The sequence below is a fragment of the Argopecten irradians genome, chromosome 9 (assembly GCF_041381155.1).
Source record: "Argopecten irradians isolate NY chromosome 9, Ai_NY, whole genome shotgun sequence".
Taxonomy (NCBI): Eukaryota; Metazoa; Mollusca; class Bivalvia; order Pectinida; family Pectinidae; genus Argopecten; species Argopecten irradians.
In genome coordinates this window covers 16,920,141-17,064,319 of record NC_091142.1, presented here as the reverse complement: position 1 = coordinate 17,064,319, position 144,179 = coordinate 16,920,141, and the positions used below count along the sequence as shown (strand labels likewise).

Sequence of the window (144,179 nt, the reverse complement as noted above, 5' to 3'; positions counted from 1 at the left end):
CTCTGGACAAAGTGATTCATCTTTCAATAAAGTGTGTTTTTCGTATCCTCAATAACGTTTTTCTCTACAAAACAATTGCCAACTTGTGGTTTTTCGCACGTGTAGTTGATCATCTCTAAATAAGTGACACGTGCCAAGCATTTACTATTTTTTACAAATCTTTCAGAATTATGAACATAAAAATAGTTTTTATTACAAATGTCAGAACGTAGTCCATTGTGATACATCAGGGAAGTTTCCTGGCGAGGGCCGTACAGCTTTGGCAACAGGCGGTCAATAAAATGCGTCATCAGATTTCTTTACTTGGTACTTTACGTCCAAAATGTTATTCATGAAAATATATTGTAAAATATTGTTATCAACAACTAACGTTATTCATAAATATAGAAATGCAAAAGTAATTCATGAAATAATTCAATTGATGTGAAACATTTATTCATGAAAGAATATTGTAAAATAATGTTATCAACAACTTACATTATTCATTGTATACACATATAGAAATACACAAGTCGTTCATGAAATAATTCAATTGATGTGAAATAGTTATTCAGGAAAGATTGTAATATGATTTGATGAACAGTTTCTATTTTTCATGAATGTAGAAGTTCACAAATGGTCCATGAAATGATTCAACTGATATTAAGCATTTGGTAATGAAAGAACATCAAAGCATGAATAAATATTTATCTTTTTTATCTTTAATGATGTAAAAATGTACACGTGTTTCGTGAAGTAATCAAATTAATGTAAAATAATTATTCATGAACAGACATTGCAAAATATTGTAACAAATACATGTAGTTTGTATCACAAATAGATTAATAATATTTACAAGTGTAATTAACAAAAAGTCAATTTATGTTAACTGAAATATCATTGTGTAATTTCCGTAATGTTTCATTAGAAAAATATGCATCCACTTACACTGTTGCAAATGCGAAACATGGTTATTAATCATATGTGTAACATAAGCTGTAAAAATGAATAGCGCATTATTTTATGCAAAACTGATCATCTAAGATTCAGAACAACTGTATTGTTGAGATAAAATTACTATTTTACTGTATAAGAGAAACTCAATGCCGTATCTTTATGGACCTTGCTCAATAATATATATTTGTAGTTTACTTTTCACTTGAATATGGATTGTGATTTTCTGATCCATTATGCATAAGAAATAATGTTTATAATCTGTGTTTCATGCTTCAGCTTTATTTGCCGACGTATACATGTACCCCTGAAGACTTAGCTACTGGAAAACTTTTCTCAATTAGTTCCTTAACATTTTTTTATGATGCGACATCTACTTTGAAATGAATACATGCTATGTTTGTAAAAATCAATATAACATAATTCAATATATATTTCTATATTTTTTTCAAAAGAGTGACATATTTTATTTATAATATAGACTTTTTTCTTATGTGAGATATTGATTTAATGTAAGCTTTTTTATTTCAAGCGTGATATGAATTTATAATTTTGATCATAATGAATAATACTTTTTATTTTATACGAGAAACTTATTTAATAGATGTTAAAAGAACGCAATGTATTTACTATGATCTTAATCAATTTTGATATTTTTACCGGTATATGCATTATATTAAGATTTTGATATTCAATTAATATCAAAGTATTATTTACTCACGAAGTGAAATCGATTATTAAAAATATTCACAATTACATTGAAATCTATCCCATAATATACAATGGCATGTGATGGCAAAACGTTTTGCATTATGTACAACAAAATAATATAAATAAACATTTTATTGTCAACAAAGAATGTATGGAAATCTGTAGCATTTTGTGCTTAAACAATCAGTTAGCGACATAGTAAATGAAACACGATATTTAAAAAAAGAAATTCTGTGAACATGTAAATGCAAATTCTAAAAAAAGTACAATTTAGCAAGGAGACCGATATCTATCGGTATTATCGGAATTGTATCATTATCTACTGCATAACAAAGTGTGTTTAAAATATTACATTTGCAGCATCAATTAATGACTAATAGAAACATACGACCACCAAACGGTGCATTTCGGTACAAAACTAAAAGTTGTTGTACAAATAAATAACCGTTTATCTTACTTACCCTATTTACACACACGTGGACCGTAACACCTGTGCATTTTACTTATATCTGTGCAGGTGGTATGTCCACATAACACAAATATATTTTAGAAAGTTAGGTGTGAATATAGAAGTTGGAAACTGCAGTGACGGTAAGCACTAAGGCATTTTTCGGTACCTTTTATCTGTGTTTTCCACAAAAAACACCACACATCCTTAGCTTCGGGTTAAAATCTAATTGATATTAATCTTCTAAAAAACGTAAATATTTTCTTTGGAAAAAGTCAACATGTCGTCATTTATGTTTTAGTTAATTAGTTACAGGTCCATTCAATGAGTTATTGCCCTTGGCATTTGCAGGTGTTTGCAAGATGTGCAGAATTTGATTATGTAATTTCGTCCTTTATGATGCTCTCCTGTATTAGATGGGTGTATTATGTTCTTGCATTATGGATACAAACCACAGTTTGGGTAGTACATATACTAAGAGTATAAGCTAAATCTGACATAGACATTTTAGCTCCCCCCACTCCCCGCTCCGTCTCTCGTTATTTAATTGCTTTCTTATTTATATCGTAATTTATTGTAAGCCAGAAAAGATTTAGCTATATAGCTTTTATAAAAATATAAACAAAATCAAAAGAATAATAAGGAAACAATATATCATTTTATCTTCAATTAATATTTCTGTAAATGGAAAAAAACTGATGTTTGCAATGTATGACCCTACTTGTTGACGACACTTATATTATTATCATAATGGAATAAGTTTTAGGAAATATTTTTTTCTTTTACGGAAATGCAAAATTAACAAAAATTTGCAACATTTACAGTTGAAAGTGACTTCAATATATATGTAAATCTCTCCATCAGCACGAGATACAAAGTTTCATGTAAATCTGTGAGTTTTTGCATGTTTCGCGAAAAATTTTATAAAACGCAATTACAAAAAGAAACTACTCTTATTAACAATACTTTCGTGAATATATTGAATTAAACAAAGACGTGAAATAAAAACTGGTTCACGGTATTAAAATATATGTGTATTTATCTAGTATTTTCATCAGTTAGGATATTAATTATCATTCAACAGGTTTTCCGAAAATAATTTATCGCAATTTATCACATGCTGGTTGTCGATATTGACAAGTCAGAAGGAGAATATATTTATTGATATAGTTATCTATAATTGCCCGTGTCTACCTTATTTATGTCTATGGGCACGTGCTGTGGACATTTTCGTGCCACTATTCCTTCTATTATCGTAATTAGGATTACACAACAGCTCCTGGTTAGGTTTGGCATGGAGCAGTGAAGAACTGTTATGTCCTTAGAATAGAATAACGTGGAGCTGGCCTGTCTGTAACACAACATAAGTGTGATATTTACGACCAACTGGACCAGTAATCAGGGGGAAATAATTCATTAATCTTACTCGATGTGTGATAAATATTATTTTGTCTACAGATATTGACCGAAAACAGTTACTGTTATGTATTAAGTAATAAGTATACACTGGATAAGTCTCAGGAAGTCAATAGTGTCAATATCTTCGTAAATTATCTAAATGCATCAAGAAATATTGAAGTGTCTGTTTAGAATTCAAATGGAAATGTAATTACTTTTTATTTATTCATGTGACAGTTGTCATTATCATTGAGATTTTTTCAAATGCCATACAAACGTTTATTCAATAGTACGTTCATTAACTTATAGATCTATGTGTTTTAGTATATTAATGTATTTTATTACGTAAATATTTGGAGTCCTATTCTACCTATTTTATATTGAAATCAAATATTGATGTGTAGAACGAATTGATATGTTTACAAACTAAAGGGACTCAACATATCTATTGATAGTCGCTAGAAGTTGAACCGTAGCAAATAACAGCACATTAATAGCCATATCGTGAAATTCCGCTTTGTTAAAAATTGCGTTTCCTGCTTAAGATGAAAATTAAAAAAAGTTTGACTCTTGCGATAACAAACTTTGCGACGCTATTTTATGTAAGATATTTCAGCTGTAATTGTTACTGACAGTAGTACATATAGCCTACATTTCAAAATCTAGTTCTGTGAATTTCTACGATGATTATACCCAACTTTACGGTTTCCTGTGCATAAAATATGAGAAATATTTACCAGTACTGACACAATGTAAAAGCTATGTTTGATCGCACCATCTATTATTGCCAATGGTTTACATAAAAAAATGCAGACAAAACCTTAAGAACATTTGAAATGAGATTTTGTTTGTCTAAGACTTACCAGCTACAAGAGAAACTGTTAGCTATAGTACAGTTCCAACATTGTTCAATTCGAATGTGTGAACTTTTGGAAAATAACTCTTAAATCATTCTTAAAAATAGTTGATAAAAATTGTTGATAATAGGAAGCAGACCATACTAAATCCAAAATAGATCAATTATATGAAATCCCAAATCATTTTATTACCAAATAACTTTAAAGTTTTATACAATTCGTGTCGTGAGTGTAAGAGTTTAAAAGTTATGCGTATATTATCGATACATAAGTGTCCAAAATTAGATATTACATAATTAAATATTTCATCTGATTTCAACACCTTTCTAGACGATTACATATCAAATTTGACATGGTTCATAAGTTGGCATCTAGAATGGACAAGATTGAGCGCCTTAACGAGGATGCTGTCGAATTGAGAGAATGTCAGGATTTGATTTAGATTACTACATATTAGTTAAACCAAATGTCCAAGTGACATACCTGTTGACTACCTGTTGAGATACAGGTAAATAAGGTAAATAAATACCTGGAGGACATGACAGGAATGACCCAGCTCATTGACATAGATGGCTGACGCCTAATAGAGACCACGCGTCGTAGCTAGTTACTGGGTACACATTGGCAGGCTAAATGGGGATTAACGCGAATTATTATTCACATTTAAGAAATTTATTGTGATAATGAGTACTATATCAACACGTGACACTGGTTTCAGCGCGAAAGCATTAGGCTGAAAGTGTAAACAAACACAAATGTTTCTACCAGTAATAAAACGGGTTCATGCTTCAATAACGCCTCTGATTTAAAACGCAAGTACATTAATTTTGCACCAACAAATGATAATAGTAACCGAATTTAATATTTCTTTGAATTTTATTGAAATAATAACGTTTTTACATACTGATGTGGAAATTAATTCTTAATAAATCAGAAATTACAACATTACAGTTGTAACACTAATTCAGCAAAAGTTATTTCTTTATTTGGGTTTTAAATATGAATTGTTGAAACCCCAATACCAACACTTTACTTAAATTTTAGTTTTAATGTCAAACTATATCTTGTTTTAAACTTGAAGAATATGTGAAAGATGAAAAAGTATATATGCTAATCTTATTTACAATTACAACTACATTATGTAACATTGTATTTCCAAATCATCTAATAATGAAACAATTTTGTCTCTATCAATCTGGACCACATTTTCTCCAAATTTTCAAATTTTCTTAAACTTCTAGCCTGTTCTAAGAAAGACATAACCACATATTTTGTAAGAAACTACACATGAAAGAAAGAAAATCACTAATTGACTGATTACGCTTTTGAAAAACTGGATCTAGGTATCGACATTTCTATGAGCATATTAGATCATTAAACCTCCACTCTGAATTATAGGTGTAAGCCTGGACAGTTGTCAGTTGGGTGTATCACAGTTCATGTTTATTTCTTATTTTGCTCGATTTTCGTGTACCCCAATATTACTCCTCTTTACCTTTTATCGTCGAACAATAGGCTCTGAACCCATGGCCGTGCGTGTATAGAGTTTATTGTGTGTGATTTGGAGAGATATTAGACAGATGCAGTCAAGAACTAATCACAGTACTTTGTAATGATATCGAAACCTAACCCCCATCTGTAATTCACTGACAGCCGTCGTGCTACTTTTCATACTGATGTTGACTTCCATATTTTCAAATTTGTAAGGCGAGGACGTGATCTGACAATTAGGGCCGTAATGACCGAGAAAGAAACGAGCAGATCATATGGTTAGCATTGTTCGTTTCTATGGTCAGTACATCTCAATCATGTTAATAGCCGGGTTTTTTAACCCGTGTTTGACTTCATCGACTACTGCGGCCATGGCAGCTATCATTACTGTATCCGGTGTTTTGCAAACATATGGCCGACTTTGACGTTTAAATATATCGATGTGTAAATAACTTATATTGGAATTTTCTGTTACAATTTGAAGCTGTGGTTAAATCAAATGAAATGATTTGCAATTTGCCTTGTTTTATATTTTCGTACATAAGTTCACTGGCAATGAAAATGAAACTGTTTAGCCATTTAAAAGCATGCACAATGCTAGCGTCAATACAAAGGAAATTGCAACAGTTGATACATACCATTCCATTTATTTGGAAAACTTTTCAAAATAGGACAATATAATGAATCTATACCAGTCATCTTATAGCATGTGTATGACTGAGTTTAACGTTAGGGCATGCATCTATTTCTAAAGAAAATACAATGGCTTTACTGATTTTCAGCCTTCAACAAAAGAATAACGACAAGAAAAAAAATAATTAAAAAAGTCTTGAAATACAAAACAATAAACAACAAAGTGCAAAAAAACAACTACAGTTCGGTTAAATTGCTCGTAACATTTGTAGACAATTTTTTTATCAATGTTAAGAAGTTACAGTCTTTAACTTAATAGGAATTTGACCTTAATTTGTCAAGGACGATAATTTATATTTATAGAAATTTGTTTTTGTTTGATTATTCGGTAATTACCTGTAATAAGTACCTACTTTATTGGCATACTATGGTATTTTATTGTAAGTGTTATGTTTCACAAGTTCCAAATTTAGTTGCATACATTTCTCAACACTTTAAACCATATACATGTATAATGTATCCCGGATAGAGACGTAGAGATGCTTCAACACCTTGTCAATCATATACAATGCATTATATGATAACAGAGCAAGAATAGACATTAATGAAAGAAATGTGTTTGTTGTAACAGAAAGGAACATCATTGTCATTCGGCAATAGTTACATGCAATATCAACAGAGATTTAAATCTCTGATATCAACAAACAATAAACGTGACTTCGTTGAGGAAGCTTAGTTATGATTTCTATATTCTAACTTTATAAAGCTTCATCACATCTCATCTAGAAAAATTGTTTTGGGAGGAAATGACAAAGTTGCAATTTCTAAAATAACCTTCGTCATTATTTCGCATGAAAATTCCTTTCTGAATTGTCGTGTTGAAAACGTGTGAAAACTAAATAAATTGAAAGATTTAGCTGAAATTATAGCTATCTTTCAATATTTTATTTACAGTGTCATAAAACTATAAAACCAATGGGGTTTTACACCAGGAATGCACTAGACGACCCTAGATGTCACACCAATTTGTTTTGTGTCGTTCATAAAGGCGTGACAACTAAAAATGGAGGAACAAAGTTCTTCCGCGAGTGCACCCTAAAAATGATGTTCTGCTTACAGGGATAAAAAGAAGACGTTAAAATTATAAAGGTATTAATCAGATTGGTGTCAAACATATCTGTATTACCCTTCAGGGGCATAGATTGGCGGGTTCCACTAGCTAATCTATTCAACGAGTATCAGTTTACCATTTTCTCAAGTGACCCGTCAATTCAGGCGGTATTGAGAATGAGGTACGGTCGACTGATTTCCATTGACTTACCTGTTGGATTATACACCTGTCTTGTCCTATCTCCCACGTGCACAAAGGAGGGGTGTAGTAATGGTAAGCGACACGAACCGTACCTGGAATAAAACACCAACAACTTCAAAGGACTGGTTACTATAAATAGCACTAGTAATAAAGTCAGATTGTCAACATGAAATTCAATGAAGTACAAAAATCACAACTGAAGTCGAGCAATCTAAAAAAGAATAAAATACATTTTAATAAGATAGCGTTAACTACGTCATAATTAATAGATAAGAATTAAATCAAATAAACTCATTTTCTTTTTATTTGTGTATGGCACTTTGACAATTGGCATAATGGGAAATCAAATTTAGGCTTAAAAATGTCCTAAAAACACCCGAAGCTACATCAGGTTAATACATTTAAAATTGCATTATTAAAATTATTGGAAGTTATAAAGGTTACTGCATAAGATTATCTCCCCTGTCAAGTGTTTGCTTCAGTAAATCTCTGCTCGTGGGAACAACATTGGAGAGACATGTTGAGTGTTGATGACAAGATAAACAAACTTTATTAAATATCCACTGTATGTATGGACGACATTAGGCCTTTACAGACTGCGGTCGATTGCGGCTAACGTTACATGTTACACACATCTATTACGTAAGTGAACTAGCACTGTACAACACTATTTTATTTGCATATTTATGGATACTTATAGTTTTATTGCATTGCCACATGCACTAGCTCTTACCATGGAAATAGATGGATTTTTTTCTTTCTGATTTCATATAAATTTCGGTAAGTCAACGGGATTCTATTCTCTGTTAGTATAGTCGCCGGGATGGTATTGTCGCGATTTTTATTTTCGTGGGACACCATTAATATCGCGAAAACATGATTCGCAAAAAATATCATGGCGAATTGTATGCATTCTGATTACCAGATCGCTAAAATAACAATTTCATTCCACATTATTATTTAATAAGCTAAAATCACTAATTTTTCATCTTCAAAAATATAACCGACTATACATAAATTGATTTTTTTATCAAAACAAATCACATAATCGGCAAATATGAAAACGAAATAAAACAATAAATAAATTAAAAAATTGAACTTCGTAGTTCACAAATGTTTGATATTATATTTCCAACAAAAGACAAAAGGTAATAACAATTATAGACGTCTTCATATATTCTGATGTTAGCTGCAGGTGTCTGAAGTTCTAGTCTAACAACTATGTGAAATAATATTCCAATCTATATGTATCTTTTATTTGTGTGTACCCATTTATCGTTATATGTATGCGTAAAATTCACTGTGTAGTAAATATATCTGTAGACAAAGAACAAAAAGAAATGATAAATTAGGTTTTAGCATAAGCAAAATAAAAAGTATGCACCCAAAAACCTAATCAACATTACACTAGTATTACATGTTATTTTTGCTGTAGATATATTTCAAAATGGAAAAAAATATCATTGTTACACATTATAACGTAAGTTTAAAAAAAATGCTGAATAAGCTATTGTGAAAACTTATTTGATTTCTTTGACAAACATTGTGGATGATGTTAACGCTATTAGTGATTATTATTTTCTTCGTTTTTCTCTTTTATGAAGAATAAAACGCAGTTCGCGATCCTCTAACTAGGTAATACGTTAGCATAATGAAGTTACGACTGAAAATGATTTGAATTTCGCTATCGATTTTGATAACGTATTTGCATCTTATTTTATTTTCGAAGACAAAATGTCATAGCTTTATATCCCTACTGATTCCCCCTGTAGTCCTAGTACAACAGCCCTACCCACCATAATCTAGTTCAAATCTACAAATCCATCTCGCAGTGCTTTGTCTTCAGTTAACCCGATAATATTCCCGTGATTTGTCTACAAACATCAGGACGTATTGGTGTCTTCATTACTGTTGATACCTTCGAGCTTACCACACCTGTAATCAGATCCACTGTTGATCAGGATAAGCATTGTATGTTTATCGCTACCATAGCGAGGTGATGCTGGGATCCTACGTGTTAATATATAGGTATACGTTGGTCAGATAACAATGGTGTTATCTTGTCACCTCTAGAATAATTAAAATGTCGTGACAGGGTCCACACCTCACCTGCTGGGTAATCAATCTAATTCGGATCAATAATGTTATATATACATCTTCTTATGTTACGTTAAATACTGCCATCGTTTGCACTTCTGTGGATCATATTCATACGATCATTATTACACATAGTATACTCATTATACGTTATTTTACCAAACGTGTCAAAAGCATCAGGTTGATTCGAAACTTACAAACACGAATGCAGAATCATTGATTTTAGTTAGGTATTTTGTTATCTTTACATGTAAATGAGGTAATGATAAGGTTTATGGAAATCGTAAATAGTCCTTGCTACAAAGAATATAAAAAACTATGATTTAGTGTTAATATATAGGTTATTGTTGCTACGGCATCATATCAAAACGTTCAAGATGGATTTCACCTAGCTTTTCTTGTGCTTCTATGTACCTGAATATGGCCAAGAGGCCGAAATTTGTGGAAGGGATATTTATACTATTTTATGATTTAGTGCTATTACGTGTGGAGGCTGCATCTAGCTCCTATCCCATATTTTTATGTTTTGTTTTGTGGTGACGTGCTATTTGCACGCTATTTATGTATTTGTTTCTGAAAAGATAACCAAACAAAGTAATGCACAGGTACGTAATAAATAATCATTAATCAATATAATTAAATACAATTAAATGAAATAATTTCAAGTGAAAATCGTATAGCCGGTTATGTTGCGGATCGATTTTATTTATTCAAATTAAAAATGAAATAGATACTTCGAGTATTAATTTATCTTATTGGTTGTAAGTGTAGTGCAATACATTTCTCAATATTTTGTCGATAAAATTTTTACAAGCAATGAATGAGAAATCGGAGAAAAAATCTTCCCAGCAAAAATTAGCGACCATAGATATTTCATTGTAATATATATCTTTTTAATCTCGTAATATTTACAAATACAAATAATAAATAAAAAAGATATTTTGTGTTTAAAATTGATATTGTTTTCTTCAATACGATCATGTAGCAAACGAGAAAAAAAAAATCAATTTTCAGCATTACCATTCAATTGTGTTCAAACTATATTACTCTGTTGTATTCTTAAATTTATATTGTTTAGAGATATATATTTTCAGAAAAGAAATGTAATGCATTAGCATCATTTAGTATATTCTTTTATATTTATTATTTAAAATTTGTTTTTGTACCAAAAGCAAGGTTGAAGGACGACTGTATAGTTTAATAAGTTTCTGTTCCTAGTAATTTTAAAAGTAAAACTGTCATTGAATCATATTCTCCACCCATATTTCCACACTCACATGTTTTATATAAGATAATATTTTGCCATAAAATGATACTGTTTGGCAGAAAATATTTTACCATGGAATTATACTTTTAGGCAGGAAATATTTGACCATGGAATTATACTTTTTTTATACATATTAGCAGAAAATGTTTTACCAAGGAATTATATTTTTTGGCAGAACATATTTTGACATTGAATTATCCTTTTTGGCAGAAAATATTTTAAACTCTACCATAGAATTATACTTTTTGGCAGAAAACGTTTTGACATTGAATTAAATCTTTCGACGAACAAACTTTTAGTGTATAGTTTAACACATTAATTTAGCTAATGAAATTGAACAATATTACTACACTTTAACTTTATCCTGAATTGGCAGTGGTGAATCTAAAGAACTAGGATGGATTCTTTCAAATTGCCGGGACAGTTCCTGAGAGAGAAAATATGTAAAATGGTGAAAATATACTTTTGATTTCTAAAGAAAATTTTCATTATTCAGGAGGTGTTTCCTGAAGAACAAACACCATGGATCATCCATCCATTAGGCTCGTGGTATACGTAGCTATATCATAGCATTACTTGCGAATACTGATGCGTATACGTACTGTACTTCACTAAAACTTGATGATAATAAATCTTCTTATCTGGTCGATAGTTTCTTGTTTATTCAGGTTCTGTGATATTTTTTTTCAATTTAAATGTAAATTTGTTTATTGTAAATATAACCCTATTATTACACTTTCCACTTTCTATTTTGACATTTGCTATCAGAATTTTATCAAAACTGATATATTTTAAAATTATTGAGATAAGATAGTTTTCTTACTTTATTCATAAGGCTAATTTTACAAGTACCTATTAAACTTGTGTGTATTGATAATTATAATGTGTGCGCATAAATACCATGCTTTATGTTTGTATTATTTCAATATTGTCAAGAAATATATATTTTGGATTCATTCATCTCTAATAAAATTGCTTTACTTGGAACAATCTTTGTATTATTCTGTTGTGAAAATTCGTAACTTCAAAAACCGTTTTGTGTCCATAACATATTTTCTGCAATTTATTACTCACAATACAATTTTCAACTTTTGAACATATCCCTATTTTTTTCATAACCTCCTTCGTTGTCATGGTAATGCCATATTAATCAATGGCAACCGTTCAGATTGTGTTAGTTTTATGTTTCCTTTGAAATATTTGCGCTATTTACTTGCTATCCAAAAAAGAACTTCATATAAAATACAACAAATAAATATTGATGTAAGATTTAAATACATGTTTATTTAACACAATACACGAGTAACGCAATATTGCACGTGGCCCTGTACACACAACACGAGCATTCCAGGTCTGTCCGACCGTCCTGATAAATACACACATAATAGTGACGTCATTAACAACAAACTTCACTGACAATATCAACAGGAACCTTCTAAAGTGTTACCGTGACAACAAACAGTAAATGACTTAGTTCTCTAGCGCCCTCTACAGGGTATTATCACAGACACTTATAAACGTATACTTCATCATGACTTGACAGTTTTACGTCACAGTGTGACGTCATAGTGATGACGCAGCAATGAGATTGATTAAAACAAGCACTTTGACGTTAAACGTCTATCTCAGTCTAGCCGAGTCTAAAAATAACACATCAGCGCAGTACGCTGTCTCACATTAACCGATGTCGATCTCTTCACCAAGAACAATGCTGCAGAGTCTTGTATAGAGTTCGTGATAGACACAGGCTGTAGATACCCGAGGTTACTCGAAGGGACGCCAGGCAGGTCCCTTGTTCGGTATTTGTCATTTTTCCGACGATGCCATTCCATAAAGACGATGCCTTTCCAATCCACTGAGCATTCGCTCCATATTCCTGAGTTCATTGCTATGATTGTTCGTGTCAAATGCAGAAGGAATGTTCAGAGAGATAGGACTTCGAACAGATGAAGATGTAGCACTAGACATCCCGTTCATGCGAGGAGAAACTGTTCCGGGACTGACCGTAGAATCACGTAACGGATGTCCGGTTGCCGATATTGGTGATGTCGGGGTTGCCATGGTTGTCTTTGTGGACGGTAATGAGTAGGGTGTGAAACGAGGATTAGAGGAACGGGATGGGAAAATTGGCCCAAGACTAGGACCTTCTGACGGCGATAGGTTTCCATTTCCTTGCAATGATGAACTTCCGCTTGAGAACACAGGTTGAAGTAGATTGTGGCCACCACGAGGCGGCGTTAGCCCGCTTAGAGAAAGAGACAGTGGATGATTGGTGGGCAGATTGTTCATGTCTGTTTGTCCTGAGGAGAAAAACGGTAACTGAGTTGCAAACGGTAAAGATGAACCGTTAGAGTTGAAAAACATATGTCCTAATGGAAACGGTAATGAAGACGACGATGAAAATAGTCCTGCGGAAGGATACATAAATGGGAACATTGCATGAGTTGCGGAGGGTTGAACGACTGTGACGTTTGGTGGTCGATTGGGAGTTTTTGGTAGTGATGAGTCCGACTCTGACTTGTGTGGTACAGGAGAAGACTTGGGCGACAGTCGGCGGTCGTCCCGTATAGATTCGTCGCTGCTTTCGCCGCCGTCGACGCTGCTCCTGATCGTACTATTTAAAACGTCGGAATGGTTGTGGTTGGTGGTTGATGACACGGGTGATATACTGGCCGATATGTCAGCCCGAAATACCTCATCACGGGACACCGGAAGTGGCGAGTGGGCCTCATTGTCACTGGAATGGTGGCTGATGGGTGAAGACGTCTTAAGAGCATGACGTTCTTTTTCTGGAAATACAAATATACCAAGTATTTAATAATGATAACAGGGGGCAGTATTTCTTTTTATGTTACAAAGACGTAAATCAAATATTGCAAACTCAGTCTTCCATTCATGAAATATTCGATATGCTGTTTTAAATCTACTGATGTTTCAATTTCATACTTATTAAACTTCAGGCGATTTGTGATCCTTACCTGTTTCCATAATGTCCTTGAGTTCCATTGCAGAACTGACGTCAGGTGTGACGTCATCAGTTTCATCTACACAAATTTCTGCCTCTTCGTTGTCCTCGTCGTCGCTATGAAGGTCGTCCGCTCGACCTTTGTCGGGTGAGATCGAGTGTTGCTGTGACGACTGAGAATGCGGAGGAACGCCTGTCTGCTTTCTGTAGAAAAAGAGAAATAACTTTCATGAAACAGTGAAAACCTCTTAATGTCATATTATTTAATATCACAATCTGCTTAATATCATGTTAAAAATAGTACCGGTATTTTGTAGTAAAATGTAAACTATCAAAATATTTTGTAACGAAACTTTACGATTCTTTTCATTTTAAATTCTAAATATACATTGAACAATCAAGCACTAAATGCTTTTTTTCTCTATTTTTTTTTAATATCCAATTTCATAACGATATTATATGAAATATAAAACTGAGTAATATATTGAGCTTACTTTTTCTCCCGTTTGCCACCACCGGTGTCTCTGAAGCCTTTGGCGAAGGGGTTATGGTTAATCTTCAACTGTGTTATCTGCAAAACAAAAAATACAAATGCAATACCAATTTAAATAGTTAAAATTGAAATCATATATTCCATAAATCATAGATTATGACAACCCCTGCTCTCGTTTTATTGAGTAATTACTTGTGCTTTTTGGTGTAAATTGACTTCTAACTTTCGAAAGCTGGCATAACAAAAGTGAAAAATTTCGAGGTAATTTAACAAATTCAGTGCTAGATTGACTCCCCATTTTCCTGACTGGTGCTAATTGTAGGATGATTGCGAGATAAAAGGTCGCATTACCCGCTGTATATTATACATCTCGCACATGTGCACGGTCGAGCGCGTGCTTTTATCAGATAACAGCCCAGGCAACAGTTGTATCGAAATTAGAGGGTGGTGTGTTGCTACTAATCACCCATCTGGACGCAAATTTTCTCCTTGTTCTTAAGTGTGTAAATACATTTCACTGGTCATTTCCGTAATTAAGAGTGACCACTAGGTTCCTGGGGGATTCATGAAAAACAAACACGTACTTCCCATACGAACGCGCCCTCACTGGTTCAGTTTCAATTTAATGAGCACAGATAATCATAAGGCTCCTTTTGGGGATCATTATGATCGTACATGACAGCCTCGTCATCACAAACCCTTATGTTACTGCTTTCAATGGTATAAATAGGAAAGGCTGTCATCTTTATCTATCAGATATTACAGATTTCATAGGATTAAAGTCATTTTATATTTGGATATTGCAGATTTGATCAGGTAAAGACACACTCCTTCAACGATGGTGAGAGTTCTTTACATAAACATGACCTTTCAAAATGTTCACGAAATATCGGTGAATTACAACATTTAATTGTTGTAGTAATATTTTCAATAGAATTTTACCTTTTCGTTTTGGTAGGCTGTTACTGCTATGAACTCCGTCTCCTTGAAGACAAACGTCTGGAATGTGGAGTAGGGCAACTTGAGAATATCGTTAGCACGCACTAGGTGAAACCGAGGTTGGTACTTGTGCATCGAGTTTAGAATGGTCTGAAAAACACAAAATCACAAAAGGTTAAAAAAACATTTAAGTTTTAAATTATGGTATTTTGTTTTAGACGTAGAATGGTTTGAAAAATATGGAATCATCCAAAGTTAAAATATATAACTTTATTAAAAGCTTGAAAATACTTTATTTTGTTTAAGGTGTAGACCGGTCTCTAAAATACTGAATCACCAACAAACTTAAAACATGTTATACTTATTTTATTTGTTTAGAATATGATAAAATATTATTTTATTTGTTTAGAATATGATGAAATATTATGTTTAAGTGTAGAATGGACTTAAAATACAGAACAAACGGTTAAAACATATCATACAAATGTATTTATTTTTCTTAAGTATCTTATTTTGTTTTTATCTTGTTTTGTTTGTCTTTGTTTGTATAATTTAGCGAATGCTTTTTAGATGTGATTTATTATTCTCTATTGTGAATGTAAGTACTTTTAGACATATAAGATGATAACAATCAATTTTCATTGAACTTTTCATTTTCACAACAATTGAACTGATTTGCACTAAGCCCTGTTCGTATATAAATAGGTGGCTATGTACATAATGCCCATCCAGCAGTGGTGAGAGGCGACAAGAGTCTAGATGATCGAAACGGTCACTAATCAGCCTTAAAAACGTACGGCGTCTGCCGTGTCGACAAATTACATAAATAAGCCCCTATCCCTTGAGGTTTGCTGCCAACTCGGGGAAAGTCACAAACGTGGTGATTGCTTTATCGGGGTTTATCTAATCCCACAAATCCCCTATTTTACCCCGGCTAAATAACCACCACATGAAATTCAAATTACTGCGCCTCTACGATTGACTTTTAACAAACAATATCGGTTTATGATTCCGCGTCTTTGATCATGACGGAAAATCATTGAGACAGATGCAAATAGTCCCTGTAATTGTGCAAGGACATGGTATGGTTTGAGCCTCGCGCGGCCATAGATAATACGGACCGTATTCATGCTGCCAAACGACAATTAAATTCATAAGTTGCCGATACGTTCTTATTAGTGTGCATGAGTTAACCCTTTCTCTTGTCGGGACCTAATTGGATCTGTCACCAAATCAGGGGACCGTCCATCCTGTCATCATCTGACTCCAACTCCATACCAACCTAAATTAGGCAATAGATCTTAGGTTGCGATAGGCTAACACTGACCAGTGATTAGGACCAGCGGTCGGCGCCGAACTCGCGCACATCAAACTCTAGTTTTATCCCTAAATCAACGAATTCCACGCCTAAATCTGCCGCAGTCTTATCACACGGCACGAATGTTCGAATGAGACTAGGAATAATTTGTGAAAGTTAGCGAGCAATTCGTATACTAAAAGAACGAACGCATAATAAGCATGGCGGGAACGTGTTGTCTGGCGCGACAGAAGATCTGGCGAGAAAGCAACAGTTTCATAAGGGCTTACATATGGCGACAATTTAAATCACAAAGGCTTGACGCACGATTCCGGAGCGTTTACCCGTCAATAGAACATCTCTTCAATTAATTTTATCCCTTAATATATATTCATAATGTCATTTGGCTTTTCAATAGGATTTCTGGATACAGTTTTACAAGTAAAAGTGACAATCCAGATGATATGTGAAACCTTTGGCAGATGGCTTGTAAAGTTCGGTAATGTAATTTTTGTAGAAGAAAACAAGAAACGTTTAGTTGTGTTATGTAGAGAACGGTTCAATTACTCGGTAATGAAGTTAACTGAGGTGTCAGGTAGCAATGCTCATTTTCTGAACGTCCGCATTCGTAACACAACGAGTGGCTATCGCTGGTTGCGTCGGATATCTACAATTAGGCCCGATAATTAGATTACGACAACGAGATGAGGTATGGACGAGGTGTGATGGACAACAACCCACAGATGCTTCCAAAGCATTGTCCTTCAGGTGTTCAATTTGTCGGAGATACGGCCATATAAAATAGCCAATAGGTTTAACACTGCGTATATGCCTTATCAGTCTAACAATTACCTTTCTCACGTGAGGATGCGCGTGAAAGTATTACTAAATACTTAATTATACATGTAGGTAATAAAGGTGCTTATATACAGGACCACCATATGTCCATGTGACACCTACACAGACCCGTATAAAACTGTTAATTTACCTATGGCAGTTATATCTCAGATTCTAACACCCAGGGGGTTTATTTAGTTATTTCGAGAAATAAATGAAAATGAGGAAAAACAATAGAAAAAAAAGAAGATTTAGAACGATGCTTACAATACTTACAAACCCATGTTTGTCTGAGATGTTGTTGCTGAGTTTGAGTTTGTGAAAGGAGACGACTTTCTGCATCCATTGTTCGCCGGTGTTCGGTGAGTCTGGGTGGATGTACATCCGTTTGGGCATTTCCGGATCCGCTTTCCCTGCCACCATCCAACGAGAGTTGTGGAATTTGTAACGGCAGTCATCCACGGGCACAATGTCCATTAATAAGATGTATTTTGCTCGCTTGTCTAATCCCGATACTCGAGCTTTAAATGGTGGAAACATTCGCCTGGAAAAAACCACAGATATTGATTAATCCGCGGTAATTAAAACTTGCTAATAATTTGTGAAAAAATACCCGTTCTTCAATGTAAGGATGTTTCTTATTTTAATTATATTTTTCAAAAATGAAAAAAAATTGAAGACATGTACTCATATTCTAATGATAAATACTAGGACTTATTTCAAAAGACAATTTCTGAAAACATATAATCAAACGGTTTGCAAAAAAATGCTTTAATTTCGATTGCGAAACCTCTAAATCGTTGATTTTATTATGTGAGAAGCTACATAAGAATTTCTCAGGCCATAACATTGTCGTTCCATGCACCTTATTTTCGAATTTCAGATAAGGCCTATATATATATCTACAGGTTAGTGCTGACATAATTATCAAAATTTGTGAAGTATAGTGATGATGGTTTTATGTGCTAGGTGTGTACCTAGACGAGTTTTATATCAATGCTGTAAATTGCCTAAGTTTGACTATCCTATCCCCATAATCTTGTCAAGGACTACTTAGCTATAAACCTAAATAAACACTCATCATTTCCCAGTGGCCGAGACACCGGGACACTGATTACGAAACATGTGCTCGTCAAACAATCCGAATATGCTGGGTACCTGAGAAATGACGTCTCGTGATCAATTAGCGCGAGGGTGGGGACGGTTTTGAGGGGAGGGAGAGCGAGGATAGATACACAAATGACACTAATCCAGTTTGTAGTCCTCACTAGAAAGGCGTGTATAATAAGTATATGTTAGACGCGGATTACGGTGTCACCGATCCGGACTATCAGTGAATCCCTTCTTTGTCCGTTATCATATTACAACGTCTATCGTGTGTACCTATGACGATATATAGTATCCCTGTCAACCGTCCTATTGTAAGGCAATCAGGGCATATTAATTGGCTCTTATTTTGTTTCCATGGTTTCAAGATAATATAGTAAATATGTACATGAAAAAAATTCTCACGTTTTCATCATTTTTATGGACATAAATAAAAATATTTTATTTGAATTTCCATATCAGATAAACCATCAATCGTTTTATATTATGATAGCATTAGCAATGGTTTTAATTCTTGGTGGTTCGTTATTAAATTTAGTGTCTTTACACATGTAGTTTAAGATTACAATAAATTCTATTTTTATAATGATAAGAGTAGGCATATTCGTATGTATACTGGAACATAATGAATAACACAAGGAAATATTGCATCCGTTGTTATGTGTATTAATTACTTAATCAAATACAATATTTTATTTAATTAATTTAAAGATCCGCGAGTTAAAAAAACCGACAAACACGTCAACAAAATAATGTGTAAACAGGACAACGAAGCGGAAAATTTAGTAACGCTGACCCTGAATAGGTATGGGCTGTTTGCCAGGAGGTTGTTAGGTAAGGAACAGGGTATGTACACGGCATTTCTGCTTGATTAGCATTTCTGTATATAGATTGAGACGTCTAACAAGATCTCTTCTACAGAGAACAGGAATATTTCTTAAGATCAAATGATTGTAATAAAGTTACAAGTAAAATAACAATTCTTTTCCGTTTTTTTTTATTTAGAAATTTAACTGAAATCATATCCATGTTATTTCAAATTAATCCAAGTTGTATTTTCAATAATTATATATTCTGTATACCTCTATTAATTTCTGGAGATATATTTTCATTTAGTTTTTTACTGATAATTATAATATAACAAAGAAATGCAGAACAAGTATGGACTTCAAAAAGTTAAAAAAAAAACAACATAAATGTAAAAAGTAAATAATAGTAGTCACTGTACAAGTATACCTTGTTTTAATATAACAATAAGAAATGTATAGGTGTTTTTCTTTAAATGCAAAATAAACAACTTGGATGACACCACAATAAAAACTACAGTGAGTATAATAATGTTTTTATTTCTCTGAATAAATTGATTTTCATTTTGTTTTATATAAATCTGTTGTGTTTATATAACTATTAACGTTTTTGTTTGGTGGAGACTATGTATATTTAGTGATATAATTATACAAACTATCCAATGATTTTAAACTTGGAACAATACGATCTGCATATTCGTTTACCTGTGCTGACAACCTGTGACATGAAATACAGGTATTCTGACGTGAATGCAGGTAAGTTGACGTGAAATACAGGTAAATTGACGTGAATTTCTAATTCAATATCTAAGTTTAATGAGGAACACGGAAGCGACTCGTTTTAGCTGACACGGAGACCCTCTGTCTGTGCTGAAAGTGTCACCCCCTCACGTGTCAAAAGTCCAATTCCATAACCGTATTAGGAAATTTTACCTAATTGGATAACATTTAAATCATACCTATTTAAATTGTATAATTTTGAAATAATTTTGAATAAGAGAAAATTAGCGATAACTGTATTAGAAGACAGAAGATTATATCTACCTGACTGAAATTACTAAAATATCTTAGTTTTATTTAGTTTGTCCTGTGTTTAATATTTTCTTTAAAAACAAACAATACCAAGTTTCTTATACTTAAATGTTAGCTTTGAAATAAATGACTCTTAAAGTATTATGAATATATGTTAATTTACGAGAAATAAAATTATAATTCTATTTCTACTGGTTTACAAAGAGTTAGAAGAGTACAATTATGCCTAATTAAGTGTCGTAACTGTCACTATTTTTCTATGTTTTCTGACAACATACAAATGTTTTAATTATAATTTTAAGGAAAATTCTGTCTAAAAGACATTGCTATTCGTTTTATAAAATACTATAACTTCATGTTGTAAGCATTTTTACGGTGACAGGCGGAAATGAATAAAATAAAAATCTAGCTGAGAATATCTGGTGAGGGTATAAGTCAGAAAGGTTAAGTATATAAGTAGATTTTTGGGTTATCAGTCCCTTGGGCGTATAACTACTGTATCACGCAACCTTCCTACTTTTCTCTCTGCTGGACCCCCTCCCTCGAAGTCTGATGCTATCAAATATACCCTTGGCGCTTTTATGAGGGGGTTAAAATGTGAACTATATTGATAACATTATAGTATTTTTTACTACGTATTATAATAACATTTATTGTGTTTAAAATTAAAGAAATTATAAATTAATGTCAGAATGAAGATGAAATATGACTCGAATTGATTTCTGTTAAGTTTCGTATATTTTTCTATTATCTCAATGTTCAAATCTTTAAAATAAAACGAACAATCGGAGATGATAGTAGACATAATAAAATAATGACCATAATCTTCGTTTTGAAATCTAGCACAAAGTCTAATTTGAGTGTAAAATAATAATTTTATTAAGATAACTACTAAGATACATAAAACACTATGAAAAATCCATTTCATAGAAATCTCTAGTCATTTTGTTTCTCTTGTGGAAAATCAAAGATATTCCCTTCAATAGTTTGATATTTTGATAAATTAATCTCACATTTTATGTAACACACAAGCGTTTTAAATTTTTTAGTGTCACTGTCCCTTTTCATATTATTGAACGTTAAGATTTTATCTCAATTATCAAATTATACGCTTTCAGATTTCATGAAATGGTTGTCAAAAGTTATCTCTTAACAATGAAGTGTGAAATTTTACAATGATAACAATTTGGATAATAAAGAAACTCGATGAACTGTCGTGGAATGGTTGTCGTGAATTAGTGAGATTTTCAGTTTTTAGTGTGCCCCACTGATAGACCAGTGAGGCTGGGCTGTGATCCTATCTGATGTACCTTGGGGACTTAGAGCCAGTCCTACCATCTGTCTTATTTAACTGTCGTTATATCTATATTATAAACAATTTAATTTGTAGGGAGGATCACAAAATTAATCAAATTCTGAATCAATACGTCAATATTATTCTTTACAGTTCTCGGGTTTTATAGAATCTTCAAAGGAGAACTCAATATAAGAATTAAATTTCAAGCATTTTTTTCTGATTTTCTGATAAGCTAAAAAGCTATAAATTGAGAATAAAATATCTGATACTTAGAAAGTTACATGTACTGAAAAAATAGTATCTGTTAAATAAAACAAATTACCATTCAAAATATAAATTTGAATGGATTTTAAAGTTGATTATTTTGGAGAGAGAAAGAGTGAAAGAGAAGAAGAGAATGTGAAATATAATGAAAATGAAAGTTAAATTCAAGAGGAATATTTCTTACCTTCCGGACTTTGTGATGACCATTTCGGTGCCAATATTATGGAATTGTTCCCAAAGTTCTTTGCCTTCCAGTTCTACTTTAGGATCGTCCTGAACATCAGTCTCCGGGGGTTCCAGGCTCCTGAGTTGGCGGGGGTGAAGAGGGTGGAATATATCCCCGGGGGTGAGGGGACCGCGCCCCATACTCTGTTGTAACTTTGGTAATAAAGATGCTGCATAATTTGGAGAATGTAGAGCGATGTTTGAGAGGTAATGCTGCTGTGCTAACAATGAACTATAGTCTGTTGGCCTTTGGAGAAAAAACGGATTATATGCCATGTTAGTCTCCGGGGCTCCTCCTGGATAAATCATTGGAATATTGAGACAAATATTATTCTTTCAAAATTATCTTTTGAAAAAATATATCGCATGTATAAATAAAGTTTTAAATTTGCAGTTTTAAAATCGCATGGTAAACACTGGTGATGTTGACTGAACGGGTCAGTAGACACGAGGTAAACATTCCATCTGGTCACAATATACTGTACAGTCCAAGGTTAGTTACTCTATCGTTACAACACAAGATATAGTCTGGTCTAATCGGAAACGCGAGTATTTATAATTTTATCAACCTACCACCGAGTCTACATGACAAGTGTAATTCTATTATGTTTCGCGCGATCTGATTGGCCTGCTCTGATACCGCCCACCAATCAGAAGGCTAATAAGGCGTGTTCGAGGCCGATCAGTTTTGCCGGTAGTGTGTCGCTGACAGCCGAGGCATGTCCGTTCTTTGTCTTATGTGTCACCGTTACAGTGTTGTTACGATAAGGAAACTAAGCCCCGCCCACTTTCTTTAGCCACAATAGAGTTACCGTAAAATATTAGCTAACGGCTTTTCTGCTCAGAAGTACATTTCTAAAATTGATTATTTTAAAATGTTGGCATTGGAACCCAGAAGGCATTTATGTTGAATTTGGACAAAATGATTTATTACAGTGTGAAATTCATCGAAAATGTGTGAGATCCAGAGGGAAGAATTTCTAAAGATGATAATTTCTTCTTTCTTAATATATTTTTATTTTCTAAAATATTTAAAATATTTTGTTAAATGAAAATTAAAAAGAGAGGGAAAAAAATCTCCGATTTTTGTAAGAAGTATAGACATTCGTGATTTATTATAGAATAAGTAATATAACTTGTAACGATAGAAAAGGGCGGTGTTTCAGTGCAGGGCTGGTGTACTTGTCAGAAGAAACACTTGATGAAAACCGAAAAGCTAGTGAAGGCCGGCGCCAGTTTCAGCGAGATTTATAGTTAATACAGAAGAAATAGCGCCGGTTTGGAAATGACTAATATAGGAAAGTTTTTAAGAAGGCGAGGATCTCAGAAAATGTTTGTAAAGTTGGTAATTAAAACTGTCTTAACTTCAGTCTTAAACTCTATGAAAATATTTTGATAATTGGTGTTATCTGAAACGGATGTACTTATATATGTATATACAGAAAAAAATAATCTTCACATTGTCCGGTGTAATAATATAGAAAAAAAAATCACAAACGACGAAGTCTTCGTTAAGCATTAGCGCTTTCACTTTATCTTCAGATGCTCAACTGTAGTTACATGGTAACAATAACAACAACAACACATATGTATATATATATTTCTGTTTGAGAAACTCGGAATAACTTTTAATGTCTTAAAGCTAACTTATTTATATTTTTATTCTTTGCTTCAATAATACAAAATAGAAACAAAACATTTTAAAATCATAAAAAACATAAGTCAATTATAAAATTATCTTTTCATTGCATTTTATTTTGATCAATTGACTGGTAAACTAATGCGATCGGATTCAATATTATAAGATTATATTTTGAATAAATGTGGAACCGCGTTATTAAGAAATAAAATTATCACAGAATGCAAAAGAAAAATAGACTGTGAAATCAGAAATATAATAAAGGAAAGTCTTGAGAAATTATAGATGTAGACGGAACAATTGTACACATAGACTGTTTTATTGACTTAGTTGTTGGTATTTTTCTCATATAAAACGAAACATCTGTTGTCTAGTCTTGATGATAGAGTATGGATGACCACTGATTGGTCTGAGATGACCACAGTATGGCCAGGGATGACCACCGAATGGCCGACATGACATGGAACCCTGCTGATGGAGGTGGATAAAGTGCAATTAACAAAAGCCTCACGTGCAGATAATTACTGTTATATACTAATTATAATCATTACTGATTATATACAAATATCCGTGGTATATATTACCACGTGCCGGTTTACCCTTGGGTAGTACCGGGGGTCGGGCTGTACGCCTGACCCAGGGGATGAAGTGAAAACTACAGCCTGTAGGTATGGTAACACCCTTTTCTGTAGAATGTGGTAATTATGAAAGGGTAGGAGATAATTGTGATTGCACAGGAGATAATTGGGATAATTTTTGCACGAGAGGTGAGTTGTCGTGTTGGGTATGTAAAGATGATTTCGAGATGAGGTGTTACAGTACAGGTGTTAATAGCATATGGACACGAGGCCGCAATACAAATCATCTGGATAGACTTTTGCTTAAATAATAGTATGGAAAAAACGAAAATATGAAATATTTTGTTTTCAGCATTTTTATGTCTTTTTAAAAAATATATTTATATTTTTAAGCTGCGTAATTATACTTGTATTTTTACAACAACTTAAAACGGAATATTTTATATTAATTTACGAGATTATCTCCGTATTTTTTTCTCGGTTTTTAAATAAGAACAATATATCACATTAGTTATGCATGCATGTGTTGATTGTAACTCACAGATGTGGTACGTATAGCTCTCCCCTCATTGTTCAACATTGTCCAGTAAAATATTTATACCATATACCGTCCATCTGATGACTGGTTGTTAGCCACATCATCTCGCCAAACTAGCCATTCACAATACCACACAGTTTTTGTTGTTGTTTTATATTGCTATTTACAAGCTACACACGTACATCAACCATTCGTCCAGTAGATATGCCATGATTTATTAAATTGACTTCATCCGGACAAAAAATTCTTCACAATGCGAGTGTACAGAGGGACATGTTTTTAGCGATTCGTATTCTAACCCTATTGTTTTGAATATTGATTCAAACAGATCACTCGAGTTTTGCATAAAGCATCAGTCTCAAATTTCACAGTTAAAAAGGTGTCATTTCTGAACAACTTTTCTGTTATTTCAATACCCATTCGTGGGACAATTTTTGTTTAAATATAAAATTTTCATAGCACAAATATCTAAATCATTTATTGGTTTTAGTTTGTTACCATGCTCTATTCGACAGGCCACTGCAATTGTCAGATTCTCATTCAAAGGGAAGCAACCGGGTATAAAAATTTAGTCGATGTGTGATAACATGATATAACATACGCGGCCCGTTTTTTAATGTTTCGCAAAGAAACATGTCATATATCAGAATATATGAAATACCCGAAAAACAGCAATGGAATTAATTAAAACGGAAAACATGTAAATAATTCATCAAATGATTAAGTTTGAAATACAACCTAAAAATATAAATGACATATGTAATGATTTCATGTTTTAGGATTCCATAAACTCGTTTATTGTGATTATTGTTCGTTTTCCAGTTGAAAGAAAAAATAAATAAATGGCAGCATCACTTTTCTCATCTTCGCTAGCCAAGGCTTCTGATTACGTTACACAGATAGATATTTCGAATTATGGAATTCGTACCTATAGAATAAAATGTATTTCAATAATCAACAAATCATTTTACAGAGATCGGAAACGAAGAAAGAAAGTTGATAAGTTGCTCGATGAGTTTGTTTTAACGACAGGATGCAAAGAAACTGCATGCTTAAAATGGTCTAAGTAGTTTGGCAGCTTCGGTGTCACACAGAAACACATAAAGACAGTTCTACCGGCATTCTCACAAGACAGGCGTGGAATTTTCACAAATTCTGGTTTTCTAGGTAAATATAAACAAATCACATAATCAATCAAAACAAATCGATCTGTTGAAATAAAACAGGTTCCGAGCCAAAGGGTGCTGACATTATTACGTCACGGCCAGATTGGCGAGAGACGTCCGCGGAAAGCTTCAGGCCGCCACGCTATAAACACTTCAGCTAAATAATGTCTTCTGTTTTAATGTTTACTTTGTCTGGACGAAAACACATTAAAGATGCTCGGCCCGTTTTGCCCAAGGGTTCGAAAAAAAGAGGTCTGACAAGGGAGACTATCCAGTTTCCCCGGCGGGACTGTGGAAAAGACAGCTTGTTGTTAGACCAGGGAAACGACAGTTTGATATAACCGATCATACGTTTATATAGATACACTCATTAGTACAATTACGAGCTTGGTGTTTTGTTTATAGGGACTAACCTAAGCAAAGACGTGTTTGTGTGGCTGAGGTAGACATTTGGTCGTCCGTATCTCGGGAACTGTACCCGGTTTTCACTCCTGCACCGTCAGTCCCTTCACCTCAGCCCCAGAGCGTAGACAATCTGTCCTTTCTCCCAAGAGAAAGGGGCCATCAACAGCCCCAAACAGGCAAACAATAGCCGACCTAGCTGGACAACAGCGATCGGAATTATTGAATACTCAACTCTGACAGGCGGCGCCCCTCCACTTTGTTTGGACAAAGGGCAGATTTGCGGACAGTATTGTTTTCACTTTAGATACAGCGAGGTGTGTTAGTTTATCGCTTCATTATAATGTCATTAGAACGATCATTGGTAGTTAATGTCGACGAATTAGCGGATGATTTTCCCTACTCAGTTTGTTTGCACACCTTGTGGTGTGGAATGGACTGACACCAGCTCCCAACCCGAGACCAGAGCGGAGCTGTCAAGGGTTGAGCGCTAGCACTCTCGGGGTCGGGTTGTAACACGTCCCGGCCCCCGGTCCAGACAAACTGTCTACGCTCGCGTTACTCACCCACCCTGTTTCTGACACAACTTGCACATTTCCTTGTCGAGAAGTGCCACATACTTTGGGATATTAGACAAATATCGGACTTAATTAATCTGGAGATTTGTTTATCGTAATTCAGATCGACCAGCGTGTCCAAAACACCATTTACTGTCACGGCAAATTAATCAGTTCTGATGTCATGATTTTACAGTTGGATAAAAGAAAAAGAAAACTTAGTTTACAACAAATTATTGTTTTCCATATTAGAAAACTGTTTATTATATAGCTTTTGTTAACTTGAATGTCATAACGCGTGATTAAATCAGCACCTTTCGTAATTAATTTGCAACAATAATTCAATTATATTATTTGAACTTTTTTTTTATAGTTTTTTTACGCTAAATTAATGAAAAAGACATTTCCATGTATATGTGACATGTGTTTTGGTTTGAAGGTGACCACATCTTATTCAGAAAGAACAAGTATCTAGTTCTTTCATTTATATTCACAACTTATAAAGAAGTATAAATATTTTCCCGTTTTGAGTTTTTAGTTTATTTGTTGCATGAACAACTGATTATGCGTGGACAATATGTGTTGCATTGAATTAAAAAAAAATCATTAAAAATGTTATAACAAACAAAACGACATACGCGAGGAAGCGACATGTTCTGCATTCTATGGCCATTAGTGATGGGTGACAGGAATCCATATTGATTGAATGAGTACTGCCTAACAAATAGCTACAACGGAATATATATCATTTTTATCAATTTGATTGGTGAATTGTAAACATGTTTTATTTGAAAATTTATCGAAAAGAAATTGGGTCAGTCAGATGTAGAAATTGAACATCTTGTATTTGAAAAAAGATGGAATCTGACACAAGTTACCAACAAACAAACAACAATTCTTTTACATAAACATGTATAAAATGAACTACGTTTCTAAATGGCAGTAGGCAGTACCGATGATGTAATTCAAATGTATCTGACGAAAAGTGAATAATATTATTGACAAAGCTAGATGTATAAAATATCATAAGATAATTAACTGGTCAAGTTAATTAAATCTATAATTAAAAAATAAATTCCACCTGTATGTTAATTAGCTTAAGCACAAGATGATCCTAACGATGGTTTTTATATCAGTATTAGCATCATCGATCAAATCGCACGTGAACTCCGTAGCTCGCGAAACATACATGGCATTTCACTTTCTGAAATTAGAATCGTGTCATAAAATATCAGTTGGACATATTTTCTACAGAATTGTGTGAAAAGCATTGCGCCTGATTTTAGTTTTATTTTCAACACTTATAATTTGTCACTATGTAATATAATTTTGCTTTTAGGCGACAACATTTTCTCATTTTCTTTTTACATATATTGTATACCAAAATGCTTTGGACGAGCAGGAACTATTCATCAGACAATTTATTATCTTTATAAAAACGGGGAATTGCGTTTGGATATACACGCGGATATATTATCGTAAACAAAATACCAACAAGCTATCCTTGATAATGAGAAATTCTAGTAAACAAAACATAATAAACCCGAAAGTCAAAATTTGGCAGTGGTTTTCACAATGTAAATGACAAATGGTTCGATACCAGATTACGTTTTAATAGTTTCAATAGCGCGATGTCAATTAAAGAAATGCCGAATCGATTTAAACAAATATTATTTATATCTTGATTAAAGGAAAATTACTATAAAACGACACAATGAATAAAATCATACTTTAATATAATATTATTAAAATGAGGTAAAGTTTAAAGATTGAAACGAGAACAACACACTGATTAATTATCAAATTAATAAGAAACGCAAAAAATACCGAGTTAAACCTCATAAAATAAAGTGAGAATTTTCTTAATGAACTCGAGAAAACGCCCAATACCCGATTTTATTAGGATAACCAATTAAATCAATCATCAGTTAACGATCGATAATCAATTATGACCGGTAATAATCGATTTACGGTGTTGACACGAGGATAGCCCCTAGACCATTCGATGGTCATTAGTCCGTGATTAATGACCAGTGGACAGGACCCATAGTCCGGCCACCACTTGAGGTAGCCGTAAATTACCTGTACTGGACACTTGGACAGTGTCCGGAGAATGGACTATGTAGCACGAACAATTATTGAGTATAGTTGTCTTCATCGAGTAAGTCGGTGACACGAGACAGTTACATGTACTTTCGCCCCAAAGGTGGCCAGCTCGAGTCGAGTAAGTCGGTGACACGAGACAGTTACATGTACTTTCGCCCCAAAGGTGGCCAGCTCGAGTAGAATATTTAAATTATATTGTACGTAGGTGCTATAATGACACAAAATCTACCTGTCAATTTTCTACCTGAAGATGATAATTGGTGCTATCTGACACCATATTAACGGACAGGTGTTAATGAGGCAGATTTACAACACGAGGAACTCATGATGACCTTTCTGTAGTAGCACGAGCGGAGCTTGGATTATCACTAATTACTCTAACAAAATCACGACAATATAAACCGATAACGCGGATAAAAATAAACTTTTCCACTTTCATTGTTTGTTTTTGTTACCCTGTATTGTTATTACTGAAGAAGATACATGATAATAAACAACAATGATGAGAAGTATAGAATTAGTTACTAAACAATCACTTAACAGAAATTACAAAAAAATGTTATTTTTGTTATTTTAGCAGAGATTTTAGATAATTCTCTTTAATACCTGTACTATTCATAATTTATCAAGACGAACACCGCGCAATTTTTGTCACATTAACAATACTATTTGTTCTCCTTAGCTCATATTATTCATATAAATAACTACTATACTATACCTTTTTCGAATACTACTGGTTGTATATAATATTGTAAATATGTTTTCTCTGTGCATTCATAATGAAAAAGAGAAATAAAATGAATTTGAATTTTGAATTTGACCATATTGTTTGCAGCGTCTTGAAAACACACACAAATAGAATACACAAAATTAACGACTCAGAAGAAAAATATATAATATAAATACGGACAGCACAAAAGATATACAGCCAAGGATTAATAAGTTCATAGACTGCATTTTACTAAGTTTCTATAGCATTCACAGGCATACATGTCATTTTCATATTACTAAGCAGTGAAGAACAAATGCGCACAGATTTGGCAAATGATCGAACTAGTAATCCAGGAAATAATCAGGATCAATCCTACCAGAAAGATAGCTTAAACATAAACAATATATTTTTTGTCCGTATGGTAATTACAGTGTATTATGCTCATCACCCCATCTTCACTTGTTAAGAGATTTCCCACCTTCTAGGCTCATTTGTCTGTCAAAGGTTACCTGTACTCTCTGGGGATATCTTTTATCCTGAAATAAATAAATAAATAAAATAAATAAATAAATAAATAAATGTTAAAATTCAACGTCCACTGAAATTGATATTCAAAATGTTTCGTTTGTAATCGCTATTCTGTGGACCGTTGTTGATACATCATTATCACTTCTAAAACACAATGCTATCCACTGTCCAATAGCTTCATTGTAAGACGCGACACGTTTCATAGCCTGTTATTTAACGTTAAGTATTTAATTAGGATAGAAAAAATTGTTATAAATAGTATAAGAAAACTCTTTTCTGTTCCAAATTATCTTATCTATTCGAGCATTAAACTCGCATGTAAACATCTGATACAACCACTTAATTCATTGATGTTTTCCTTGATATCATATGTGTAATACATTAGCCTTATCCATGCAATGAAAAATGAAGCTAAAAACTGGATTCATCATTTCGAAACAACATATCATCGTCTAAAAAAACCCAGACACGGACAGAAATCAGCATGATGGGAACTTGTTTGAAAGGTACAAACAATATAATAGACTAGTCAACAAACTAAGAAAACCAAGAATAAAAAGTGGTAAAGATACTAAAAAAAGGTTGATGCAAGTTCGTCCAAAACTTTTGCAATTGGTTTATTGATAGAAGCTGTGACATGCCATTTTAAGGCGATGGTTATAGAATACGAAGCATTAATTTAAAATTCGGTTTAAGATAAAATTAATTTTTCTTATTTCAGGATATTAATTTAGCATCCTATGTCTAAAGATAGGAAGCTAAGTTTCAATCTTGATCTTTTAAATTCTATCACCCGTCGACAAAAGCTTTAAAAATAACCGTCAGGAAAACAAACGTAGGCACAACTGTTATGTACAATGAAGACAGGCAACTTATCTCGAAATAAAAAACCCAACAGAACGAAACACAAAACGCATGATACATGTCTAGATAAAGACCCATCGTCAGATAATAATTAGATAACATCGTATTGAAAGCTCATCAGAATCTAAGTACATATATGTAATTTATGATTGCAAATACCTTTACTACCAAGAAAATATTTGGAATTGTCTTGATTGGCAGAAACAGATCAATTAAATAATATATAATACATATATAATGTCTCATCTATTTTATTCTGTAATAACTTTGATTAACATTATGTACACACCAAACATACACCATATACTTAAGCATAACTATGGTGCACATATCAAATATTCCTCTATGACTAAAATAACAATTACCAATGGTTTTTTTTTATTCCAACGACTTATGAAGTCATCGACACAAGCTTATCAAAGAACAGTTTTTAGATAAAATTATCAATGAAATTTGACAGAATAATCAAGTTGAGAAACACAAAATGAGATATAAAACAACAGCAAGCATTTTGCTTCATCGTTCACGTCCGCTTTCATATAAAATATTATTCTAATCAGTCAAAACTGGAATGGGAATGTGATGGTACAAACATAGTCCAGAGGTACATCGAGAAATAGGGAAGGTATGTATTTTCGTCTGCAACAAGAAAGTTGTCTGAAATTTTATCGCAAGTTTGAAAGCTTTGAAAACTTTGTTTTCTTTCAGTCAATATACAAAATGTGTGAATTTTCCCTTTTAAATGTAGATAACGTATAATAAAAATAGTTTATAGTCTTAAAGGAATACGACGGCTATTCGACAAGCAAAACTATGCGTTTCTTTAAATGGGCATAAAATGACGAAATTATCTAATCACAAATACATTTTGTTAATTTATAGAACCTTTAGTACATACTATCTTCTTATTCTTGTTCAAAAATAAATCTTAGCTGGGGATGTATTGACTTCTTCATGTCATGTTTTATTTAGTTCTAATTAAGACACTGTCACGAACAAATTGACGCACCAATTACAATATTGACAGTTTTCCAAATTTCTGAAAAGTGTAAAAAGTAAGTACATAAATTAATAAAATCATAAGTATAAAAAATTAAGAAAATGATGGAATCATGGGTTTTTGTACCTACGATGTACCTGGATTGGCCACCAGACCCTAAGTTATTGTTAAGATTTTCTCAGAGGAATTTTAACAAGAAATTACCCTCTTAGTTTGAAACTTAGAGTCAGGCATGTCGCAGCCACAAAAATATCAATCCAAATATCAGTGATGTTTTTAATAGTGTAGACACCGTTGATCAATTACAATTTTTGACACTATATGTTTCAAATAAAAAAAAATGTTGATATGCTTTATTCCTACCGAATATGATGTAACTCTACTACTGCAATATTACAAAGATGCTGTATCTATAACAGTCTTTGAGATGTTTTATCGAATCTATCATTTAGAAAAAATAATTTTCTTTGTAATGAGACATGTTGTGATAAACATACACATTCCTCATTTAGAAGATTTCAAGTTAATGAAAAAGCGAGAATCACAATAACTAAAACGACACGAAACATTTATTTATCAAAAGAAACAAATCTACCATTGCGACAGACGCCAAGAACATAATTCAGCAGTGTAACCAGATTGTAAAATTGAAAATAACAATTGAGCTGGTACCAAAGTTAGGGCCCTTTAAATACACAGATCATAGCTGTATGAATGTTTAGCTAAGTTGGTTTTATAACAGCTTATGCTAATATAACTACAGTAATTTTAATGAAAAATGAGTATAATCAAGCAAATTCACAATATAATGTATGCGAAATGTATCAGTATATTACAGAAATATACATATATTAATTACAGCAATTGTTTTTGACAGAGATGCATTAGAAATAAATCAGAAATGTATATACAGATGCATTTAATTTCAATGGTGTTTCTTATGGATGTTGATTTCAAAATTAACACACAATGCCATTTGTTTAAGACAAAAACCAGCAGCTTATCATTTCAAAACAAGATTTTATTCATTTTCGACACTCTTCAGATATCAATCATCTCTTCTCATTGCCAACAGAACATGTCATAGTTTTGAGTCATTTTCACCATTAGTCTTTCCGTCCTCGGCATATCCACGTTCTACTGTCCCAAAACGTCCATGTCGGGTTGTCAGCCCCACCTTTAAAAAGGTAAGATGTCTTCAGGTCAATTTTATCAGAGAAGGTCTAGACATGAATTTCACCTTATAATGGTGTCAAATTTTACATGAAAAAAATCATTTCAGATCATGTTCATCCGTAAAAAATCTTCTCAAGAATCCATGTCCAATTTGGTATATGATGAAATTCATGCCAACTTCTACTGAAATTGACATGAATCTGTAAAATTAACATAAATTGACATTTATCTTCTTTCAGGATTGAATCTGAATGGACCTTTAAAAGATGTTGTGTGAGTAAGATCTTTACGTGAGAGAGATGAAGATTGCATTTGAGGGGCTTGATATGAGAAATACCTTTGGATTTCAGTGGAAGACACACTCAACTCTATACAAGGTCGGGAAAGTTGTAATAATTTCACATAATCCGCCTGATATCCAGTGATTTCGCCCGTGTAATATTTTTGCAAATGTCACTAGTGTAATATGACCTGGAGCGATTTTCATTGGCTGGAAATTCATTTTGACGTCAGACAGAAACAAAATATGACGTCAGGAAAAATGTCAGGATTACGAGGACAGTGTGACAAAATGGCAGCCTCTGCTGGATTTTCGGAATGGATTTTGACGTGAAACTCTTTGTTATGTGGGTATTTGTAGATATGTGATAAAAAGTATCTTAAATTTGTGTTCATTTCATATGAGATTTTATGAAACTCGTCTCGAAGTTTTAACTTTTGCTCACCAAGGCTCGCAAAAAAAACCTCGTTTCATAAAATCTCATATGGAATGAACACTCATGTAAGATCCTATATTTATTTCATCGCCCCTTATTGGTAATTTCTCTGAAACCGACACGTTTATTTTCTTGTTTTAAGATCTTATTATCTCCCAACTTGATGAAGATGGCGAAGCTGATACATTATTTGTTTCTTTGGTTTCATTTACGAGTTAGAAATATTCATTTAATCATCATTGCATGTCCTTGATCTCCATATCTGTGTTATTAAACGTGGAGCATGGGGTTAATAGTCGGACATAATGAAAGCTATATCCTTATTGAAGGTTAAACCAAATAGAAGTGTTGAGTTTCAAACGGCGACTTTTATATGCTTACATCATTTGTACAATATCACCGAAGGATGTATCACATTTCGGGAAGACCGTGTTGAAGAGTGGCAATAAATTGGTTTGACTCCTCGTAAGGAACAGCGAAGTGTCGCACGCTTATTAACGTCAGGGCATTAAAGGTAGGGCAGCGACAAACAAAAACACACGGAAACCAGCACACTTAATAGAGAACGTCAGTCAGGGAGGGAATTACCACGTTAAAACGTCATTAAGACGTGCCCAAAGCTGTAAATATGTTGCAGCAGAGGCTTGGAATACTGCTAGAGCCGTATAATGCCCGCCACCGTTGTAACCTCGGAACGTACCGGTACGGTGTCAACACATCCGATTCCTAATTACAATACTCCTGGAAGTGCCTTCTTATTTTCTTCCTCGTTAAAACAGTGTGTTGTAAATGACAGATCGCCTTTGTTTCAACGATTTTACAGTTTTCTTTTCTTTCTCATTAACGATAAACCTAGTTTTCTGCACCTAATCGAAACCATGCTCTTTCTTAGATTAAACCCGTTGTTGAACATGTAGCATACTGATTCTGAATTTGTCTTTTTCTGATTCGGTTTTATCTTAGAAAGCTCAAAAGTGTTATTCTCAAGAAGGGAATCAGAGAGAGAGATGAATTCAGCGTGACAAAAAATGAAGAACGTTTTTGAGCTTGGTTGAAATACTGACTTGATGCAATAAGACACATTCGAAAAAATACTAAAAGCGACAGCAATGTACGTGATTAAACGATTTATGACTCATTTATATCATATATTTATATATCAAGAATATATAGACGCGGACTAGACGTAAGTTAAGGTCATCGAAAGCCTGAAAATCACCGCACGGAATCCAAGCTGGGATGGCTTTTGGAGACGCAAGTCTGATAAGATAGGATAATTCACGGTTGAATGCGTTTCCCATTTTTCCTCTTAAAAGATTAAGTAAGTAATGTGCCAGCCAGTGCTTACATGCAATGTTTGCGACAGGAAATCGTACTTCTCAAATCTTATCTAGCCATAAATCCCGGATACTTTTAGCGGAGAGAGCACCATCGCCATTTACAGCCGACTCTATACTCCGATACACGAGTAAGATGCCTATCCCAAGTTTTCGATAGGGACTTAGATGGTGTAAGATGGCCGCACGAAATCGACAAATACAGACTGACAGTCGGCGGGGCTGCCAAATTTAGCCATCAACCGTTCGATACGGCCCAGACTTGAGAATCTGTGTCGCCATGTTTGTTGCCCGGACGTTAAGTCACGGACAAGTCCCGCACCAAATAAACAGAGCTAGCGCCACCATAGTTACGTATTCAAGTTCAATAATGTCTGTCGTAATCAAACGATTTGCAATAGACTAAATAATTCAATTTTCATAGAAGGCTTCGCTGGATTGGAGACAGGTTCAAAGACATATTAAATGGTTTCTAGATGAAAACAATCATGGTTATTGCGTTATATGGTCTTGCTGTGATTTATAGCACGGCTGATTAGACATGTATCAGAACAGATTTATCAAAGAGAAATAGAGTAAGTTTAGATTCCGACATCAGAGGCGCCTACGATCAGTTTACCCTGGCAATCTTTCCTAGAAATTATTGGCTTCTTAATGAAATACAGATGAATCAAATATCGATAAGCTAAGACACCTTTGTAACATATCGTTTGGAAATGACAGATTAAAAAATGTGTATAAATCTAAAACCAAATTGTCATTATCCATATTTGTTTGTTAAAGATTAATCAAGATTTCTTCAATATTTCAAGTTACTTTTTATTTCTAGCTGAAAAAAAAAATAAAAATTGTACACGCATCGCTTCTTAAGTTTTAGTTTTCAAATATTATTTGGCAAATTTTGATAACAGTTATGGTTTTTCATACTTTTTCATTTCAATTAATTATATTGAACAATCAAAATGATTGGGCAACATGCTTTTATAAGCCTCTCCTGGATTTTGTCTTTTCTACGTTTTCTTTCAAGCATAACACAATAAAGCAGGAGAGTGTAGTAAAAGAAGTAGCTGATGTTCATAAGTAGACGATTCCCACATTATCAATGCCCTAAATGTGTTCTTCTTGGAAATCTTTCGATGGGTAACGTCTGACGTAATTTCAAAATGGACATTACGAGAGTATTAACGTTAAGTGGTTTGAATGGTACTTGTCATTCTTGTTTATTTTCCCACCAAACCAAGAATTCCTGTTTTCGTAACATTCTGAGGTTATCGGTAAATACAATTAGTCTTACATGTAATTGTTATTACGACTCAGCTTGACCGTGACGTTTTACGGAAATCCTACACATCGTCACAGTATATTGATAGAGCTATCAATTAACATATTATTACCTCTGTTATAGATTACAACCACCACGCATCACTGAATTCACTACTACTGGGGTGTGTGAAGGTCAAAGTGTACACCGTCTCGCTAAATTGGAGGTCAAAGTTGTAAACATGGCGGTCGGACACTATAGGAACATGTTAACCCCTTGTTACTTGTCATTGACCACTATATCGGTTCCTATGATAAAAGCACTTGGTCAATTAACAACACATCTATAATTCGTTAACGCAGAGTAATTAATTTAACGAAGGTCAGCGTCACCTGGAACTGTCACGTGGCTGTCAGGTGATCCGGCGGGAGTGTCTGTGCATCAGAGAAATCGAATGCACCGCCACGGAAAGTTCGATTTGTCAATCGCGACGAACATGGTCATTATGACAGCAGTCGCCTGTTAAGATCAGGAGCGCGTGCGCGTTGTCGTTGACTAGTCTAGGTAATGATTGGTCAGTCATTTTATGTCATGTTTCCAATAACAAGTAATAATCGTCTGGACAGATATTGTCTTTGAAAATACCGACAACGGTCAATGAACCCGACAAGTACATGTACATATACACATACATGTATAGACAGCTGTCTGACGACAACTCTGACGTCCGACCTGCCGTTACACCGAGACACGGTGTTGTCGATTCTAACGATAGTAATTGTGACTTTTTCTGTTGTTCGAGGCTTTTAAGAGTGACGTCAATATACCCACATCATTCTGTGGAATATTAACAATATTGTCTTTGTAGGAAGATTTTTTTCTCTCTAATAAACTGAAAAAGTTCCTATCTAGGCAGGCATCCAATAGTGATTATCCTGTTTTATACAGAACAATGGATAGGATGGCTTTTAATTTACTTCATTTGATATGCTGAATATATAGCAAATACTTACTAAATATATAACGATTCAATGCTGTATTTTTTTCTACTAATTTTCTTGCAATACTCGTAATAATGTCAAGTCCACAAATAAGTGCTATGCTCTATAGTTATCCGATATGCTATATATATTGACTTCCTTTCTTGGTTACCTTTCTGCAATTGTTATTTTTGTATCTGATATATGGTGAAAATATAACGCATTTGAAATACATAAGGTCCTAGCATTACACAATACATATGTACATTTACAAAACTTGTATATTATCTAGTTATGTTACCGACTCACCTTAATTTGAAACATTGCAACTTTTTGAATGATGATAAACTTAATTTGAAACATTAAGAAATCAAAGGTATGGAGTATACAGCGTTAAGCTTTACTTCTGAGCAAATTAATAACGTTCCGTATCCTTGGTGATATATTTATTTCTTGTTGCCCAGCATTGTGTTAATGGTGCCCCGTCGCAGAACCATATATCACATAAGTCATAGTGTAATATATTTGTATAATTTATCATTTTAAATACATTTTTAGTTTTGTTAAAAAATTAATATTTATTTTATTCTAAAATATTTTTTATAAATGTTAATAATAAACTGAATTATACTTTATTCATGAACAGTGAATGACAACTCATATTTTAAAACATCAAACTATATATCCTCCCTAACCTTAGCTACTCTATTAAGAGACCACTCTCTATTAAGAGACCACTTTTCAATTTCCCTTGAGTGGTCGCTTAAGACAGATTCGATTGTAGTTTGGTTTCAATGGTGATGAGAGCGAAAGGTAAGTTACCTTTGTTACTGAAAAAATACTAATTCGTCTGGTTTTGTTTGGCATAGATATACTTACCACTGTCGGCAGTATGACACTTCTGATGGTTTAGTGAAACAATATATTATTTGTGGGTGACTGCGTAATAAACATTTGTTTCTAGTACTAAATTCTAGTTTGGACTTATATAAGGAAATGTGCATGTTATCAACAAGCGACCGAATTTTACCTGATACATTATGTATATCTAGTTATTAATAACATCTATTTCTTGACGTCGATAACATTATGATTATGAGGTTTATGATATCTTAAAGATGCTCCACCGCCGACAGAGCATAAATGTTACCCATCATTTGAACAAAAATTATGTTTAAAGATGCTCCACCGCTGACAAATGGTATTTTTTCACTATCAAAACAGGAGCAGACGTTTAAGTATTGTTCTTCAGTTACAAAAGTTACTTACTTTACACCATTACCAACACTGAAAAGTGTGAGCTTCTAATTTAGCTTCAAGTTAAAAATATGAAAAATAATTAATTGCATCCCGAAAAATTCCGTGTCACTATTGCCTATATGGAAGGAAGTACTGATTGCGCATGCACCAAAGGCGAAATAAATTATTTTATATTATTTTTTTGTGTTAATTAGACATATATATACATGATCAAACACCAATTCTTGTTCAACTGATGAATATCATTTATGCTTTGTCGGCGGTGGAGCATCTTTAAACGTGAATATATATATATATATCTAATTAACACAAAGATAATTTTAAATATTTTATTTTGCTTTCGGTGAATGCGCAATAAGTACTGCATTCCATATAGGACATACAGAATGTAGTGCCACAATAATTTTTCGGGATGCAATTATTATTTTGTATATTTTTAACTTGAAGTAAAATAAGAAGCTCAAACTTTTCAACTGGTGGCAATGGTGTAAAGTGAGTAACTATTATAACTGAAGAAAAATACTAAATCGTCTGCTTCTGCTTTTGATAGAGAAAAAATACCATTTGTCAGCGGTAGATCATCTTTAACAGTGCTGCATCACGAATGAAGGTATTCACGAATGAAGGTAGCAAACGATAACTTATTATGAAAATCTAGCATTTCTTCGCTCCCGTGAAAACACCTGTAAAATGGAAAATTCAGTCGGAATGAAAAACTAATCTCAGGAAAACAATTCCGAAATTTAGGACTAAGTTTCTTGAATGAAGAGTTTCATAGGAAAATGAAAGCTTCCATAAATAAGATTAGATTAAGACTTTCTATACTCTTTCTTATTGAGATTTTGTAATAATATCTTTTTAGCTTGAAATTTCGTATTGCGGAGTTACAGACTAATCATGGTATAACACAGTGTCATTGAATGGTCAGCTATGTAATGTAACATTACTGTATGTCTGGAGAGAATTGTATTGATCGTTGTTACGTGTTCCCAATTGCCATGCTACTTTTACATTATAATGTTCTGTTCCTGAGTAAATGATATATAACTGTAAAAAACCCACACATACCAAACAAACAAGCAAAAGAGGTATGCATTTTCATTTGATGGTTTTCAATGATATTTAAGTACAAATGTTGACATAAGTTATATTACTGCTTAAGGAGATAAGTTATTTTTTCCGAAATCTGGGCATGATGGTATGGTTTCTTTTGTTATATTATGTGTCTCAAAAGTATGTTTTTGATCATTTATGTTTCTTTTTAGAGATACAGCATTGTAAGTATGTTTCAATATATCTTAAAGATTTTCTCCTCGTAACCATTATTTGGTATACTGGTTATGGATTATATCAATCTTACATGTTTGGATATTTTAATCAGTTACTGTATATAAATTCAGTTATAGTAAATGACAAGATACTTAGAACTCTCATAAATCAAAGTCAAACTAGAAAGATATGTCATGCAATACGTTTGATCAAAATTGAATGACCTAGAGTGATTTGCAATAATCAAATCATTAAAAAACAATATAAATGATGTCAATTTATGTTTTGGAATAAATAGAGAAAATAATCAATGAATCCTAGTGTCCTCTTTTCTACAATACGCGAATCCCTACTGTCAACAAGCCCATTGCCAGCGTGCCTTAATATATCGTTTTCTAACCTACAGTATAATTATTTTACAGCGTTTGTAAGTCGGTCACAACTGATAGATATAATGATCAAATGTTCATGTGATTTGGATTGCTACACGACGAGAAAAGCTGAAATTTCGACAGCAGGTTAAATTATGGTGGTTAACAGGTATGTAAAACAATAACTATTGTTTAGTTACATAGATGTTATAGTTTGATCGTTCTCTGAATCATATTTGTGTATACATAAGCAGTCCTATCAATATGCAGAATAATGTTGATAGGTTATTACAGTATTATATTTATATTATTATCAAACCATATAGACATATACATATACCATCTATTGAATTATTTATATCTACCGCATACCACTAATGTTGTCAAACAACGAAGAAAATACAAAGAGAATAAATGTGTCTGAAAATATGAACTGTATTTTGGCGAAGATTAAAGGACTGAAGTGGTGATCCACATTTTGTTTCTGAGTCGAGGCTGGAGTACATTAAGCTTCTATAAATCTAGATCTAAAGATGCTCACCTGTTGCACGCTTACTTAGTTGGAGGTATGGTGAAATCAAAGAACAATAAGATAGAATACTATTTCCTGTGTGGAAACTAATCTCTATAAGTTAATTTATGCAAGAATTAAATGTCATAAGAGTTTGTATATTTAAAACAATGAATAAATTTAAAGAAGAAAGAAGTAGAAATCCATTAGCACTAATTATTCATTGTCATTAAAACTTGAAAGATTACATATAAAAAGTGTGCGCTGATATTATATACATGTACATAAGAAGAAACAGATATATAGCGCAGCGAAAATATATTATTGATATTGATATTTGTACATTAAATGTAACTTCTATAACGGTTGCGTTATACAATAATGTCACGTTATCTACGTTATTGCCGCGTTATACATTATTGCCGCGTGAAACATTATTGTCGCGTTATAAAATATTGTCGCGTTATACATTATTGTCGCGTTATACATTATTGCCGCGTTAAACATTATTGTCGCGTTATAAAATATTGTCGCGTTATACATTATTGCCGCGTTAAACATTATTGTCGCGTTAAACATTATTGTCGCGTTATAAAATATTGTCGCGTGATACATTATTGCCGCGTTAAACATTATTGTCGCGTTATACATTATTGTCGCGTTAAACATTATTGCCGCGTGATACATTATTGCCGCGTTAAACATTATTGTCGCGTTATAAAATATTGTCGCGTTATACATTATTGTCGCGTTATACATTGTCGTCACGTTATAGAATATTTCACGTTATACAATATTGTTGCGTTATACAATAATGTCACGTTATACATTATTGCCGCGTTATACATTATTGCAGCGTTATACAATATTTCGCGTTATCGTTATTTTCTTAATATTTAAGATAAATAAATTCGCGATCGAGAGTTCTTACTATTTATGTATTTTTATAAGATAAATGTTTACAAAATTATTTGCAACATTTTAATTCCCGTTCGAACTATCTCACGAAATTATGCGAACATTTGTTTCTTGTGTGAATGAAGTAACATATAGTACATTGTCAAAAGCGGTATCATTTAGGACAGAATTGTCACAGTTATATATTTATATTTATTTGTTCTATATTTTGTTTAAGCTTTGGATCAATTCAAAGAGAAAGGATAAAAGATAAAAGAAGACTTTAAGTTACGATAACATGTAACGATGCACTTTGAGATAATTTATATATGATACTGAAAAGATTGATGAAATGAGTGCTTTGCTTATGAAACCTTGTTGACATTGGTAAATAATATCATTTTGTAAATTTCTTAGTTGCTTTTTAGCTTGATGTTTGATTAGGTGATCATGTCGCATTACTTTCATCTGATGATTTTAATGGTGTATGGCTTTGAAATAAAATATACCAATAATTTGTAAGCCCACTTCATTAATTGCTCTAAACCAAAGCACCATATGCGGTAATCTTTGCGTGTGTAATATTTTCATGATTTCGAGGACATGAAAGTTGATTAGCTTAAATCACTAGATTTTTAATACATGTAGTCATTTCTTGCTTGCTGCAAAAATTGTATTTACATCTTCTATATAAATTAAGTGAAAAATGGAGAAATTCAGACATTTTAGAATGTTTGTCAAGTTAGTCTCCGATAGGACTCCGATATATAATTTTGTTTTTCAACTCCATTGCCTTGAACAGAAAACACACATTTGGCAGACTGTGTCGTTAATGCCATTCACAAGTATTCAGATACACCAGTCCTACGAGATGTAAACAAAACATGATGGATTTGTTTATTGTTAGCCTCACACGATCTTTATTAACGACTCCACAGTTGATGAATCAGTTTAAAAAAACAACATTTGTCTAAATGTTTATTATGTAAAATAATACGAAACCAATTACAAAAAGGCAATTGAAACGACGACAAAATTGCCCGAAATTCCTCCCATTTCGTTTTTTCCCCAGCTTCAACTCTCACACTTTTATCTAAATCCCATAAAACGTCCAATAAAGTTCTTTGGTATTCGTCTGAATAAAATTGACCTTCTGTTGGCATAACTTATAAATAAAGAAAAAAAATGGCGAAGGATATGTGTGAAAAATTGAAATATGGCATATTTGCTAATGGCCTTTCTCACCCGATGTTTCAATATTGATCATAGCTGGGAATGTAATGACACCCATATTACTTCGCTCAAAAATCAGAAGAATATCTCCTTCGAACGCGCCGTATCCGTATCTTCTCCTTCCCCTCGAATGCACCGGGGACTATTTCTTTTTAGGTATTCTCGCCTTGATTTTACAATGGGTTCTTCTCTCCGTTTCATCCCCCTTTCCATCTCACTGGGGATAAATTATTTGGGGATATTTGAGAAAAAAAATCAGCTTTGAGAAACCTGCTGTTACAAGTGAGGGTGTTTATGACACAAGAAATATGCCCGTATCACAGATTGTCCATTCCGAGAAAATTAATTGTATTGGCACTATATTTTGAAACTGATCGTCAGAAGCCATTACTGAAGCTATCATTAGGGTATGATATGCGGTGTATTATCGAATTAGTTATGGTTAAATAAATAGGATGCTTTTCCATTAACACCAGTGTAAGCGACAAAGATTTTATGCAAATGTAGATGAATGGTGCCGACTAGAGCGGGAGTTAAAGCCCCGCCAAGTTACCCGTCTCGAGTGACCGAGTAATACGTCGGGCTTTACATTGGCCCCAAATGAGAGATAAACGTAGAAATTCCGGATCCACTCCCACCGGTCCGACTCATATGTCTAGTCACGACATGGGAGGTGTTGGTCTGTTTGTATATGGCAACCTGAGAAACTGTTTCAATGATTTTGGGGCCTATAGCTCCCGATAACTATCCTTGATGTTGACAAATTTACGGCTGAAGACGTCCCCGTAGACCAAGCCCATACGCTAGGAGTCCACTTAACGGGAACGTCAAGATTGCTTAGCACTCCAAGATAATGTTCATCGATTCCTAAATATTTGTTCTGTGCAAAAGCGCCGTATTGAAATTCTCCACAAACCATGGTTTCTGTCCCCAGAGATATTGATGGTGTAAAAACCAATTTGCGCCTGCTAGAAAAGCATCATCGGTTTAGGCTAGGGTGGCTGATGTGCGAATCGGCCCATGCTTTAACGTGAACATGTTCTAAGAAACCCGTCTAAATGACAAACTAATCAATTAGAGAAGTTATAGATTTCATGGCAAATGAGCGATAGGCTTCTACTAATGCGTTTAAGCTCGTCGTAAGAATGATTACATCTGTCCACGTGAATATATCATACGCGTATATTAATGCACGTGTCGCCTCCTGTCACGTGATAAATGGACTAGTATTGTTTCAATCTCCGTTTTCTAACATATTTCAATCATAGGATTTATCATCCTACATGTATCGCCTATCTCAGGTCGCACAGACACATGTCCTTTCTGATAAATGTGTACGAATGTCCTAAAACTCTCTTCGCAATCTTCTCGTTATTATAGAAATCTCTTCATGTATCGTCTACATCGGCACAAATGCGACGATTTTCACATATGAAATAAAAGTTATTGCAGGCTATTACACACCGATCATAAGCTTTGTGCTCGGCGATATGCAATGTTGGGAGTGCTTAGGACTATCTATGGCGTTACACAATGTTGTTACGGCTGCGAAATAATAGAGATACGTAGGCTTGGAAACAAAGCGTGTTGGGATCTCAGAGTTTGAAGTGATGGACGATTCCAAGTGGGGCAATAGTAGACAACGGATTTGCAAACCGTCGAACGTCAAAACAAGATATCGTTTGTTTGTTTTGTGATAGAGTTTTATTTATTTAATGAAAGAACTAATGCCATTATGCCTTAACTGCTACTAAACACGAATCATGAAAGAAATAGACATCCATAACGAATAACGAAAATCACAATACTAAATTCTCATGGATACACTATTTACCGGGTATTTCTAAGGAGATGACATTTTCACGAATTCTAGAGACAGGCAAGAAGTATTAACAAATGGTTTTATCATAAAGCACGATCGCGAAAAATTAAAAAAAAACAAGATTTAAAATCATTTTCTCGACTCTAGTTAAAATGACAAATATTGACAATTGTAAATAACCGACTGTATAATACCAAGTAATATGTGCGGAACAGATGGCAAATTAATGAAAACAAATACCAAAGGAATAAATAAATAACTATTCAAAGAAAATATTACAAGCGCCTATACCAGTCAATAGAAAATACAAATGTAAAACATAGTGGAGTACATGAAATCATGTTCAAAAAGCGAATGACCGATATTGCCTTATCGAACCCAATATCATTGTTTACAACTTTCGAGTTAGTGTGTTGGGACCACTTAATTACTTCCTGTTCGCCACCTAACGAAGCGGAAGTACATACATCCCACCAGGTAGCACTGCAATCTTCTCGGGTCACGTGATATGTTCCAGGTTATCAGCCGTCATTATGGCACACCGGATATGGAACTGTTAACACGTGACCGGAAGTCCCTCCCACCACGTGATTTCTCATAGATAAGCCTCGATGCGATATCTTACATTCTGTAACATTGAGACGCTTTGTCTGAATTTCTTATCATGATCGGATAGCATCAACCCGCAATGTTACCCGACATATAGTTTTCAGCAGCACATTCTCTTTGGAACGTTTCGATAGATACATACAATGAACTTGCTCAGTTAAAAGTGCATGTCTATGTTCAGTACCTCTAGAACAAGTTACTGGTTTTATCACCTGATGACGCGGTCCTTATCATTTCATGTTTCAACATCGTTGGTCATGTACTTTGGAAAAGAATTTAGGTGCAAAGGATCCATAATCTGCCTTGTGTCACGCATTACTACAAATTGAGGAAGCTATATTTGTTTTTTTCTTCAATAATATAATAGAAAGTAAACGACAAACCATTACAAACAATTTATCCTGTATTACTGGTACATTACATACCTATCGTAAGAACTCAATATTATATCTATTTTCTGTACAGCATGTCTTTGGGTCATTCGGAGTGTGTGGTTTGGAGCTGTCAACGATAGCATGAATATGACACGAATAACTAATGTAATCGAAGTAATATATAAGATGTATATGTTATTATCGTTATATTCGTGGCTGCATGGCAACCAACAAAATTTTCGTATCAACATTTTGCAGACTGAACAATTTTAACACGAAAATTTCAAATGATGGCAAGAGAAGTGTCATTTGAAAAGAAAATGCTAAATTCAATTGCTTGATCATTTAATTTAGGTGACTTGAAAACAAACCTTAAACAACAAATGGAGAGATATATTGTATTCGAAACATTGCTTTTGTCAGCAGTTGGAGATCTCACTTTATTGACGTCACAACGTCTACAGCAGTAATAGAGTCGGAAATCGGACCACAGTGTCCGCACGATTGGCGTTATATGGAGATTAATCAGAGACACTGGCGTGCTGGCGTTGGAGGTCTACCCGCCGATACTATCGACGATTCACGCTCATCCAGCTAAACACTGCCATTTAATTGCGTAATATCCGCAAACGCGACAATTTTCATCGTCATACGTATTGACTTAATATGAACACAGTCAACCATAGACGCTGTATCAGTAAGACGGATGATACATCCCGTCAACAGACCACTTTATAGAGTAATTTTCTGAAGAAACTTTTGTTCTTTATTTCCGTGAATCTGCGATTTAATTATTTTCCAATTTTTTAGATTACTAAGATTGTGTAATTTGGTGTTTTGATCTATTTCGTTGAGGAAGATCATCGCGTACTGTCAGTCAATAAATTACATGGGTACGCTTCTCCGCTTCTCCGCGATAAAAGAAACATTGTAAATCATGAGGGGCTCCGATGGGATGGCATTCGATCACATCTTTTTATAATAGCAGGAATACATAAAAAAGATACAAGCTACCTATTGAAGTTACTTGACGTCATCAATTGAACGATTAACCTCTGTAGTGTTGTTATGACTTGATATCTACATCTACTTTATCCAGTTAGTGTAAAGGTTGCTGGTAAAGTCCTGCAGTGAATTTGGCATTACCTTCTTTTTTGTTTTGTTATTTCTAACTAATATTAATTAGTCCTATATTTCTCGGCATTGAATCTTCTCTTATTCTTGGTTTTCTGAATCACTGTTCTTGAACAGCTTGACTCAATAGATGTCCTGATAGTTACCTTGTTGTGTATCCCAAGCGAAGCAGTATGTACAGCACTTCATTATGTATAAAATTCCATTTACGACACATTGTTGTATTTTGATTGAAATGCCTATTTGTTGACATTAATTAGAGTTAATTCATAATTGATAAACTCTTTTCATTATTTGTTCAGTATGTACTTTTATATCTCAGTTTGTATTTGCTGTTTCCGTTCATTGTATACTTATATGCTCTCAACCTTTTACCCATTTTCTCTTCATTATTATGGAGGAAATAAAGAAAGCAATGAATGATATTTCTATGTCATAATTACCAGCATGTGTAATCTCCTCTTAAAACATATATATTCATGAAATTCACAGCAATAAGAAAAAAGAAAAGATTTTGCAAATACTGTAATCCAATTACTATTAATACCAAAATTGATTACAATAACTGGATTCCCCCTAGCAGTTTGAATGTATGTTGAAGTTAAACCTGTTGTTTTCTATACGCATTAAAATCTTGATATAAAATCTTTGGTTTTGCTCCAAACATAAGATTGCCATAACAAAATGTACTCGGTATCGCCTAGCGGAAAAATATATGGAAGTAAAACCATGAACGTTTAAAGTATTACATACTACCGACAGTAGTTATAAGAAGGAAGCTAAAAGACAACGAAACAAAGGGGAAGTACATTATCAATGCTATCGAGAAACCGGAAGTAAGTTCAGGTTTGCATGCTGAATATGTTTATTTTTGCAGGCCGATTGTTGATGAATCGTGGCGAGGTTACATGTGGAGATATCATTGGCAGGTTCTGGGACACCGTGCGGCACTTGATGGGTCTTCATCCCATTATCGTCACTCCTTTGTTTTAAGATTCACCATCTCCATTTTCCATGTGGCTGGCTCCGTTTGGTTTCCCTATGTATTTGTCTACCTTGGCTTCGCTCGTAAAATTTCACGCATGTCCAGAGATGCATATCGTTTCCCATAACTTCCATTCAAACAATGTCGCTCACATAATGCTTCGGCAATTTTACCCCTCTAACTCATCAAAAAAGAAAACAAGCTTGGCTAAGCACATGTTGGAACGGAGGGGGTACACTCTCTGTCACATATCTACATAAGGCTTAGAACGAGGCTAAACCCATCAATGTGTTGAATATCACCGGAAGCGTGCAACTAACACGCGCTTCGTGACTGCCGTTGCCAGGATACGATCACAGTTGAGTAAACTTCAAAGCCGGCAGGGATAATCAAGTAAAATGATTCCAAACCTTAGTCTTCAAGTCGGAAGCGATAGATCAGATTTGTTTGTCATGGTGAGGAAGTGAGTTGGACCAGTGTCGAGGCTTTCACATCCCCGTCAGCGTGAACCAATGTCATGACCTTAATATCTTAGAAGGTTCTCAAGCACTTTTAAAAGAAACAAAAACTTCAAAAATATCTCATGTATCGAATTAATTTAAATGAGTCGGTTTGGTGGAAATGAGATTAATGTTGGTAATATGCCAAACACAATGGCGGCATATATTGCATTACCAAAATGGGAATAAATGTAGCTCAGAAAAACTACCCTATCCAACGTTTTAAATGAGAGTTACACTAAAAAACCACAAGAAACCTTGATTGCAGATAGTGTCTGACATTCTACTACTAGATACTCACTTCTCTGTGATGAGATGAAACATCGTAGGTCGATGATTTTTGGGGGGTTATTTAAATTTTCTCTATTAGCAGAACATGCACGTCTTGAAATAATCCTATAAATATGTTAATACCACATGAAGACGTATGCCATTACCCAGTAGATATTAAACTCATCCCCAGTTATTTATTTCAATACTCTATACATGTTCTACCTTATGTTTCACGCACGCCTTCAGCCATGGTAAATGATTGACGGTCTCTATAACCCACAAAGGAAGCATTTTATAGCGTAGTTGTCATGTTATCACCAACTAACGACTATGTTGTAGTTTTAAGAATCAAACTGATCAAACTTGTCTATTATATTATAAGACTCTTTCATATGTGGATATGAAGGATAGGGATATTCTACCCGAGGGTCACAAAATATAGATAAACCCGAGGCTTGCCGAGTTTTTGCAACATTTTGTGATTCCGAGGGTAGAATATCTCTATCCTTCATATCCAGTTATGAAAGAGTATTTTTCTTTCATACCTCGATGTCTTATTGCAATTTTAAAACTATAATATCCCGCCATTTGGAAATAAATTCGTAGTAATCCACGGCTGAAAGTCAATATTTCATAAATTACGTGATATTTTCAACAAAAATTTCATTGTTTGCATCTTTAATAGTGAAAACAGTCAAGTTTGTGAAATAAAATGTAAAATTTTACCGAGGAAATAGAAATTTTGTTGGCGCCATGACGTCACGAGGCTTTATTGTACGGGTAGCCATACAATACAGCCTCAGGTGGCATGAGTGTATTGCCCTAGATCAGCCAGTAATACACCTGTAGGTATGAACGAAAATAACGTACATAGACAGGGGTGTGATATCGAAATTAAATGTGTAATAATATCAGCTAGATTTTGTAAGATCTATCCTTCTCACGTCTAGAACCCTGAATTGTTTGTATTGCTAAACTAAAGAAGCTAAATCAAATGACCGATCTTGTGATTTGTCTTCTTTTGTTTGGTTAGTTTAACGTCCCATTAACAGTTACAGTTATTGAAGGTGCCACTTTTTCATCATCTTCTTGCAGCGCTTTCATATGAGCTTTAAAGGGACAATTCACTCAGGCTAATTCTTTTACAAAACCAAGAAGCAAAATATGGCATAAATGTATTGTTCTACATTTCTTATGAAACATATAACATAAAATATTGACGATTTCCACGTCATTGTTTAGTATTTTAATTAATATCGTTGAAATATCAAATCGTTGATCAATACGCTTAAGCAGGTATGGACGCTGTACCCATACCCGAGCCAAGGTCAAGCATGTTAAACAAATAAACTACATAACCAATAAGAAGGTGAGAAAAAGATTTTTAGGCAAGACAATTAACCTAATAAGGTAAACACACTAATGTCAGAGCGATTTGAGTAGTTCTAGACAAAAGTTGCATTACTCTACGAGCAAGGGACAGGGTTAGGCATACAAGAAGTTCGACCACAATGTGTAATGGCGGACAGCGAGCGAGTTTGAACATCTACACACATGTCACAACCATGGGCTTTTCAGGCATATCACAGTAAAACCGACTGATCTAATTTCCATTAGAACTGGTGTTTTTCCGATATATAGGCAGATTTTAATGTTCTCTTACACTGAATTGTCCTTTAACTCTGAATATTAATTCTGGCTAACGGTATGTTCCGAAGACACGTGTGACAAATTGTCCTTCATTCGATACCTCTCTTCCGCCACCATTCACACCTTAGTTGGATTTACAGCGATAGAGCCGCTGTTTTCTGTCATGGCGAAGTCCAATTATCCCAATCTGTTGTCAAGGTAGAAGAGTTTTCGTCCTGAATAATTTAGAATGTTTCATACAATCTCCTCTAATCAACAACTCATTGTAACTGCCAGAATAATGTACCAAATTGTTTTACACTCCAACATCTTTCCCGCCGTTATTGCGTCGCTTTAGAAACCCGAGCCTTCATCACCTATAATTCATTAAGGAATATCATGCAACCGAGACATAAACTTCCCACCAGTTTTAGCGGGAGCCAGGACATTGTCAATAAAATTTGGAAAAGATATCGTCTTGGGAAATCCATTCTGAGAAGAGCAAATGTTTTTTGAAAGGTACCGCGTGTAAGGTTCATTGTCCATTTTAAATAACCCGTAAGGCTACCGTAGTGATGCACAGTGGCGTATTTGTTTATTAAAAGCGTGCCATAGACCCAGAACAACAGGGATGTCAGGTCGTGATCACATTTTACGCTCACGAATTAATAATCTGTAACTTGTGTATGTTTGATGTGAAACACGTATTCTCACCGGGGCGATAATACCTTTATCCTTCACCGTAACACACACATAATTCATGAAGCAACGAAAGGTAATAATTTGCTTGAAAGACCGAAACCTTCAGAATAGACAAACACTCATTTGATTATGAATTTTTCACAACCGGAAGCGTCTAGTTTATCACGCAGCCTATATGTCGGCGTAGTGTTTGTGTAGTGGGGCGTGAAGCAGGCTAGGAAACCCTGAATCTGGACACACCATCCTGATCAAAATGATAAGGATTTTTACAATTCTGACAATGACGAGTAGCAGATCTAATGCTTTATTTGTATTGCATTCATTTTCAGATGGACCTGTTCTCACGCCGTGTTAGTGCTGGTGTATCTGTTATTCTCCGCTGTTACTAAAGTGTAGGAATGCGTCACCTCGCAGCATTGTTGTCCGGCAGTACTTGTCCACGGTACTGTTTTCCATGGTGTTAATGGAGCCACCAGTGTCTGTCCCTACACAAAAGACAAAGCACCGACAGAGAAATTTTCGAACAGGTGCATTCGGTACATAGAACCAATTATTCGACTCGCAACAGCTATACAATAACATCATCACGAATTATCACCAACATCCAACGCGATGTTCATGATAATGCTTTGGTGTTCACGTTAACAATGCATGTTACACTTATTTCTAACTTGTTAGAATGTTTGAATGAGTAGGCTGTTCTTTGAGCATACTATTGGTATTTAGTCAGCGCTTTCTGTCCCGCCGTCCTTTCATTACAAATGCAAGTAAGCTGTCTTTTTACTTTGAGCATGCTATTGGCATCATTTCAGTGCATTAATTTTCCCGCTGTGCTTCCCTAGCCTATTTGAGTAAACTGCCTTGTACTTTGAACATCATATTGGCATCTATTCAGTGCTTTATTTTTCCTGCTGTGGTTTCATATCTTATTCGAGTAGTAAGCTGTCTTTTTGTTGTTTTCAACTCAGGTAGAGAGGTGATAAGATGCATAATAAGGACATCTGCAAAATAAAATGTACTGATTCTATTCTTCCATCCAGATTCTAAAACTTACCTTGACTAAGTTTGACCTAAATTTGTAAGGGTTGTCGCTATGACCTGATTTGTATCGGGGAATGTCGTTCTGACCTAGATTGTATATTGGGAACAGTAATATGGAACAGAGGGCAGTTATTTTTCAGGAGAACATGGTTACAGTGTCTCGATATTTAGACTAGTGTCCGAACCTATCATACAGATTTGCTGAACATTGTTAAACAGATATATGTGAACTATGCACATTTTTGTATTTTCTATCTTTCGTGCGATGTTTTAGCATTTTCAATTTTTTTTATTGTAAAACTTTTTTTCTACAGAACCACTCAAAACTCGAAATAAATTAAATACATATGTAATTTTAACAAGTTGAAAAATGCAATTTCTCAAAAATATATTACAACAGGTTATGTCTATGTAAGCTCTTACCTTGCAAAATGGAATGATCGGACGACAATTTTAACATTTTATTAAACATTGATAGAAACACCTTTCAAACTACATACATGTAGATACACATGCAAGTCTACGATGTTACTTTTGAAACTAGTATATAATTACAAAAACATGGATTTTTATTGTCCGATAATTGTTACATTAAAACGAGATTCCGAATACTTTATGGGTATCCAACTTGTCAGAATCCATAGCTAAACTTCAAGAAGGAAGGTGTCGATAAAACTGCACACCTTCCAATCGTAACTAAAGATTACATATTTTCTCCTGGCACACACACACAATTATTTATTCGCATTGCTCTTTTCGTTGTTTTGTATTGTTCTGTAAGGTTTTCCAGTACATTTTCTGGTGTCTATCAATTCTTCTTTTAGTGTCCCCCATCCTAACGGGCGACATATTGCAATCATATCGACTATATATCTCTATTTCTACACTATATCTACGTTTTCTTTCAGTACGTTTTGTGATGCCTTTCCAATGAGTGTCGAGTGTTTCTTCACTTTGAATATATTTCATGTAATGCTAACGTATTAAAATGTTTATAAAATAATGTTTCTGTTTTGTCTTGTACTTATTTTGTGATATGGTGTTGGAGATTGTCATATATTGGTTTCACTTTTGATTTTTCTGGTTATATATAGTTGAATGATTTCATATGTTACCAACGATGTTAAACAATGTTGGATATTGTGACATCGTTTTGGGTTTAACTTCATTTTAACAATGAACTGATCAGCTAGAAAAAAACCATCGTCAATCATTAGAATCTTAACATACCTTGCAAAGCAAAAATGATCGAATCCATTGTTTTTGTTTGTACAGAGTCGAGGCTATCCCTGACCTCAGTCCGCAATCTGTCTCCTGTGGGTCAGCGTACCAGAACACCCCGGACAAACCCCGCCCCTCGCACTTCGTCACCCTGCTAGACAAGCACACTGGGTCCTACGGGGCTGCTGAAGGGAGTAATTGACCATCCTAAGTCTGTAATTTACCTGGAGTTAAGATGTTAAAATTTTGACGCTTACTTGTTTAAAATCCCATAAACTGTGTTTTATGAAACAATTATGTGATGGAGTCGTTAAGGTAAAGCCCATGATCAATGTCTTGCTTTGCCATGCGTGTGGACAGAGCGGGTGTCAGAGGGCTGCGAACCCAAACCAATTTATCGGGGTTTAAAAGTAAGTAATTCGCTGATTTATCGTTTATCGTCACCTGCTGCTGAAATCTACACCGGAAATGGCACGCCCCTAGATATGAAGGTGTACCGCAAATTCTTGCATCCACGGTAAGCTAATTTCCAACCTACATGACAAATAATGCGAGCCCCAGTTCCACTTTCACTATTATTGACAGACATCATCTGAAGGTGATACATCAAAGTGGAAAAAATATATAATACAAACTTCGAATCTCGCTAAATTTTGAACCTATCATCAAGAAAAAGAAATTCTTATCTTAACAAATTATCATTATCAGAATACATTATACGATTAGCCTTTTAAGAGGGTGACACCATTCCTCGATTTTGATTTTAAACAAAATTCAATTTCGCGGACTAACATTATATTAATTTAACCATTTTTTATTATGTTACAGATCGCGTCGTTGCAACCACAACAATGTCCCAACTAAAAGATATACATCATGAAACTGAAGTATTTTATGGTCAAATAGGATAGAACGAGAAACAGACTATAGTCATTTTATGCAACACAATGTAAGGAAACTCAGTTAAGAAAAGTAGCTTGACAATGTAAAATAGTGCGTAATTTGTGCCTTGCGTCCATTTCTGCTATTACATGTATCAAGGCATCATGGTGGCGATGCCACATCACATTATTATATGAACATGTCTTTAAAATTAAAAAATGTACAAAAATGTTGGCGATGCCCGAGCATTTATCTCTTTTATTTAATTCAAATTGAAAATTGTGAATTATTTTCTTTCCGCGAAATTACAGTACAGCACAGTGTATAGTTAAGATAGGAATATTTTTGAAACATTCCTGTTCATAGTTTTGGTGCTGGACTTGATCGCCTACAAGTGTTGTGATATACACTTTCAACTATTTATTCTTTTATGTGAACAGTGCCACTGTTGATTGTCCATTGGATTCGTGATTGTGCTCTAGATGAATACAAGAACGCAAGAAACAGCTTATCCTTTCAAATGTTATTTATATTGCACCCTTTGTATATCTTCTATCCTTTGACATTTCATATCTTTCATGTGAAATCCACCCATTGATATTTGACATTTGAAAGTGAATCATGATATAAACACAGCAATAATCGTGTGATCAGTTACGGTATCTAAATTATGATATCAATTTAATATCAGAACCAGAGACTACGTATGAAATCCATTGATAGAAATATGGATAAAAAGGTGTTATAAATAACGGCAAGGAGGTCATGATGTTTGGAAATAACTTGATGAATGGCGAGTAAATACCATCCATTTGCGTATGTATCAATGTTTCTATTTCTGTGTTTTTGGAATCTATATTGATTTTTTAATAAAGCGATCATGACTTGGACTAAGTATTTTTTCTCGTGTTAGATTGTTTTTTTATTTATGTTTGCAATTGTGTAGTTGCTAATATTTGAGGGGCCGTGATTGGTGAGTGGTTAAGATAACCCGACGTATGTATCAATCGACCCTTATTGAATAAAATTATACTTGAAAAAGATGCCCCGCGATATTACCACAAGCCCTCCACCTGTGGGTCATGAGTTCGAATTCCATGTGGAGCTTTTGGCAGGTACTGGCCGCTGGTCGGTGGATTTCCTCCAAGTACTCCGGAATTTCTCTTCAATCTGATCCTGACACGTCCTTACATCACTCTGGCTGGTATCAGGATGTTAGACCAAACAAACCAAGTACTAATATTTTCGGGGGTTTTGATTTCGCTAAATTTGCGGATTCATCGAAATCCGCAAAATTTCATTCAACGTGTTTTTTTTTTTTTTTTTTTTAAATCATTTGTTAACATATCAAACATTAAAAGGCTGTGGAAATTCATGAAAATAATTTCCAACCCGCGAAATATAACAACGCTACAGTATGTTAATACAATATAATCTAATAATATTATTTTGGTTAATGCTCAAGGAAATACTATACATAATATTGTTTCGAGAAGAAAGTTAGGCCAAGAATGATAAGAATTTACTGATATTGCCTGACAGTCCTCCCGAAAGAGCCTTCGACTTCCGTACCAGATTTCAACACTGCTGCCACCAACTATTCAATACCCTACGATCATGGAACTCAATGGAATTTCTAAAAATTGTCACATGGTTATTTTAATAACTTTGTCAAATCTATTCTCATTTTACTTAAAATTTCCAAATATGACACCATTTGTATGTTATATTATTGCAGATATTTGTGATTCGTTACAGAGGGTATTGTAAGATGTTTTTAATTGAATATCTTTTATATAATAACGATGTGACACAAGAATAGTTTTTATCACTTTTATGTTGAGAGTAAATGTAAATAAATCGTGAAGCAGTGTAATAGTGCATTTTATTTCTATATTTTAGCTCTAATACACAAAGTACTGAGATGATCGGTTTAATTCAATCTTATCCCTTGGAAACACAAATTACTTAAGGTAATTTTGTTTTTTGTTGTCATTACCGTATATTATAACAATGTCACAAATGAAATTGGCATTATTACATGATCAGATATTTGTTAACTCATAAGAATTTTTTATCATGTATTGTAAATACTGCAGAATGTTTTAGCAATACTTCATATAGGAAAATAAAAATAGACATCTTAACACATTTTAATTTAAATATATTGCTTCCTATGCATGCTTCAATTCAGATACACTTTTGATACACGGATAAAAATTGCAAATGTATTCTACATGCATGGAATACAAACTAAAAGACTTTATATTTTCTAATTTTTCATTTTAATACTATTTCTTAAAACGTAAAGGTATTATACCAATAAAAGTATAAAATTAAGTTTCCTTATCTTGTCTTTGATCATCCAAAAGAATTGGTTTACTCGAATATTTTGGTAATAAGACATACAAAAACAATCGATGAGTAGTCAAAACATATGATCAATACGCACACATTATCATTTCATTATTATTCACATTTTCGAACACCCCATCCCACCACTCGTGTACTGTGCGCTTTCAATTTCACTTGACCTAAATTCCTTTTACCTCAATTTTTATACTTTGTGAGGTTGTATTTCCCAAAATTAGTAAAATCTGCAAAGCTAATAAGTAATGCTATTAGTTAAATTATTGTTTCAATGGTTATCGAAATAATTTTTTATGTTTTTTATGTCGATATTCCTCTATGTACATATTAACCATGCATCCCTAACAGTTGTCTACGTTACCCAATGTTTAACAAGGGAAGGTCACCGATACGGTTGAAGTATCAAATCGTTAAATATCGCCCGACTAGTTATTATAGAATACTTAATAAAGTCCTTCGTAATAACAGACATATAGAAATCTTTCCTTATTACTTATCCATTCTAACATATGATCTACCCATGAACGTTATGACGACATTTTCCTACGACCATTTCCGACTTTTTACCTCCATTGAGGAAATGACGTTTGTCGGTTAGCGTCTTGAATAAAATGGAGGATGGTAGTTGTGCCTTCTTTTGTGGTAATTTTACATAATTTTATTGTCACTGTCGTCGTTCCAGGTGTTGTGCGAAGTTTGGAGACAATTTACAAACAGGATGTTATCTTTACTTAACTGGAAACGGATAAAGATGACAGTATAACTTAATTGAGGTTCGTAATGTATTAACTTTGAATAAAAATAGGTTACATATTAGTAAGGGGTAGACAGTTGTTTATTTGAACATGCTTGTTTATTTTTTTACTTGCTACAAAACATTCATTATTATGTATCTAAATATTATTCTGTATTTGTTAAAATTTTCTTTTTAGTGAAAACGAATTTCTCAAAACACCACCATTGATTGGTATCAATGTACTTAGAATAAAAATGTATAAAAAGTTTAAATAATTCATGCAATTAATTATAGCATAATGATCTCCGACAGAGATCTATGAGATATATATATGTATCTTGAACTGCATTCTACACTTTATAAAGCTAAATTCAAACAAAACTATATAATCCAATATATTTTCTTTATTATGGGGACACTATAAGTGTTTTGGAGGATTCAATGTTGTATTGGTGGATTCAATGTTGTATAAACAATAACACGTCTGCATGAAATTTCATGATTTTTCCATGTAATGTGAACCAATTCGACAATACAGCAAGGTTTTATCATTATCTATTTTACTAATGTTCATCTTAGTAAGTACTCATTGTGAATTTAATTTGTAGCTTTAATATTGAATGTTTGTTTCAACAATTTATGATCGATTTAAAAGCGAAAAGAAATCTTATCTTGGGTATTTTATGTTCATAATATATGACAACAACAAAATTAAATAACTATATTGCCTATTGTATGTATTTGGCTTCATCACAAATCTGGAAATATTTGGAAAAAAAAATAAAAGAGGAATATATAATAGGAAATGTACATTTGATAAACTGTGACATTAAAATGACATACTCTAAGCATAATAAATATTTAACGAATAATTTTGAAATGAAACACAGTGTTATCGTTTTAGTTGTGCCGTTACCTCACAATTGTTATACTGCTCTGGTAATATAATATAAACGGTTGTATTCCAGATTACGTCTTTGCCCTATATTGTTATAATATTATATATACTGAATACTGAATCGACCATGCATTTTAATTTTATTTTCCTAAGTACATTCATGTTAGTGATATTCTTATATTTAATTAATATTTATTGATGTAAAAAATTAGTATTTTGTTTTTATCAATATGCAACTTTTAAGATATCCTTATCCGCTATTTTAATCCTCAATTTGCGTAAAAGTAACTGTATTGATTTACAAGTATTCCTTCAGTGAAATTAAATTTCGAGTAAATATTAAATAGCAATGCTTAATATTTACTATATTAAATATATATTGTTCATATCTTCTACAGTTGAAAGGCTGATGTTTTAAAATATTCTATTATTATTGGGAATTTTCGATGTCGTATTTACAATATTATCAAGTTTTCAAATAAGGTTTAATCGCTCTACATTGTTTCTTTGATATTTTATGCTGAAAACGCTTTCGCGTGCATTTTTATGTTGTATTATCTAAGCAAGACAAAGATGTAGAAATGTTGTTGCTTGTTATTTCTAAGATTAAAAAAATATTTATTAATAAGGTCTTTATATTATATAGCTGGTAAGCATAGCACAATTTCGTTGTTGATTTTTTGACCCTATTAATATATTATTAAGACTTTATAACGATTAAATGTGTTCCATAATATTAAATAATAAAAATATGTGTTGATATTCTTATTGTAATTTTTGAATGCGGTTTTTTTCGCTTTGTTTTCAGATGATAAGAAATATTGAAAATATCTGGATCCTTTTTGGGTTTTTTATTTTTGTTTTTTTATTGTTGTTTCAAATTACGTATATCTAACACATAAAAATTGTAGAAGTAATATCTTCAAATAATTGTCTTTTGTATCTCAATACACAATGTAAGAATATTAATATTGTAATCCATTTTCCGCATCATAACATTGACGTAAGAAAGATATTTGAAAGCAAGAAAAAAGAAAAAAAAACAACCAAATTTCTAGTAGTGGAAACGTAAAATTCACAAAAGATGTTGTTAATCCGCTTACTGTCATGAGATATAATTTTTCATTCATGTTTGTAAGTTTAAGCCTAAAGGTTTCTTTTGATTATTTGCAATCCCCAAAGAATCTTTCTTGATACTATGGCGTTTTTGATGTGGCAAACTTAGCGGTGATTATATACACAAAACGACATGCTTTTATGTAAATCCGGAGTCATCTGACACCCGGTCAGAGATTAATTTGGTCCATGCTGACGTTCTTTTGTTCTATCGTGACATGTAAAACATGCATTCGAAGTTAACTGTAGAAGAAACCCTCTAAATGGTCTGAAGGACAGACAGGCTTTTATATTATACCTGGGTATCACTATAATTGTCTCTTCAGTATGTCCTCGAGTGTCTTCAAGTTGTTTTAATTATTCGTATCATGCGTTTGTTCTAAAGGTTAATCAAAAACACGAATGCAAAAAAAATAAAAAATAAAAATAAAATAAAAAAAAAATAAAAAAATAAATAAAACAATAACGAAAAGATATTAAACAAAACAGGTGACGAGATAAATCCAACCATGTTATATTATACAATTTATTTTTTCTTTCTTGAATTTTTACTACATATGTAAAAGAATATCTTATATGAAAAATAAATATTTCCATCATTTTGTATTCTTTCTTGTGGCTATTGTAGATTGGACATGTTCTACAATAACAATATTTTGTATTGTTAAAGGGAGATTACTTAAGATTAGAATGACATGAACAAATAGAATAAGTTAGTTACCATTTAGGATTTAATGGGTTATGAACAAACAAATACATGCATGAATAGCACTGAAACACATGTGAACAGATAATTACTTCACATTTATGAATATTTTTTATAAGGCTCATCAACTGATGCAATTGCACTAATAAAGTTTCTATACGAGTATTTTTCCCTTATTAATAGCTTATAAGTAGAAATTTTAGAAACCCTCCTTAAATATATCGGATATTTATCTGTTTCATATTTTCATATCATACTGGTTATACGTATTAAAAGGCGTTTGAAATATGTATGATTATATAATCTCAAATATAATAATTAAATACTACATTAAGATGTCCCATTTCATGGATAAATAAATAAATATAAAAAAAAATAAGTAAAAAAAAAGTTGTGTATCTGAAAATTATCACATCTTACAAATACATAATCTGTAACATATATTAACATGATAATAAGAAGGTAATTGATTAAATGCAAAAAGGTTACTGATGCATTTTTCTGATGTAACTTTCCAATAACAACTTAAAATATAGTTTGCTGATGAAATGTGTGAAAACGAACAAACAAAACAGTCTAAAGTTGGGGTTTAAATCGTAAATATATACACCAATATGATATATGCAATTTGTACTATATCAATTACACTAATGAGAACACCATCTTAGTGTTAACATGCAATGCGGCCATTGATTAGTCATGTTTTAACAGCTAGCTGTACTAATGTTTAAGAGTCTATTTTTGAAACCCTTCCGAGAATTGTTAAACGGGTTGTCTTTCATATAATGTTAAAAAAACGCAATGTACACACACGGGTTTATTTCCCGACATCCTGAAAATAACACAAGACATGATATAGAAAAGGGGACAAATCTGAACGGTATAACATAAATGTGTTACTCATACACTGGGGCACACGATTCGCAGTCTCTCAAAGTGATCGCTCTTGCTGCCCATTCTGGATCTGCAAGACTAGGAAAAAGGGAGGTAATCTAGAAACGACCAAAATCGTAATACCAATTGGTATTAAAATTCAAACGGACAGTTGGGTATTCCTGGGAACTCCATCCTTCCACAATGTTCATAGTCCAGTACATTGTGTATCCTTAATGTATCTTTAAAAAAATAACAAAAAAGATACACATATTTATTACTACCTTAATGGACAAATGACTAAATTGAAAACAGCAAAATTCGCTTTGCTAGAGTTAAACTGTATTTATGTTTTTTTTTCGGGTAACTTATCAATAAATGGTTTAATATTGATTTATTGACAACTATTGTTTAAAGGACAATATATTAAACATGTAAAGTTAATACTATCATCTACGATTAAACAGCTGAGAATCATGGCAGTAAAATGACAGAAACATCTGTCCAAATGATAGAATTATGCGTTCTGTTACCTACCATTTACCTTGAATCGTATTTTTGGTTAATTAATGTTTTCTTCATGACACAGAATATCTTAGAAAAGAAGAAAACAATATCACAGAATTAGGCAAAGTCAGCACATATAGATAAATAAAACTATAAAAGAAATATCACTGCTGGTAGGTATGTTTGACACTGAAAAAACGCCAAAGAAAACTCATGCAGATTAAGAATCTATTAATGTCTCCCAAACACATGCCACACACCACACATTATAAACAACATTAATATCGATAGGAGACTGCTCTTAAATGATATCTGCTATTGAAACTGTCGAATGTAACACAGTATACAGTACATATACAACAATAGGATGAGGATTTTGTTAGTTGGTTGATTTTGTCGTCTTATTGACTACATATGGCTATTTAAGGACGACCTCACCTGTATGTATCTTGTTAGGTTGGAGTGCTGATGTCGTGTCTTCTTGTGATAGTGTGTTGTGAAAGGCTGCGGTATATTTGTGTCGTGTCTTCTTGTGATAGTGTGTTGTGAAAGGCTGCGGTATATTCGAGTGTCCTTGTGATAGTGGAACTAATGCCAACTTTCTCAATCAATATCACAGAGACAAGTTGCTACTGGACACGTCTGAAACTACATAAGGGAAGTAAAGGCGTCTTAGGTAAATCAATGTTAAAGATGTGTTAATGAGAGCTGCTTCTGACAGAACAAATTGCTTGTGATTTTCTAAATTGTAATAGTATGCATTGTAGTAACAATTAGAAGATTTTCAAATCCGTCTTCAGCATCAATCTCCCGAGACAGATATCTCATCAGCAATTATCTCTTGGACCCGTAATGGTGGCAAAGCTTTAACGATGAATCCACAAAAACATGTAAACAACCGTAGATTTGAATTGCAGGGATACTGCAAAATTGGATACCGGATTAATTGTGTTTATCATAAAGCATAGTTGTAAGATATCAAAGTTAATTTCGTTTTCATTTCAACAAATTTTATTGCAAATAAGATGCAAATGGCTTTGGCATCAGGCAAAGCCTATATTAGCCATCTCCATGGTTTCGTTGTCATTGTTTATTTAGAAAAAAATATATAAAGTCATATTTTTAAAATTCAAACAAGCATAGACATTTCGATACAACTAAGTATTTGTATCGCAAAATAGTATTGTACAACTAAAGAGTTTATTTTTTAACTTTTAATGGACAAGGGAGGACAACGAATAAGCTGCTTAGATGCAGTTGTCGAAGAAGGTTCAAAAAGAAATGTCGACTATATTGATGATAGGCTTCAAACACAAATCATTAATTTTAAACTTTTGATAATGTTAAGGACAAAGAATAGCTGTATAAACTTGAATATTTATTATACTTCTATGATACAAAAATAGGTTTCATGCAACTCCTCCAAAATGTATGCAATAAAAGGAGAGATATCAATTCTCACTATTGAAAAACTAAGTTCTTTATTAATTACGACGAGCAATTGAATATGCTGACGTTTTACCTCGATTTCAATTTCTAAATGATTGTTTCCCTTGAATTCAATTACTTTAACATATGCACAAAGAATTGCCACTATGCGGCTTTTGTTGACAAAGGGTCCCGACGTAACCTTATCGAAGTCACTCTGTACGGTGTGCAGATGGTGGGATCCACCCTCTCCGACAACACAAGGAGGCGTTTAGCTTTCGCCCTTACAAATACGGAGTATGAAACAGTAGTAACAAGGTACGACCGAGGAGGGTGGCAGAACATAATGCTTACAAATTGGGGTGAGACTGTTGTCGGATCACGTAGTTACGTCATGGTTGAGTGATTACGGTAAATACCGGGCGCGATGACGCCTGCGCTACTGTACAAACACTATCTCACCTTTGTGGAAAATCAACAAAACACACTTTCGTAATCTGAAACCATTTTTGAAACAAACCTTCACATTTACACTTCACACCTACTGAAATTGTTAATGTTCAATTAAATATAGATGCATTAATTGATGGTTATATAACTAAAATACATTTCCTAATCAGGAATTTATAATAAAACATGGCGTTAGATGTACTATTGTGTTTTACGTCAAATTATAAAATCTTATAATTGTAAAGGTGAAGAAAAGTGAGAGTAACAGGAGACAAATGCACGGACCTACATCCAGTTCTGTGCTCTTTCCAGTGATTATTTGGTAAATGCATTAACATTAAGCAGAGCTACATCTGAAATATCGTTCATATCCAACGAGTGAGGGCAGATTACACGTGTAAAAATGCATTCGGTTGCCTAGTTTAGTTGTTGCTGGGTACGGTCTTCAGGGTGGCGATTTGTCCTTGCATCCAACACCTTTACATGTGAATATGAAATTATTGGAAAAAGTCACAAATACAAAAACCTTAAAAATTCTACTGCTTCAAACACGTACAAATATATTTGTACACGCGCATATGGAAAATTCTTTTTTTTTTTTAAATTCAAATACATTCTTTCAGAACATCGTATTCACACACGTGCAGACATATGACACTTGGGAATGTTGAAGGGGAAAGTTAGACTGTATATGAGGGGAGAAAGGTGTGGATATTACATTACCATTAATAAATAGCTTTGGATACTGTAAGCTAATTTGCTGAAATGTTCCCTATAAATGATGATGCATTGAACATTCTATGAAAGTTGCAGAATACTGAACTTAGGTCGGTAGTTTTTCTTTGTTTCCACTGACTTCTATCTTTATTGTAGAATGCTAGGGTCTTCTGTTAAAGAAACAATATGAGATAATAAAAAGGTACTAAATTATAACAATGCAATAAGATTTCAGTGATGTGTAGAATAAATCACAACAAAGTAGTAAGTTTTAAGTCTATCTAACAGAGACGGAAAATAAACGGGGACTGGTGATAATAAGGAATGACCAGAGTCTCCAGAGGAGTGAGTGATCTCACCTCTATCGACAACACATACATATAAAAGTATGATGTTAAAATAAAGTAGGAGTCACTGTTTTTTCTGTATTATCAAATAACACATTTTTCCAAATCAGCGTGTTTAATATTTTATAAACACCACAGAATCATGACAATAATGATAGAAGCATATCAATATAATCATTAACTTTTTAAAGTTAAATGTTGTTCATTAATTGTATGACTACCCCGTGTTGCTAGAAGCAGCAACCAAGGATAATCAACATATATTATTGACTTAAAAAAGCAGAATATTTTCTTATCGATGGATTTTCTTTTTAAAACTTTAATTTGAAGAAAATGATAATAATAAAAAAAAACACATTATTGGAAATAATCAAAAGTGTGAAGATTTTTTTTTTTTTCAAAACGACGACGTAACTACTTTCGATGCATTTTGGTGGCATATCGGAGCGCGAATCTACCAAATACCACCATCTGTATCACAATAGATCTTTATCGCTAAATTGGTTTAACGAAAGTAGGAATATTATAATTATAGCATTAGCTGAACGATTCTGGCTGGTATTACCGTCCGATGACGGCGCTCGGGTTAAAATGCTGGCCATTTAAGCGCTGGTCACCATAGGACAGGATTTATAGACGAGAAGTCTAGCGCCACTATTCTAACTTACGCGTAACATTAACTGGCTTGATAAGTACGGGGTGTTTCACCAGCAAAGCACGGGACGGAAGCATAACCTTTGACCTTAAAAACTGGTATTAACGGGCATGCGAATGGGTACTTCCATTAGCTGTTCCAGTCAAAGAAAAAACCTATCAGTTGTTATTTGCTAATTGATTCCATGAGACGCCATGGAGTATGGAGGGTCATTCGATAGGTCAGTCCTCAATGCCTACCCAGTCCTTTCCTAAAAGCTCGAGCCTGTTGGCTTGTCCTATAATAGTTCTTGTCCCGCACCTACCAGTCAAATATTCGGTGCATTAGTCTGAAATTAAAGCATTTTATGATGGTAAAGAAGAAGACGCTCTCATAATTATAAAGCACTACTCTTTTTTCGTATCATCATGCGAGCCAATTCCTTTTAGCAGGGAAATACAACGTGCTCTATAATGATGCCATTTAAGACAATACTGATAACTTAATATGGTAGTTTTTTTGTTCGCCATGTTATTTCCGTTTTTGCCATCTTTGTCATTATAATCATTAGTTTTTCTGTTGTTATTTTAATATTTCTTTTGATGGTCTTCGTTAGTACGTAGAGAGGAGAAAGCCGTTACCATTTGTTTACCTGGCATCAACAGATATTGAAGATACATCAAAACACCGTCACTTGTTTTATGTAATGATACTGTTATACTTCAAACAGGCAGAGATATACTGTTGGCGTGTCCACCAGCTAGTTTGAGACTTATAATGCGGCCTCTACCGCTGTATTCCTTTTTGCATCACCAACATAATTATCAAATAAATAACGATGCAAGTCAGATAATGAGCATTAGTTTTAAAACAGGGTATGCATATAAGACATGTAAAGCGTACTTAGAAAATTAATTAAGAACTGCTATTTTCTACAAGGAAACTGACAACTTGTAATTATGATCCAGCGCTCTGACAACCAAACCTTTACTTTGATGATTCCAGGTAAAATATCAATCGTTTTGATTTTATCTTTGAAACAAAATCAACTTTTGACATCAAATGAAGGTTTTAATTTAAAGCAAGCAAAATGATTAGTAAGGTATAATGATTAAATTTCACGGGAGTACTATTTTTGCTATATCCGCGTTTTTCACTTTTCACTGAATTCCACAAAAAATACCAGGAAAATATTTTAAAAAGCATTTACATTATAAGCAACAAAGGTATTGTATAAACTCAGAAATACGAGAGAAAGGAGAAATGCGAAATTTTAACTCCGCAATTATGTCCCTTATAGGAAACCGCGAAACTCCGTTATATGGTATCATACTTTAAACGACATAATTTCCAAATAGCTTTTACAGTTCTTGGTATCCAATCGCTTATACAATTATATGATAAAAGAAATCATGCCTTACAAAATTTCATTTAGACTGTAATGGTGAAATGGACTAGAGTAAAACATTCTGTGATAGTGACTTTGACAATGGTTGGCAACAGAAGAGGTATACAGGTGATGTATTGGAAACAGGTTTGATGGAAATGGCGTAAACAAACAATTGGAAGTGATAGACAAAACCTACAAGTTGGCAAGAGCATCAGAGACAGAATATGTCAGTTAAACATTAACATGTTCATTCTCGCTGTGAAATGAGATTCAAGTCGGGTCGTAACTATAAATAAATGCCAAAACAGAATCGGCGTAATACTTTTTCGGAACGACACTTGTCATGTTAGTTAGAAGGTGAGGAGTTGCACATCGCTACACGGCCGAACCTTGGGGTTTCAGGCACTGCCGCTCGTCTGTTTTTGTACCTGTTCTGTTATATTGGCACTAGGCTGTGATGTAATTGTTTACCTCTACCACAATTACAATACATCATGCCTAGTAAACATGACATACCGGTAGGTTTACGACTTTGCTGAGATATACACACTCATAGCCAAGAACATTAGTCTAAGCGCTGTGATGGCTTTGACCTCATGATGAGTGCCCAAAGGGCAAAGGTCAAATTGTATTACCGTTTTGTACTTTTCCTGTTTCTTTTGAAATATTGCACGCTGTTACATTCTGAATATTAGGACTATTCACATCTATTTCAGTCTTTATTTGTTTAGTCCATAACATTACTACTGGTGGTCAAACTCAATCTTCAAATCCTAAAGTTATGTTTACCATACTATCATCTTACTGATGCGCACTGTTAAGTTAATCGTTTAAAGGTTATATACTCCAAGTAACATTATACAATAGTTAAGGTGTGCGTAACATCACTTTTTAAAGCAGATGCCTTTGCTCCAGACCATGATATATAAGATTTGATGACCTAATGTTTTATATGTTATGTTATATGTTGGCAAAGACTAAATTTAAAACTCTCTAATACTGTTTTATGATATTTTGGCATGGATAATTGCTACTTGTACATTTTGCAAAAGCTTCCGTACATATCTTCGTTTCATCAACATGAGCGAAAACTTGTCTTCCAGAAAACGACAGGGGTGAAGTACGATTGACCGTCAATTAGTCCTATCTTCCAGTAATTGTGATTACACAAAAACACGTCAAATATGACGTCATAATCACCGGAAATCGTACTTTATCTACGTTATTTTGGTATTCTCAATTTCCACGTATTATTCTTCTGTATAATATCCCGTACTTGATCTAAAAACAAAACAAGGCAAACATTATTCAACAAACATTTTTCAATGGCTTGTGACCCTGTTGTAAATCCTTAGTGGCTTGGATAAAGGGTTTATTACCAACGAAGTATGCTTCTGTACCTCAGTGACAGGTTCATATTTTAGTAAAGTAACTAAAATACAACGAAGAATGCATATTAACTTCAGTGACAAATTTACCTCAGTGACAAATTCACGTTGCAGTAAAGTTATCTAAACTAATAATATACATTGTACTGCAGCAAATGTAGTGTTTTGTTCAATGTTTAAGCTCTTTGACTGAGGGAAATAATGAATTGCAACTATATTATCAAATACTACTGTATTTGCGTTTTAATTATAAAATATCAAAGAAACACAGTTTAACAAAGCATGACAATTTATTGACTCGTGCCCTATCCGGGCCTCGAACTCACGAGGCACCCAAACGTCTAGCCAAACATACCCGCGCCTTCTACCACTGCGCCACATCCACATCCCCTGAGTTTTAATTATATATTTACATGATAACATATTTAAAATATTTCAGACACAATATTTTATATGACCAGTGTATATCATCCTGTTGATAACACATCATAACTGATTTCAAATAACAACAACCACTAGTTTTAACAAAGAGTTTATATTTTTGTTCTATACCTAAATAAATGTTATGCTATGTATTGAAACAAGAATACGGTAATTTTGTTGTGAAAACATAGCAAGTCCCTTGATCAATCTAATGAATTATCAACTGACCGTGGGATACTGAACCGTCCTTCAAGTAGTTTTAAGTCATCCAGTATAGAAGTAGATATCGTAAAGAAATGAAGAGATTTTTCTATTCGATATAGAGGTGAATTAGTTGTTATTTTTGTGATGTAAACCATTATGACAGGTAGAAATCCGTCTGTCCACCACGCCAAAGCAGGGTCAGACGGCCCCGTACTGACCAGACAAGGCTGTTGACCCTCAAGGCAACACCCACTGCTCTTAAACATGCTAATTTGACGCTTCATAAACTCACAATGAAGCCTTAATACGGAAATAAGCAGATTATTTATGATTAAAGCTAAACCAAGTATTTGCTAAAATTCCATAAGTGACAAAACCCTGTATGGACGAATTGTCCGGAGAGATAGGGCATATAGATAGGGATCTGACCGGTGGTCAAGCTTTCTGTTAAAGGAGACAGCAATATGACCTCACAACTCCCCGTGTTTTCTCGCCAAGGCGAAAAACTACAAATCCTTTTCGTCAACATTAACACGTATTTTTTACAATAGCTGAGGTATGATTTAAAATCGCTCCAGTATTTACACCAGACACAGAGACACAAAACCTGGGTACATCTACCTTCGGTTGGGTTCGGGATAAGTTAAGTGTTTCCCCTACCTGTGATATTTACTTACGTACACTTAATTTAGTGTTCATTATAGTAAATTGTGTCTATGTAACACTTAACGTTAAGTGGCTTAGACAATTTGCTGCTTACTCTTCTTTTTAACTGTTTATTTGGCAGGTACCCTGATAATTGTTTTACGGTATGAAACACACACCGAGAGGTTGATGTTTTTCTGTATTCTTTTGTTGTTAATCATTAAATCAATCAGTAAACCGAAGAAAATAACGGAATGTGAAAAATGGTGTTATACTTCTTCTTTTTTTTTGAAGAATAAATACCGTTTGAAACGCACGTAGAAACACCTTCTACACTAGCGTAGCGGTCGTGCACGTGTTGGGTGTATCTGTATTATGTGTGTGTGTCTGTATGTTAAGTATCAATGTTATTGTAAATTAAGTTTTGTTGCAATGTATATATTCATGCACCATTTCTGATGAACCGTAATGTTCAAAGAAATAAAGAATTGAATTATTTCTAAATACATTGTCTTATCCATTGAAGTTATATGTGTCGCATTTTTCATACTCATCAGTCAAGAAGAGCTTTTGATTAATTATCAAAATCTGCGATCCATGCCAAATATCTATAACCTACTCAACTGTACCCTTCGATAACACCACCAGAAAGATACTTTGATCCTTCATTAACAAATATTTGAAAACTGAAATATCAAAACCCATTTAAAATTGACAGATGTGGGAGTGAATTGCAGATAAAAGTCAACAGAAACACAACAAACTTCGATTTTTGCATTTTCAAAATATATTCTTCATTGTCATTCCTATGTTATGTTTTACAAATGTTTGAAAACTTATTACATATTCCACTAGACAGAAAATTGATGCAAAATTTATTCTACAGTTGAAATTTAATAGCGTGTAGGCATAATTATATCGAAGGCATTAAGACATATCTCCAGACACATTATATTTGAGAAAAGATATCCTAACGTCGGTGGTCCATTTCGTTAATTCAAAGAAAAAAGTATGAACGGCTTGGCTTTCATGATCTTCTTTCCTCAGTGGACTGATAAGATATTAATACCGAATGATTTGCATGGAAATGTATAAACAAAAATAATTTACTGTCTTGTGTCGAGCAGTTGATAATGAATGTATATTTCTACTGGTTCATTTCGATTATCATTTAATATTATATTGTACAATTATGTCTATTTGGGAGTGAAATTAAAGATAAAATCCAATTTTATAAGAAAACTAAATCTTATCTTTATATGCTATGTAACCAAAATCACTCTCTATTACTTCAACAAGTTGTATCGTAGTATCAGTATCGATTTCTAATGTGTTTAAAATTGATTTTCAAACTTATCAATTATGTTTAACTTAGCGTTTTGGTGACATATATTCATAAAAGGAAAGATAGATTAACAGAGGGCAAGTTAGCTCAGTTGCCCATTAGTTTGACAATATCTCAATAGCTAGAAACACCTTATCGGAACCATCAACAAGCCCACGGTGGCATCTAGGCAATACAAAACAATTAAACTTTATCTGATTTCGTGAGAAAAATCGTTTGAAGTTTCATCAAAGATCGGTCTTGCAGACACATGCCTGCCATTCCGAAATGACTTAGTTTGTTCAATCTGACCTCTACTTTCTCTTACTGGTGCCAGAACTCACAAAATCAAAGTAAGAATAAAATATGATTTTAGTTGAGGAACCCCCAGACAATACTTCTTCCTACCACACGATCGCTTAACATATTACAAGGTAACGCCATTGGCGGACGCCCGTCTCACCCTCCCTTATTACGAAATTACGTGTTTGTGTACCTGGGTGCAGACAGGGGCCCTAAACGAACAGGTAAGAGTGACAAATCATAAATTGATAATTATAGCTCCTGGCGACACACAAGTCTGTCTCAACGCTGAACATGCATATTGTAACATAAATAGGTTAGCTTACCAATAATAAGTCGATGGTGTAACATATATATATATGCGATAAATTATTATCTTATTTTACTTTTCCTTTATAACTTAATGGCAGAACCTGAACCATGTATTTCTAATATTTTAAGGCTACAAGGGAACTGTGTCTTACAAGATTTGCAAGTGCCAGAATATTTGAAAGTTTTTTTGTTTTTTGTTTGTTTTTGTTTTCGTTTTTTTTCAGTACAAAAGTTATTTATTAATATATAATGATTATTTCTAACACTGTAGCATGCACTTTGATTACTAAATTCTAAATTAAAAAAAATAAAAGAAATCTAAATTTTAACAGGGTATGAAGAACTTTAATAATTAACACCCATAATCTTCTCTTGTAGGAAAGTTGGGAATACCAAATGATATTTCTCGCAGACGATTCATAACTGTAGGTACATGACAATCTTTAGCAGACTGACCTTGTAGTAATAACTACCAAACCAAGAGTTCAGGCACGACTCACCGCCGGGTGGACCCACGTATTGTGTTTTATTGTCTGACAGAGTGACGGACACAACAAATCGTCAGCCATGTTGACTTACATCTGTCACATCTCTCTCGCTAATGGTGCACCTCGTTAAGACGATCCCAACAAACATTGCCCATAACTCATCTCGCAACTTGTAAACTCAAGACAAAAAACATTAATTCTGTAGGAAACACGAAGTGTGCAGTCCTATGAAGAGTTGTTTGCCAGCGGACAGATGTGAAATGATAAACGTAATGGTGACGTATTTATATATATAGATGTAGCATCCATAGAGGAAGAGGGAAATTTGTAAAATAAATATATATGATTGTCTTTATCTGAAGAATATATACCGACAAACTCAATTTGGGGCACAGATAAGATAAAAAAAATGAAAATTGATTTGTTCTAGATGGAACATTTTTTTTAAAATGATGAAATATTTCCAATTCATACTTCTTATAAACCTACTATTACTAATTAGTAACGTATTGTATGCAAATATGTACGATTGGTATTAAAATATTCTGCTAATATAGAATTGTTTGAGGGGTGTATAAGGGAATACCATATTTTGATATCAATCTTCGTAGAGAGGGTGAGAAAGAAACTTTGCCAAACATCACTGATTATTGTACATTTATTGCAAATGTCTTCGGTAATTACAGAATGCAATGACAGTTTAAAGCTTCAACCAAACGTGAACAAACCTCATACACAAATGTTTGAGAGATATCAGCCTGTCTTATATCTTTTGCCAACAAAATATAGATATGTGGCCAATTTCATGTCATGCAAATTCAGAGTTCTTTATCATACACACTTTCAGCCCAAAAGATAGAAATTAAAGACCATTATCGAATTCGCTCAGTTCAATTCAAGGACATTCAGAATTTCTAACATTTACTTGCTAATGGTTTGAAACAGTAACAGACCCTACAGCTGCATCTGAAACAACCAATGCAATTGAGGAAAAATGTTCATTATGCATTCAAAACACGTCCAAAGGTTGTAAATCTTCCTCCGTCCTCCCCTCACCCCTGGTTCGCGGGCCTGACGGGTGTCAGGTGACCCCCCAGGTGTTGCTGCGCCCCCTGGCGGTGTGTGGGGGCACCTGATAGGTATACTTGTCCTTCTTTATGGCCGGAGTTCAGCACCTCCCGTCCAGATAGGCCATACTTATCTCCATCACGATGTCGGGTATGGTTTCTCCACTAGAATACTGGTATGTCAGGTTTCAGCAGTTATCAGTGTTTACACAGGACTTGCGGTATAAACAGTGTGTAAAATTCCTTTTATATTTACAGTATTCTAGGCATCACGTTAAATGAATTGTCATGCTATAACAAAACTACCTTATCATTTCTCACACCATTGGGTTTATTTTATCGGATTTAACTCATCCACCCATGAAGATTCTAAATCTTAAGCTGGAACAGTTCACTATAGAAGTTCAGTGATGAATTAGGTAACAATATGCTATAGCTTTCTCATATTTGGTATGACTGTTTGACGATGACTACATACACTCATGAACAGCTGCCGGATGAACATGAGCAGACGATTTAGTATTTTTCTTCAGTTACAAAAGTTACTTACTTTACACCATTACCACCATCGAAAAGTTTGATCTTCTAATCTACTTCAAGAAATTAATCGCATCCAGAAATAAATCCGTGGCGCTATGTTCTGTATGGAATGCAGAAGTGATTGCCATGCACCGAAAGCAAAATACATTATTTCATGTTATTTTTTGTGTTTATTAGACATATATATATACATGATTAAACACAAATTATTATTCAAATAATGAGTATTATTTATACTCTGTCGGCGGTGGAGCATCTTCCACCTATTTCTTTCTATAATTCGGATAGGTCACTTTTATATAATTACAATATCACTGTAAAATTTCGCTTACATGCCTTTATGTTATATAAAATAATACAGCAATAGTAAAGGAGACATTTTTTCACAAATCTAAAGCAGATAGAAATATTGTTCTTATTTTTATTGTGTATGTATTTGTTTTATTCTTCTTCTGGCATAATTATGATTGGTGTTTTTTGAATTGTTCAAAAGAATAAAAAAAGAAGAAGAAAAAAAGAAAACCAATATGAATAGAAACATGACAACACGGAAGAAATTATGTTAATGATATTCATTTATTTTCTAAATGGTAACACACAATATATTTACTATACACCAAATAGAAACAACAGCATACTGGTACTGTTACAAAATTGACTGAATACTTTGAAGACGTCGCGGTAATTGATAACAGACGCAATACACAGATGTCAATAAATGAAATAAGAATAGACAACATTGGGTAGCATTGCCTTGACTCGAATTAAACATATGAAACAAAAGATTGATTCCTGGTTAGAAAATATTTTATTGTCATACTGATAAGCAATGATTGAATATTTTAAGGATTTTTGTAATAATATAATTTTTAATTGTACATATAGCTCTTTATTTGTTCATAATAAACAAACAAAAAATGAATAAAAAGAGTACATTGATTTTATTTTCATCATCAGCAATCAGGTCTAGGTAATATATAAATCAGTGCAATAATGCATAGAGATATGTAATATGTCACCAAGTCAATAACTGTAGGTGTTTGATTAATGAGCAATGTATGCTATGTTCAATACTTTAGTGGTAGATGATGAGGTTAATCTAATTTTGCTTTCAATATTTTGACGATTACACAAGGTAAAATAAGGTTATATTCAAAACTTTGAGTGTCACATATGTTGATGTTGTTAATTCGAATTTTGCAATGTTAAAAATCATGTAACTGCTGCAGTAACAGTGAAGAGTGTTGATTTAAAACAAGTGAACTTATTAAGCAGGGTAATAGTCGAATAGATATTTAAGTCAATCGTAATTATTGTTATTATTATCATATATAACAATTTTTACATCATCAAGTATGATATTATTACTAACCGTAAAAAAACCCCCCCCCCACAAAAAAAAAAAAAAAAAAAACAAAACAAAAAAAACAACAAACAAAAAACAAAATAACATTTTATTATTACTAACCAAATAAAAAAATGGAAAATAAAACAAGCAAATAATGACCATATTTGTTGCATTGATCATGACATTTTATATACCTGTAGCACTTATTTAGCATAAAGTTAATAATTCTAATAATTCGTTAAGAAATACGATGAACATCTAGCATATTCCTTATAAATATACGTAAAGAATGTGATTGTTCTTTGTCATCTTTAAACAGGTTAAACTCAATTAATTATAATAACCCTTATTAACAACATACACGATCTTATTTCTGATCTTTGGAACCTGGTGGATAGAACTATTATTCATACACAAACAAAATGTTCTAAACTTGCAACAAATTACATGATACATACGCTTTGATAATCAATAAGTAATGTTAATGATATGCTGTAAAATGTTTATAAGGATGTTTATTGTTAAAACCAACAATGAATGGTATAATTATATAGAAATATATATATATATATATGGTTAATTCAGGAGAGAAGATGGAGATTAAATATTAACGACAAAAAAAAGAAAAGAAAAATAAAGACATACAGGGATAGTCCGAGATATGTTAGAGGAGACAGGCGATGAGGACAAAGGAATGATAAATGTTTGCTTGACCACCTGTCAATCAAACGTCTATTTAATCATTTGTTACCTGTCCAATGTAATCAGCATAAAGTCCACAGGTAGCCTGTAATGGTCACCTGTCGCGTGTTGTTAACTAATGTATTTCCCTAACTAATGGCGTAAATATTACAATGACGTCATCAGTCATGTGACAGCAAAACACAAAACATGTCTGGTCTATCACCGCTAGGCATTAAGGCGAAATGATATAAAAAAAATACGAAAAGGTTGGGAAACTTTTTTTAACAAATGCACAGCATGCATCGTAAAATAGCGATCAGAGGACCTACATTTCAAGCGTTATCATCATTTTGCAGTTTATATATTCTTAGTATGGTCATTGAAAAACGTATCGCTAAACTTGACATTATATATTTTGAAGGAACTAAATCATTATACTTATATCAATATCTTAGGGTATAAGAAAACCTATTTATAATATTTCATTGTGTGTTTTCTTCGTTTATCGAAAAATTAACCAAACAAAGTAACATGAATCATTAAATAATTTTGTTCTTTGTACCATTTTTTCAGATGAAATAAAAACAAATATAATTATATGAATATAAATTAGTTTTTAATTATAAAGTATATTCCATAAAAAAACAATTGTATAGACATCAGAAAAAATCTTTCTCATTATAGAATTAAATAAAGTATAATAACATAGAAAATAGATAAAAAAATAAAAGGGTATCCTACACCATTCAATGAGACCTAAAAATTAAATTTGGAAATTAACAAAAAACTATTTTCAACTGGTTTTAAAATATATGATGGTGGTGATTTAACTCCATAACATAGATTCTATAGAGCCGTAGACGATGTAATACTGGAGAAAATAGTGAATAATTGTCCTTATTGAGAAAAATATTAATTGTCACCGTAATTGATGACGTCGTTTATAACGACATATTTGATTCGCTAATAAAGCAAAGATACAAATTCTCGTTTGCAACGTTAAATTCAATTTGCTAATAAACTGCAAAAAGTTATTTCAACAGATAAAAACCCGTAGATACATAGAATTGTATATTAGCATTGACATCAATGTATTACCCGTTCTGTGTTTGCCAAAAAAAACTAGGTTGAAATACTAGTAAGGGGAGGCAAATCCTATTGAATAAATCTAGATGTATGGTATATCTAGTATATATTTTATATGGTACAAATATGTATAATTTCAATAAGTATGAACGAAAAATTGGAAACAAAACAATAATATATATATATTTCATATTACCTTTAAATTAAAAGTGTTTGTTGTTGAAATAAATTTCTTCACTTGTTATTTAGATTATCAATAGAAAATATGTTTTGGCGACTTATTGATTTGTTCTGCAAACCATTACTCAATATCAAACATAGAAAAGCTCATAAAAGTAAAACAAACCGTCTATCCACTCCTCCACATTCAGTTAATTCTTTTCTATTTGAAATGCATATCATTTTTCATTAGTTGGCTTTCTCACATGGTTTCTGATTGACCTTAAAATGACGGGAATCAAAGATCAAGTTATCATTAATGAAGCTGTAACTGTAGAGGAGTTTTATATCCCCGTGACAATGCACTCTCGCGTGAGCACTGACTGTTTACCTACAATGCCGGAAGTGGTAGTCACGGGGCCAGTGCAAAAAGAAATGAATTACCCTCGAAATTGTCGCCACAGCCTCAGCAACTATCAGGAACACTAGCGCCATATTGAACTGAACTGAAGACAGACCCGTCATCTACACATAAAAAAAACTAATTAGATGACTTATACTGAAGAAGAAATGAAGAAAAAGGGATCAAATTCTGAACAATAAGACAACCACAGCTGTATAATTACCGCCAACTTCTCCTTTGATCACAAACAAGCGTTCTGATGAAAGGGAATTAGAGTAGAATATAACTGTGGAAGCGGACACGAACCGGAAGTGGCTTTCCTTGGCGATTCCGGATAAAATGTGTGCTTCATTACACCGGAGAGCTTGGAATAGCACACTGAGTGACGTTCTTGAAGCAATTTGCTGCGACTGATGTCCACGTTAATCGAAATGGATGGGTATTAAAACGAGACAAATAGAACGAGTCGCCAACCCAGCTTCATCAACCCGACATTGATTGGCTGTGAAGAGACGCGCCGCTAGGTGGCCATGTCTCACCTAAGTCACACAAACTCTTGTAGTTTGAAACAATTAACGGTAAATCGTATCGTAGCTTATCAATATTTAGAAAAGAGACAAGTTCATGTCAACAAGCGATAATACATCGATACATCAACCTCTTCAACGTAAGCTGTCATCTTCCGAGTGGCGGATACAGGGGCAGTATGCATACAGTAAATGTCGCTAGTATCCTATTACAACGTGGAACTACGACATGAGTGCCAGGAGTGGTATGTGTGACGTAACCCTTTGTAGAACCATGTGTCCACCTAACGACAATTTAAATTTGCTCCGTTAGGGGAAGCTGGTGTATGCGTTTACAAGGTTATAGTGGCAAATCGAAAATATTCATTTCAAGTGGGTTTGTCTTTCAATCTCAATGCCATTTTACCCTCTTGTTTCAACGAAAGGTTCAAGGCTAAATCTACAATATTCTTTTCAAGTTTAATTTTGTTCATTTTCCATCCTCACAAAACTGCAAAATTCAAGGTTACGATGCTCGTGCAAAACTCTAAAATATTATTTCTGGTTTGGCTTTGCTTCAATACCAATACAATACACCGAGTATGTCTTTCTTAAATTACTCACAAGCACGCGCTTCATAATTATAAACGTAAACCGTGTATAGTCCATATAAAAAGCCAGAGATATATGCATTATTAAAGTTAACAATGTAAGTGAGATGTGATGATATCAGTAATTTGGTTCATACTAGAGAAACAATCGATATTGACAGGCATCAATATTAACAAATGAAATACAACTCACATATTATGCCAAGGTCTATGGCCTTCAGTTTCTTGCATATTCAATAGTAACAAAATAGAGAAAAAAAATCAAAAATCAAAACAAAGTGCCACATTATTTTTGTTTTGCAGAAATCCCCTCTCACATATGAATAATAAGCAATACCGTGATACAATATATTAGATATCCATACAATTATAATGCTCATGGTAAAATGTTTCTTTTATAATAAAGATGAGTTCGAAACTTAAGCAAAAGACAAATTACCGAAACTGCCAACATATTTGATTCTATATAAAGCCAACTTTACCTATATTCCATTGTACTTAGAGAGTAATTAGCGAGTTAAATTCCCGTATCTGAAGTACTGAAAACATCTGTCGACTATCCGAAATGTTAGGATAATTTACTACCAAGCTGTTAGTGATGCATATGTATCTTTCAAATATCGGGATCTCATATTGCCATTTTGTCTCCTTAATTATTATTAGTTTTTGTTTAAGTGAAACATTAGTAAGTGTTCAGTAGGACACATGTCAGTATAAATTCTACGAATTTGTCAGGTATTCTTTACAATAGAAACAGATAGATGCGTTAAGATGACGAAGGCCATTCCTCGAACCTTCCTCGGCATTGTCGATGTAGCGTAAATTGTTAAAATTACGAGTTTACCCACGTAGATTAAGTTGGTGAAAAGTACAAAGTTTATATTAATTCCAGTAGGTTAACCACACGAAGTCATAAAATTAAATGCTGGAGAAAAAACTTGTGAATGGCCATGCATATTATGCTGCTCGTTAATACCTAGAACAATTTCACTGGGTGGTCTTCACCATCTGGAACCGAAAAATCTCTAGGTAAACTTGGTAAAATTTATGTTCATCTTTTTTGTGAATGAATATACCCTGCTTTGTTACAGTTGAGAAGCAACGACGGGTTTTGACTATATAAGACCTGACGCAGTGTAGTTATCACAGTTTGTAAGGCTTGGTGTGTGTTACAGAGTAGCGGAATATGACACTAGGATTGTGAACACTCGATAGAGATATTCACGCGTCTTCAAGGTTCTGGACCTCCGTCCACTTTTATCCGGGTATTTGTTATTCTTTGTGACAAAAGACAGATGTCATTTCGGGTGTAAAGTGTACTTAAATATTCCATACAACATGGTGTCAACTTACGTTCTGTTAACAATATGAAAGGGTAGGTAACAAAGATAGGGTTGAAAGGGTGGACGATAAAACACACTTGGCTTGACATTTGTATGCTTATATGTACGACGTAAGGTGACCCGTTCATGTCAGCTAGCTTAATCATTTCATTTTGACTTTAAACGAATGGAAACTATCATTGAGTTTTCTTTTATTAACGACATGATTACCTAAGAGGAAATCGCGAACGAGATAAAACATCAAAAGTAATAAATTTAAGTGCGAATGGTTTGTCTCTATGATCAAGATTGCTGAGGCATATGAATTACATACAGGCAATTTTGTAATTTGATGCTTTTTAATTAATTAAGAAAAAAATATATTCTAATGTAAAGGTGTGTCCAAATCACGAGGTACTCAATGAATCATTTAACCTATATACAGATCTTGTTTTTGAATTGGTAATAAAACCCTATCTCGAGAAATTGGATAAATTACCTGACGAATACGTTAATTACCTTCATGATTACAGGTTCGATATGTTTAATACATGTGTGTTTTACCATGGTCACGACACTGGTTCTCGTATGATACTTACACATTTTAATTCAAACGATATAAGAGCAATATGAATGCTACAAAGGTTTACTGGAGTGCAATAGCGTGACTTCAAATGTAACTGGCCATGGTGTTCATTATCGAAGACAAAGCAGATTTTATATACAATTCAGTTTACAATTAACAGCAGCTGTTTGGAAACAGTAAATATTGTACTTGACAGCCTTTAATAACAGCTTAAATATGTAAGTACATCGTCGCTCATTGGACCTCTTAATTCCTCGAAATCTAGTGTTTTCCCTCTTAAATGATTATCTATATCAATATTATTGTAGACATCAATACCAGTTGTAAACGGAAATGTACAAATTTGATGTCTTGAAATTATCAAATTTCTAATGTCCATAACAAAACCATACTTGCAATCCCACATCCAGCAGATATTGATGTCAGTTATTTGCCCCAACACCGTAAACTGGTAACTTTAACTTATTGATTCTGTGTTGTTACCCGTTAAAATATTGTCCATGCACATCAGAATATTTATAATCCTATATAATTTAGAAATCCATGACAGTTGTTGACGGCCGACAGTATTTTTGCAAAAAAAACCTTAATCTGGTAATTTTCAATCCATTTTGCGTCTAGCACTTGTTGAAATTCAGCATTTTCTTCCATACAAAAATTGTCCACACCAATCACAACACAAATAATCCTATATTGTGGAAACCAGGTGTTGTAGATAACATAATTTACACAACTTCCATTAAAACCTAACCAACGCCGGTGCTTGAGTGATTCTCTCTTCAAGAGGCGAGCTAAATCAACAAATCATGTCTCTAGCAAGGTGGTTACACTTTAGTATTATATACTCGTCTTCAAGCGTGGAAAAAACATAAGCAAAGAACATGTTTTGTTTGAGGGAAATTTTAATGACTGCAATATTCATTCATAAAGTAAATATTAAGCAGTATTTTGGATAAAATCATAAATGTGTTAACAAAAAAATCATTTTATTGACCATTAGTAGCACACAATTGAATAGCCATTACCATATATAGCCAACTATCAGACCGGATTCAGTTGTAGGAAAATCACAAAAAGTTCCTGATATCTTAAAATCGAAACATTAAAGAATATTTGCGATGTAATCAAGTTTGTTAAAAGGTCTCTTGGTAGGGTAACGGCATATGCTGTAAAGATATTGAACTCAAATCATATAGCGAAAACAATAGAATAAAAATATGAACAATAAAATAACCAAATTTGATCACCTTTTTTCATCACCATGAATTCTCGTTCGTTGCATGCTCACCAGAAAGTCTATAATATTATATCACAATAGAGTATGGAGGAAAGTCTGACGATATCGATGTGGTCCGAACTAATGAAACATAGGGGAATACACATTTATGTTATTGTCAACGTAGATTTATTCGCGAGTGGATTTTTTCGCTTACCGTTAGTCATCTTTAAAACTTTTCGCTGTGGGCCAGTATTTGCGCTGTGCGTCTGTAGCAGTACTAATCACATGAAAACTTTGCAATTGGCAATATGCTCGCCCGTAGATACAGTACATTGGTGGTAATTTTAGGAAATTAAAATTTGAGAAATTTTCCATAACGCGAATAATACCACATTTACTGTATATTCTATATATATATATATATACAAATACAGTGATAAAAATCGATAATCAACATAGTAAGATGTCAATAGCATGGTTATACAAATACATGTTTTTATACATTGGATCGATAAAGGGTCGTTCGCTACAAAAATGTGGAAATGTAGTCTCAATCTCAACAAATTCCGCTAGGTTATTTTCATGTCAAATTTCAACATCTGCCGAATGGAATCGAAAACTGAATGAAACAATCTAAAAGAGATGAACACAGTGGAAACATTATGTAAAATGAACAAATATAGCGTGCTTTATAACGCTATCAATATTTTGATTAAATGTATGATAATATACAACTACATAATCGATTAGGTAGAGGATAAATGTTCTTAACTAGGCACCTATATAACGGCGCGTGGTTTTATTTATTTTTGTCATAAATGCTTTCCGAGAAAACTTCGGAGGAAAATCAATTGACAGTGCGTAGAATTCTAAATATCATCATATTCATTTTCAACAATAAACACTAATCTAAGTCTTGTAAGTATTGCAGTATTTTCCAATACTCATCCATCTTTTTCTATTCAGTTACTTTTAAAGCCGGAAGTATGACAATTGTACGACTATGCTTACTTCTTTGAAGATCATCGATTCCTTTCTTTTTCATTGGTACCATATATTGGTTCAACAACTATTTTTCACATTTTAAAACCAAACAGATTCCAAGGTATTTTAACTTTCCGATTTCCAAACAACAAAATATTTGCGATTATAACAAAGCACCGCGAAATTGTGTAAATTTTCATGAAAAAAATAAATGGCAATAATTTGTCAATATTAATCCACATTTTTCGATTAAAGAAACACATACACTGTTAATATGTACGTCTGTTTGTTTAAGTGTTGATTTATTTTTCAAATATTATTGTGAAAGATTTATGACCACTCTAATTTTTTGGTAATGCATTGAACTAAAATAAGTATAACATCAAACCCTTTGAATAGTGATATTATATAAGCAAAAGTGGCGCTGAAAGCATTCCGAAAACAAGTCTTTAATTGATTCCTACGCCCAGTTCGTTTTGACTGCAAATTTATTAATGCCTTTATCTGTGAAATAAATTATGCTCTAAATTATGAAAGCACCAAATAATTTGAAGTATTATTTTCTCAAGACAAACTACTACTAGATATATAAGGAGAAGCGCTACATTTGTATATACAAGTAGGGACCACAAACCGTTACTTTCCGTCCATACAGGGCAAGCCAAATATCGCATACGTCAAACTAGCATTGACTAGCCATCATAACCACGAAGTAAAAACAATTCAAGGAGAATTGCTAAAATATTAACAAAAAATATTTCATTTCAGCTAATCTATATAGGAGATCGGACATCATAAAACCTGAGCACATACACGTGTATCAAAATGCACAAATGTAGTTTCAATTAGTTATTTTACATACTGAAGACACAATCACAAATATATAGCATACTAAATGTACATTATTTCATCGACTCAATTACATACAACAATGCAATAGGAATACCTAAGAATGAACAACGACCAGACTGGGCCACTATTATACCATAAAGCCGGTAATTTTCGAGGGACATTTTCGCGATTTCGCGAGACCTTGTAGCGTTGACAAAAAAAATAACATGGGACACGAGAAGAAATGAGTACAACATAAATATCAGTATTGCAAGATTGTGAAATTTAAAACAGATCCGTTTAGAAGTTTTGTCAAACCCGCGAAAATGTTTGACCCACGAAAATGACCAGCGATAGAGTATGTGGGAAAGAGGGTGATGAGTTCCATTGGCATTTTCATATGTTTTTTCAGTATTTTTTTCACATAACGGGATTTAAATCTATGAAATGACCTTAGTACATTTACATCACAGACACACATTTTAAAACTTGCTTTCAAGAATTCCAGAAAAGAACTTTTTTTCATGAATCTTTGTTTCTCTTGCTTGTAAGATCAAAGCACTCATTATAACCCATTGTAATATTTTGAGTTTTTAAATAAATATCTTTATATAATTTAATCGTGAATATTATTTTTTAATTTATCAATTTTTATATTTACATATTATTTCTAGAATATACATTGGTTACATATACAATGTACTTTTGTGCACAAATCATAAACACAAAAGATTTCATTTATATCTCATATTTTCAACAAAAAATAATACCATCATTGCAGTAGGAAGAGTTTGAGAAACAATAAGAAAATACTTATTTGACATATGCAAAGTATTGATAATTCAAGCAGCATTACCACATGTATTATTTTTAAACAAATTATTTTTTAAATTAAAATCTTGAATCATGGTTGACGATATACAAGTCTATTTCATAAAGTGCATTACAGAATTTACAACAGAAAATGCACTTGTTTATATCTATTTCTTGAAGATGCTCCACCGCTAACAAGTGGTATTTTTTCACTATCAAAAACAGGAGCAGACGATTTAGTATTTTTCATCAGGTACAAAAGTTACTTACTTTACACCATTTCCACCATTGAAAAGTTTGAACTTCTAATTTTACTTTAAGTTTAAAATATAAAAAATAATTAATTGCATCCCGAAAAAATTCCGTGGCACTATATTCTATATGAAATGAAGAACTGTTTGCGCATGCACCAAAGGCAAAATAATTTATTTTATATTATTTTTTGTGTTAATTAGACATACATATATAAGATTAAACACCAATTATTGTTCAAATAATGAATGTCATTTATGCTCTGTCAGCGGTGGAGCATCTTTAAAATGGTATTAAGAGTATATCATCAAGTTTCGATATTATTTACAAGTACATATATCTAATTATGGTATTGGTGTAACTTGTACATTTATTGAAATACCGATTATAAAATCTTAAGTCACACAAAGGCACACATGACTAAAGGGTACACACACTGAATATATTAACCCCTATAATCACTGACAATGTAAACTCTGTAACACATCTTGGTAGACAGGATACAATAATTAAGATAACTGTCTAATTAATAAAATTTTATATGTACATTTATGCTATAAAAGGATCAATAACATATTGTTTAAATTACAATTACTAAGAAATACATGCTAGGTTTTAATGAAATAAGTTACTGATTCTCATGTTCAGTCTTTTCGTCGTACCTGTAAATATATTCTGTATTTGCTTATGACTTATTTGTCGTTGTGGGTAGGTATTGATTGTGATGTCATGTTTTATGCGTGTGACATCATAATTTTCAGAAAAAAGGATGTCAATATTGCTCAAATAGTAATGACATCACAACCAATACCTACCCGAAAAGGAGATAACTGTAAGATACAAAATAGGCTGATATAGGATCAAACGTCATTTCACTTTTGTTGATGGTACGTCAATAAATCTGAACCCGAAACGGAATCCATCTGTTACGTCATTAATGAAATTAGACGTTTAGGAATCCCAATACTAATTATTCCGTAATCTGAATCCAAACGCATGAAAATAGATTGCCTATACCAGTTAAGATCGCTTAGCCCCCCCCCCCCCCCCCTCAAAAATGTAGTATTTCAATACATGATGCGTGATATGGTAAGTCAAATACGTAAGATGGTATCGTATTAGGTTGACGGTTCCAGTGATCCTAGGGAAAATGCCTGCTTAAAATACCATTATCAATATATTCCCATTTTTTTTTATTTAACAAATGGTTGTTCATAAGGAACAGACCCTTGATGGGAAGCTAATGTAGAAGATGTAACTAGAGACAACACGTATATACAATATGTACAGAATGTGCATTTCTATGCCAACAACACAAGATAAAAGTTAGTTTCTACAGCATAACCAAGGGTAAAAAATAAAATGAAATATTGGAATCAATGCATGGCATTATTAGCTTAAGTTACTCTCTGAACACATAAACACAGGCATATAAAACGGCAGAAACAAATTAATAAAGTTTGTATAGTTATTTATACACCTTTGTTGAAAAAATTTTCATCTGTTGAAACTGAGGTAATTGCATAACTTTTGTGTTCACGATTTTGTTTTGAAATTCTGTTCTTCAAACTGGTATAACATAACATTATTTAAGTAACTTACATATGTTTTACGAAATTCAAACAATTCACATCCTTCTCATTTTTTTCAACGTCAAATTCTCAAAATTACGCCCTATTAATCTTATGTTTAATCACTAAACTCGTAGACATTTTGCCAATCGATTTTAAATTTTACATCTCTGATATGAACAGGAATAATGTATGAAATCATTAATCAAACAGACTTCATGTCTTTCGAGTTAGGTTTGAACATAATAAAAGACTATCAAGCGATGATTTTGTACTCTTTTCAAAATTACTTCAGATCCGACTACGAATATGACTTATATACATTCTACGACTCATTTACAATAAAAATAATACTTTTGGTCCTGAAAAGTGGTATTGTGAAAGTTAAAAATACATGTTTCATGATATTCTATTTCCGTCTTTCTTGACCAGTAGAAAAATAATGTCAGTATAACGAAACAAAATAAATTAATTCGCTGGTACACAATGTACATAAAGTGGGAGTGCAACACAGAAACATACTGCAAACGTGGATTTTTTTGCGATTGGATATTTTGCCAATTCAAAACTCAGATCGGTGTGGCACATTTCGCGCTGAGCATCTATTCCGTATTTGCATATAACAGAGTTATCTGTCCTTACGGGTAGGTATTGATTATGACGTCATGTGATTGCGAGTGTAACGTTATACTTTTCAGAAAAAAACAACGTAAGTTGCACTCACAACACAATGACGTCACAATGAATACCAACCGTAAGGGAGGTAACTCTGTAATAAGCAAAGACGGAATATTGTAATCATTGCACTTGTTGATGTGTTTGCGCGGTAATATGATCGTGGAGATTGAATGAAAGCGAAAAAGGCAAAAATAATCCACTCACGAATAATTCCCTTTTTACAGTAACATCATATATTAAGTTTGATAACTAGCTGGAGGAGTCCAATGATCCGTTAGCAGAGGGGAATACGTTGTCTAGTACATGTTCGGGGCCTCGTGGTAAAGGTATCCCGGAACTGGATCCAGAACTAGTACTCAGATTATCATTGCTTCCGACAAACACATCTGAAAGGTAGAAAACGTTTTATCTCAGATACTCATAATTAATAAACGGAACACAGCGATACGGTTAATTATTTCGTAGAGACACACTGTTGATGAGGCGTTTTACGTTAAATTATTTATGGATAAAGCGTATAGAACTTAGATCGAAACAATTCCAACAATGACTGTGAGAAGCTGTAATTATAAAAGCATGTCATATATAGTTTAAATTCATTGGCTGACAAAATAGAAATTGATGTCTGGAATATTGAAAATCATGAAACTAAACAATTCCAACACCTAACACCATATACGTCTAATTACATATATATGATCGTAGTTGAATAAGTAACTTTGAAATAAATGTAAATTGATATTGCAACAGCACAATGGTAATTTTCTGAAGGAATCAATTAAAACATTTTATTTAGAAACACCTTCAACGAAATTGAATAATTTCAAACCTTGTGTACCATACTTCGATTGATATTGTACTGTAGTATCGTTTAACAAATCAATTAAAAACCTGTATTAAGGACTGAAAAGAACAGTTGATATGAAACTAAATACCCCGGTTATATATATAATAAATACCATGACATAACCAATCTAGTAAGGTAAAAATATCAGGGTCTATGACTTGCTAAAATTCACCTATAATACACAGTATAACGATGCCTAACAAATGCCTTCCTTATATTGTGATTACTGATGGGGTCAAACCTGGCATGACTACTGAAGCAGAGCGTCAAATCTGAAACAAGACCTCAAACGTCTACCTTTTTACACTTTTTTTTAAACATACCGACCTTCCATTATTTATTTCTAGCTCAATGCCGACATTTACTCTAGAACACGACAACTTGTTGTTTACAAATAGCAACAAAATAGTGGGAGTGAGTTAATTCATAAAAGTGATTCATTCAAAACATTTTCGATTCTGTACACCTCACCAAACCACATCATATGCCCGACTTGTAGATGACTGACTACCATGCAAGGTTTCTTTTCATGCATAATCAAGGTCACCATTCAATTACCTTAAAAATGCCATTTTGTGTGACAATTGTACCATTAGGTGTCAAAGCTGGAAACTGAACTGTTGAAATTGTGATATGTGAACACAAAGCTTGTCTCCTACCGACCAGGTTAGTCAGTGCTCTGCTTTATTAAGAAGTCTAATCGTAGTAGACACTTGATTTTGTAAGCAGATGCCTGTAATATGTTATGTCATAATCACGTTCACCATATAATACTGTTTTCTAACACGAAGGCATAATTTGGCAAAATTATCGTCACTTTCACAGGCCCTACAAACGTAAATCTGTAAACAAAATATCACGAAGTGGTATCTTTAAAGTCTTGTTAGTGATTACATCTATCAAATGTATTTAAAATAAATGATTCAACACAGGTTCTCACACATACCCATACAAAGGCGGCATACATAGCAAATGCATTTATGTACAAATATATCGGTGAATGTTTTTCATTAATAGTAAGCTATAATTATTTACAAAACAAGATACATGTAATTACAAAACAGTTGATGTCATACGTAATCAAACAAAAACTTTATTCTACTTTGTAGTTTACATCTGGTTCGCCAACAGATTACAATAATTGATAATAATATGGTATATAAAAAGGCAGGTATATATGTAGGGGGTCCGAGTAAAAAATAACAACCAAAGTTAAAAGCTTTGGAAGTAAAATATTCTACCATATGCATGATCATTTGCTTGAACCAATATTAGAAAGAAAAGATCCACGTATACTCTTTGGGAAGGGGACTAACAACTTGCAAGTACTTACAAATCTTTCCTTTCAGGAATTTTATTGAATTTGAACAGAAATGTGTTCAACAGTTGCTATGGTGACAGAATTATGAGGAAGATGTTTTTTTCATAATCATATTCTCATAAATATATAGCCATTGACATCTGACTAACTAATCATGGATAGGAGACACAAAATGTAATTCGATGATCTTACAAACAAGTTTATGTGGAAATATATAGCTGATTATTTAGATGTCAATATATTATAAAATGAAACAGAGGATATATTGTAGGAAAAAATGAACGTATGTAGCTTTATAGACGTTAATGTCAAGTTATTGTCTGCACTTAAAAAAACAAATCAACTCAAGATGATATTTCGTGGTCTTTTTAAAGAGGTGTTTTTCTTACTCTATCTTGGAAACATATTAACGAACAATAACATCCCTCACAAATCCGTCTTTAAAGCTTTCTTTTGTCATTTGTAGAGACTATTTTGATGGGAAATCCATTAACTCTCGAGGACTGGATAGATTTAGACATCAGACAAGCATAAATTACTCGGCACATGAAACAAGAATATATTGGCGGTGTGTCGGCAGATAATTCACCCTGGGTATAAGGCCAATCACGATCGGCGTGTAATGTCGGGCGGTGGAGGACGAAGCTAGTCTAATTCCCTATCATACTGTCATTAACCTGGCCTTTGTCAACTGCTATCCAGATGTGACCTTATAATTATAGAAAGAAATTGTGTCTTAAGGTTCCGGGCATTCTATTTAATTCCCATCATAAATCTATCCAATCCGCTAAAACATATATTGCAACTTGTTTTAATGTCCGTTTCTGTCACAGGTGTATTCTTCAGTTTTATGATTATTAAAGCAAAGATATAAATGAGAATCTGTTCTTTGACAAGATCAGCTATCAAGTTATTAACCCGCGCCCAAGGATTAGCTACCCAATTCGTGATTCCTCGTACAGAGCAGTGACAAGGCGATACTTGGAGATTAAGTAACAGTAATTACGGGATAAAACTCTGGGTACCAGAGATCCTCACTATAGCGGTAGAAATAGCCTTTCATGTAGGATAAGTGTAATTAGTTGGTCACAGTAACAGGGAGACATTTCTCAGATTGTGTATTAACGAAAATAAACATTAATTTTAAATACCAAGGGAACGTGACTTTGGTTAAAGCGATATGTTGTAATCAGCATTCTATCCGCTCTGAGTTTCCCCTTATGATTAGTGTAACTAAATATAATTCAGGGCTATTACTTCTACACAACAAATAACGTAAGAAAATAAACAGTTTATGCTATGGATATGATGATCTTAGTTAAGGTAAGATTAACAAATACTAGGTGGAACTTCCTTCATTTCCATGAAATATTTAACATTATCCCAAAAATAAAATGAACGTTACATTAAGACCCGAGAGAATGAAGATAGAAAAATAACCTAGGTTTTCTAAAAATTTGTACACTAAAATCTTATTATAACACATATCCTTATTATCACCCATTAGAGGTCACATTCTGGTTGCCTTCAAACTGACCAATAAAAAAACTACTTCCATATAAATCGAAATTTGAAATAATTTGGAGAGTTATCACAATCGCTTTCGTGTATGTATTCATTTCATTCAAAGAGTAAAGCATACATCAGCATGTATGCTATAAACAAATGCCCTTAATGTTTGAACTTAAGAGAACAATTAAGCGTTGCAGTTGATCTGGAAGACAAGGAAACGTAAAGGTCATCAAAACACGACCCTTAATGGTTGAAATGGAATGAGAAAGGGCTATATATTTTAGTCAGATTGTGTACATTATTGACTCCAAATCTATGTTTATCATTTTTATGACTACTCCGTTTCACCAATGTATTTCAGAAGGGCTATTAACAAATCTGGATAAATCTGAAGACAGCAAGCAATAGAAAACTCATCAAGGAAGCATAGCATTTAAAAACAACAAAAAAAGACATAAGGAAAGTATTCAAAGCCATCCAATGCACCATCACATATTCATTTTTCAATGATCATGACAATTATCAATTACCAAGTTTTACCACTGACGTTTGTTCATTTTTTTAAACTGGTCACTCCTCATTTCATTTTATTATACAATGGAATTTTTAATTAAAAATGTTTTGTTTGGTACATGGGCAACCTTCTGAAATTTGAATTTGCCATTCTTCAAAAACCATATAGAATAATTTTCAGCTAAATCAGACAATATCTTAATTCCAATAGTAACTGTTGAATTGAAACATGTCATGAGTTAAATTGTAGGCATCAAATTATGCTACATTAATTGAATTCGTTTGAACAAAATTTATTCAAAGCTATTAGTTTATCGACCATCTCGCAAAACACAGTAAAGATAAAGTTGATACTCTGGCAACCAAAATCAAACAAATTAATCTAATATCTTCAAAACTCACTTTTGTCGTCCTTTATCAATTGCAGCTTAATTGCACAATATCTAAATCTTGACCTTTCAAAACATCTGTTATGGGTACATAACAGATATGTTACATTAATTTTTAAAGCATGAACAAAATTTATCCAAAGACTAATCAGTTATTGGCCACTTTACAAAATCCGTGTATAATGACCTGGTTACCATGGCAACCATTAATTTCGGAAAATAAAGATTCTTGTACATTTTCACATGGTCCCTCAACATTACTGTAAAGTTTCCTTGAACATGTTCCAGTAGTTTAGGAGGAGTTGTCTGGACAAGATATTCGGACAGCTTAGGATGAGTTGTCTGGACAAGATATTCGGACAGCTAACATCCACGCAGACAGATGGTTATTCCAGTATACCCAAATAACGTTGTTGTCAGTGATAGAAAAACATAAAACCTATATCTCTATGTAACTAGCCCAATATCACAAACAACAGGCCTTTTACACACTACAATCCATTACAATCACTTCAAGGCATACAAATAGCAGTGATTTAGGTCTTCAATTATAACAAGGTCAGAGAGCACACATAGGGATCTGGCAATGTTATTTCTTGCATTTGTTAAGTATAATCGACAGTGGATGAGGAGAGGTCTAGTAAACAAACAGCTCAATCTTGAAAGTCTGACATGCAGGCATCAAAAACCAAGCATGTACCTTTTAGAAACAATGACAGAATTCATTCTCCCTGAAATTACAATCAACTTCTTAAAATTGGATCCAACCTATGTGGATACATATATACTACTGTATAACCAAACAACTTTTCATAGAAAAAAAAATTGTACCTGATATGTAACCTCCATAAAACTTCAACAGACAAACATTTTTTAGGTTCTCAGTTGTTTATTACAAAATATATTATCCAGTTAATATTTTCTCAATGATAAGTTATATGAACAGAAGTACATTCCAAATATTCCAAGTGTTTTTTGTTGATAAATGAAACTTGTTGTCACTGGAAATGTGTACAACGGACTCATTGGTGATGAAATTGACAGCTGTTAGACCACCATATATAGATCATTGAGATCAAATATTACTATGATAAGGGAGACAACTCACATAAAGTACACACCAAGGTCTGTTCTTCTATGGGTTCAAGCAGATATTTTTATATAAGAATCAAAAGGCTTTGCAAAGATTGTGCAAAATTTCTCAAAATATATAGAATTAATTTGACAATAAAATTTTGAAATTTGGCAAAATCTTGGCCATATCTGCTGCCAGAAGTTCTACCATAAAAAACAAAGACTCGAAGATCAATCCCAACCAACTACACAGACAAAGACATTTTTCTGCCAGTCCCCCTTTCATTTTGAAATACATTTATCTGTTTCTATAAACCAATTTTTGTTTCCACTCCACACACCCCTTTTCTTTTTTGGGAGTGTCTTGGCGTGTCTAAATTTTATGTCAAGTAATCTAAGCAGGTTTTAATTTTATTGATCTAGGTATAACTTCAGGGAATGTCTTTACATCAAATATTCTATTTTCATTTTTTTACATAACATGTTTGTTTTCATTCCTTGCACGACAGATAAAGTCAATAGTGCTTGCATTTATTTAATAAATACTTCAATGTTTGTTTGCTATTGTTTACACCACAGATAAAGTCCATAGTGCTTGCATTTATGTAATAAATATATCAATGATTGTTTTCATTTATTTACACCATAAATAAAGTCCATAGTGCTTGCACTTATGTAATAAATATTTCAGTTAAATTTGTTATTTCTAGCTTCAAAGGATCATTAGATAAGGCCATAATCTCATTTTTATTAAAAGTGAAAATTTAAACTTTTTGAATTTCCCATGGGGGTAATTTCACGTGTTTAAACTTTTAACCTTAAGAAAGTCTAGTTAGTAACCCCCTATGAAGAAATAAAAGGTTGATTTTTGCATATTTTAACCTGTTCTTTCTGGTGGTATAGTCAGATTTTTGACATTTTAAGTATTAAAGAATTTGGACTTGCTAAAATGGCCTAAAATAGGGGTTCAAAATCGGGAGTCTCCCTTCAAAATAGTGAGGGTTGGCAAGTATGCTGAAATCACTTACCGTTACTTATACTAGACGGACCACCGCCCTTTACAGGCGACTCCAACATGGCCTCTGCTAGCGTTTCCTTGATTCTATCCTCCTCTGATTCGCTCCCTCGTGGTTGCTTAGCAACCGTTGACTCTGCCCAGCTGCTGTAAACATCACAAAGGTTTGGTGACTGTTCAAAACTCCCTGTAAAGAAAAAGAAGATTCATGATGAATAAGATGAACTGGGTCGATATTATGAATAGTGAATAAGAATTTAACAGGAATTACAAGTCATTATTTGTTTACCTTTTCTCCCTTTGTGAATAAAATTTAGATTAAGTCCAATAAATGTTACTGTGGGGTTTAAGCCATGCTTGCTATAAAGTATGCTAGCTACTTGGAACATGCTGCTATGCTTTTAAGATAAGTATATGACTGCTACACATGGCTTCTATTTTGTGACTTTTGTCAAAGACCAGACAAATATTTCAATTTCCAAATATTTTATTGACAAAAAGATGTTAAGTGTTAATAGGATTAGACATCAGGCATAGCCTATCTTAGTCATCTCCTGATATTGGTGCATGGTACAAACAATCAATTATATAAAACATGATTTTTTATAATATACATGGTGAGGTTTATGAAGATAAGGGGAGGTAACTCCTTAATGAAGAAGGATACGAGAGGCCCAGAAGGCCTGTATCGCTCACCTGGTTTTTTGTTAGTAATTATCACAAGACTCTGACAATTAGAAAAATAAGCAAAATTGACTCCCAAAGTTTAATTTTGAATCACAGCCATGCTCTTCCATTCTTAGTTGCAGAGAAGAAGTCGTTTATATGGAAATAGCTAAATTAACCCCTTTTGACCCCACCCTTCAGGCCCCCGGGGGTCAGCCCCATCATTTGCAAAATTTTGAATCCAAACCCTATAAGGATGTAACCATTGTATTATGAGCGTAATCCCATGTTAAGTTGCAGAGAAAAAGTCATTTATATGGAAATTGACCACTTTTGACCCCGCCCCTCAGTCCCCGGGGGTCATCCCTATCATTTGCACAATTTGGAATCCCCACCCTATAAGGATGCTACAATTGCATTATGGGTGCTATACCATGCTTAGTTGCAGAGAAGAAGTCATTTATATGGAAATAGCCAAATTGACCCTTTTGACCCCGCCCCTCAGGCCCCCGGGGGGTCAGCCCCATCATTTGCACAATTTTGAATCCCCACACTATAAGGATGCTACCATTGTATTATGGGTGCTATACCATGCTTATTTTCAGAGAAGAAGTCGTTTATATGGAAATAGCCAAATTGGCCCCTTTTGACCCCGCCCCTCAGGCCCCCGGGGGGTCAGCCCCATCATTTGCACAATTTTGAATCCCCACACTATAAGGATGCTTCCATTGCATTATGGGTGCTATACCACGCTTAGTTGCAGAGAAGAAGTCATTTATATGGAAAAAGCCAAATTGACCCCTTTTGACCCCGCCCCTCAAGCCCCCGGGGGGGTCAGCCCTATCATTTGCACAATTTTGAATCCCCACCCTATAAGGATGCTACCATTGCATTATGGGTGCTATACCATGCTTAGTTTCAGAGAAGAAGTCGTTTATATGGAAATAGCCAAATTGGCCCCTTTTGACCCCGCCTCTCAGGCCCCCGGGGGGTCAGCCCCATCATTTGCACAATTTTGAACTTTTTTTTAAGTTGCAGAGAAAAAGTCATTTATATGGAAATTGACCACTTTTGACCCCGCCCCTCAGTCCCCGTGGGACATCCCTATCATTTGCACAATTTGGAATCCCCACCCTATAAGGATGCTACCATTGCATTATGGGTGCTATACCATGCTTAGTTGCAGAGAAGAAGTCATTTATATGGAAATAGCCAAATTGACCCCTTTTGACCCCGCCCCTCAGGCCCCCCGGGGGTCAGCCCTATCATTTGCACAATTTTGAATCCCCACACTATAAGGATGCTACCATTGTATTATGGGTGCTATACCATGCTTAGTTTCAGAGAAGAAGTCGTTTATATGGAAATAGCCAAATTGGCCCCTTTTGACCCCGCCCCTCAGGCCCCCGGGGGGTCAGCCCCATCATTTGCACAATTTTGAATCCCCACACTATAAGGATGCTTCCATTGCATTATGGGTGCTATACCACACTTAGTTGCAGAGAAGAAGTCATTTATATGGAAAAAGCCAAATTGACCCTTTTTGACCCCGCCCCTCAAGCCCCTGGGGGGGTCAGCCCTATCATCTGCACAATTTTGAATCCCCACCCTATAAGGATGCTACCATTGCATTATGGGTGATATACCATGCTTATTTTCAGAGAAGAAGTCGTTTATATGGAAATAGCCAAATTGGCCCCTTTTGACCCCGCCCCCTCAGGCCCCCAGAAGGTCAGCCCCATCATTTGTACAATTTTGAATCCCCACCCTATAAGGATGCTATGTCATTTATGATGACTTAAGCTTAAACAATTGACGAAACAGAAACTTGCTCAAAAACTTTAACGTGAAATGGGACGCCAACGCTGACGCTGAGGCCGACGCCGACACCGGGGTGACAACATTAGCTCCCCCTATTAAATTAGATGTTAATTTTTAGAGTGACAATAAACTCTAAAATTTAAAATTCAATTTTCATTGTTAAAGTGATAACCAAAAATATCATGACAATATTCTAAATATACTTGATAGTATGTCTATAAACAATAAATATCTATATCATGTCAGATAGTTTCAATGACTGCTGAATTTCTAAAAATCTCCAGACGTAAACATTATGATAAATCAAACAAAATCATGTGTTTTAGAATGTATATATATAACAGACTTACCAGCCTCTATAAGCAGTGCTGTACTATACGATCCCTTCCCTGGGGGTGGGGTGTTGTCACTGCCTGACAGACGACGATACGCTGGTCGGGCAGTAGGCATGGCAACAGGACTAGAGCGAGCTGGTTGGATTCTGTATTGGAAACGAGAATTGAAATAAAAAAGCGAGTCTTATGTTCATTAAAAATGAGTTTTTGTCCTACACTCTTGACTCTTGTGCTGCATGTTTATGTAGGTAAAACCATGCACAAATGACAACAGCCTTATATCGCCTTTACCTCAGATCTGTTATTAGATAGTACATGTAAGTCCGATTGGTATCATTAACAGAGATTATGTAAGTTAGACAAAGGAGTCACCAGTGTGAATAGATTGACCTAGATGGAGCTGTGTATTTAACACACAGGCTGTTAATCAGAAGGCACTCTTTCCATGACTGCCTTACAGTAAATGCAGTAACGAAAGGAATGTTATTCAATGAATAGGGAAGTTTATGAATGGGAGTTTATGAATGAAATAGTTCAAGAGGTCACCATTAGATGTCATTGTAGGGCAAGTCCTACACATATAGTATACCAGATAGCTATAATACAAGTGCTATGTGTTGTATTAACAATGTAAGTTTAGTAAATTCAATACAAAAAATTTGTGAACCTAGTGTGAACAGGTACTCACAAAGGAAATGTACATAGAGAACAGAAATGGATGTGTTTAATACTATTCTGTCTTCTCATGATACTGAGTTGTCTGCTCTTGTGGGCATGTATCAATTGTACATGTGGCGTGATTATTTTGTGAGTAAATCTCATGAAAACATGACATCACAATCAATACCAAACTGCAAGTGCACCCCCATCCCCGACTTCATGTCAAAGCATCAAAAAAGTTGGAGACATTACATTACACTTACTTCAGACTTTCCAGGTCCACTTCATTCGATACGACATCCATAGCAGACACATTTGCCTCTGGACTCTGTGACAGAAGTGCTGAGGAGTTGGATGATAGGACCGTGGTGTTGTGTACATTCTGGTAGGTCTTGAAGGAGAATTGCGGCCCCATCCAGAGGCGGCGGTGAGGCCCTACGTGGGTGATAATCTCTACCTGGGATAGCCATTGCTCCTGTAGCTCCACATCCTTTGTACCATGGTCTGAGGATAGACTGTCCTTCGAGTCTGCCCGGGTCACAGGGTCAAGGTCACCAGTATACACATCTGCGAAATACATTGTAAAGTGATGACATCATCATAAAGATGATTAAAGCATTATGATACCATGACTACCCAGTTTTCACATTTATTAATATGGGGACCGTGGTCTCCAAATGGTGGATCAGAACCCTACAACCTATAAAAAGAAGACATCGAAGATAGGTAACAGGTAAGTAGATAAAATGTCCTGAAATATTATAACAAGAACTTCATCTCTGGGTGCCGAGTTTGAATCCCATCATGAATGTGGAGCAGCTGCCAGGTTCTGACTGTGGGTCAGTGGTGTTCTTCAGGCTTTCCTCCACCTCTTCACGAGCCACATCCTTACCCTGGCTGTTAATAGGGTGTTAAACTAAACAAACCAAATACAATGATATGTAATAATGTGTGAATTGGAAATAACAAAGTTTAACTGTAAGGTTAACTGCAACAATATATAAGATTGATTTGATCTTTGTTTAGCAGAAAATATTTCTAAATCTTAACTGTATGGATGTCTAAACACATCAGTACCAGGAAAAGTAGTTGGTTGTTGGGTTGTGACAGCCTCTGTAGCCTGTAGGAGTGGGTTATTGGACGCTAGTGGTAATCTGATGTCCTCGGCTGATTTGGGTCTCTGTAGGTTCCACTGTATATATCCCGTAGCTATGAGTTCCAAAGGTGTCTCCTCAGAGCCCTTGTCTACCAAGGCTTTTGGTCGGGGCTCCAGTACATATTCTACTAGTGTTCCTGTCTGACACATTACAAATAGGGAGTCTGCTGCACGCTTACCCTCTACAACACAAAGAATAGACTACACAACTTACACAAAAATATTGATTTAATAGAAGAAATCAAAACAAGGTCACAGAAAAATGAAACGTAATTAGTGATATCGCTTGCAATTTGGATATAATAACAGATGGAAACTAGAATGTCATTAAGGTCATAATTGCCCCTCATCTCTAGAAGAGGATTTAAACACCATAAAAAGATGTGACAGAAAGGATGTAACTTGACAGGGAGGTACATGATGATCATGGGTAACACTAAATACCATACATGGCATTATCCAATATTATGGCTGAGCAGGTATAGAAATCACAAATTACATTGTAAAATATCATACTGACCTCTCCTGTCTGTCGTCACACTAGGGCTACCTCCGACCCAGAGTCTCGGCGTAGAGAAATGGGAGCATACACTCAATACATTATCCTGCCCCAGGGGCGAGTGGGAGGGGCTCTGGTTCTTCATCCCTGCCAGTGTGTTGGTGAGCAGGAGAGGCTGTTTTATCTGAGCGAGGGCGTACAGGGTTGTGGGGTGAGGGTAAGGCGGTAGACGTGGGTTACCAGTGCTGTTACTCATCACATTCTGTCTCATCAGGCTCGGGTAGCTTTCAAAGTGACCTGCAACAGAGAAATTATTATCAAAATAGGAGATCATGGAGTCGTTTAATCAGGCTCGGGTAGCTTTCAAAGTGACCTGCAACAGAGAAATTATTATCAAAGTAGGAGATCATGGAGTCGTTTTATCAGACTCGGGTAGCTTTCAAAGTGACCTGCAACAGAGAAATTATTATCTAAGTAGGAGATCATGGAGTCGTTTTATCAGACTCGGGTAGCTTTCAAAGTGACCTGCAACAGAGAAATTATTATCTAAGTAGGAGATCATTGAGTCGTTTAATCAGGCTCGGGTAGCTTTCAAAGTGACCTGCAACAGAGAAATTATTATCTAAGTAGGAGATCATTGAGTCGTTTAATCAGGCTCGGGTAGCTTTCAAAGTGACCTGCAACAGAGAAATTATTATCTAAGTAGGAGATCATTGAGTCATTTTAATCAGGCTCGGGTAGCTTTCAAAGTGACCTGCAACAGAGAAATTATTATCTAAGTAGGAGATCATTGAGTCGTTTAATCAGGCTCGGGTAGCTTTCAAAGTGACCTGCAACAGAGAAATTATTATCTAAGTAGGAGATCATTGAGTCGTTTAATCAGGCTCGGGTAGCTTTCAAAGTGACCTGCAACAGAGAAATTATTATCTAAGTAGGAGATCATTGAGTCGTTTAATCAGACTCGGGTAGCTTTCAAAGTGACCTGCAACAGAGAAATTATTATCTAAGTAGGAGATCATTGAGTTGTTTAATCAGGCTCGGGTAGCTTTCAAAGTGACCTGCAACAGAGAAATTATTATCTAAGTAGGAGATCATTGAGTCGTTTAATCAGCTCGGGTAGCTTTCAAAGTGACCTGCAACAGAGAAATTATTATCTAAGTAGGAGATCATTGAGTTGTTTAATCAGGCTCGGGTAGCTTTCAAAGTGACCTGCAACAGAGAAATTATTATCTAAGTAGGAGATCATTGAGTCATTTTATTATAAAAAGTTATCTGCTCTTGGGAGGTCTTGATTATTTTAATATGTTTCCCTATTATAAGGGTGTGACAATAAAATCACAACCCTCAGGTAATTCATGAATGTCGAACCCTCAGCTTGAGTGTAACAACGAGGTCCCAACCCGAGGGATAATAAAAATGTCCAAAGAGTGTCCAACAAAGTCCCAACCCTCAGGTAATCCATTGATGTCATATAAAACGCAGTTCCAATCCTCGAGATAATTCAAGAATGGCCCACCCCATCTCAAAGAGGATTTGCCATGACCCCGGCTGCTATCTGGCAGAGCATAAAATACAATCAATCAATAAAATAATTACTGATTTACCTGAAGAACTACTGGGACTACCAGATAGTACTGGACTACTGCGGCCTCCCGCCTGCTCTGCATTTCGTCCAAACCTGCACTCTTGTGAAATCGACTAGCTCGGTTAACTACACGTGATGAACAATGAGTTCTCTTAGATACAGCACCTAGAGAAGACAGACAGAAATAAAACTGAATGTAAATCTACAGGTATATTAACTGACAAACAGTATGACAGAAAAACTTTAAAATTTATTAAAAAAAAAAATATTTTGATTTCATATTCAAATTTTCATACATTTTAGCACAGTATTTCACTTCTCAATTAAGCAGGTCAAAATTTCCGTGATTTCGACTAACAAGATAATTAGATTTTAATGGTCTTAAAATTTTGGAATTAGGCTAAAAGGTATATTTCTTATAATCCTTAATTTTAGCAATATCATGCAAAACTGTACTCCAACAATGTTAGATGTATAGCACGACGAGACACTTTTGGAACATAACGTTGTGTCTAACCTCTAACTTCCGATAGGCCATTTACCCGATGCTAAGAGTAACATTTTCAAAGTTTTGATTGTGACAATATAAAACGTTAAAATCATATTTAAATAGTCATCAATGTCAAATACCTACCTCTTTTTCATAAATCAACAAGTATTTTGACAAAGTCAGCCTTAAAATCCATCTAAAACAAATATTTACATCTCCTAACGTAAACCTTCATGACCCAGACAAAACTTCATGTTGATAGCAATCTGGCCAGTAAATAGAAAAAAAAAGAATTGCAAAGTCCCCAAAACGCTTAATCTGCCTTTACTTTTACTTGCATTCTGCCCACTTGAATTCATGTTCCGTTTTTTGTAGTAACCAGCCGCCATATTTAAAACTAGGTCAAAATGTTACGGAAAGGATTCATCTAATCCGCTAAAATACTATTTTATGAGGCCTCAAGTTATGGTTTCCTTAGATAAATGGGATAATTATACCTAAACTGTAAGTACACATCAATGTTATCACTGTTAGAGCTATAAATATTGATATTATTGCACTTTTCCTTCCCCCTTCATCTGACGTCGGAAGCTGTATCAAAGAAATAACCCTTCGGAAATCAGAGTCGACAGTCAGCAAAATAACGTCTGATAAAAAAACGGCTGACCAGTCGACTCTCATGTTATGGGAGTAGCAAAACTGCGAATATATAATGCCATATGGTATATATCCGTTTAATGTTTTGCAATTGCATGTATTTCAAAAATGTGATTTGGGCTACAGTATCTACTAGACTAAGCATAAATCCTTCACTCATGAACTTTCTTAAATCAAAATGATTTGACATGTCTATCAGACCTACCTCCATATGGGGTGATGGGGAATACATGTGTGGTCCCTCTGTGAGTACATATTGTGATCCAACGACTGTCCTGACTAAAACTTATATCCACTACCTAAAATAAAACAGAATATTTAACCCTACATTGTTGTCTTAAAGTCAATGAAACCGTAGTAACTCTTCAAGTAAGTTAAGCATCACATGATGCTTTAGCTACAGTAACTGAAGATTCAATAACTTTTTGCAAAGTAATTGATTTTAATTGATTACATGCCAACTGTACCTGTAATCATTCAATAATCGATTACAGTATTTCCATTAAAGTTATTGATAATTACTAATAAATTACATTTTGATAAAGTTGAGCTCAACAAAATACAATTGCTTAAATTAAAAGTGAAGCAAGAAGCATCATTAAGAACAAGAGAACCATTGATTCATCCTTGATATTTTTTTTTGTCTTGATTAGTGACACATTGCTCAGGCAAAACAAAAAAATATTTGTGTTTCCGGTAACCCGACCAACACTATAAAATCAGTGCCTACTCAAAAACTTTTTATCAGTTTTGTCCTCAAGCGAACAAAAAACAACCTAAATTTTGTTTGGTTTTTCACATCCAGAATTTTGGTACAAATTCTGTAAATCTTAGACACCAAATGTCTCCTGTGAATCAAATTTATGGTTTATATTAGCTGCAATATTGTAGCTCAAAAGACTTTTAGACAGAAAATATTGTCGTCTTTAGAGCTACAATTGGTGCCTATTACTGCCTAATGGAGCAAAGTAATAATTAAGCAAACCATTATTTAAACCTTTGCATGCATTTTATCGTACTTGTTTTATATCGGTTACCTACTAGGCAATAAAAAGTGCTGAACCATAAATACATAAAAAAATCAGATTCTCAGCGAGACATTTTGTATTTTTCATATACACATATGAAGACCTTTCCGCAGTGAATTTATACAGCAAGTCTACAAAAGTATGAATTTGACGTTTTGTGAGTGGTACGGTAGATATTAAGTATGGTAATTATGTTATTTTCCACAAAAATAATATATAAATGTAACTTGTATAACGCACAAAATAATTGGAAACCTACAAAAAAGTATATAAAATTGTGCCCGAGTGATTTCCGGAGGCACTGCTCCACTAGGACACATAGGGACCAATTCGTACCCGGCCGAAAGGTATAGTTAGGCCGGGTACGTATATTCGTTCTAGGTTTATATAAGGTTGAATAAAGTCTACTTCAGTTTTTCACTGCAAGATTGGGATGAAGAGAAAAAAAAAAAAAAAAAAAAAATAAAAAAATCCCTACCTACTGACCCTTCATTTTTTAAAGGGTGTTACCAAAAAAAAGAATATTTTTTATTTGGCCTTATGACAATAATTGATCAAAAAAGAAAATACTAAGTCCTCATCCTCTACATCTCCTATCTTGTACCTTTGCAGTTGTCTCCCCTCTGTGGAGTGTGTAGAGATGGTGTACTGCCCCTAATGATGAACTACACGGATGGGCCATGATACGGAACACATGGAAGTTGTGGCCTAATTTACACGCTGTCAGCAACAATGTTCCTGAACTATCAAATGCCATTTTGGCCACTGGTTCATTTGCATGAGCATGAAAGTGTGCTATAAGTCCATCTCCCTCACTTTCTTCGCCGACACAAAACTGAAAGAGAGAAAACGAATGTTAGAACGAAACATTTTTTATGAAATAATTAAGCAGTACTACCAGTAATATATTTCAATCTAAGTAATCTATATAAAAAATTGCATACTAAAAATGAAATATAATCTTTCATTAATGAGAGAATATGAAGCAAAATCACAAGCAATGTATATGTATGCTGAAATCATAGAGTCAAACCACTTATTTCGGTTAAAATCGACCATTCTACAAGCTCTGAAGAGATCATATATGTAAAATGTAACTTTACAATTTTTTTTACATGTCCTGATTGCACAGGAAGATCGTTTATAGGTAATTTACATGTTCTGATTCATTGTCTGTACAGGAAGATCGTTTATAGGTAATTCACATGTTCTGATTCAGAAAAGGTTCTGACAGAAGAAATTGTCTGTAGTTTTGAAGAGATCATCTGTTTATATATGTTCTGACAGAAGAAATTGTCTGTAGGTAACTTCCGTGCACATGTTCTGAAGATACCATGCACTTCTAGGTTATGTAAATGTTTTAAAGATGATCCACCGCAGACAAAACATAAACAATACTCATCATTTGAACAATAATTGGTGTGTAATCATATATAGTATATGTCTAATTAACACAAAAAATAATATGAAATATCAGTACTTCATACCATATAGACATAGTGCCACAGAAATTTTTCTGGATGCAATTAATTATATTTTGTATCTCTGTCTTGAAGTAAAATTAGAAGCTCAAGCTTTTCAATGGTGGTAATGGTGTAAAGTAAGTAACTTTTGCAACTGAAGAAAAATACTAATTTGTCTGCTCCTGTGTTTTATTGAGCATCTTAAAAAGATTGTCTATTATCATACCATAATTACTTACATGTTCTGAAGAAATTGTCTGTAGGTCTATGATCGAGACTATACCAGGATGGAAACCGTTGGCATCCTGACAGCTCTGCTCCACTTTCTTCACTGGCTGTGGTTTACATCCTGTTACACTGTTCACCATCGCCTCCCCAAACATCGTCAGGCCCTTAAACGCCCCCTGTGTACAACAATGACAAACACAGTACAGAATCATTAGCAATGTTACACGGCGATGTTATTTATATCAAAATATACCTATAAATAACATTGATGCTACAGGTAATTATAACAGGAGCATCAACAGGTAAAGTTGCGTAATTGATGAGTCGACTGAAACGTCACATTGTATTGGAGTCATATTGTCTTATAACAGAAATAAAATTGAAAGGTTTTAATTACTTTATTTTGAGATTATACTAATTACATATATAATAAATCTTTAACTTGTGACTATGTAATATAAATATTTTTTATTATATCTAATTTATTTTTGAAGAGAATTTTATGTAATGTCAAATTTATGAATCTCTATAAATAATCTGATATAGCATTTGTCTAAAGACTCATTGGATAATAATTAAAGTATTCAACTTGTTTAATAAATTCAAATTCCTCTATGTCTATAGTTGACCCTCGATAATTCAGACAATAACGTTGTAACCAAAACTATCTGGAGTGCAAATTTTCCAGCCAAAACTGTTTGGATCGCAAATTGACAAGCCCAAACTGTTTTGATCGCAAATTTACCAGCCCATACTGTCTTGATTGCAAATTTACCAGCCCAAACTGTTAAGCCACTGTTTGGATTGCAAATTTACCAGCCAAACTTTCTGCATTGAAAAGTTACCAGCCCACACTTTCTGCATTGCAAATTTACCAGTCTAAACTTTCTGCATTGAAAAGTTACCAGCCAAAACTTTCTGATTGAAATTTACCAGCCAAAACTTTCTGGATTGCAAATTTACCAGCCCAAACTGTTTGGATTGCAAATTTACCAGCCCAAACTTTCTGGATTTATACCATCTCTGATTCAAATTTACCAGCTCAAACTATCTGGATCGCAATTTTAATAGCCCAATCCGTTTGGATTGCAAGTTTACAAGTCTAAACTTTCTGCATTGCAAAGTTACCAGCCCAAACTTTCTGGATTGAGAATTGACCAGCCCAAACCGTCTGGAATAAGAATTTACCAAACTGCCGAATAACATCTACTTAGTCAACAGTTTTAATTTGTTCTGTGGCATTTCTGTCCAGATTGTGAGCTTCTCCGACATTCGGCGTCTGTATTATCACAGATCCACTGTATATGATGCTTACCTTAGCTGCACTGATAACTGTAGCAGCGTACGATTGAGCGCCATCACCAGACATACCGCCACATGACTGATGCATCGGAACTAACTACAAGATATCATTATTCAGTTGTAAAATAAAACAAAAAATTTCACGTAAAATCAGTTTCCAAAACGTAAAGTATTCCTTACTTGTATACATAGTTACTTATCTTATAATACAAATTCTAGACAAATCAATAATTTTAGGCCTTGAGATTAGCTTAAAACAAAATTAACTCATATGAAAGGGAAACAACTTGATAGAGATTGTATATATCAACAGGACAGGATGTGTGTGTTATGTGTACTAAAAATAAAGTTGCCATTATGACGACCTATTACTTAAGTATATTATACATATACATTGTACACTTACTGACAAATTGGTACATATTTGTCTTTAAGTGATTCTGTGTTGCTTATACTTACCCGTTTATCTGCGTACGCCAGCCACCTGATGCCCAGGGCTATAGGATTGTGGTCAGGTCCGGGGCAGGGGAAGCAACCTACATGTAACATAAACCAATGGACAAAAGTATAAGTAAAGTCATACATGTCTATAAAGACCTCCTAAGGCTCAATGATGAAATTGTCATTACAAAATGATCTTTGATGAAATTGTGTCGAAACTGGTCATTTTAAACCAGTATAAAGAACAAGATGGCCCGAGGGCCTGTATCGCTCACCTGTTGGTTTTTTTTACTAATTATCACATAAATGCTTACAATCAGAAATAGTAAAATTGACCCAACGATATGTTTAATTTTGAGTCCCACCCACATAATGATGCTATCAATATCATTAACAATGAGTGTAAGTCAATGCTATGTGTCAGAGAAGAATGTTTAAATGAAAGTGGTCATATTGATCTCTTTTGGCCCTACCCCTCAGGCCCCCCTCGGACCAGGTACGTGAGCTAAAATAAGCGGTCTAACTCTTTATACAGAGGCAATTGCTAAGACAAGTAGTACCCTATAATAAAACAATAGAATACTGACAAGTCGGGATCTAAAATGAAGAAAGGCCCTACCAAAGGAATGATCTGCCAAGGCACCAGAGTCTACCTCTAGCAAGTCCTCATCAATATGGAATACACAAAAAATATGTTTGCTGCCATTCGAGTGTCTCCTTGCTTATCTCAAAGAATTTCATTTTATTCTGAACAGATTCACAATGTCAGATATAGCAACAAGCAATTTCATGGAATTTTTATCCCCCACTTTCATTAATCAAAGGCCCATAACTCCACCAAAGAGGGTCAGATGAAAGTGACGAGCAAACTCATCTGAGCCCTTGGTGCATTTAACTAAAAAAAAATTCTTAAGATTTGTGGCAGATATTGCACGGAAACCAAGCATAACAGACAGACAGAAGGATGGAAAGACGGATAGACCCAATTTGATATCCCTGTTTAGGTGAAAGTGGGGAGGATAAAAATCTCATCAATTAATATAAGAGCAACAGGATCTTTTCATGCTTCATTAAGAGATGGTGATCATGTGACCTTGACCGTTTATGACACAATAAATTTTTGCTTAAATTCTTTTCTTTATAATACAATCAGATAATGCTCATCAGAAAAGCATTATTTAACCTTGAACTTTGAACTTATGACTCTGACCCCTAACATTGACCCCTTTCATTCAATGCCTTGTTTAGTTGTGAGCAATTTTACTTATGTTATTTTAAAATGTTTATCCAAGAGCTCCATGATATAACCTATCTACTTACTTGTTACCCAGAATCTTTGTTTGAAAGTACATGCATCAAATATACATATCTTCTCTTGAAACACTATAACTAACACCCTGTAAAACAAAGACACTGCGTCAATAAGTTTAAATAAAATAAAGGTTACACAGAACATTCATGCCCAGTATGAAGCAGGTCCAAAGACAGTCCAATTTAGACTGATTTTAAATTCACATGCATAATAGTAATACTGGAGTTTCAAGATACCAAAATGATATGGGTGAAGTATGATGTACTGTTACACTGACTGGAAGGTGAGACTCATCAACAGTAAATTATACATCATCAACACTATTGATGAATTGAAAAGAAAGAAGTAATGATATGACAAGTAATACTTCATTAGAAGATAATATTTTGAAAAATTCAAAAAAGTAGCCTTAGAAAACAATAACATAATAAAGAAACTGTAATTAGCATAATTGTAACTTTAACCGAATAATTTCTTAAAAGGACCGAAATGATTACCAGGTTTAAATAGAAAACCGTAAACATAATAACTTTGCCAAAAAAATAAGACAACAGACATCTGAGTAATATAATGTAAATTATCAGTGTCGATATACAGTATGTGTATCATTTTATTATGAAACAATGCTCTATGTAATGATATAGACCCAGTTTAAAATTTTTATTTTTTTTCTGGTTTCTTAACTTAACAGTACAAAGGGGGGTAATCAAAAGAAACGAGTACAGAATTGTATGAAAAGGGAGGTAATAAGGATTATTATCAATGAAGCAAAAAGTAAAAGCTACTTAAAAAAAACCCAACTTGATAGACAACACTAATTCATTAATTATGCAATTATAATAACTTGCAATGTTTATCTTTAATTTCTAACATCAAAGTAATTTCTTATAAAAATCTTATCAATAATTTATTTAATTTTGAAGAACATTATCATATACATTTTTTATGTACAAAAACTATCATTATAGCATACTGGTTGATATAAATATTATACATGTTTACAACAAGACGCTATATATATGTGTGTGATACTATAAGACTCTTTCATATGTGGATATGAAGGATAGGGATATTCTACCCGAGGGTCACAAAATGTAGTAAAACCCGAGGCTTGCCGAGGGTTTTGCAACATTTTGTGATCCCGAGGGTAGAATATCCCTATCCTTCATATCCACTTATGAAAGAGTATTTTTCTTTCATACCACGACGTTTTACTGCAATTTTACAACTATAATATCCCGCCATTTTGAAATAAATTCGAAGAAATCCACGACTGGAAGTCAATTTCCATACATGAAAAATTACGTGATATTTTCAACACAAATTCCGTTGCTTGCATCTTTTATAGTAAAACCAGTCAATTTTGTGAAAAAAATGTTAAAATTTTACCGAGGAAATAGAGATTTTGTTGACGCCGTGACGTCACGAGGCTTTATTGCATGGGTAGCCATGCAATACAGCCTCAGGCGACATGAGTGTATTGCCCTAGACCAGCCAGTATTACACGTGTAGGTATGAAAGAAAAGATGATATGATATTATGCATTATGTTATTTTTGTATGTAAACTGTATACAGATGTATGTGATTACTTTGAAAAAAACTTGAATAAAAAAAAAAATAGCTCACCTTTTATTGCACTCAATATTGAGGACCGGAATGCTGGGAAACTTCAGGGAATGCACCTCATCTCCAGTTTTTAGTGATACAATTTTAACGGAGCAGTAGGGCTGGCCAGCGCTGTAATACGAAAGTGAGTGAATTAATTTATCCTTGTGACGTATCATTCATTCCATTATAGTAAAAAAGATAAACATCAAGGATAGAATAAGGTTTTTATAGAACCTAATAGGTGGGATATTTATTTATAATTGAACTGTTAAATAGTGATAAAAGGCAAAAATCACACAATACGAACACATATATAGAGATGAATGACTGCTATGGCTAAGTGGTTAAAGATTTCAATTATGTTACCACTAGCCCTCCAGCCCAGGGTTGCAAATTCAAACTGGCATAGACCTGACCAATTGCTGCCAGGTACTAACTGAAGGTTGGTGGTTTACCTCTTGGTACTATGGCTTTCCTCTATCTTCATAAACTTACATGTCCTGGTAAGGCCCTGACTGTTGATAGGGCATAACACAAACAAACCAAAACCTGTACCAATGCTAATGCTTGAGAGATTCCAGACGCCCCCCCCCCACTTCTGACGCTCCCCCCTTTCCTACTCCGACCTAATATAATAGCACTTACCTTGAGGTATCACAGAGGGCCATAAGAGGTCTGTGAGTGTGGAACTGATCAGTTTCTCCTCTCACTAGAACAACAATACAACAATTAGTATTATACATTCATGTACATATGGTGTAAATAATTATTGTAATTATCAGATTTGACCATATAACCGGCCAGGGTGCTAAATAATTAAGAAAATGAAAGAGCTTGGGCACCAATGAAGTCAAATCTAAACTTATGATATCGCGCAACATAATTAGTCTTTAACTAGAACTGTCGCCACAGTGGCCTACTAATACCTTGCTGCACTTTAGTAATAACTCCATTAATAGGGGACATTACACTACCCTATATAGTTTACTCAACTCCGCTTTATGTCAGGGTTCTGTGTACCAAATCTTATCAAAATATGTCAAGTAGTTCACCGGACAAAGCTGTGTCTACAGACAGATGGGCAACCCTTGGTTTGGTTTGTTTAGTTTTACGTCCTATTAACAGCCAGGGTCATGTAAGGACGTGCCAGGTTTGTTGGTGGAGGAAAGCCAGAGTACCCGGAGAAAAACCACCGGCCAGCGGTCAGTACCTGGCAACTGCCCCACATGGGATTCGAACCCGCATCCCAGAGGTGGATGGCTTGTGGCAATATGTGGGACATCTTAACCACTCGGCCACCGCGGCCCCAATTCCAGTATACTCCCCCTTAACTTCATTGCAGGGGGTATAATTATTTAACAAAAAAAAAAAAAAAAAAAAAAAAACTATATCATATTCATATGTTTAGTCTTCATTTGATAAATATTAAAATTCAAGGTGTGTGAACTTTGGACTCAAAAATGAGATTAGACATACACTAATATATGTATCAGAGATCATCATCAAAACTAACATTTGACAGATAGGTTATTGTCAAAATAATCATTACTACATACTATCTCATTGTAATATTGTAATTTATATATTGACATTATATATTGTAAAATGTGATATTTTACCTGAAACAGGTGTGGGCAGAACTCTGGCAATTTTCACTGGACCTTGCCGTAAGGATAAGACTTCTAACGCTTCTCCACTTGGCTACAGAAAGATATATTTATAATATTTTATATATTCTCTCTTAGTGTGTTACAGAGTTATTCCCCTTGCAGGAAGGTATCAATTGTTATGTCAATATTTGGTAAATCTCTCACAAACTAATGACATCACATCAAGGCCTCCCCGCCAGTGCATATAACTATTTTAATATGCGGAATAGACAGAATTACCACTCTTAAGAAAAATTACATGCAACTATTAATAAAACATAGTACGGTTTTAACACATTCAACATTTCTCATGTTTTAAAATTCATTTCATACCTGTCAACTTTCAGGAATTGCAATGCGGGAGAAAGCTCGAGAGAGCAAAATTTTCAACAACAACATTTATCAGAAAAATAATATTTCATATTACACTATGATTAAAACAATATGAAAATCATTGATTGAAGTGTTTATTAAGTTATGACTTACATATATTCAAACTCCATCATCTTAAATTCAACCAATTGCATATAAACATTCAGCCGTAAAACTAAATATAGGTGTATAGTATCTCAAACACATTTCATCACAGTCTATCATTTTTTAAACATTATAGTCAATCTTCTTTAGTTTTTGGTCAATATCTATTACTTATAAGCTTTCTTTGAGTCAATACAAATTTTAGTAAATTAATTGTGGATTAATTAATTGATGATGAAACTTACTAGTACACTCCATATCTGTACTCCATTACTGTATCCTAATATCAGCAGCAGTGGGATCCCTTTGTTCTCTCCTGCGGTCAGGTCAGGGTTGTTACATATATCTACAACAAAGATTCGCTACAATATCAATAGAATAATTATGGGGCCATGGTGGCGAGTTGTTAAGATGTCTCGACATATTACCACAAGTTCTCCACCTCTGGACCCAGTTTCATGAACATACCTTAACTTAAAGGAATTCCTTAACTTAATTTCCCCATAGAATAGCATTAGAAAAGTTAAGGAAAATTCTTTAGTTAAGGAACTTTCCTTGAAATCTGTAATGCTTTTCTATGGACAATTTTAAGGGATTCCTTAAATTTAAAGAATGTTAATGAAACTGGGCCCTGGGACATGAGTTCGAATCCCACGTGGGGTATTTGCCAGGTACTAATTATAACTGCTGGTTGGTGTTTTTCACTGAGTACTCCAGCTTTCCTCCACCAACAAACTTGGCTGTTAATAGGATGTTAATTAATAAAACCCATAAAACAGATATATATATAAAAAAAAATAAAAAACATGATGGATTCCAGTCATTAAATAGAGCCAATTAAATGCTATTATTTTTTATTGACTGGAATTGAGGTTTCCCTTCTTTTCATTCTAGATAATTATCAAGAGTATGTCTGGTGGTTGGGCGACATGGAAAATCACTTTTATATATATGCTCAAGATTAATTGATAAATATCTACTGATATAGCCCTCAACATCTGGGCTTCTTCAATACATGTTGATCTCTAATGCCCAAAAAAGAGGTAGCTACATACAAGTCAACACCTCAGAAGTGGTCATTGTCTGCAATATTTATGAGGTATTTTGCAGCGATTCAGAAACAAATTTTTACAGAAAACAATAAGATCAATTCAATATCATATTTGGTATATATGATGCATAAATTGTGTGTACAGGTAAAAATAAAAAATTATCACAGTTTCTAAATAAGTTCCAGTGATTTGCCTGGTTTGCTGTTGATTTTTGATAAAAAATATGCAATATGAAGGATTGTTTTTTGTAATTTTATGACTTTGCTAAAGTCAATTTTAGAATTCTGAAGAAGCGGTAGAAAGCAGATTTTGACAGCAATTAAAGCAGTAGGCATAGGACAGGTAAAGTGGTAGAGTTAATATATGTATGTTCATCTACATGGTAATATGGTACTGAATTTGAAGTTCAGAGAGCATGCATCTGGTAGAATATGTTTTATCATATATTATCATCCTAGATTTTTGTTTGTTTGTTTTTTGTGTTTTACGGCCCATCAACAATTACGGTCAATTTCTGTCATTTAGGGCCAAACTACAACTCATGTAGAAGTTTAAAGGACAGAAGACAAGTAATGATTGTATCTAAAAGATTAGGATAAGACAGAGGCAAGTAAGAACTAAAAAAAACACAGATTGTAAATTTTGATTTTATAAAAAAAAAATTGTATGGGATAAAAACAGTTTTCGCTAAAACACATGAGAAAACTCATGCACAATGTTGATGTAACGATAAAATGTTGAGTTGATACAATAAGGTGGGAAAATGTTCATATTTTGTCAAAAATACTGATTTCCTTGGGATAATTGAAAATCATTCTAGAACACCAGCTGTGAAACTGTTTTGAATGATATTCTGATTTTTAAAACAGTATGCAAGAAAGTATAAATATCAGATACCTTAGGTTAGCAATACAATGCGGAATGGGCCCAGAATGTGATATGATTGTGACAAGACAAACGTGGCGGGTATGTAAATCATGTGATAATATATTAGAGTCAAAATTAATATATACATGTATGTACTTACCGTTAATATCAGAGGTATCAAACCGTACCCACTGAATTTTTTCTTTGTCTTCAAACTGTTTTTGATGTCCACTGTATGCCTACAAAACAAAAATGTTAAATGTATACAACTGAACCTTTTTGTTTTGAATTACTACCAGGTATGTAAATACACAAATTATGTAAAAGCAAAAAAAAGTACTTAATGTTGCCCAATTACATAATCTGATCAGAAAGTCAACCAAACTCTGATACAGTAACACACTTAATTATACTAGTTTGTGTCTTCATAATTTTAAAAATATTCGTGGATATATAAATTCGCTATAATGGTCCAGTTTGATGAACTTATCTTAAATTAAAGGAATTCTAAAATTTCCTTAACTCAAAATTCACCACAGGAAAGCATTAGAGGTTTTAAGGAAGGCTCCTTCACTTAAGATTTTTTTCCTGATTTCTGTAATGCTTTCCTATGGGGAATGTTAGTGAAACGGGGCCCAGGGACTCCTACTGACAAATATTCTGCATTGAATAAGTTCTATACAATTATTTGAATAGGAGCTGTCTCACAACATTAGGTGAACATTTGTATCTGGCGAAAACAAAGTGTTTCACAGTAATCCCTTTAATATGAAATCTCTCCATATTGATGATTATTTTTCTAATTTAACAAGAAATGCAAATTCTACTTCCAGTTTCTCTAAAAACGTTAGAGAGAAAGCAAGAGTTCTATGATATCATAGGGTATTAATTAACTTAATTATTAATGACTTTTTACTTCCATCGTACGAAACTTCCTTTATTTCAGCTGATGAAGTCTTGGTATTCTGCATTTGTATATTAAAGAGTTATCTGCACTTGCGGGTAGGTATTGATTGTGACGTAATGTGATTGCGTGTGTAACATCATAATTTTCTGAGAAAATGACTTGAATTGCGCTCTCAAAAATAATGATGTCACAATGGATACCTACCCACAAGGGAGCTAACTCTGTAATATGCAAAGATGGAAAAAATCAACATATTAATTACCTGTGGGACAACATCAGAGATGAAATCCACCACACTCTCCATTACTGTCTTATCACTGAAATGATAAAGGAAATCTATTTATCACAATTCGTCAGATATAAGCGACTTAATGTAATGATGTAATATTTTGTAATATAGCAGAAACAATGAAGTGACATATAGAAAATAATGATGTGAAGACAGGATTTTATATATCCCGAAATAAAATGGCTGTATATGTTGGATTTGAATTGCAGCAAATTTTGAAGGTGAAATTCTCCAAAATGTAACCTACATTTTATATTGTTATGTGATAAAAGTATCTAAATGAAATTTCATGAAACCTGAGCATTTTTTTTTTATTGTTCGCCAAGTTTAACAATAAAAAACTCTGTAGACAAAATTCTGTTATGAAATGGACACTCATATAAGATCCTATATATATATGTAGCATGTACAATGTAGGACTCCTTGTAATTTGTATTGTGATCGTATGAGGTTGATGTCTAAGCCTCATTTATATGATCAGTGGTGAAATAATGTCTAAATTAATTTCATAAACCAGCTAGGTAAATGATAATGTGTTTCTGATAAAACTAATAGTCTTAAGCTTTAACAAAGAAAGTCAGTAACTATTGTTATTTTTTTTCTCTCGAAAACTTTTGACTTTAAATTTAGCATTATAGAAATAATCTAAATGTGCTGTAGGAGAGGAAAAAATGTAACAGTCAGACTGAGATTCGAACCTGGGATCTCCGAACACCAATTACAGAATGCTCTACTGACTGAGCTACCTGGTCACCAATACTAGACCCAGTTGAATCTCACTATGTTATGTATACCCCTTCCTTTTTTTTTAAAGTCTTTGCCTTCAAAGACATGCATACAGTGTGTGTACCAGACCTTTTATACCACTATTGTGTGGATTTTAGTTTGGCACCAAGTTTGTAACAGCTAGGAGAGGGGAAAATGTAACAACCAGACTGGGATTCACACTCAGGACGTCTGAACACAAGCCAAATACTCCGACTGATCATAAGCAACACTAGGTTAGTGATAATCGACCCAATCCAATCCTGCTACACCACAAACATAGCTGAACCAATGATTTATACATGAGACATAAAAATATACATCTTTGTTTAGACCATGGATTTTATTCCAGGGTATTCTTTAATCTTTCATTGGTAACTCCCTTAAAACTCACTTTCCATCATAAGTGCATGCCCTGTGTGACTATTTTATTTTCTTTTGCAGAAAGGTAAATAAAGCAATATCTGAATAAATTATATGTGATAATGTAAACCAACCTAATTAGTATACCACAAAAGAGATATTATTTAGGCCTATAAAGTGGACTCGCTCAATCAAATTTATACCATTTATCACATCGGACGGTCAGTGACAGATGACCTGGAAAATTCAAAAATTGTTGTTGACTATGTTTTTTTATCTTAAATGTTACCGAAATTTCCCTCTTTTATAACATTTATAGAAAATAAATATCTCTGTCTCATTAGAGTGTCCCAGTTATCACTTTATTTCAAATAATCAGTTTCGGTCGCCATTAGTGAAATCATCCCAATCAGCTGTTGATAATTTGTTGACACCAGTACTTTGTTTTGCAACAATTTCCCATCCAAACAAACGACCCCCTAGAGTTAATAAATGGAGCTAGCCTAGCTTAACTGGCCATACCTGAACGGCTGTGGTCGAACAACATTCTGGTGATACTTCGATGATCTCTTGGGTGAGTCTGCTGCCATTATTTTTGGGGAAATCGAGCGATATCAACAAATATTACTTATGACGTCTAGCTTGTTTTGGGTTGTCCGCGAAGATTTTTAGGAATGAAGAGTTCCACTTCCGGTGAATCAAAGGGCAACCTGTTCAAGGAGGCCCACGGAGGGGTATCATTATAAATCACGTATCAAGGTGGTACATGTTACGTCACGCTACCCAAATTGGAACATCTAAAGACATGTGATACAGACACTTTTATTAGGTTACAAACTAACAATAAATATTTCGAGGAAAACATGTGTATGATTCTGATTTAGTCAGAGATTTACGGTATCTGATTTAACGGAGGCGATTTAGCTAGAGATTTTTTATATTCATCCTCGATATTCCAGGGGTTCCGATCACTTATCGTAAGTGTTCGAAACCCCTGGAGTAGGCCTGTCGAGGATGGGTCAATGACTTTTTCTCATTTTGTCACAGATAAAACGTGTGATATTTCATGCGACATTAACCACTACATTTCTGTATGTAAATAGCTCATACATGTATATTGGTGATTTTTATGGATCTGAACCATCATATATAAGAGTCCACATTCACACATTGTAAGTTTTATGACAGTTTGTGATGGTGAAAAATACAGGTTATACAACTTTAAACAAGTACATGTAGTACTGTATAATAATAGTTGTGCTTTTGCTAAATGGAATTCTGGATTAGACCGATACGCACACAAAAATCATTGAAGAAATGTTTGAACTTTACTTTAGAATCAACTAAAATATTTGTATAATGTCTGTATAATAAATCAGAAAAGATACATGTATATAGATATATGTCTAATAACCACAAACTGTACATGTTTCTGATAGGTTTCAGAAATATTCATTCAACTGTGTACATTTGTACATGTAAATGGTACTTCGCTTTACAATCTTTAAAGGTGCTCCACCGCCGACAAATGGTATTTTTCTCTACCAAAAACAGGACCAGACGATTTCGTATTTTTCTTCAGTTACAAAAGTTACTTTCTTACATCATTACCACCATTGAAAAGTTTGAACTTCTAATTTTACTTCAAGATAAAAATATTAAAAACAATTTTTCAAGAGTCCAGAAAAAAAAATCCGTGGCACTATATGCCCTATTTGGAATAAAGTACTTATTTAACATCATTATTGAACAGAGACATTGTATCTGCCATTTTACAATCTTCTAACTCAACCTTACCAACAATTAAGTACAAAAGTTATCTAAAACCATACTGGTCTACTGCATTATCAGAATTGCATAAAAATGTCCAATCAAAAAGACAAGTTTGGTTAAAAGATGGAAAACCTAGAAATTTATCTAAAAGTTTTCTTGAATATAAAGAAAGTAAAACCTCCTTCAGAAGAAACCTCCGTGAGGCAATCAATAAGTATATGTCTGATCAATTTAATGAAATAGATAAATCTAGTGAAATCGATCAAAATTTGTTTTGGCAGTTGTACAGAGGGAAATCTTTTAAAAATCAAGTAATTCAGACTGAAATGAAATACAATAATATTGTTTTACGTGACCCCAATAGCATTGTTAAAGCATGGGCATCTCATTTCGAAAATCTATTCCGAGATGCACCGAATAAAGAATTTAATAGTAATTTTCATGCAGAAATAACCAATCGTGTGGCTGAAATTGAAGCACTAGTCCGTAACGAGGAGGATATATACCTGAATGAATGTGTTAGCACTTCGAGATTGTTTTATTGTGTAAAAAATTGAAATCTAAGAAAGCAGGAGGATGGGATGGCTTAGTATATGAGCACATCAAATATGGTGGTACGTTACTCTTTGATTATATAGCTAGATTGTTCAACTGTGTTATAAAAAAACGAATATATTCCAAAAGATTGGAAAAAAGGTATTATTATAACATTGTACAAAGGTCAAGGTAAAAAGAAAGATGACCCAAATAGTTACAGGGGAATCACATTGCTACCTGTATTTTTCAAATTGTTTGAAATTATTCTATCGGAAAGAATTAAAACAGTTCTTAATTCTAACTTGTTTCCGAATCAACAGCAGTCTGCTTATCAAAAGAACTTGTGTAGTATATGTACGTCACTTAGTTTACAAGAGTGCATTAATCACAATATCGAATATGGGTCAAATGTTCATGTTGCATTTTTAGACAGTAATAAAGCGTTTGACACCGTGTGGCATGCTGGATTACTGTAAAAACTTTATGAATTGGGTCTTAATTCAAAAATGTGGACTTTACTAAAATGTATGTATACAAATGTTGAAAGTTGTGTTTTTATATAATGGGTTAAAGTCTCCCATGCTCAAAATGGAACGTGGAATATTACAGGGAGGGGCATTGTCTGCCAAAATGTATTTAGTTTTTATTAATGATTTATTAAATAAAATAGAGAATTCTGGTCTAGGTGCAGTGATTGTAGATTTGAATGTTAATGTTCCCACACAAGCAGATGATGTCTGTTTAGTTAGCACCAGTTTTAAAAGCCTTCAGAAAATGATTTTAATCTGTGAAGATTATAGTAGAAAATGGCGTTTTTCATTTTCTGCCGTAAAAAGCAAAATTGTAACTTTTACAAATCAAAGGATAAGAACTTGTACTGTGTATAATAATGCTTATCTTTATAATTGTATTATGCCACAGACTGAAGAAATTACACATGTTGGTATATTATTAAATTCCAAATAAAATTATTTTGATAGAACATCGAATGCTTGTAAAAAATTAAGGTCAGGTACAATGTCCATTGTCCGCTCTGGTGCTCATCCATGTGCCCTTAACCCCTTAACTGTAGCAAAAATTATCAAAATTAAGGTTTATCCATCTGCTTTATACGGTTGCGAGCTTTAGCAACTCACAAGAACGGAAATTACAATGTTAGAGAGAGCACAACACTTTATTGTTAAATCGATACAGGGATTCGAAAAGAGGACCAGAACGGATATGTGCACATCATTACTTGGTTGGACCTCTATTGAAGCGTATATAGACACCAGAAAATTGTTATTTTTTGGAAGATTATGTAGAATGAAACCAACATCTCTTGTTTTTAAAGTTTTTACTACTAGACTCCTTCTTTTTCGTCTAGGTAGAACATACCAAAAGGGATTTGTCCCTGACATAGTAGAACTATTGAACAAGTACTCATTATATAAAGAGTTAAAACATTTTTTGAAACCGGAACTTTTAGAAAGAATGTTGTTTGGAAAAAAATAGTTTACAATGCTGTTATAAAATTTGAGGAGCATAATTTTAATGAACATATGAAAATTGATACAGACTTTAGAAGATTTCGTGAATTACATAACGAACTTAAACCTTATATTTTATGGAAGCTAGCGCTTTTGTTCCCTCAATACAGAGAAATAATACATTATATAATGAAAATAGTTATAACTATACGTAGTTTGAATACGATGGAATTATGTCATAAATGTGGGTTTCTGTACACGGACCCTATGACACATTTAGTTCTACAATGTTCATATACCTCTGAGTTGAGAGACCAACTTTGGTGTTGCATAATTAATATCAGTGATATATTGTTTAGTGTAAATTTACACTCGCTTACAGATGTACAGATGTTTCATATATTGATTGGAGGGAATGTTTCCTGCACTATTAGTGAAGAAGAACTGAATGATTTCAGATAATAAAATCTGGCGAAAGATGTGTAAATCATATTATGCTTAATCATGGCACCAGGCAAAACAATCCACCCGATCACATTATACTAACAACGGGCGAACCACTCGTCACACGACCTTTGAACGCTAAGCAGGAGCAAAAACTTATGGTGGCTGATTACGGCCATCCCGTGTTGTTGTGTTGTCGCCTTGTCGTGTTGTCGCCTTGTTGAGTTGTCGCGGTCTCAAACTGCGACAACCCGAGATTAACAGTTAAAATATCGATTTGTCGCGTTTTCGAACCGCGACAAGTCGACAACACGACAAGTCGACATTTCAAACATGCTAATTAGCGCGTACAGAATCTCGTGTTGTCGCGGTAAAATGTCGACTTGTCGTGTTGTCGAGTTGTCGTGTTGTCGACTTGTCGTGTTGTCGAGTTGTCGCCTTCCTGTTACACATGCGCAAATCATATGAAATAGCCACTATCTTTGAATATAGAAAACTGAAGTCAGTGCTTGTACCATAGTATGGTGGCATATTTCTGCCATCGAGTTGCCGACATCATATCGGAAGATGTCGACATAAACAGAAGAATATGTCGACTTACCACATGACCCTGCCCACATAATGATTCCAAGATAATTATGTAGAAAGTCGGTAACTCGGCGATTAATCGTGTTTATGCTCGGGTGTGACACCGACTTGTCAGTTATCGATGTCGACATCTAAACTAAAAGATGTCGACATCTGGCCATGGTCTTGAAAGTGGAATTCAAAGGCCACCCTTTCATAGGGCACTGTGTATATGCAGCAAGGCACCATACAGCAGAGTTCGACGTTGATTTTGTTTATTCAGAAAAAGTTTTTATTTATTTGATTTCAAAATTAAAAATTGTGATCCTGCATATCCCGGCCATGCAGCTGTAGCCTGCGTGTATGTACACATTGTAACTGTTAGTCCGAGCAGAGGAAGTTAGAGTGCAATTTAAGGACTCTGCTTTGTACAACGAATTTCCATCCTCTTGGCCATAATCATTTATTAATATATATAACCGTGGGTTGAAAAATCGTTTAAAAGCTGTGTGTGTGCTTTGTGGATTAGCATTCGAAAAATACCAGTTACGTAATTTAAAAGCCATAAACGTCACAGTACAGATACAAAATACCCATTTGGAAACCAGCTTTACTTGTTAGTTTGCCCTGTCCATATATATACATAAATATTTACATCCCTCGACACACTTAAATAAAGGCACAACGATTTTTTGTTACGGTCTTAATGGCCAGATTCAACCTTTGGGCTAAAAATCCTCCCGCGGGACGCGGTTTTAGCTCCAAACTCGGGATATATATCTGCATCTATTTTTTGTAGTAAAAACGTAGTAAAAAAAGTCACGTGCTTATACCTCATTCATGCCATTGGCCGGAATATACAATTGCATTATGGGTAACTAGTGATCACGTGATTGTGTGTTTACTTCCAAATATGGTGATAGTTTTGCTTGCCATTTCTTCGGAGAAATTGATTTATTTGAAAATATTTAGACTCCAAACTGTTATTAATATTGCATGCATATCATTTTGACTTGCACATATGTATTATTTTACTATAAATAATGAACTGAACTGAGTTGTAAAACTGTCATTTCCACGTTTTGTAAATAAATGATATAATACGAATTGACCAATTCAATAGGTCTAACCGTCTAATCTAAGATCAGCGAAGATCGGCTACTCCCGGCTAAATCCGAGAATTCCAAATTTATATTTATATATATTATTACCTGCTTTAGGGTTCAAAATATATACATATAACACACAGAGAAAATAAGATCTTCTTCAAAAGGCCTAATTTTGTATAAATACCAGGTCAGAGAAATCACTCTATTTGGAAGTAAACACACACTCATGTGATACGAGGGGATACCCATAGGTACAATTCCATATTATTATTTCGGCCAATGGCATGAATGAGGTAAAATCACGTGACTTGTTTTACTACGTTTTTGACTACATAGAACGCGTGTTTTGTACCATTATTGGGAAAATCCCCCACGGATCGTGATTTCATTTCCACCATTTGAAACAGAAGGCTTAGAGTAGACGTTGATTGTGAAACATTGATAAATTGAAGATTACATGTTGTGCCATGGCAGATGTCAAAGTTCATGTATACATACTCGACAATTACTTGAAACATCATCTAATTAATTTGTGTTGAAATTATAATTGATGTTGACCAGGAAATGCACCAGGCTAAATTTGGTTGAATAATGCATGGGAGGTGAATTAATCTTAACTTTTCCACTTTGTGGAAAATCCTTCAAAACGGATTTATCTCCCTTGATTAAAATGACAACCCATGTACCTTTGCTATGATATAAAAAAAATCATTTTTAAATTCAATAATGAATGCAGATTAAATATATTAATCAAATATGTGTATTAATTTAATTTGAAACATGTTTGTTTTGCTGAAAATTTGCAAAAAAAATAATATCAATACAAAATATTCATGATCGTTATTTGATTGTTGTTGTTTTTGTACTTGCTGTAAAATGAGAAAAACCGTGTTGTGGAGAAGAAGTTTGTTAAAATTTGAATTGTTTACAAATGGATGAGATTTGAGAATGAGCAGAAGGCAATAAGGATATATACATTTATGTCTAACAGTCACCTGAATTCCGATATGCACAGTTATAAATAATGTTTTGCTTTTAAACAAACACATAAATATGTCTCAGCCCTGTGACTTGGCACATAGGTCAAGATCATTGATTTGAACAAACTCTGTATCCTTTCATCCCAGCATGCTATGGCCAAATAACATGTCCATGTATGAGGTTCTTGGTTATTAAGAAGATTGTAAATTGTTTACAACAGACACTGGATGATGCCAGCCAAAAGACAATTGCAATAGGTCACACAGGAGGAGATTAATTCAACACACACAATCATATATACTTTATATACCTTTTCTCATAAATCATTACATATAATCCTTGTACACATCCACATCAATGGCGACGCTAACAGGACATTAATGAATATGCAAAATGGCGTGCGAGCGTTGAAGGGTCGAGATTTTGGTGTTTTGGGGGTCCGGGGATCTCCCCCGGAAAAAAAATACGGTTTTGATGATGTTGCGAGCGCCGAATGCGCGAGACTTTGGTGTTCTGGGGGTCCGGGGGTCTCCCCCGCGAAAAAATATTACGATTTGGAATGGCTAAGATGAGTTTTACGGTGTATTTTGAGGATTTTAATGCGTTCTTAACGTGATAATTTTTCGATTTACATTTACCTGCATTTAGAAATTATAATTGTGAATGTCGTCATATCATTATGCAACCCTGCTCGATCTGAACATACGACTTCACACCATCAGCACATTGTTGTTTAACAAAAAAAAAAATAATGAATTGATTTAATTGTCTTGCTTAGACATATAAACAATTTAATATTTTAAGAAGCATTTTTGAAATAGTAGAATCCCTTGATGGACATTTTTAGTTTAGTTCACGTGTATTGAATTTTTATTATTAAAGGTTTGGACATTACGTGCCTTGAACTTTTAGGAAATGCGCCGCAAAGCGGCAAAATTTTCTAAAATGAAGTACGAAAAATGTGCAGGAGGACCCTTTTCTTCCTACGCCCCTGCAGTTGCACATTTAAAAAGTTTAATGAACTTGGTACCCACTACTGACTGATGTAAATCATGCCAATAAAAGATGGATCTTTTCTCTATTTCTGTAATTTTTTTACCATTTTCTTTCCTCTTGGAAATGTTTTATAACATGGGAAAACTAAAAATGAAGTCTATATATAGCAGGAATTACAAAACACATAGCCACCTGTCAGCCATGCATGTTTTTTTTTCTGATTGGTCACCCGAGTTCGGATACAGAATGAAACAAATACATACACTGTATATAAGCACCATATATTGGCCTATCAGGCCCATGAAATCAGCCAGTGACGATATCCATTTAACCTTTTAATATATGAAGAGTATTTGATTCCATTACATCTGTTCCCTATGAAAATTGAGCAAATAATGCTCATAAATGTGTTTCCCCTATATAAACTATGGTAAAGACCCTATCCCCTGGGGAAAATTCCCGAGACCCCAGGGCCATGAAATTCACAATATTGGTAGAGGGCCTTGAGATGATACATTTTCGTACGGAACCTACCGAAGCATAATGAGTTAGGTCCTAGGTCCCAATTTACCAGGCGGGAAGCTGCCATGTAAGCACATAAGCCCGTGTTTCTTAGTATATGTGTACATACATGTACATGTATGTATTAGATTCCCAAAAAGCTAAGTGGGCTATGCGGAAACTTATAACTATTTGTTTGGAAATAATATGGAAAATAAACTATGATATGATAGTATTGCTAACAATTTCAAATGGTGGAAATGAAACCACGATCCGCGGAGGATTTCCCCCATAATGGTACAAAGCACGCGTTCTTTGTAGTAAAACGTAGTAAAACAAGTCACGTGATTATACCTCATTCATGCCATTGGCCGAAATAAATATGGAATTGTATTAGTGGGTAACTAGTGATCACATGAGTGTGTGTGTTACTTCCAAATAGAGTGATTTCTCTGACCTGGTATTTACACATAATTTGGCCTTATTTTCTCTGTGTATATATGTATATGTTCTGAACCCTAAAGCAGGTAATAATATTTTAAAAATATAAATTTAGAATTCTACGAATTTAGCCGGGAGTAGCCGATCTTCGCTGATTTTAGATTAGACGGTTAGACCTATTGAATTGGTCAATTCGTATTATATCATTTATTTACAAAACGTGAAAATGGCAGTTTTACAACTCATTCAGTTCATTATTTATAGTAAAACAGTGCATATGTGCAAGTCAAAATGATATGCATGCAATATTAATAACATTTTGGAGTCTAAATATTTTCAAATAAATCAATTTCTCCGAAGAAATGGCAAGCAAACTATCACCAAATTTGGAAGTAAACACAAAATCACGTGATCACTAGTTACCCATAACACAATTGTATATTCCGGCCAATGGCATGAATGAGGTATAAGCACGTGACTTTTTTTTTTACTACGTTTGACTACAAAGAACGCATGTTTTTACTACGAAAAATAGATGCAGATGTATCGCGAGTTGGGAGTTTAAAACCGCCTTCCTGGAGGATTTTTAGCCCAAAGGTTGAATCTGACCATTAAGACCGTAACAAAAATTCGTTGTGCCTTTATATAAGTGTATCGAGGGATGTAAATATTTATGTATATATATATGGACAGGCCAAGCTAACAAGTAAAGCTGGTTTCCCAATGTGTATTGTGTACCTATACTGTGACCTTTATGGCTTTTAAATTAGGTAACTGGTATTTTTCGGGATTCACAAGAAAATACAACATAAAAAAAATCTTTTTTTTTTATTTTTTTTCCATTCATTCTTTTAATATAGTATAGTACGGTATGTACTACATGGACTTGGTACGAATTCCAATCAACAAAACACACACACAGCTTTGAAACGAATTTTCAACTCAAGGTTATATATATTATTAATTCTTTGTACACTTCCTTAGCTCGGGCTAACAGCTACGTACACGCAGGCTACAGTTTCATGGCCGGGATGTGCAGGATCACAATTTTTTTATTTTGAAATCAAATAAATAAAAACTTTAATTAACAAAATCAACGTCGATCTCTGCTGTATGGCTTTTGCTGCATATACACAGTGCTCTATATACGTGTATATATATGAAAGGGTGGCCTTTGATTTCCACTTTCAAGACCAGATGTCGACATCTTTTAGTTTAGATGTCGACATCAATAACTGACAAGTCGGTGTCACACCCGAGCATAAACACATTAATCGCCGAGTCACCGACTGTCTACATAAATATCTTGGAATCATAATGTGGGCATGTACATGTGGTAAGTCGACATATTCTTCTGTTTATGTCGACATCTTCCGATATGATGTCGACTTAATGCCTTAACGATGTCGACATTATTAAGTCGTAAGTCGGCAAATCGATGGCAGACATATGCCACCATAAAATTGCAATATTTTCTAATTTTCGGATTAACGGGCCTTCGAACTATTAGGCCTTAGCGGTTCAAGTGACCTTAAAATTAACAGATGACGATTACTGCGTACTAATCAGACGGCGTGACCAGACCATGATTACACGATTATCATATAATAAACAAATTATCGAAATTCATAGTTCAGTGAAAAATACTTTGACAACTCTTGGTAAAGAAATTGCTATCAAATATCTTCATCTAGCTACAAACACATACACACAATTATTTTCATTAGCAATCCAATATGGCGAGTATTATCCATTGTTTGCGCATGTGTAACAGGAAGGCGACAAGGCGACAAGTCGACAACTCGACAACACGACAAGTCGACATTTTACCACGACAACACGAGATTCTGTACGCGCTAATTAGCGTGTTTGAAATGTCGACTTGTCGTCTTGTCGTGTTGTCGCGGTTCGAAAACGCGACAAGTCGACATTTTAACTGTTAAATCTCGGGTTGTCGCAGTTTGAGACCGCGACAACTCGACAAGGCGACAACACGACAAGGCGACAACACAACAACACCGTAATCAGCCACCATAAAAACTACTAATTTTATATAATATGATGTGTCTCGGCCAGGGGAGAGAACTCAGGGGCGATTTTTTGTTTGTTTGATTAATTAACGCCGAGCTTCCACATCCCCCAGCCCGATGTTTCTGATGTTAACTCTAGCCATGGACGGTTGCCAAGTTAGAACCACGATGGTAAACCGGTAATGTAATGTCACATCAGCTCATCAGCTCATCGACATCGGAGAGTGGCGAGAAAGCACGCACAATGATAATGCTTATCATTAGGAAATAGGGAAAGAAATATGTGAGACTGTAGTAACCATCTGACATTTCCTTATGTTATACACAGGAAATAAACAATAGATGTGCTCATTCTAAAAGACACAAAACGTTTTGAAAAGTGTCATGGTATCAACAGAAACACGGGCTTACCTCAGTTTTAATTAGATATCATGCAGTTGGCGTTGTGCTGTGATGATTCATTTTGAGACGCTACTAGTCTACAAAATTTCGAACATGAAAATGGATTATTTTGAAGTCCCAATTAGATATTCAGGCAACTTTTAATTCAAATTGGTTAAGATATAAATCGTCAATAGCCAATGTTATATTCAGGAAATTCTAAGACACAAGGGAACTGTAGTTTCAGCTGTTTGGGAAAAATAACAATCAAAAGCCCAGGATACGCACCCGGTAATGTTTTGTAAACCAAATAATGGTTTAAAAATAATTCTTTTTTGCATTATTATATTTTTGTTGTTGTTGTTGTTTTTACTGATTGATAAGATGTCAAATAAATGATTACGAATAGTGGTTTGCTGTTGGGAAACATTTTTGCTGCGTCAAGCCAAATATGAAAAAAATGCTATCATTTTTGAGCTTCAAATGTTAGTTTTTCATTTCCTGCGTACAAATCATTACATATATTGGATTATTTGGATTATCAGATATGTATGTGTTGTTCTATTGTGGTCATTTTGATACCTTATTTGTCTATTTCGGTTGAAAAATGTCAATGTAATGACTATTTTTCAATTTTAAGTTAAATTCGAGATGGCGGCCATTTTGATGACGTCATAACAGGAAGTTCATCCCAACTTATGCAATGTTAACATTTTGATTTGTGATAAGTGGGTCATAAGGGTTCAGAAAAATATTGGTTCGGAGGTTTGGGGGAGGGGGTGCATTTGGCCCATGGACTATAACGCCCTACCTGCAAGGTAGGCTGTACTGTCAAACCCTGGGCAAACGGAAAATTGACGTCGATGGAAAAACAGATGAGAAAAACAAGACTTTATATGAATCAATATGTGAAAAGAAATTCCCAACACCGTTCAAAAAGAATCTCCCTGGTTAGAGGTAGACGCAACAGTTTATGACCTGCACAGTACGTAAATCTTACCCTGAAATAACTGGTCGTGAGAGTACTTTTACAAAGGGTTGCTCCAACATGATCAAAACCGAAAACACTAGAGCATATATTCTGATAAACATAGTGTACATATTCAAATACAATCAAACATCAAATGCACAAATTAAATCCAGCAGTACAAAAAGGTTAAATGCTCTGTTCAATACAGCTTTCTATGTTTCAAACAGGTAGACCCTATTGTGCCTTTCCCGAGCTTTGCAATTTACAAGTAACAGATGGTGTTAACCTTGGATCATTGTAAAGAAATGATAGGTGCAACACCACTCCCGGTATTCAGGGTGGTGAGGCGGTGTCAAGATAGACATTAGGAATAATAAAGCCAATTAAGAAGAATTTGTTTGTTTGATTAATTAACGTCTAGCCATGGATGGGTCATGAAATTAACAGCTAAGGTCATGTAAGGACGGCCTCCCATGTAAGAAATGTGTTGCGTGTATGAAGTGCGGGTGTGTGTTTTGGGAGACTGCAGTACACATGTATATTCGTGTTGTGTCTTCTTGTATAGTGGAACTGTTGCCCTTTTTATAGTCATCATGTTTGGTCCATCGTCGTGCGCTGTGGGTAAACCTTTTACATTTTGAACTTCCTCTCAAGTTCTACCAGTGCGATTTAGCTGAAACTTGCCTGAAATGATCCTGGCATGGTCCCGACAAAGTGTTGATATTTTTGGGGTCAATCCGAAATCAAAGATGGCCCATCACAGCCGCCATATGATGATATTTGATTTCATATATGACTATTGCCAAGGTAGTGCTATATCACTGAAGCATGCCGCCGAAGACACCAAGCAACACAACCCACCGATCACACACCCACCGATTACATATACTGACAACAGGCGAACCAGTCGTCCCACTCCCTTAATGCTTAGTGCTAAGCAGGAGCAGAAAATACGGTCTGTCTAGGGTTAGGTAGGAAGAATAGAAAAGATAAGATCCTAAATTTAGTCGCCTTTTACGATCATGCAATAGGGGTAGCAGGTACAATTCTAACGCCCTACCTGCCCTTTAGACCCTTGTGACCTTGAATGAAGGTCAAAGTCATTCATTTGAACCAGCTTGGTAGCCAGCTTGGTAGCCATTCATGCCAGCATACTGCAGGCCCAATATGAGTACCATGAACCTCTCGGTTATTCAGAACAAGTGGTTTAAAGATTTTAGCCTTTTTGACTTCTGTGACCTTGAATGAAGGTCAATATCTTTTATTTAAACAAACTTGGTAGCCCTTCATGCCAGCATGTTGCAGGCTAAATATAAGTACCCTGGGTTTGTGTGTTATTGAGAAGTCGTATAAGACTTTAGGCTTCTTGACCCCTGTGATCTTGAATTGAGGTCAATGTCATTCATTTGAAGAAACTTGGTAGGCCTCCATGCCAGCATGCTGCAGGACCAATATGAGTACCCTGTGCCTTTTTGTTATTGAGAAGAAGTTGTTTAAAAAAATTAGTCTTTTTTAACAATGTGACCTTGAATGAAGGTCAAGGTTATTCATTTGAACAAACTTAGTAGTCCACCATCTCTCAGCATACTGCAGGCCAAATATGTGCACTCCGGGCCTTTTGGTTAGAAGTTGTTTAAAGATTTTAGACTTATTGACCCCATGTGACCTTGAATGAAGGAAGGTTCACCATAGATTATAACCAAATTTGGCCAAAAACATCCTTTGGGGAAGGGAAACAAGAGTTTGCATGCATTTTGTCTCTGACCCCACGAGGGCAGGAGGGACGAGGCCCAATAGGAAAAATAGAGCTAAATCCTTTAAAACGCTACTAGTCATAGAGTTCTGCATGGATGTAACCAAATTTGGCCACAAATATCCATGGAGGAAGAGGAATAGAGTTTGTATAGATTTGGCTCTGATCCCCTGGGGGCGTGGCCCCATAAGGGAAATAGGGGTAAATTCTTTAAATTGCTACTAGTCATAGAGGTTTACATGGAATGTAATCACATTTGGCCAGGAGCATCCTTCGAGGAAGAGGAACAGATTTTGTATAAAATTTGGCTCTGAACCTCTGGAGCAGAATGAGTGGGGCCACATAGGGAAATTAGAGTTGAGTCTTTAAATTCCTTCAGAAAATAAACAATGATCCTGTATTCAGAATATTACTTGGCATTACAAACCCTTTGGGCCTCTTATTCTATGATAAAATGAGGAAAAACTTATAGACCATAAAAACTTTAAACAATCCGGCCTACCTCGGGTGCGATGACGAACACACTGACAGAACAAAAACCTGAAGCATATCAGCGCAACGTTCTGCCGAATGTACGAATTATTGAGATTTTCATCACCTTTAAACATTGTTTACGATCATGTAATATGGACAGTAGGTTTTAAATAATGAAAGGACTGTACAAATTTAAACTGTTTTCGACAAGTTATATGTGCACATATTATATACACCTCACTAGGGATATTTACAATAAGCGATATATGTATACGCATACTGATAAGTACGTATTGGAAGGGGAGCGACCATTATTCTGAATATATTTCCTATTTCCTATGTTCGTGTTTTGAATAATGAATTTAAAATGAATTCATACTATCGTAATTTGCATGCTAGAAGTACAATACTCTTTAGCGTGTCAATAAACATAACATGATCTCTGGAAGGCTACCCGCTCAATCGAATACGCACGATCATTGCGTGACTGCCGTGTATATAGTACCTGTGTCACAATGTGTTCTGAGGCGTGTTTAGGATGACGAGCGCTCGCGCGACAAGAAATTTTCTGAGCGGCATGGGGGGGGGGGGGGGGGGGGGCTCTCGTGCACTTGCTCTGTCACTATTATCAGAATATATATGTTTTCAAAAATCCCAAAATAGGGCTCATTTCATGTCCGTTCAGAAACGAGCGCCCGCGAACGCTCGCCATCCTGAACACCACTGTATGGATTCCGCGCCGGTATCCGAATGTTTGGATCGTCTTCCAGTTTCATTTTGAAGCGAGAAGGAGAATGGGGTATGATCAGTTAATTGTGATTTTCAATGGATTTAGATAATTTTTAAGATTATTAAAAAGAACAAGTTGGCGCAATAATGATTGTAGAGCAAAGTCAAATGACCAGTTGTCGTATAAACATGTTCATTTTCCAAATATTGAATCACAAACACAAATGCATGTGCCATATCGAATGCGTGGTACTTTTTATGGAGGCGTGTGTAATACACGCCTGCCATTATGGAATCACTCATGGTTTTCAATTATCACCGGAACACTATACCTTGGTAATCCTATCGACAGTTTCCGGAACTACGGGAGACAACTTTACACTGTGTATTGCAACTACGTTGTGTATTATACAGCAGTCAGAGGTTCTCCGTTTATCACATGTTTCAGTCACATTCATGTTTCAGTCACATTATAATTTCCCACTTAATTACTTCAGACTTATTTTCAATGTTACAATAAGGTATTAATTATTCTCATCGAAAGTGTGTTTCAATATCGGTTCTTATACTAGTGAGTACGCTGCATCTGTTTGCCTTACTAACCTACGGCAGACTAACTTACAAACCGCGAATCTAACAGTAATTGCATATAAACTTGTTTGTAAGTAAAAATAATTCAACTGACAATAAATGCCTTTTCAATTACGGGTCGAACATTGCTAGGCCTATCCACTAATATTTTATAAAAATGAACTAGAATTCCCCCAAACAGACAAACATGTCAACAAGAACAGTCCGTACAAAGGGAGACAACTGCTACAAACTCTGCCGACGCACTACGATGCAGAGTGTTACTATATAAAACTCAGAATAAATTAACCAAGAAAATCTGTTACCGGGGACGCCATCATGGCTTCTGCTGTTGATATTACGGCATATATTTGTAATTATAAGTACGATGTCATGATATTTAAATATCACAGGCCTAAAAGGATATAATATGACAATGATTTAGACGATGTTTTATTCAATTTGACCGAACGAAAATCTCGCGTTCATGAAGAACGGCGAGGTCCCATACTATCGCCATTACCTGACGCCGTGTTGGTCCTGGAATGACTGGCGAGTTTACAGCCGTGAGTGTTGATAATTTTGTTAAAAACTTGTTGTCAAAACTTCAATAAACCTTTAATATACTTCATTTAAAGTTGATAAGATTATTTTCGTGCATTTTTCAACGGCAAATAATGTACTAACATCCTACAATAAACACACTACTCGGAACGATAGAAATTGAAAGAAGCGGTGAACGGACGGTGAATCGGCACGTACAAAGCAGAAATAAGTGTTTTACAGAGCAAGCGTATTGATGGAGCCACGATACAGATATTAATTAGTTTGTTTACGATATTCAGGTAATTTGCGCATATATTGTTTTTTAAGTTATAAAAAATCGGCAATATTTTGAGTATTTCCGACAGAGAATATCGCCCATTTTCTGACATGTAAACGTCCTCATGTCCAATAATATTTGGAAATGATAGCATCACTGTGTAGTTTGATTCATTCTGAAGCAACATTATTAACAAAACTTTTCTCAAAAATAAACATAAAAGTAAATAAATCCAACTTTTAAAAAGTATTATCAATCCAGACTGAAAACTTCACAAAGTGCCATTGAGATGGTCATACACTTGACAGATGTAATGTTCGTGTTGAACATTGTATAATTTCCTCATGGTTGCATGTGGTAAAGGGTTATCTGCAGATGTGTTCACTCGATAGTTGATGTAGATACATGGTATGCTTGAATGTTATATGATAAGTTAAAACTTTTATCTGTCTAAAAGAGTCACATGATCTGTAAAACTTTGAAGACAATATCTTGTTTATTTGCAGATGTTGTATATTCTATATATAGTACTTTCATTGCAACAAAATGTAATATTCCAATCCAGTTTTAACTTCTGTAAATTGAAAGCAGGGGTACCAATGTTTATACCTAATATCCTGAGTTGGGTTAGATGTTTTAATGGAATATCCCTAGAGAAAATCGTTGGACATTGATTTCAACTTCACCTTACACTGTTGTTAAAGGATTTGTGCAGCCATTTTTTGTTTTTTTTTTTGTTTTTTGATAATACATCAGGATATTGCTTTGGATGAATGAAAAGTCCCACCCAACGAATCGCATAGCTTTTAGCGCTATCGGTTTATTTTGGTCGTGATTTACGAGTAGTGGCGACTACGGTTCAGAGATAATGAGCTAGGCGGTCACGTGGTCTTGTGATGCCACAGTAGTCCGCGGCTACACAAGGTAAGCCTAGTACTATACATCTATACAGCACATACACGTACATTCGTTAGATCTACAATTTTAGTTTTTCGTGTAAATGGTTGTTCCAGCTTTATGATGTATATATTTTCAGTTTCAAAACATTCCATTTCAAACATTCAAACAAGCATATATCTAAATTTAGATTAGATAATCAGTCCAATTTGATAGCGATATCAAAATGATGTTCGAATCAGTCTGGACTGAGATTTAGATAGCATATTACAATGTATGTATATTTCTTTGTAATAAAAAACAAAACAGTATGATATAAAACTATCTTTTTACGAGTAAAATCCCAAAATTTTAGCATGAATATATCTAGAATCCGTGTTTTTATTTCAAACTTCTGCCATAACGATGGAAACACTGCAGTTTTTGAGTAAAAATAAAATGTGGACGGTTATCAGTTTATGTGATATTGGAGTAACAGTACCGAACTTATACTGAAAATAATATGTATATCTATATTGTTGCCTTTGAAAATTTATCCATAACGTTTACTAAAAAGCAGAAATACATCAATGATATTTCTTATATATATTCTAAATTACAGTATAAGTGTAGATTTAAAGATGCTCCACCGCCGACAGAGCATAATTGGTATTCATCATTTGAATAATAATTGGCGTTTAATCGTATATATATATGTCTAATTAAGACAAAAAATAATTGAATTAATTTATTTCGCCTTTGGTGCATGCGCAATCAGTACTTCATTCCATATAGGATATAGTGACACGGAATTTTTTCGGGATGCAATTAATTATTTTTCATATTTTTAACTTGAAGTAAATTTAGAACCTTAAACTTTTCAATGGTGGTAATGGTGTAAAGTAAGTAACTTTTGTAACTGAAGAAAAATACTAAATCGTCTGCTCATGTTTTTGATAGTGAAAAAATACCATTTGTCAGCGATGGAGCATCTTTAAATTCATTATTTCAAATTATACTAAATCGTTAAAATAGTGTATTCATTGTCGATCCTTTTGTATATCATACCGAGATTTAATAGTATGATATATGAAAATTTATCGTATTATCCAAAAAGTAACCACATATAGTGTTCAAATGAAAAATGAAATTACTTGTATACAGGCATTATAAATAGATATACATAATATAATAGTTTGTACCTTTTCAAAAATATACTTAGTGATTTTGAATAAGTATATTTAGTGTGGTAATGTTGTAACCCTTCTTGTATGGCTATACAGGTAGATTCGAAACGTTGAAATACATGCTTAGAATTTTTATTAATACCTTATGGGAGATTGCTATAGCCACGATTCCGTAATTACAGTACTAGACTGGAATAATTTTTAAGGTTACCGGTGTACGACATATATATATATATGTAATATATATTCCTAGGTATGATCAGGGATATTTTATTTCCATTTGCTTTTACATCTTCTTTTTAAAAATAGAGGTGACAATAAAAAACCTAGAACATAGATGTACTTGGTTTCCATAATTTAAATCACAATCCAATTAACGGATGTCTTAACCTGATTGACAGCAAGACAATAGCAAATACTCGATATAGTCCACCGAATAGCCAATTGCCCGCGGCCAGGTAATTACAGGTGAGTTCAATGAATGGCGTTGCGTACAGGTAAACAACATCCTGGTCCAGGTATTACATTATATATCTATATCGGAATATCTACTCGTATATCGATTAAAAAATTGAAAGCGACCGCACGGTCTAAAAAAATTAGTTTGTTTTGCTTGATATCCCAATATTTAGATTTTTTATAATATCAAAAATAAATTCTTTCTACCATATGTTGAAACGTTTTACGGTATTGTAATAAATGTATCTCAATTTATTCGGTTAGCAACACACAACACAATGTTTGTAATGATCAATCATCGGTGTGTATACGTACGTCAATACTTTAATAAAGGATTTCTTAAATTGTTACGTAAAATTTCATTTTACAGTCTCAAACTTTGTAATTCACAGTGTATCAAAGATACAGACTACAGGAAAATGTTATCTAATTAAAGCTTATTCGTTGCTGAACTCCTCGACAAAAAATCCGAAACTTTTATTTCTATGTGGATTTTCTTTCATAATTACACGAAGATAACTGCTATTAGAGCATAAATTATAGTATTTGAAACATCGAATTTCACGCTTTTAGTTATATAAATTCGAGCCAAAGTTATTGTACGATTAACTTCACTCAAAAGTATTCATAAAAAAATGTTGATCGGCTTTTCCTGTAACCGGAACATCAGTTATAGTATAGCTATAAGCCACGGACTGTTATGACGTCACATGGTTTAGAGCTAGAAAATATGCATAATCGGGTGGTCATAATTTTGGACCTCGATATAGACGGCTTACAGATTATTCCGGTCGCGCGCGGCACGAAGAGGTTTCTACACGTGCTAATAAAGCCATTTCCAGCATAAACTGAAATTATCATTTTTGACTGCACAAATCCTTTAACATTGACAGATTTACACTGGATTTGGCAATAATTGATTGTTGGGTTCATAATGGCATGGACGGAGTCCAATGTACGTTGTGTGTAGCATGCACAGACTGCGCTGTATTTGTTGGGTCTTCTTGTATAGTGGAACTCTTGCCCTTTCATTGTGCTATATGTATAATGATATCATGGGAACATGCCGCTGAAGACATCGAAGCATCCCAACACACCTGGTCACATTAAACTGACAATGGGTCAGCCAGTCGTTCTACTGCCAGTATATGCTGAGCTCAGCAGGAACATAAATACCACTTTCATACACTTTGCCCAGATGGTAGAAAGTTCAAACCATTATTGACATTTAAAAATGTAAAAACCAACACAAACTTTCAAAATAAATATACATTAGTCTTGCATCATTTTTTTTCTATATATCATTATTCATTGTCCATATGTATTCCCATACAATATTTTCAAGATCTTTGGGGCATTTATTTTTAACAACCTTATAAGATTAAACATTTCCATGATTTAACCAATTTGCAAATATTTGATCCACATTATCCTATAATAAACAACAGTCATTCTGCAAAAGCACGGAATTTTCAATCTGTTATTTCAATCCATATTGATTGAAAATAACCTGAACATGAACTATTACCTCTATTATGATCTATCTTTAATATTTCAATATATCATTACCCTGTCTAGAATCTGAGCTACGCCTCCTTCAGTACTTTCAGTACTTTGATTGATGTTTTATATATATCCTGATTGGCATCGTGAGTCTTCGAATGATGGTTGTGAAACTATAGACTATCAACATCATTTTCCGACCTTTGTGTTGTGTTAATGATGTGCTAGATAAGAAATATTACTACTAAAAGTAGTTATATTGCTGTTGTTTTTGACATGATGCTCCGGTTGGGATATGTGTATAGATCCGGTTTGGATAAAAAGTTGCTCAACATAAGAACCGGTTTGGATACCGTTCTAGAAAATGTTTATCTTTATTATAGGTTCGAAACAGACTATTTCTTCCACTTCAGGTGCACTTTGTCGTTGTCACAAATTGTAGAACATCTCCAACAGAGACACAGAAACTATTCACAGAGATCTGAGAATTAGTTACAGATTATATAATCATTGACCCACCAGAGTGCCCTAAGACCATTTTTAGACGTTTAAGAGGTCTAGATTAAAAAACGATAATCATACTTTACATGGTACTATATACGAGAAAGGTGGAAAGCCTTAGACTCCAAATTTCTAACCCGCCTACCTTTAGCGGCTATAAAAACCCATTTCTAGTACATCGTCATAAAAACGGTTACTCCTTTCAAAATCATCCTATACATCTATACAAAATGCCGCCATTAATTAAGACGATAAAAGCCCCATTATGACATGTACATCTAATTAAAAATGCATACTAGTTTCGTGGCTGATATAATATGCATGAGCGAGGCTTCGGCTGCAATCTCATAGTACTTTGCCGTACTAAAGTTTGATCTCTTATCGAAAACCAATGTACCAAAACTGACTGCACTCGTACAGTTTGACATAAGTCTACAGGTAAATGCCCGCGGCTATGATCTGGGACAGTCGTCGCTATGACAACACCGGTAGAGGTATATATATTTGTACATTTTTCGGCACGTGGCGGAATAAAATCTGTCCGTACTATTGCGAGAATTTTATTAATGAAAACAACACTCCGTATGTGAAGAACGCCAGATACAGATCCTGCTGACGGCTTAAGCTTCTGGACAATATTCTTTATAACTGTCCACAGAAGTAACTATTCGTCCTTGCTTTCGATGACCAGTTAGCCGACCGAACACAGGTAAGAGTGTCGTCTGTGGATGAGGCTTTGCATACATTTAGGTTAAAATAAAGGTCATTTTCATTAGACAATGAGTATGAAACTCATATTGAGAACCCGATAAAGTTTCTTTTTTTTTAAACATGAATTCTTGGAAGTATATCGGTATTGCTATATAGATGTTGTAATCTGTACACAAGACTGGTCTTATGAGTAAGTCGTAACAAAAGAGTTATTGACCACGGACTATTTTATTTAGACCTGGCTATAGTTTTAGACATGGTCACGATGAAAAAGACTACTGACGGTAAGTTTAGATAAGGTCATCATAATTCGGACGGTCAAATATATTTAAGACTGGACATGGATAATCAGTGATGTTTTTCGAAAATTGTGTCAAAATTCAAATTAGTAGAGAAACCTTAAGGCACGGGATAAGGAAATTTGGAGTCCATTGGATAATTAGTCAACCATTGTTGTTCGTCTCGTCGAGATCTAGAAATATACGTGCTTCCTTCAATAGTTATATTTTTACTGTCGTGTTATCAAACTATGTACTTAGTTGTTTCCCATGTGTAATATTGACATTACGTATATGTACATGTAAAGTGCAGTATATATATGTTCCTCGTTTTATATTCCATTTAGCATTTATATCTGTCATATTTTGGAAATAGGCTAAAATATATAATTCTATATAAGAAAATCATTGTTTTACAAGTATTTAACATACAATTTCTCAGTATCTGCATTTACATGAAAACCTACATATAAGAATAGGCTAATGAAAAATAATTATATTACAGCAGTATTATAAAACAGTTTCTATCATCTAATTAAAGGCCCATTACCTTTCCGGAGCAAAGTATAAAGGTTTCTTAAAAAACATTAATAACATCTGATTCAGAAAATGCATACTGATGACCTAAAAGAAGGTTACGACACCAAACATATGCAAGATATCCTGCGTAATATATGGAGATTCAATTCGCTGTTTTGCCGTCTGGCGCAGTGATAGTCAACTACCGCGCGGTATTTAGGACGACGGCGGGAAACATAATACGACCCGCGTTATGAAAATAAATATTTTATTTATTTTAATCAAATTGTTCAGAAGGTGATGATAAATGTAGTATTAACGGTAAGTTAATAATTTTAAGACTCTACAAAATTATCGATCTTGTTTTACATTCTCATTTTAAAAATTAAAAGCCGTTTCGGAAATGTAGTGGGCCTTTAAGGAAAAAAAGATAGTATACAAAATGATCTTTAGATTGCCATCAATATGTGGAAAATTAACTATCTGTAAGTTTTGTGTAATAATAGATCTTTACAAGTGAAATGTGATTTTTATTTTAGAAAAACAATATAAGAATAAAAGTAGAGTACCAAAGTACTTACTGTGACCTTATGGTACAGGTGTAGCACAGGTAAATACAGGTAAGCCATTTTCTAAAACAGATTATAACTTACCTGTAATTAGCCCCTATTGTTCTCCCTCCTAATGTTAAAATAGGATATGTTGGCTGAGTGGGAAGACACTGGTAGGACTGACCCGGGGTCCCCGCTCTGCGCAAGATTGATTGACACAAAACTCTGAATTTAACCTACATATGTAACACGCTGAATATAATCGGACACTCTGAGTTTAACCGGACAACTCTGAATTTAACAAAACACGCTGAATATAATCGGACACTCTGAGTTTATGATTTTCACACTGAATATAACCGAACATGCTGAGTTTAATCTGACACGCTGAATTTAATCTTCCACTCTTAGTTTTCGGTCTTCACTCTGAATATAACCGAACATCCTGAGTTTAATCTGACACGCTGAATATAATGTTACACTCTGAGTTTACGATTTTCACACTGAATATAACCGAACATGCTGAGTTTAATTTCACACCACCGTGGAGAAGGTTAACGGAATCGGGGTGTGCAGGAGCGAGGTGCGTACCTCTGACTTAGGGGGCGCTGAGGCGGCATTGGGGGGGGGAGCTCGAAGCGAGAGAATGGCCAATGGTAGATGCTTACATTTTTTAAATGCGAACATAGACACAGATATTGAGAGGAAAATTAAAAACCAACAAATTTTGCATGTAGAATGACATAAGTCATGCGAGTAGGGACGTGGGGTGATGTATTTACATTTTTCGCTGTCAAAATACGGAGCATGCGGTGGTTTTACGTAGTTTACAATTCTAGAACTAGACGAATTAAGATTTTCATTAAAATTCGAAGGTGCCATTAGAAGTAAAATTTCCCCATGACTAATTAACCTACGCTAGCGAGGGACGGGATCGGGGGGAGACCCTATTTTAGCTGGGGACGGCGCATGGATGGGCCCCGCGGGGTTACGTTACGTATATACGTTAGGCCTACTTTAATCTGCAGAATGATCACCCCACTTAAAATTAATTTAGATGAGTGTAATTTGCATATACATGATTTATAAGTAATCTACGTCCCTGATTTGGCGATATTTATACCAGACACATTCTTGATTTCATATAGATCTACATTAATATTGTAGACAAATAATATTCAAGCATAAGCTTTGAAATAAATTTTGATACACATACTTTATTTATTCATTTTTTATCGGAGATGACACTTTGGCGAGAAAGCCTGCACAATGATAATGATTATCATTAAGAAATAGTGAAAGAAATATGTGAGACTGTAGTAACCATCTGACATTTCCTTATGTTATACACAAGATATAAACAACAAATGTGCTCATTCTAAAAAACACAAAACGTTTTGAAAAGTGTCATGGTATTAACGGAAACACGGGCTTACCTCAGTTTTAATTAGATATCAGTTGGCGTTGTGCTGTAATGATTCATTTTGAGACGATACTAGTCTACAAAATTTCGAACATGAAAATGGATTATTATGAAGTCACAATAAGATATTCAGGCAACTTTAAATTCAAATTGGTTAAGATATAAATCGTCAATAGCCAATGTTATATTCAGGAAATTCTAAGACACAAGGGAACTGTAGTTTCAGCTGTTTGGGAAAAATAACAATCAAAAGCCCAGGATACGCACCCGGTAATGTTTTGTAAACCAAATGATGGTTTAACAATAATTCTCTTTTGCATTATTATATTTTTGTTGTTGTTTTTGTTTTTACTGATTGATAAGATGTCAAATAAATGATTACGAATAATAGTTTGCTGTTGGGAAACACTTTTGCTGCGTCAAGCCAAATATGAAAAAATGCTATCATTTTTGAGCTTAAAATGTTATTTTTTCATTTCCTGCGTACAAATTACTACATATATTGGATTATTTTGTCCTGATATGTATTTGTTGTTCTATTGTGGTCATTTTGATACCTTATTTGTCTATTTCGGTTGAAAAATGTCAATGTTATGACTATTTTTCAATTTTAAGTTAAATTCGAGATGGCGGCCATCTTGATGACGTCATAACAGGAAGTTCATCCCAACTTATGCAATGTTAACATTTTGATTTGTGATCAGTGGGTCATAAGGGTTCAGAAAAATATTGGTTCGGAGGTTTGGGGGAGGGGTGCATGTGGGACCCTCCTAGCCCATGGCCTATAACGCCCTACCTGCAAGGAAAGCTGTACTTTCAAACCCTGGGCAAACGGAAAATTGACGTCGATGGAAAAACAGATGAGAAAAACAAGACTTTATATGAATCAATATGTGAAAAGAAATTCCCAACACCGTTCAAAAAGAATCTCCCTGGTTAGAGGTAGACGCAACAGTTTATGACCTGCACAGTACGTAAATCTTACCCTGAAATAACTGGTCGTGAGAGTGCTTTTACAAAGGGTTGCTCCAACATGATCAAAACCGAAAACACTAGAGCATATGTTCTGATAAACATAGTGCACATATTCAAATACAATCAAACATCAAATGCACAAATTAAATCCAGCAGTACAAAAAGGTTAAATGCTCTGTTCAATACAACTTTCTATGTTGCAAACAAGGTAGACCCTATTCTGCCTTTCTCGAGCTTTGCAATTTACAAGTAACAGATGGTGTTAACCTTGGATCATTGTAAAGAAATGATAGGTGCAACATCACACCCGGTATTCAGGGTGGTGAGGCGGTGTCAAGATAGACATTAGGAATAATAAAGTCAAATAAGAAGAACTTGTTTGTTTGATTAATCAACGTCTAGCCATGGATGGGTCATGAAATTAACAGCTAGGATCATGTAAGGACGGCCTCCCATGTAAGAAATGTGTTGCGTGTATGAAGTGCGGGTGTGTGTTTTGGGAGACTGCAGTATATTCGTGTTGTGTCTTCTTGTATAGTGGAACTGTTGGCCTTTTTATAGTCATCATGTTTCGTCCGTCGTCGTGCGCCGTGAGTAAACTTTTTCACATTTTGATTTTTTGTTTGTTTGTTTGATTGATTAACGTCCTATTAACAGCTATGGTCATGTAAGGACGGCCTCCCATGTATGCGGTGTGTTGCGTGTATGTTGTGCGAGGTGCGTGTTTTGGGAGACTGTGGTATATTCATGTTGTCTTCTTGTATAGTGGAACTATTGCCCTTTTTATAGTGCTATATCACTGAAGCATGCCGCCGAAGACACCAAGGAACACACCCCACCCGGTCACATTATACTGACAACGGGCGAACCAGTCGTCCCACTCCCTGTCATGCTGAGCGCTAAGCAGGAGCAGAAACTACCACTTTTCTAGACTTTGGTGTGTCTCGGCCAGGGGACAGAACCCAGAGCCTTCCTTTGAACTTCTTCTCAAGTTCTACCAGTGCGATTTAGCTGAAACTTGCCTGAAATGATCCTGGCATGGTCCCGAATGGTCAAACGTGTTGATATTTTTGGGGTCGATCCGAAATCCAAGATGGCCACCACAGCCGCCATCTTGAACACATTTATAACTTCTTATTCAGTTCTACCGGTGTGATTTGGCTCAAACTTGGCCTGAAATGATCCTGATATGATCTTGACAAAATGTTGATCCCAAATCGAAGATGGCTACCGTGACACCATATGATGATAATGATTTCATATATGACTATTGCCAAGGTAGTGCTTTATCACTGAAGCATGCCGCCGAAGACACCAAGCAACACAACCCACCCGATCACATTATACTGACAACAGGCGAACCAGTCGTCCCACTCCCTTAATGCTAAGTGCTAAGCAGGAGCAGAAAATACCACTTTTATAGACTATGGTATGTCTCGGCCAGGGCACAGAACCCAAAGCCTTCCTATGGTGTGTCACGGGTTAGGTAGAAAAAATAGAAAAGATAAGATCCTAAATTTAGTCGCCTTTTACGATCATGCAATAGGGGTAGCAGGTACAATTCTAACGCCCTACCTGCCCTTTAGACCCTTGTGACCTTGAATGTAGCCATTCATGCCAGCATACTGCAGGCCAAATATGATTACCCTGGGCCTTTTGCTTATTGAGAAGACGAAGTTTAAAATTTCATGCTTTTTGGCCACCGTGACCTTGAATGAAGGTCAAGGTCATTTATTTAAACAAACTTGGTAGTCCGTCATGCCAGCATGTTGCAGGCTAAATATCAGTACCCTGGGTTTTGTGTGTTATTGAGAAGTCGTTTAAAAGACTTTAGGCTTCTTGACCTATGTGATCTTGAATTGAGGTCAAGGTCATTCATTTGAAGAAACTTGGTAAACTTTCATGCCAGCATGCTGCAGGACCAATATGAGTACCCTGCGCCTTTTTGTTCTTGAGAAAAAGTTGTTTAAAAAAATTAGACTTTTTTAACAATGTGACATTGAATGAAGGGCAAGGTTATTCATTTGAGCAAACTTAGTAGTCCACCATCTCTCAGCATACTGCAATATATGAGCACTCCGGGCCTTTTGGTTAGAAGTTGTTTAAAGATTTTAGCCTTTTTGACCCCATGTGACCTTGAATGAAGGAAGGTTAACATAGATTGTAACCAAATTTGGCCAAAAACATCCTTGGGGGAAGGGAAACAAGAGTTTGCATGAATTTTGTCTCTGACCCCACGAGGGCAGGAGGGACGGGGCCCAATAGGGAAAATAGAGCTAAATCCTTTAAATCGCTACTAGTCATAGAGTTCTGCACGGAATGTAACCAAATTTGGCCACACATATCCATGGAGGAAGAGGAATAGAGTTTGTATAGATTTGGCTCTGATCCCCTGGGGGCGTGGCCCAATAGGGGAAATAGGGGTTAATTCTTTAAATTGCTACTAGTCATAGAGTTTTACATGGAATGTAATCACATTTGGCCAGGAGCATCCTTCGAGGAAGAGGAACAGATTTTGCATAAATTTTGGCTCTGAACCTCTGGAGCAGAATGAGTGGGGCCCAATAGGGAAAATAGAATTGAGTCTTCAGAAAATAAACAATGATCCTGTATTCAGAATATTACTTGGCATTACAAACCCTTTGGGCCTCTTATTCTATGATAAAATGAAGAAAAACTTATAGACCATAAAAACTTTAAACAATCCGGCCTACCTCGGGTGCGATGACGAACACACTGACAGAACAAAAACCTGAAGCATATCAGCGCAACGTTCTGCCGAATGTACGAATTATTGAGATTTTCATCACCTTTAAACATTGTTTACGATCATGTAATATGGACAGTAGGTTTTAAATAATGAAAGGACTGTACAAATTTAAACTGTTTTCGACAAGTTATATGTGCACATATTATATACACCTCACTAGTGATATTTACAATAAGCGATATTCATGTACGTATACGCATTCGAATTGGAAGGGGAGCGAATATATTTCCTATGTTCGTGTTTTGAATAATGAATTTAAAATGAATTCGTAATATCGTAATTTGCATGCTAGAAGTACAATACTCTTTAGCGTGTCAATAAACTTAACATGATCACTGGAAGACTACCCGCTCAATCGAATACGCAACGATCATTGCGTGACTGCCGTGTATATAGTACCTGTGTCACAATGTGTTCTGAGGCGTGTTCAGGATGGCGAGCGCTCGCGCGACAAGAAATTTTCTGAGCGGCAGGGGGTGCTCGGACACGCATTCGATATGGTGGTCTCTCGTGCAATTGCTCTGTCACTTTTATCAGAATATATATGTTTTAAAAAATCCCAAAATAGGGCTCCGTTCATGTCCGTTCAGAAACGAGCGCCCGCGATCGCTCGCGAACGCTTGCTATCCTGAACACCACTGTATGGATTCCGCGCCGGTATCCGTATGTTTGGATCGTCTTCCGGTTTCATTTTGAAGCGAGAAGGAGAATGGGGTATGATCAGTTAATTGTGATTATTAATGGATTTAAATAATTTTGAAGATTATTAAAAATAACAAGTTGGCGCAATAATGATTGTAGAGCAAAGTCAAATGACCAGTTGTCGTATAAACATGTTCATTTTCCAAATATTGAATCACAAACACAAATGCATGCGCCATATCGAATGCGTGGTACTTTTTGATGTTTTATATGTATCCTGATTGGCATCGTGACTCTTCGAATGATGGTTGTGAAACTATAGACTATCAACATTATTTTCCGA

The 144,179-nt window shown here is 34.3% G+C and overlaps 2 protein-coding genes and 1 long non-coding RNA gene across 4 annotated transcripts; 1 reads left to right on the top strand and 2 right to left on the bottom strand.

The window, feature by feature from the left end:
* Window positions 1-12,421: 12,421 nt before the first annotated feature.
* Window positions 12,422-22,945, bottom strand: LOC138331642 (T-box transcription factor TBX2-A-like). 2 transcript variants are annotated; one of them, XM_069279364.1, is made up of 6 exons: window positions 22,369-22,945; window positions 17,955-18,222; window positions 15,548-15,694; window positions 14,607-14,683; window positions 14,126-14,316; window positions 12,422-13,936 (listed from the first exon to the last, which is right to left on the bottom strand). In XM_069279364.1, the coding sequence occupies exons 1-6, from the start codon at window positions 22,716-22,718 to the stop codon at window positions 12,954-12,956; spliced, it is 2,016 nt and encodes a 671-aa protein (XP_069135465.1). In that variant the 5' UTR covers window positions 22,719-22,945; the 3' UTR covers window positions 12,422-12,953. The 2 variants fall into 2 exon arrangements, with proteins under 2 accessions (XP_069135465.1, XP_069135464.1); XM_069279363.1 differs by having other exon boundaries at window positions 17,946-18,222; window positions 22,369-22,944.
* Window positions 22,946-51,608: 28,663 nt separating this feature from the next.
* LOC138330851 (uncharacterized) lies at window positions 51,609-56,268 on the top strand. Its single transcript, XR_011209604.1, has 3 exons — window positions 51,609-52,074; window positions 53,855-54,317; window positions 54,629-56,268. It is a non-coding gene; the product is annotated as an uncharacterized lncRNA (long non-coding RNA).
* Window positions 56,269-81,137: 24,869 nt separating this feature from the next.
* On the bottom strand, window positions 81,138-115,549 carry LOC138331641 (BCAS3 microtubule associated cell migration factor-like). Its single transcript, XM_069279362.1, is given in 21 exon segments — window positions 81,138-86,987; window positions 93,286-93,459; window positions 96,110-96,240; window positions 97,018-97,321; window positions 97,832-98,092; window positions 98,431-98,706; window positions 100,014-100,068; window positions 100,071-100,159; window positions 101,347-101,440; window positions 102,774-103,004; window positions 103,872-104,036; window positions 105,176-105,259; window positions 105,622-105,698; window positions 106,924-107,000; window positions 108,543-108,653; window positions 109,170-109,233; window positions 110,144-110,225; window positions 110,896-110,996; window positions 112,730-112,808; window positions 113,739-113,793; window positions 115,416-115,549. Coding segments are annotated over 21 exon segments (2,715 nt in total). The 5' UTR covers window positions 115,484-115,549; the 3' UTR covers window positions 81,138-86,850.
* Between the last annotated feature and the right edge of the window lie 28,630 nt (window positions 115,550-144,179).

Excerpts from the sequence above, each read along its gene's own strand:
- LOC138331642 (XM_069279363.1), bottom strand. The coding sequence starts at position 22,718 with ATGATTTATCCAGGAGGAGCCCCGGAGACTAACATGGCATATAATCCG. Across the intron at positions 18,223-22,368 it reads GTCATCACAAAGTCCGGAAG|GCGAATGTTTCCACCATTTA; the intron begins GTAAGAAATATT and ends GGTTTTTTCCAG. Across the intron at positions 14,317-14,606 it reads GGTGGCAAACGGGAGAAAAA|AAAGCAGACAGGCGTTCCTC; the intron begins GTAAGCTCAATA and ends CTTTTTCTACAG.